At 33.7% G+C, this 144,179-nt stretch overlaps 3 pseudogenes across 2 annotated transcripts; 2 read left to right on the top strand and 1 right to left on the bottom strand.

Annotated features, from left to right (window-relative positions):
* Positions 1-27,442: 27,442 nt before the first annotated feature.
* Positions 27,443-142,921, top strand: LOC149568103 (oligopeptide transporter 4-like; annotated as a pseudogene). The gene is made up of 8 exons (XR_016361417.1): positions 27,443-27,530; positions 27,956-28,095; positions 39,224-39,647; positions 39,725-39,822; positions 40,055-40,611; positions 40,731-40,983; positions 41,069-41,250; positions 142,308-142,921. The product of XR_016361417.1 is annotated as an oligopeptide transporter 4-like (transcript).
* On the bottom strand, positions 45,865-56,716 carry LOC149568105 (uncharacterized; annotated as a pseudogene). The gene is made up of 9 exons (XR_016363032.1): positions 56,639-56,716; positions 56,326-56,522; positions 53,678-53,783; positions 52,494-53,355; positions 51,849-52,348; positions 49,338-50,154; positions 47,468-47,590; positions 46,435-47,197; positions 45,865-46,289 (listed from the first exon to the last, which is right to left on the bottom strand). The product of XR_016363032.1 is annotated as an uncharacterized LOC149568105 (transcript).
* LOC149568104 (uncharacterized) lies at positions 124,526-125,377 on the top strand (annotated as a pseudogene).
* Positions 142,922-144,179: the final 1,258 nt, after the last annotated feature.

Here is a 144,179-nt window from a genome sequence, read left to right as displayed (position 1 = left end):
GGGTTCATGAAAGAAGATATTGGATACTCGATTATAATTTTAAGTAGAGTTATGGGTCTACCTATAGCAGGATATTTGAACATCTTCATGGTGCACTTTATTGAAATAATAAAGAAAGCAAAAATGCCACTGGATTGGGCTTCTATTCTCAGTCAGAAACTGTGTGAGAAATTGGTGGCAACTAAGAACAATAGTAAGTTTTATATGACATCATATTTGGTGTAATTGTTGACTACAAGAACGAAAAACTATCCAAGGCTATACAAGAGAGGCAGCAATGCAGGATCGTAATGCATGGCCATATATCGGCTATCCTCAACTAGTCGAGAAGAGACTCTTAGAGAAAAAAAAGGAATACAAAATTGTTAATGATGCCTTCATATTTTTTATAATCAAATTCATAGAGGGAGATTATGTAAAGAGATTGTCAGATGATGCAGTGGCACAAATTCTATTGGTTAGGGTTTATTACTTTCAATTTAGAACATTCACATATCTAAGGGTAGTAGGTACAATAGTTAATCCCAAAAATCTCTTAAGGTATCCAAATGATAGACTTGTTCTCCTAGAGATTTCCCAACAACTCTTGTTAGCATATGACATAGTCAAAAAATAGCATAAGATATGTTGGATATGGCCTATGACTATAGGACCTTTTCAGGTGGATCGGAGACAAGACATTTTTTCTTTTGAATGTGAATGGGATTAATATCCCTTAGAAGAATACAATTCTCTGTGGCTATGTTTTGATAACATCAGGAGAGTATAATATTTGGTAGGAAAAGCATTTCAACATGAAGAAGCCATAGAAGATCATTGGATGAATGCAAAAAATGACTATGATGTCCATATCAGGGACTATTGTAGGATGACTTTGTATCTAGTAGAGAAGGCCTTAAAAATAAATATTTCATTGAAGATGTTGTAGCAAGACTCAAAGGAAATACTTGATCCTCAATTCAATGGGGATAAGAATGGCGAAATGCCCATCATGAATGTTGATTGACAGGGAGTAGAACTTTGAAATCAACCATAGGGTGAGGCACATCATTAAATTGACATAGGATTGGATTAAGAAACCCTTAAAACTTGATCTAATTCTTGAGACAATGATCTTTCATGCACAAGCCTATCCAGCCAAAGGTAGTGGGAAGAAGGTCATCATCCTTACCTTTACAGCCTAATCACCAGTAAGGCCAGAAATGGTGCATCAACTCAATAGGTTGGTTGGTTATTATAGAGCTCAAAAGGGTAAAGGCAAGGGCAAATGAAAGAGGAATTCTCCTCAAAGAGTCGAGCCTAAAGAAGGATAAATCTCGACACCTCCACAAAAAGGAGAGCAAAACATATGAGGACTAAAGAATGTCAAGGCCACACAAGCCTAGATTGATCCTCAAGTGTTACCAGTTGTACTAGACTAAATAGAAGTAGAGGTTGAGGTTCAAGAGGTCTCCCCACCTTGGCAAGAAAAATAGGCATCTCCTTTAGCAACTAAAAGGAAAAAGATTAAGACTCTGGTGAAAAGGAGACAAAAGGTGATCAAGAAAGTGATCCCTTTTTCGTCTATCCCAAAACCTATCCTAGAAGAAGAAGAAGAAGAAGGTGATGATGATGAAGAGGAAAATTTACCTTTGAGTCAAAGGACTAGGATAGCCAGAGCCATAGAACAAGAATGAAGAATAAGTTCTATGGCTATGCCACCATCTATCCCAAATGAACCTCTACAAACTACTACATCAGAGGATGAGATGCAAAAATGGATAGATGAATAGCATGTAGAGGACACTAATGTCTTTGAGATTTTTGATTTTGAATTTAGGCCTATAGGAACTAAGTTGGTTGGGGATAAGATCAAAGACACACCAACCAACCAGCCTAAATATGACAATTGGACTCAAATGCCCCTAAGTCACAAGGACTCGAAATAGTTCTTACATTCACATCCCAGTTGCAAGCCACATTTTGTGTTGACAAGGGATCAGTTACTCCTCCTCTAGGAATAGAATTTTAGTAGGTCTAAGCAGAGCTTGAAGGAGAGCCACCACAAGCATCCACCAATGAAGTGTTGGAAGAAGGACAAATAGGTGAACAACCTTAGCAAACTTCCCAGGACACAAAGGTGAGAACTATGGGCTCCACTAATATAGGGACTACGGATGAGGAACCTTCACAAAATGAAAACACCCTAGAGAGGAACGATAAGGGCAAGAGCATAGCAGAGAAAACTCCTTCATCCTCAAAAGGAAAGTCACTAGCCCAGCATACTACAAGGTGGCTTTGAAAAGAAGTAATCAAGAACAAGAAGCAATAGTTCACTATAGAAGAGGAGGATAGAATGGAACTAATAGAAATGTTAAGGAAGCCTAATTCACCTCCTAAGGAAGTGCAACACTTAGCCTTCATTATGATTGAATTTAATCAAGACCTTTTTTCTCATGTAGCTCTTCCTCCTCTACAATCAAACATTGAAGAACTGATTGTACGAGATTATCAGATTCAAGAGGTCATGCTTGGAAAACCCATCTTGGAAACAACCAAGATGATGATCACAACTAGGATGAAGGAAGTTTTTAGAAGCCTAGAGTAGGATGGAGCAGAGTTGGTGAGACTTTAGTGACAAAATGAAATCCTAAAAGGATATTTGAGTGAAGTTGTTGGCCCTTTGGATCCCACTAACCCCGAGGAAACTTTGAAAGCTACTATTGAAAGAAGAGATAGGGGAGTAGTGCAGATTCATTGAATGCCTATCAACAACTATAGGAAAGTTTTGAGGAGAAAAGTGTACTTATCATCCAAGGGAATCTTAAGCTACTACATGTTATGTAGGAGAATGTAGATAAAATAGTAGCAATTTTGAGTCAAGATTTTGGTCTTATGAATGAGGTACATACTTGGGGAAAGGATCTATAGGTATCAGATGCTTATGGATGTATATATGGTAGAGGAGCTAGATTTAATAGATTATTAGACTAAGAAGGAAGTGGATAGCAATAAAGTAATGGAATCATTACATGCAGAGATCCACAAGATCAAGGACCAAGCCCAAGAGCAAGTTTTGGAAGCTGAGAAATATTATAGTGATGTATCTCTAGACATTCTTGAAGATGATGCATGGATATTATAGTGATGTATCTCTAGACATTCTTGAAGATGATGCATGGGAGAAATTGATACTAGTAGAGGTGGTCATTTAGAGATTCAAGAGGATTTCTGATGAAGATTCTAATGATGAAGATATTCAACAAGCATTGAGGATAAAGGAAGCATTGCTAGAGCTTGATACAAAACTCGAGGATTTTGTTGAAATCCGTATAGAGGTAGATAATTATAGGCAAAAAGTCAAAGATAAATATAATGCCTTGGATTTACCAGATGCAAAATAGGTCACTAAGATAATATAGAAATTTAGGGGAGAGCACCTAGATATAGCTCTGGTATGAAGGGGAACAAAACCTAGATGCCAGAATTTTATTTTTGATACTCAGTGAAATTTTGCATTTTTGGACCTCTGAGGTGCGCTGCTACACCAAGTGTGCTAGTACACATTTTGCAAAAAAGTGTCCAAAGAATTTTGAAGAAGTTAGAGGTGTGCAGGTGTGCGAGGTGTGCTTCTTTTAAGGAGAAATTTTGAAGAGGTGCGCTGACAGTTAACTGCTAGTTCTAAAATTAGAGATTCCCATGCATCAAAAATGCATTCTGACAATAGTTTAACTCTGACAGACACCTAGTGAAGGTTGAACTTCTATTTTTGACACTTCTAAACACTCCTACATCAATTGAAGGCTCTCTTCTTCTTATTCTCTCATAAATTATTATTTCTAAAACATGTAAAGGCTCATGCATCCAATTAATGATATAAAAATGGATGGAGTCCTACTAAGCACCAGTTAGATAGTTAGTTTGCATATAATTAGTTTGTTTTATTAAATTAGAAGCATATGATTGCATGAAGATATCTCTCACTCTCAACACCAATTGAGGAGATGATTTCTTATAAATATGGGATTGTAATATGTAATCAAGGCCACCATTGTTTTGCAATAATATATGCTTTTGGTGCTCACATTTGTAGTGTAGTGATTCTTGCCTAAATTTGTCATATTTTTGTGAATGTATGTTCATGGAATTGTGATTGAGCCAAAAGTTTATTACATTATTTTTGGTTGTGCAATCTTTTAACTTTAGTGTTTGCTATGGTTTTACGAATTTTGTTGACATATCTAGCTCGAGAAGAAATCATCATATTGTTCCTATGTAGCTTTTCATCTCGCAAAAGCACACTTTATATGGTCTTGCAATTTGATGAAAAGTGAAATATCTTATAGTTATTGAATTCTCATTGATGATTGCATTAGTGGAATTAAGGAAGTGCTACTCCTACTTTCATTGGTTAGCCACCGATTTCTTTGAAAGCTTAGTTCAGAGACGTGTTGTTTTCCATAGCTTATGTCTGTTAGGATTTTACATTCATGTTATTTTCTTAAAATTCTAGTCACCTTATCCTCGTTATTTTCTTTACTAACCCCTTGTTAAATTATGAATTCATATTTAGTTACATTTTTAGATTACATTCATTGAAAAATACAAAAATACAAAAATATAGTTCTTTTGTGTGTTTGATATTTTGAAGCAGCAAATAGATTCTACATCTTAGCTAAAGTCATCCGAACCAAAAAAGGCCTCCTCATGAAAAAATACATTTATCTTCAGCTAAGCATATTCTAGTAGGTTGCAAGATTACCCAAAACCTTGGAGTTGATCCCAAGATTGAGTTTTCAAGAGAGGATTTTGAAAGGATTCTTGTTATTAAGCATCATACAAAATGACATCTCAACCTAAGTGGCGCTAGAAGGAGGGCCCCTTGATTTTTAGAATAGAAGGAAAGTTTTCCAAAGCCTCAAAATTATGCACTTTTTAAAAGTTCAATTTTTTTGATTTTTCAAGAAATTCAGGTGTGTTGTTGCACAAGTGTGCTAGGTGCATTGTTGCACCTATTGTACAAGTGTGTTACTACACTAAATTCTAAGATGCACCTTATTTGTGAGAAAATGTACTTCTGCATAGGTTACTTTTTCTAGAATTGATGCAAATTGGAGGATCTTGATCTAAAATCCACATTTTAGTGAGCTTTAAGATCTTCACCAAGTACAGATGAGTTCCTTGAGTTTAGTCATTTCCACAAGCCTCGTAATGACAAAGGAATACCTTGAATTCAACCATTTCCATTTAATATTTCATCATCTTCTTTAACTCTGCCTCTACAACAACCACTTGGTGGACCACCAAATATTCTAACAGTTGCACCCCTACAACAACCACCCTTAGGTCCACCAAGTCCTCCAATGGCCTTTTTTGCAAATATTGTAGATTCACCAATCAACTTGGTAGGCATACTTAATGATCTTCCCAAGAACCTAGAGAATTTTTGCCGAAGGTCCATCTATGGAGAGACACAAATTACTCAAGATCACATCAAAGTATTCAAAAAAAATTACAACCGAAAGCAGATTGCTAATGAGAATGTGGTTCTTTGTTTATTCCCCTACTCTTTGGGAGAAGTTGCCTTTAACTGGTACATTGATTTACCACCAGGATTTATTGGAGATTGGGATACTTTTGAAAGATTTTACTTGGAACAATTCAAAACTTTGATCAACCCAGCTATAATACATCAATAATTCATATCAATCAAAAGGGACCCAGTTGAGACAGTTTCTCACATCAACCATCGCTTTCATATGGCATATCGCAAGCTCAAAATGCCATACACTATACCAGTTGAAGCCACTATTCAGATTTATCTAAATGCTATGGACCATCTTATTTCTATCTTTCTGAGAAGACTTCCTACAGAAAATATCAGTACATTGGAAAATGTCTTTGTAGAAGCAATTACCTTCACCAAGCAAGCCAATCCTAATGGGGGAGGATTGATGCTTCCAACTCAAGTTGTCACAACGATGCCAACATACCTTGTCAAAGTACCCACAATGCCTAGCCAATTCATACCTATGAACCCAATTCCATTATAGTAGGCACCCACTCTGCAAACCCTACTCTAACATATCTAGGGTATGAACCCCCAAAAGCTACTTTCTTTGAGCAAAAGGCAGTAGTTTTTGCAGAAGCAGACAACAACTTTATTTCTGAATTTGGTCAAATGAAAAAGAATATGTCATAGATGAACAATGAGCTGACTTATCTAAGGTTGTCACAAGGACAAAATAATAATTTTCAAAGAAATAACACTGATCCTTACAACTAAAATTATGGCCAAAATTATAACAGGAATTTCAATGGATATAATAATAGTGGGAACAACAATGTAGGAAATAATAATGCAGGGAACAACTTCAATCCTCCTGATCATAATAATGGCTTCCAAAGATAGAACCAACAATGGAATACTCATATGAATAATGGAAGCATTCTTGTAGACAATAAGAACAACAATTTTTAGTATATAGATATCATTCAATATAAAAATGGTCAAAATACATCTAACAATGATGGTTCATACTATAATGGAAATCAAGAGCCACAAATAAATGGCAATGTTCCTCCTATGCAATTTAATGCTATGCTATTAGAATCCTATGATTCTACATAGAATGTACAGGTAGAATAGTCAGTCAATGAAGAATTCTCATTCCCATTTAGCCAGGAATGTGACCTTTAGCCTAAAGAGATGTTTGCCTTTCGCAACGATAATTGAAATACATATAATCTGAGAAGTTGAAAAGAACTTATGACAAATGGAATTCTTCCAGAACTACAACCAACTCCTCCTGATCTAAGAGCAAGTAATAATCTGGTACCAGTTAGACCAGCATATGGAGGACAACAAAATCATAACCAAGGAAATGTACCAATGATATTGAAAAATCCTACTTGGTCTACTGAAAAGTATAGTGTTGTAGAAGATTTTAAAGAAACAAAGGCCAACATGTCCATTTTTGACATCTTGCAAAACTATCTACAGTAGTGAGAAGCACTGATGAAGACTCTAGATCATAAAAAGGCACCACATAACACAAATATTATCCATCAAAAGACAATAGCTCAATAGGTTAACACTTAGGAGGCAATGCCAACTATGTTTAAAGACAAGGTTGAAGTACCTCCATTTTTTTCTTAGCATCAAGATATATGGGAAGAATATTCACAATTTCCTAATTGATTTAGGAGCCTCATGTAATGGCATGCCACTATCTATAGCACAAATATTAGGATTCAGTCCTCAACCTTCCAACCGGATTGTGATACAGTTGGGTAAAATAGAGGTGAAAGGCATTGGAGTATTGAAAGATGTTTGGATACAATTAACCATCAACCTCCAAATTCAAGATGCCATTGATATACATATGGTAGATATCCTAGAAACATATGGACTACTTCTAAGTAGAGAATGGATGAAATACCTAAGGGGATGGTTTCCTACAAATTTTACTCAGTTTTGGTTACCATGGAAAGGATTGAACAATCAAATCAAGATAGATGCAAAGCCAAAATTGAAAACAATGATTACATAATACAATGCTCCAAGCGAGATGGCATTCTTGCAATCAAATTTGGGCTCTTATAAAGTGATGGCATTTAATATAATCCCAACCAAAATATCAAAGGATCAAGATAGAAAACCCAAGATATTGATCCCAAAGGATGAAGTTGTGACATAATTCATAGATAGTATGGTGGCTAATTTACAATGTTTAGGAGAGGAAGCTAACCTCGGTATCCTACTTTTCACAACATTTTGCTAATTGCATAAAGTTAGTCACTCAAAATTTGAATGCTCATCATGCCAAGAAGCAGTTACTAAAGTATTAACACACATGATGGGAGGCAAGAATAATAAAGTTCCAAAAGATGAACCCACTGAAAATCAAAGTCCTATAAACTTATCTAAATCTTTGGAAAAGGTTGAAGAGGAGATCAAAGATCAAAATCTATCATATAGTGATACCTATTTAGATGGTGAAGGTTTATCTTCTCCTCCTCTAGGAATTATCAAGATTCAGAGAAGAAGATGGTACATAAAAGGTCAAGGGTGGACTTCAGTGGTCATTCATCTTGAACCTAAGGTTGATGAAATCAAAGAATCGATAGGAGAAATTCAAGACAAACAAGAAAAGCATACACTCCATCTATCAAGAAGTTATAAAGGAGAATCATCAAGTCCACCACACGAAAAATTACAATGGGTCCCCAAGAAACAATCCTTCCAGACCCAAGTGAAAGAAAAGCTAAGGACAAATAACATAAGGTTAGGAAACCCAAAGAAGAACCAATTTGGAAACACCACTTCGATGGTTCCAAATGCAAATTAGGAACTGGTGCAAGTATTGAGTTGGTCAACTCAAAAGTTAAGTCTTTCTACACTTCATATCGATTACAATTCAAATATACTAATACTACTACAGAATATGAAGCATTGATCCGAGGACTTCTTTTTACACTAGAGAAAGGAATTTTGGCTCTTATAGTTGAAGGAGATTCTCAACTAGTTATATGACAAGTAAAGTCAATATACTCTTGCAATGATAAGAGATTACTCACCTATAGAAAAAGAGTATGGGATTTGATGGATGATTTTGAAGCTTTGAACATAAAGTCAATTCCAAGGAGGAAAAACATGATGGTGGTTGCTCTCGTTGTTTTAGCTTTACTAAGGATAAATGCATTTATTATGAAAACACAGGAGTTTGCACCTACCTTGTCATACTTATCCTCTCATCTACATGGAGGATAATCCACTTTACAGGTATTTCCTGAGAAAATAGGAGATTCACTAATTTTTAGAGCAGTTTAAGGCAAAACAAACTTCACAGATGGATTCAGAAGGCACCAAAACCCTCATTTTCATATAAACTTTGTCCATTTTGGATAATGTTGCTCCAGGAGGCAAAAAAATTTACCCAACAGGGTCGTATAGCCACTTGCATGTAGTTTAGGGCATTTAAAAATTATTATTAATTTTAGCTCCATGTCGCTACTGCACCATCATTACTCCCCCATAGCCTAGCCACTGCACTACAGCTACCATCGCAGTACAATTGCCGCTACAATCATTGCCACCATAGCCTTGCGACCACCGTGGCTCCTCCCTACCACCATGCCATAGACCAACACTCCATTGCCACCTCCACTCTACAACCACCACTTGCATCTTTGCCTATGTGGCATCCCAAGAACCTGCCACATGGCATGGGTGCCACGTTGGCACCTACCACGTGTCAGGTGTCATGTCACCTTTTACTGACCCATTACCACATGGAATGCCACATGGCAGTCTTTTTCTGCTACAACAGCCTCCAAGCTATCAATTTTAAGCCAATAAAATGTTGATGTCAACACTAAATCAACACCTCTTGTAAGCCCTTCAGGTCATTTTTTGACTTACCATTTTTTTTGGCTATAACTTGAGCACACAGAGGTCTTTGTTTGATCCAAAAGAAGCATTAAAAAGCTGGTTCTAAGATAGAGACATTGGTGCAGGTATTTTTTAGTTTTGATGTAGTTTGTTTTTTTTTTAATAATTAAATCTAGATGTTCTATTTTTCACTTTGATGGGAATATCTTGAGCGTCCCATCTCCATTTTTTGAAAATGTTATATTTTTGAAAATCTGGTTCTGTCGTCTTTTTAGAAATGCTATAGTTTCCTTCAGATTCTACCACATGCTCTTTCTATTATGTTTTTTGTGTTTTTGCACTATGGTGGATATCTTGGGTGTTCCAAGTTCGAGGATCATTTTCATGGCATGGAATCTTTTCTTTTGAGTTGTACTATCTATTGTATCAGCCTTTTTTCCCCTTTTGATCATTGTTGATATTGTTTCCTTCAGATTCTACCACATGCTCTTTCTATTATGTTTTTTGTGTTTTTGCACTATGGTGGATATCTTGGGTGTTCCAAGTTCGAGGATCATTTTCATGGCATGGGATCTTTTCTTTTGAGTTGTACTATCTATTGTATCAGCCTTTTTTCCCCTTTTGATCATTGTTGATATCATTAGTAATATCTTTATGTAAATGCACTAAGATAAAGTGCCACTCTTGCATTTCGAGATCTTGAATGTTTTGAGTCATTTGTACTCACACTCCATTATAAAGTTCCATGGAGGGATAGTTGTATGCCTTTTTAGTGCCCTCTTCCTTTGTCAAGTGAGTGTACCTTCCATGACATTAACTCCATGATGTATCAGTGACACGTCCCTTAATAGGTGTTCGTACCTCTTCCTCACTCTCATTGCTCTTGGTTCTTTATGTTGAGGAATTTTGGCCCACTTTCTCAGTTGCCTATCACCCCACCCTATCTACATTAGTGGGGGTTCTTCTATTGTTTCTAATGCTTCCTTGGTTCAATGGTTCGATGGAGTAAGCTATGTATTTAGTATTTGATCCTATATACTAGGCAATTGTAGTGGCTTGCTACCTATCCATTTTGGTGAGATGGATCATCTACCATATAGATACTCTTCTTGGCATTCCTACTTTGGTTGTAGCCTTCTATTTTAGAGGAGGTTGTATAGATCATTAGTTTCCTTTTGACATAGTTTGTGACTTCTTCATGCTTTAGTGATGTTCTTCATAATCTTCTCTTTGTTCCTATTTTCTGGGACATTCCTCTAGTTGGAGGCTTCTTTAGTCCTTCTCTAAGGTTTCAACTATCTCTTTTTGGAGAGGGGATTTTCCCACTTGATTTTCTCCTTTGTCTCTAGTTTATAGAGATTACATTGTATTTATTTGCATTTTTACATGGGTACCTAACATGGCCTTGTTGTTAGGACCCATTATGCATTTCATCATAGCTATTGTGAACTTAAGTGCATTCGCCTAAGTTGCACTTAAAGGGGGGTGTTAGAGTAAATAATTATTATTATTTATACTTTACTTAAGTTCACGTAAGATAAATGCATTTATGTATTAGTTTTTTTAATCTAGGAGTAAGTGTACTCTTACATGTTGATTTGTTGACAACACAAGATTTTGCACCTACTTTGTCATAAGAGGATAATCCACTTTTTGTGGACATATGCTTAGTTGTCATGCTTATCTCCTAGCATTTTCTAGCTCATTTTAGAAGCTTCCTAGAGATTTTTATAAATAGGCTCTCCTAATGTATTTTCATATCATATCATATCATATTGTATAGCAATTTACATTTTATCTGAGAATACAATTTTCTTATTTTCAGACCAAACCCTTACCTCTTCTTCTCTTTTTCTTCTCTGTGATGGATTTTCTATGTACACATGATTCAAGGGCTTGTGGATTTGATTTGCATATTTTCTCAAATCCAACAATCATCTTCTAATGCATCTTTCATCATTTTGGGCTCCTTCATGCTTAACAAACACGATTCACTTCTCAATCTATTTCTTGTCATTGGCCTTGCATCTTTGTTTCCAATGATTTGATCAACAGGATGATGTCTTTTGACATATTTAGATAATCTTGGCTCAGCTCTTGTTTCTACATTTTGTCTTTCAGCTTCAGAGTCATTGTGTGCATCTTTATCAGGTATCTCAACATCTCTTTCATATGTACTGATCTCAAAATCAGAATGTGCATTTTCTTCCTTGTACAACTTAGCATTCATAGGATGTGACTTGGCAATTACTAAGACTTGTTGTTGGTTTGTAACTTGATTTTCATCATCTTCTTCAGCAGACATTCCTTCATAGAAGTATACAAATGATTTGTATTCTTCTTGTTCTTTCATAGGTTTAGCCTCATGTACTTCTATAAATTCATCAAAATTCACATTTGCAATTTCCACAATTTTGTTAGTGTTAGTATTTAAACACTTATAGGCTTTCCTTCTTGTCGAGTATCCAAGGAATATATCTTCTTCACTTTTTGCATAAAATTTTCCATTTCTAACATCTTTAAGAATATAGCACGTACTTCCAAATATGTTAAAGTATTTTGCATTAGGTGGATATCCATACCATAGTTCAAAAGGTGTTGAATGAGTACCATTCTTGACTTGCACATGGTTCAAGGTATATACAAAAATACTTATAGCTTCTCTCTAGTATATTAGAGCAACATTCTTTTCCATCATAAGTGTTCTGGCATAGTCCATTGTAGACATATTTCTTCTTTCAGCAATTCCATTTTGTGGAGGGGTCCTAGGAGCAAATGTCTATCTTTTGAATCCTCTATCATTACAAAACATCTCAAACTCATTTGAAGTGAATTCTCCTCCTCTATCTGATCTCAAGAATTTTAGACTCTTACTTGTTTCTTTCTCAACTCTTGCCAAGTACCACTTAAATATTTGAAAAGCATCAGATTTCTATTTCAGAAACATGACTATCATCATCCAAGAGTAATCATCAACAAATAGCATTATGTACCTATCTCGTCTCTAGCTTTGCACTTCAATAGGTCCACACAAGTCGGTATGAACAATTTCTAGTACTTCTTTAGATGTATTAACTTTACTCTTAAAGCTTGACTTTGACATTTTGCCTAGTTGACATTGTTTGTACACTATATTATCAAGTTTCTTCAACTTAGGAAAACCTCTAACTTTCTTCATGTTACTGATACTAACCAAGTTATCAAAATTAACATGACATAACCTCTTGTGCCATAGCCATATATCATCAAATCTTGCAACAAGACAAGTAGCATCCTCTATTTCTAGGTGGAATAGATTACTTTTAGTTTGGTCACCTTTTCCAATCATTTTTCCATCAGTATCATATATCTTCGCAATCTTATTTTCAAATTCAACTTTGCATCCCAAATTGTTTAATTGTGACACACTTTTAAAGTTATAATTCAATCCTTCAATATAGTAAGCATTGCCACATAAAATTTTGTCTATGAGTTTGATAGAGCCTTTTCCTTTTATCAAGCATGGTGCATCATTACCAAATCTTATACTATTTCCTTCATAACAAGTTAAGGTAATGAACTTACTTTTCTCTCCAGCCATGTGATGTGAGCATCCACTATCAATGATCCATTTATCATTTTTGTTCACACAAGTCACAAGTGGAGTTACCTCATCTTCATCAAATTCATCCTTCATTGTAACATACAACTTCATCATCATGTTCATTGCAATCATTTTCATCAGCAATGTAGCATGACTTCTTGCCTTTGTCTTTGTAATCTTTGTTTTCATCTTCTCTTCTATTTTTGTACTTTCTTTCTTTTTAGTTCTTCTTCTGTGTACATATTGTAGCAATATGACCAACTTCATTACAATTGAAACAAATGATGGGTAACTTTCCTTTAAACTTGTCTTTACCTCTATGAAATCTCCTTACCTGTAGTGATTTTGATTGTTCAATGTCTTCCTCATCTGTATTACTATCACTGGATGCATAATTTATCTTTCTTTTCTTCTTCTTCTTCTTCTTCTTCTTCTTCTTTTTCTTCTTCATCTTTTGCTTTACCTCCTCAGAATTCTTCAATAACAACTTAGCTTTGAAAGTAGATTCAAGACTCTCTAGTTTGTAATTGTCAAAGTTGGATAGCTCAAAAGCAGTGAGTCTATCTACCAGACCTTCAAGGATTAAATCATTTTCGAGAATACATCTCAACTCTTGGATTGTAGGAACTCTAATAACATAGTCAGACAATAATGTTCCCAAGGCTTTTCTTAACATAGTATCATCATCTATATGACTAATAGCTCCTCTTATTGCACTAACAACTTTTTTTATCCTAGCAACATATTGAGCAATATTCTCAACTTCTTCCATTCTCATGTCATCAAACTTACCTATGAGGCTCTCAAACTTGGCGCTTTGAACATTTTTGTCTCCTCCATAAATAGTTCTCAGGGCATCCCACATCTTCTTTGTAGTGTCGTAGCCTTTGATATCATCAAATTTGGCATAGCTTAGAGTACAAACAATCTCCAACATCGCCTAATTGTGTTCCTTTTTCTTCTTCATATCTTCAATAGTTAGGGCTCCTGCTCGATCAACATGTTCCACTGTAATGGTAGATTTTCCATGATCTCCAAGTCCTCCAAGGTATATAGCTTCATCAAACTTTTCCATGCAAGAAAGTTATCTATGTTGTTCTTTGGTACTTCTCTTTTAGACATCTTGATCTTTGTACATCTAGTACCTTAAAAGTAGTCTTCTTAAGCAGATGGCTCTAAGACCAATTATTGAAATTCTTTTAGAATAACTAAGAGGGGGGCTGAATCAATTTTAGATTAAGGTAAAAACATGTTTTGAAGGGTACCTGAAACTCTTAATAGAAAAGAAAAAGATAAACTAGAAAGCATAACTAGGTTTTACAAGGACCTAAAACCTATAGTTTAAAAGTTACAAAATTAGGTTTTACAAGGACCTGAAATCACAAAATAAGACCATAAAATGAAACTAGGTTTTACAAGGACCTAGAACCTAGTTTTTGAACAAAATGAACAAAAACCAGATGAAAAACCTAGACTAGTTATCGAGACCACCACCAAAATAGAGACCAGTTACTAGGGACACCACTAGCTTCTACTATAGTTCTTTGATCATTTTTACCACCTCTTTGCCTCCCTCCACAATGCTTTGGATAGTATTAGCATCAAATCCCTTGGTTACCTCATCCACCCTCTTTCTTGAACTTTATCTTGTTCTTTTACTTGGACCACCAAGAGACATGATTTCTTCATTATTTCTCTTCCCTAAGCTTGTAGTAGCTACAAAAATGTTGGAAGTAACTTGATCCATCTTATTGCCACTCTCTTTGATCAAAAGACAAATTTTGTGTTCATATTCCTTTAATTTATCCAATATATTACCAACCTGAACTTCCATCTGAATGATCTTTGCATGGTCAACTTCTTGGTCATGCTGCATCTTTCCCACTTTTCTTTTCAAATTCATTAATTCATTAAACATATAGGAATTGGCATAAAGAGAGGAATTAGCCTTAAGCTTAGCAGTATGTAGGAAAGAAAGCATAATGTCCTTACCAGTAGATTCATCCTTCTTCTTCCCCATTACTTCCTTACTAGTAGACTCATCCTTCTCTTTCCTTGTATCTTCCTCTATATTCACAGCATCCTTGCCAATGAGGTCCTCCTTTTCCTTTGCCATTTCTTCTTTTTCATCCCTCAGTCCCTGGGTATGCTCACTCTAATTTATTTCCTCTTCTCCAACATTATCCAACCCTATGTTTTTATCATAGCTTTCATCAGCCTCATCCTTACTAGTCTCACCCTTACTACTAGGGTAACCCTCCAAGTTTGAACTAAAATCTCCAAAAAATTTGTTTTCCTCCTCCTCCTTATTCTTTTCATCATTATTATCTAAATTCTCAGACTCAGTAATCTCCTCTGCATTTTTCTAAGGAGCTTCTTGTTTCAGACTCCTCCTTCTCCCACTAACCCTTCCTCACCCTTACTCTTCCTAGAGTAGGTTTCGCTAACAGAGGCCTTCTTTTTCTCAAAGTGATGGGAAGACACAATAGCCTTATTCTTATAGAAATTCTCAATTAGTAGGATTAACCCTTCATGTAAAATCAGATGGGACTCTTTTTTCCTATGAGATTGAAGACTTTGGATCAAAGAAAATATCATATAAAAAGGAAATGAGATCCTATCCTTAATATACCGAAAATTATTTAGGAACACAAAGTGAAATTTATGAACACGCTCAGCTCTACCATCTAAAATAAAATACTCATGGATGTAACAGAGAACATCCTGCCAGATAACCTTAATTTGACCCAACTCATAAAAGTCACCATTCTTCTCCAGATTCTTTTCCACCTCATCCATTTTCAAAAATTTCTTAAATATAGCATTTGAAATACTTATATACTTACTAAATTTTATTCCCTCCTTAGGCAAGCTCGTCACCTTGGCTATGAAATCTTCAGACAAATGCACCATCACCCCGTGCATAGAAACCCTATCCTCGATCCAATTTTTGAAGAATGCCTCTATGACATGTGGCTTATAGCCATGAAGTTGATCCAGATAAGTGGTGATATTACCCTTCTATAGAATCCACCAATAGAGGCTTTGACCTTCCATGCTTTAAAGTTCTTAGGTTCCTATTTTCTTGGTTCCCTGCCCATTTCTAAAGACTTCATTTCACTGTGAAATGCCAAAGTCGAGTAGATAGGTAGACATAAAGTATTAAGTGAAGCCAAGGTATTCATTAAAACAACTAAGGTGCTCATAAAAGCACATGCATGCCAAGCTAGGATAATAATCACATTTATGTACTTTCTTAGAAAAATAACACTGGCTTTCATAACCCCACTTCCATTTATCATTAAATTGCTAATCTTAGAAATATTTCCCTCTATCATGTGAGTTCTATCATAATTAATAAAAGCTTTCAAATCCACACTCCTACTTAAGTCATCATGCCATGTCATCTTACACTCCAGTTGGATAGCTTGGTTAGCGATCCAGTTAGCCACAACATTACCTTCACAGAAAGAATGAGATATAAAGACTTTCTCAAATTTATCCATTAAAGATTTAATTTCCATCACACTAGCTTCGATTGACCAAGTGATCAAACTTTTACCATTAAGCATATTCACAATGTTCAAGGAATCTCCTTCCATCCAAAGGTACCAAAAACTAGCTTGCATTACTAACCTCGTCGTATATAGAGTTGCAATGGCCTTGACTTTATGGCTATTAGAAATACCAATAGGTATAGCAATTACATCTATTATATTACCTGTGTGATCTCTCAGAACTCCTCCACAGCCTGCTTTGCCTAAGTTTCCCTTAGTTGCACCATCGAAATTCCCTTTAATCCATCCCATAGGAGGAGCCTTCCATCTAGTATTCATTCTTGGATCTTCTTTCTTCATATTAGAGCCTTTGGAAAACATTGGATTGTCCATTTGAAAATATTTATTACACTTTCTCTAGGACTTGAAAGTTTCCTTTATAGCCCTGACAATGTTTTGGCCAAGCACCCACTATAGAATTTCTTTATTTCTAAAGATTTTGTTATTTTTTCTTTCTAGATACCCCACCAGAGATGGGGAAGAGTAATTTTCCATAGGAAATCAACATCAGTATCCTTAGATGGGCAAGTCCAACTCGTAAAACAATGTTCTATATTATTTTGATGAACCCAATTAATATTTCAAAAGTTGAGAATAGAGCTCCATACTTGTTGACTGTAAGTACAGTTTTAAAATAAGTGATCTCTGTCTTCATAACCTTCTTTACATAGACTGCACCTATTAACCACATTAATGCCTCTCTTTTTCAAATTGTCTTGAGTAAGAATTTTATTCTAAAGCAAGATCCAATAAAAGATATTTATTTTTGGTATAAGGCCTTTTATCCAAGCTTTTTTCCACAAAGGGCAGTTACCTTTCTCCTTAGATTTGAAAATAGAAAAAACTTTGAAATGGCCACTAGCATCAGCACTCCATATCATCTTATCCTTCTCAAGGGGATACAAAGAAAAGGAATTCAACATGATATGGATTTTATGAAAAGCCTAGTTAACATCAACAAGGTTAACCCAATTGTTATTATGTCAGTAATGTCCCACAAGAGTCCCATAAAATTGTTTGCATTTGTCAATATGGGTCCTATCCTCAAATTCCTCAATCAAGGGATGATCCATTATTCAAATATCTTTCTAGAATCTAACCTTCAACCCATTTCCAACTTTCCATGAACATCCTTTACTTAAGGTATTCTTAGATCATGCACAGCCCCCCAAATAGCAGAAGGGGAAAGAACATCAGGAGATAGAAAATTAGATAATGAAGGAGCATTAAAAAGATACTTATGTTTCCATATAGTACTATGTTCCTTATCATCACGATAAACTCTCCATCCCTGTTTGGCTAAAAGAGCTCTATTCATACTTCACATTGACTTGATTCCCAATCCACCTTCCCTAATAGACTTACAAATTTCATCCCAAGCTATCAGAGCCATTCTCTTCCTTTCCTCAGTTCCAGACCAGAGAAAATTTCTTTGGATTTTGCTAGAATTCTAAAAAGACTCAAAGCATAAGTAGGGATGCTTTGGAGACAAGCTTTAAGGAGGGTAATTTTACCAACTTGACTCAAAAGGTTACCCTTCCAACCCACCAATTTCTTATTGAACTTCTTAATGAGATCTTCCCAAAAAAAATCTGGAGCTTTAGGTCCCAAAGGGAGACCCAAGTAAATACAAGGAAAAGATCTTATTGAACACCCTAGAATTTTAGCAATTTTGTTATGTCTTAGAGCAGGGGTATTAATAAAAAACAAAGAGCTCTTATTCTAGTTTATCAACTGACTTGGAGTAGAAGTGTACAAACTAAGGACTTTCTTGAGATTTATGGCTTCCTTGACTTCAACTTTGCCCATGAAAATAGTGTCATGAAAAAATTGATCATTAGAACAAGTAAGAGGCTGAGAAGAAGGTTGTATAATATCCCCTTGCAAAACTACTTTCCCAATATATCTCCCCAAACAATCAGCCATAATAGTAAATAAAATAGGGGATAAAAGGTGTCCCTATCTCAAACCCCTAGAGGGACTAAAGAATTTAGTAGAACACCCATTCACCAGAACAAAAATAGAAGTAGTAGAGATCAACTGAGAAATATCCCTCACAATCCTATGATTAAAGTCAAAAGCCAATAAAATCTTAACAAGAAAAGCCCATTCAACTCTGTCATAGGCTTTCACAATATCAACTTTCATAATAAAACCATGATTGTTAGAGCAAGATAAAGAATTAATATTCTCATGAGCAGCAATAACAGAGTTTAGAATTTTCCTAACTAGGACAAAACCTTTTTGTTGAACACTAATAGGAGACAGAAGCACCAAAAAAAACCTGGATGTGAGGACTTTTGAGATAATCTTGTAAAAAGAATTACATAGACTAATAGGCTTGAATTGGTTTGGAGAATCGGCCCCAATATTTTTAGGAATAAGGCATAGGAAGGTGGAATTGATCTCCTTTAACATTCTTTTAACCCTAAAGAATTCTTTAACAACATCACATACATCTCTTCCAACCAGTTTTCTTTCCTTCTAGAAAAAGAACATGGGAAAAACCATCTAGTCCTAGAGACTTATCCGCTCCTAAGGAGCAGACAACTTTTAAAATTACTTCTTCCTTAGGAATGACACCTAAAATATTATTTTGTTCCTCGGTAATTAGAGAAGGAATCACCTTTAAAAGTTTAGCTTGATCAGTAGAATCAATGTTAGAGTTAGATGTCATCAAAAAAGAAAAAAAGGAGACCATCTCTTTTGAAATATCATTTTCCTCAGTAATCTTCAAATTACCCTTCTTAAGATATGAGATACGAGTTTTAGCTCTATGCTTTAGAGTAGAAAGATGAAAGAACCTAGTATTGTTATCTCCTTCATTCAGCCAGATCAATCTAGATCTTTGCCTCCAATAAATTTCCTCTTTAGTAACAATTTCATGATACTCTACCAATTTTTCATTCTCTTCTCTAATAAGGTTAAGAGTGTAACCTTCCTTCTATATGTTGCCCTAAATATTTTGTGGCTCCTCCTTAATACTTGCTTTACTCTCAAAAATATTACCAAAAAATCTTTTATTCCAGATTTTAACCTCCTTTTTAATATTTCTTAATTTTGAAGCCACTCTAAAAAGAGTAGTTCCTTCAACATCTATGTTCCACCATTCAACCAATTTACTCTCAAACTGTGGGTGCTACATCCACATTTTTTCAAACCTAAAAGGAAAGTTTTATTTTTGATATTAAGCTTTACAATAGAAAAAATCAAAGGGAAATGATCTAACTCAATTTTCTGTAATGCCTCCAGTTTACATACAAACTCTTTAGTCCAATCAGGAGAAATAAGAGCTCTATCCAATTGAGCCTAAATACAACAATTACCTGGCCTTTTATTACTCTAGGTAAACTCAATTCCATGCAGATCCAGGTCCATTAAACCCTCCTTATTAATGAAATCCATAAGATCCAATCTCCCATCCAGATGGCTCACATTACCTCCCTTTTTTTCATGGTTATAAAGAGGAACATTAAAATCCCCCATGAAGATCCATCTACCAAAGCAGTCTTTACTCTTTATATGAGAAAGAGTTTCCCATACTTTTTTCCTAGAGTTCTTTATATTTGGAGCATACATATTAACAATATACCATACATTATTCTAGTCAATGCTAGTAATTTTAGCCACCATGAAATGTTTACTAGCATTTAAAATAGTTCATGAGTACTGGGATTTCTTCCATAACATCAGAGTTCCCCCTGAAGCTCCTTCTAAACTACTCACTTTTAAATAGTAATCTTTAAAAGACTTAATTTTTTCAGCTCTCTCCTTCTCCATCTTTATTTCTTGTAGCAAAAGAAAATCTGGCTTATGCTCCATAACAAAATTCCTAACAATGTCAATTTTATGACTACTATTCAATCCCCTAATATTCCAAGTAATTATTTTCATGTTTATTTTTAAAGGGTAAAATCCAAAATAGTTTCCTATCTTCCATCAGCAATATTCTGCAAACTTTCTATTTCTCTCATTTTCCTAGAAGATTTCCTTCTAGGTTTCTCCAAAGTTCCAACATTTGGTTTCACCTTGACTTGTTGCTCCAATTTACTATTACCAGTCTCTACTCCTTTAGGAACTATATTAATTTTCTTTTCCATCTTTTTCCTTTGACTCAATTTATGTTTCAAATTCTTATCTTTGAAATTCTTCTCCTCAGATTCAAAATCATTCCTAAACGGAACAATTTCTTTGCACAAGGGTGTCTCAAGAGGCTTAGGAATAACATTTTGGTTTTCAATAAACTGGATATTCTAGGATTCTTCCAACACCATCGATTTACTTCTATCCAATAGAATTTCACCCTCCTCTAATTCTTCCATCTCAACTAGATCTTCCTAGTTTGTATCATTCTTCTGATAAATAACTAATTGCTTCGTCATGTCCACCATATTCTCTATATTTCACTCAGGTGAGGTAGATTCTAACATCACCCCAACCTCCTGATTTTCACTACTCAAGTTTTCCTTCAAGGCAGAATTTGGCATTATCTTAGTTTCTTGAAGTTCCAGATTCAAGTTATCCTTCACACCCTTTGCATGAGTAACTTTAGATTTCCAAACTTTCTTCTAGGTTTTTACTTCTTTCTTTTTTTCTTCCTTATCAATCTTAGGATTGTTGTTGCCTTTGTTAGGACAATTTTTCACCCTATGACCCTATTTTTTATAGGCAAAACAGGTATTTGGGAGATCTTCATATATAATTTCCTGTATTCTTTTCCCAAGTTTTGAAATTAGTTCCACTTTTTCATGGAGGTGATTCAAGTTTGCCACTTTCACATATAATATTGCACTCCAAATTTTAGATTTCAAAGTTGTTGCATGATCCACTGCAATTAGTTCCCCAAAGGAACGAACTATTCCCTTAAAGATATCTTCATGCCAAAATTCCAAACGAAGGCTAGGAAGTTTAACCCAAATCAAAGTAGTTAAGAAGAAGGTATCAAATAAATCCATATTTGGCTCCCTTTTTTAATAGTTAGGGTAATTTTTCCAAATGACCATGGACCTCCACAAAGAACCATATTCATATCTTCTTTTTAATTAAAAAAAAATGAAAGGAATCCATTTAGCATAGGAGCTATATCAACTTGACCACGAATAACCCATTTACATTTAATCATATTTTTCAAAATTTCTATATCTGGTCTAGCCCCCATGAATTTTCCCACAAGAGTAAATTCCATAGAAGATATACAAAAATCAACGATTGGATCTAAAATAAATATTTGAAACTCACCTTTCTTCCAGCAAGATTTTGATGTAACTAGAGGAAAAGATTATTTTCTACTAGGTTTCCTACCAAACACGCAAGACCATGTCCTTTGATCACCTAACCCTTTCCATGAGCTTTCTTATTTCCTCTCATTATTGACTTTCACATTCTCTAAAGAATTCTTCTCATTCTCGAGCACTTGACTAGACACGTGATTTGCAATAAAAGAATCCAAACAAAGGTCCCAGACCCCACAACTAGTGGTACCAACATCCATAATTCTTGCAGAATTTGCCAAAATTTCCTCATTTCAATCTTCTGTCCCACTAGGATCAATACCTCTCGCAAGATTCTCCCCTTCCAATTTCTCACCTAACAGAGAGCCAGCTAATTCAAAAACACTTAGCGCACCAACCATTTCTTGCAGTGGGGGGGGGGTGGGGGGTGGGGGGTGGTGGGGGGTGGGGGGTGGCGGGGGTGAATCAGTTATTCAAGGTCCAGATGTACAAATAATTTTTTTCTTATCTTAGTGAACCCATGAAACATTCATATTCATGCATGCATCCAAATGAATATGTGAATACTTAAAACTTGTAGCTTACTATCTAATCAAATTGCAGAAATGTAAAGCATGAAACATAACACATTCATCAACACACTTGACACAATGATTTAATGTGAAAACCTAAATTGGAAAAAACCATTAGTAACATGCTACTCCTTTTCACTCTTCTGAAGTGATGCCCTATGAAAGACCAACCATGTTAAAGGTTACAATACACACTGTTAAATGTGACTTGGTTAAGGGATTTCAATCACCCTATTAAAAGTTAGCCTTGTTAGGGGACTTTAGGCCATTCACTTGGAATGCCACCCTATTAAAGAATTTTCCAATGACTGTTAGGTCAACCTTAATTCGAAGGATTTACCCTAGATTGATACAATTGTTAGAGAGTAACAGTAGAGCTTTAATTTGATACAACTTACAACTTCACTTGTAGATTGCAGATCTCTATTCAGTCCTCAATTCTACTTGGATTTCATACTTTGTAGCTCTAACAGCTTGTTCACCCTTCAAGCATTCATCTCCTTAAGCCTTCTTGCTTGGTATGTCATTGTAGACTCTTCTCTTGGGTCACTGGATGAAGCAAAACCCTTAATTCCCTCTCCTCCTTAGGTACTCGCATATTACACCAACCTCTCTAACCTTTTTGCTTCATGACCAGATATTCCTATATAATGGAAACTAGAATATTTTCCTGCTCATTATCCCTTGTCTAAATTAGGGTTTTGAATGTATTAGGTAGGATACAATGTATCTACCCCATATCTTGTCTTTTCTAGAAACTTCTCCTAAAATCCATTTGAATTTGCCTAAAAATGGTTTACATCAAATTCTATACCACCAGCTCATCAATCTTATCTTCCCCTTGGTTCACAAGTTCCAAGAAAACAAACTTGTCAACTTATATTTGAAAAATCTTCGATCTTTGTCATAATGCAGAAACTCAACATTATCAATCTTCTGATGCTCGGTACATACTGCATCACTCGGCATCAACTGTAAAATCACCTGGTATCAACTAGATTTTACTAGTTCTCGACATCAACTAAAATTTACTCGGCATCAACTATCTTGCTTGACATCTACTAGAATTTTCTTTCACTTGGCTCCAATTTACTTTATTCTTGGCTTGCACTAACTTTTCTTAGCACTTACTATCCACTCAATCAAGTTTGGAAGACAAACATTATTTAACTTATTCTTCTAAACTTTCTAAGTGTAGCCAACCGTTTTGTAACCTTAAGTAGATCGTCAATACATCATGTCATCATTGTCTTAACTGATCCTTGTACTTCATTACATAATCATAACTCAACCTTTCCTCTAGGTTATTTTGTTACATCTTATTGAAAAAACCTCCTCATCAATCAACTAAATGATAGTCCTTAAATTTGTAAGCAATTGTCTTACCAGCAAATAGGAGATTTGACATTAGTGACAAACAATGATTGAAACACATGGTCTTCTTCAACAATCTCCTTCTTAACAATACTATTTTCAAATCATCTTTTCAATTAGATATTAACACTTTGAATTCAGGAAGCCCAAAGTATTGCAAACTCTCTCATCATCCACTGAACTCAATATCATTGTCAAACATAAATCAATAAGCTTGAAATATTCTAGTATTGACTCTCTCAACTGATTGCTCTAACCAAGGTTTTTCCAAAGCTTTGTTACCGCTCCCTCTTTATTTGGATTTTTCATAAGATCATATTGTTTCCTCATTATGTTTGTAAAAGAATATGATTGGTCTCTCAGTTGAGATTCATCTAAAATTCTATTTATAATTGTTGTGTTAGATTGGTTTTGACAATTGAGTGTCAATACACTTAACCAATTCTTTAGTTGATGCCAAGTATAATACAGAAGCCGAACTACAAAGTATGCTGAGCCAAAAAATTCAATAGGCGCCGAATGAACTTTAGATGCCAAGCAATCTTTAGGTGCTAAGCAAAGTTCAAGTGCCGAGAAAAGTATAGATGTTGAGTCAGTATAGATGCCGAGTGAAACAGAATTGCTATAGGAGCTGAGTGAGCTAGTTTTCCTATATGTGTCAAGCATCAGCAACTAGTATGTGTCGAGTAACACATAGTCATTATATGAGTTTGTTCCTTCACAAACTCAGATGTAAACCATTTTTGGAGCCAACATGAGATGAATCTCGAAGGATCTTGAAGATAAGATCGAATCTCTTGCATTACCTATGTAATCAACATGCAGCCTATTGGAGTTCTTTCTGGTAAAAAACATATCAGGTGGATTTAAACTTGATACTAAGAAACAAAGATAGAGACAAGCCTAAGGATGAGCTAAATCCTCTGTTCAACAAGGTTAAATCTCAGTTCTGGACCAATTAACAGAGTCATCAGGACTCGCTTCACTTTAGGCTCTGCTAAGCCAAGGTGGGCAAACCTAAGGGATATATCTTATTGACTTGATATTCTTCTCTGCAAGATTGCCCCCTATAGTAGAAATGGTCAATATTCTTCTTTAATTTTTTGATAAACTTCTTGATCATGGTGGCTAACTATAACCAAAGGAAGAAATAGCAAACAAGCTTCGACCCACATTTTATCTCTTTAATACATAAAAAGGGAAATTGATGTTCATTATAAGTTTTGATCTCTCAACATAACCTGGGTATGCAACAACAGAGAATATATATCCTTCAAGCTAACCAACCCATTATCCATTGGGCATTAACTAAACCTTAACATGTAGATGGATACCTAAAGTATACTCATATATTCAGGCATATGATCTATTTATTTGACTTTCAAACAGACATCAATCTTCATAATAACTCTCATACTTATGATGACATCCTTATGATGTAACCTACAACCCTATCAATGTAAACAAGCATTTACTTGGATTCTTTGTTCCAACAGCAAGTTTATTCTAATATACAACCTTAAGGGATTGTCACTGAGTTCAAGCTCTTCGTTCTCAAACATAAAACATTACAGATAACAGAAGAAGGAGATGAAAATCAGAATGAAACTAAGAAGGTTAAGCTCTTGCATTAATTTGCTTGAAACCAATACATCATCTATATGCCAAATTCAATGGATACAAAATGAATTACTATATAATATGAAATGTCTCACAAGAAATACACTATTGCTGTTCATAATAGAAGAACACTAAGACAATTGGTCTGATAGTAATGGGAAAGGATTTCAACTAGACCGGAACCACAAAGTAGTTACATTGTAATGAAAAGTATCCAAAAACTGGAACCCCTATAAGTAGCAAAAGAGGAAGATATATAGGAGAGAAGATATTTCTAGAATTGCAATCTGAACTTGACATATGTCCCCTAGAAATGATTTGCAATCTAAAGTTGATGAAACTAAACTTCCTCCATCCGCCTGCAACTAAGATCATAAACGATGCCAAAATATCTTATATCTCTCCCTTTTAATAATCTGCAAAATATCTCATAGAGAAAATATTAGGAATTCATTAAAAATTGTATTGAAGCTTTAAATCTGATCTAAACATGTCACTTCTTCCTTTTGCCATGAAATCAACTTGTTCTACTAGCAAAAAACTCGATTACCTCCAACTGTAATTAAAATAATGAAATCATCCTTCAAATTGTTGGAGAAGTCAAATCTGATATAATTTGATCAAAATCTGATTGCAATTTCATCTGTAACATTAAATTTTCATTTTTCGCTGAGAAGCCCCCAAAATCAGAAAACCTCTTGTAGCCGCTACTAGTTGATACCTGCTCAAAAACTGATAGCAAAAATGGAAAACTCGTTCTTTGCCAATTCCAACGGTATATTACACTATACATTTCAGATAAAAGATGCCCCCCTAAGACCATTCTGAAAAACTAGCTCCCAGACTAAACAGTGCATTAAAAATTTTAAAATTTTAAAAAGTTATATAGTTAAACTATATAAAACTTTTAAAATGATTCAGATCTCTCATTTGATATTTCATGCGTTGAAATGTTTATGACTTTTGATTATTATAATCATTTTAATCTTCCTCTTATTCCTCCAATCTTGTCGATGCCACTTTGTGAAATCCCATTTGCCATTTGGAATATTTAATTTTAATATTAATATTTATCTCTATATCATTCGTGGCAATGAATTTTAATCTTAACATTATTTCCTTTGATCTAGATGAACACATTAATATAATGTATAAATCATTTACATGTCAAATCTCACGACACAATTGTGGCATCATATATCTTTAAATCATGGCCCCCAATCCTTCGATCACTCCATAATATTGTAGGCCCATTGAAAATGCCTTACGATATTACATTGGGCTCATAATATCATAGGCCCCCTGACTCAAACCCACAATTTTATGCCAATGTCATAATATCGAAGCTCCTGATCAATCTGGCTTGCAACCTTACAGCAACTCACCACATGGAAATTCTCCTCCAAGCGTTGAAGGTCAAAAATTCATTAACCTCACCCACTGCTGAGTGGGTGGGCCCAACTCACAAACTCTGTGTTTCTCGTCATAAAGCATAAGCTTTAGACACATTTCTTCTATGTGTGTTGGTATTTAAAAAATGCAAAACCTCTTCCCATAAGCAATATGGGATAATTCAAATATGTCTACCCCAAATTTTCTTCTACCTGTGGTCCTCTTCTCTTGCGTGGGGTCTGCTGTTTGGAGTGTAGTAGCTTCATCTTGGCGTGGGGTGCCCATTTCTTGTGGGCATGAAACTAGAAAGTCCCCCTTTATGCATGGACTGCCCTGCCCAAAATGTGGGCCACTAACATGGGGCTCTGCCACATTTTCTCATAAGCTATGACCTTTATCTTTGACCCCCTATTGTCATGCGTGGACTGCCCCATTTTCTGCATTCTCCTTTTATTTTTCCTGTGGCTTTATTTTCTATGGCACCTTTGATGTGCTTCAGCGTGGACCTCCCTATGAAAGCCATTTGAATTAATGTGCTTATTTTCTTATGTTATTGTTGCACAGCTCATGGGAGACATTAAAAATTAGAAGACACTCGTTCCTTTTTCTTTTGTGAACGTTTAAGATAGTGGCTTACACATGGATGGGCATGCATATAGCATTGGATCTGCTGTAATGATTGACCGTGCTTCACAATTCTTTATACCTTCTCTCCCTTTGGCGTGGATGCTTAAATACCTATGGCTCTGCTCTTAAGCCGCAGCCTTCACTCATGTATGTTGGAGCCTCTTCATTCCTGTGGTGTGGATGATCTCTTTTCAAACCAAGGTAAAATAATAGACTTATTTTGCTTCATCAAATATGCTTATGCTAAGTCTCCACATTCAATGGAAACCAACACTTTGCCAATTTTGGTATAAGAAAGAAAAAACTTTCTTTTTGATGAAGAAATCATTACTTCTAATGAAGAAGTAAAGAAAGTGATATCCATATTTATAATCATGAAAATAAGAATTCCTTGATTTCATCAATTGTAACCTGAGCAATTTCAATCCATAAATAATTTCATCCATATGATGGAATCAGTCGGGCCCCAAAGTGGATCCGGCTAAAAAAAAAAATTGTTTCCAAACAACTGATTTGGCAAATTGATCCATAGATCATCTCAAATTGACTGGAATCCACTTTGAGCATTGAATCAGACTTTAAAACTCATTTTATCATTGTTCTTCAAATTGTGATTCACGTGACAGGAAGGCCTGATAATCGGGCTCCAAAACTTTCGAATTCTGTTCTTTCTGACACATTCAACAGGCTTGCCAAATCTTATTATATGACAACATCAGGGTCAAAAGATATCGACCTCCACTTCAAATTACCTGCAAATAAACATGTCAGAAAACTGGAAATTGTGTTTGGTTTGAGCCTTGAAAACTGGGCAAACAGACACTTCAAGATCTGGAAACTGGGGCATTGGTTCTTTGTCACGAGGAGAATATAATTTTGTGATTTGGGCTCATGAAAAATCACGAGACACATTTGAAAAAGGTCTAAAGTTGGCTACCTGGATTTGCAAGATAGTGAACATCAGTAAAATAGTTTTTTTTGCAAATGGAATGGCCATGTGAAAGTGTGCAGACGGATTCGTCAAGACTTGAAAATTGGCACACTTGTAGTATTTTTGGAGTATAATGCAAGGGAACAAACTATTCAGTCTCACCAATCATGGACTCAAAGATATGGCATCCCGAATAGGGCTTCCGATCAATCTGCACTTCTGAATACCAGTGAAACTTTAAAATTTGCAAATAGAATCACATTTGAAAACTAATCAAACGGATTCATCATAAGCTCAAATATAGAGCGTAGAAAGTCTCTGACCTCTAGAATATGATGCAAAAAGAAATTTCTCATTTGGTTCAACTGGTCAAAATTTGTAGCTTGTCAAACAGGGCTACCTGAAAATATGAACAATATACAGATTTATGAAAATAGTAAATCACCAACTTTGAGGGGTTTGAAACCTAGTCAAATGGATTCAAAATGACTTGAAACTTGGAACATAGGTCCTTTGATATGCATACTAAACATCCTCAAAGTGGTGAGTCATGAATCTTAACTGGGTAAAAGATATTCAAAAGCAAACTGGACTGCTGAACACTATTTGACACTCAGGGAAAAATGTGAAATATGACACCAACTCAAAGTAGAACTTCGCAGAATGATCCAGAATGTCAGTTTATCAACATGAAACACATGCACGGGCTGAATGAAGGGTGTTAGAAACATGAAACACCATTTAAGCCTTAAAACAACAACTGGGTACATATGCATGAAAGGCAATCATAGGGGCTTAAAGTAAATCAAAATTTGGAATAGGCACTCAAAGCGGGAATGCAATTTTGAGTGCCATCACAGCCAATAAGAAAAATGGAGAAGGCATGCAACCAATAGGAATAGTGCAAGAAATAAGCAGGAAATGAAGATTTAATATTAATCATAGATTCATACCTAACCCTAAGTCTTTGAAATCTTTAAAAGGAGAACAAAGCCGCATTATAAAAGAGAGACGATATGCAAGAACAAAGTGTATGGGTGAATTATAGTGTAGTGCAGAAGGGTAAAAAAAGAAGGACTTAGTGGAGAACAGAGCAACATAGAAAAATCAAGTTGTTGAAGAACAGAGTATCAGAACCTTGCAGAGTGACATATCAGATCTAGCAAGGATCAAATCAGTAAGAGAAGAACAAGGATCTGGAATCAGCAATTGAAGATTGCAAAGCTATCAGGTCAAAGACTTTCTAATACTCTCTAGCAATTGTATTAGATATGGAAATCCAATGGACTTAGGTTGGCCTAGCAGCCATTTGTAAATCCTTTAACAGGGTAGCATTCCAAGTGAATGTACTAAAGTCCTTTAACCAAGCCTACTTTTAGCAGGGTAGTGAAATCCATTAACCAAGTCACTTTTAACAGAGTTTAAACTCTTTAATAGGATAGGCCTTTCATAGGGTAGACCATTGGAAGTGGTCAAACATTGTAACCTTGGACAGTTACACATTGTTGCAGTGATATTTTGTGGGTGTAATTCCCACCCCAATTTTACGTTCTCATTTTGGAGGGTTTCTGGGTCACCAAAATTGTGTGTTATCTATTTTCATGCATGTCTTTACTTTCATGTTTATTAGATAAATTAGATGCATGTGAATGGTTTCAGTTAAAAGGATTTGAAAAGGTTAAAGTTAGTTACTTTTGATTCACCCCCCCAGAAGTAAATCTTCCCACTTGTTAAATTCCAACAATAGTTACTCCATTTATTACTTTAGGTTTACATAAATTTGGATCAAAGACATCATTCTTCTTCAAAAATCACTTGAACAGTTTAGAGACCAATATTGAGGAAAAATAATATACATTGCTTTGAGCAATTCCTCTAGAGGGAATTTGAATCTAATTTGTGACAAAATATTGTAGCAAACTCACTTGATAGATTCAAGCACAAAGTCTTTGATCTTCTTGAAGTCTTCATTTGTAACACATGAAAGTACCTTCTTTGGTTCTAATTCTACTTTGCTTCCTGATTCATTGGGCTTGGACTTAGGGTCGACATGGTCATAGCACTACATTGGTATGTCAACTCCACGTACCTTGGCACATACCTCATCATTTTCACCAATATGTAAAAAGTTTCCAGGATTGTTCAAATCTGTGATTTCTATCCACTTTGCAAACTTTGATTCATCTAATGGTTGTAATCGATACATAGTATCCAGGCTCTTACATGTCATTTTATGTAGCTTATTATATTATGCAATGTACATAGCTCTTTTTTGAACCTTTTTCATAACATTTCTTGTGTCCTGTAGCATGGGGAGAATAGCTGCTAAAGTTAAGAGTATCTTAACATTAGTTAGACTTGAATATAGTCAAGAGAATCTGTCTTGCACAAAGTGGATTAGTCCAAGAAATGATGGATATTTAGAGAATACTTGATGTGATGGTCCATCCAAAGAGGTCCATCTAGTATCATTGTCTTTAAGAAGCTTCCTCCCATCAGTAAGTCCTTGAGAAAAGTGTTGAAATTCCCAGACTCATTTTGGATTTCAACAAGAGTATTGGTAAATCTCTTTGATTAAAGATTCCAATTTACTTACACAACCAAAATCGCTGACAATTCCAAAAACTAGATTCATTCGATGGGCTATGTAGTGAATGGGAATAGCGTAGGGTGTCAAATCATTCTTGATCTTTTTGCAAACACTACCTTTATGACCTTGCATAACCGAAACTCCATCTTCTCCAACACACATAAACATTTTGGCAATCTCCGTGCTATCCATACCTTCACAATCAATTAGAGTACTCTTTAATAAATCATATAAATTTTTGGTTGTCGCACTACAATTCAATTTAGCAACAAATAGTAGAAAGGGTTGATGATGAAGATCATTTACAGTATAAACATGCATGCACACCCAGGAAGTATTATCAATTGATGTAACTTTATCTAGAGACAATGCAATGAAATTTGACTATTTTATTTTTTTCTTTCATATCTTCTTTTTTTAAGTGTGCAAGACAACTAGACCATCTCACTCGTTGTTTACTAACCAATGATTGTTCAGATAGTTTCAAACTTTAAAAAAGTGCAATAAACTAGTAATTGAAGGGTAGTTCGTCATAGGACACCCTCTACTCAAAATATAAAAGACCATACTTAATTGAACAACTTTTCCCATATTTTCCACTTCCATTTCTTTCCCAATGAAATCTTCAATGGAACCTTCTACTGTAGAACACTTCTCGCATAATTGCTCGTGTAACTCATATAATTTGACATTCTTGATATGCAGATAGTTGTCATTAATTTTCCAAGTTAGCATAGATTTTTCAAATCCATCTATAGTTTCCTTTTTGCAAAATTTACCGATATGCTTTTCTATGGTATCAAGTTTAAGTTGCAACCTCTTCTCCTTCTTTGTTATCTCTATGCAAATCTTACATCTACATTCTACAAGAGGCTCACCATCAACTGGATTGGGCACTGGTTCAATGAACCAGTACTTTTCCACCCATTCTAATTGAAAATTCCTTTTGGACAAATCCTAGCGAGATCAATCCTTTTTTTTTTTCAATTTTCTTTTCCCCTTTTGTGCATGAACATCATTTATGGAATCACTTTTGGTTTTCTCACCCAACTCCAAGTCTATAATATCATTTTGTGACTCCCTACTCATGGGAAGTGCCTCCAAATCATGTTCAAGTTTTTCCTTGACTGAGATATCAAGTTCACCAACTCAAACTTCTTCAATATGGTGTGCAACTTGTGATGAATCTCCTTTTTCAATATCCACTAGAGATATAATTTGTGAATCTTGTAGGCTTTCAACATTTCCACCACTAAAATATGTTGATATGGTTCTGCATTTTGGTAATGGTGGCCTCTCTTGGCTTTCAAGGATCCTATTGGAACCCTAATTACCCCTCTTGTTTAACATTGAAAATCGATAAAGGTTGCAAAAAAAAAAAATCAACTTGTTGAACAAAACGCTGAAAGAGTGACAAGTCAAAGACTGTGACAATAGACTACTTAGACTACATATAATAACAATGATATGATTTATTCTCATAAAAAGGGTACTACAATCCTACAGTCTACAATACTACCCAATAAAATTTACAAACCTATCTGACCATGTGAGATGTCTAGTGGACAGTACCAGTACCACATAAAAAATAAATTAAAAACCACTTACCTTTTATGAAAACCATGGTCCACGAGTCAATGGGCAATGTACTCAGTACTTTGAAACATTGACAACAATAAGAAATGCTAGTCTCTAGACCAAAAAAGAGAGAATTGTTTAGAATAATAGTATCTTATAGTTATGAATGCATATATCCTACCAATCTAGGTTGGTGAATTACATGGGATTAACAAGTGAGAATGTCAAATGTAGGCAAAACACACCTTCCTATGTAAGCCCACAATAGGAAACAATTGGCTAAACGAGGCTAGTGGTCGACATAAGTCAGGAAAATGGTAGGCGACGCCCAACCCAAGGGAAAATTAATTCGTTGTAGTAATCGTGAAAGAACGTTGTCCAATAAGAAACAACATGCAAAAGATGACAAAATTTTAAAATAAATGTATGCAAAATGTATATTACAATGGCAATTAGACTGAGAGTTTTAACCAATCATGTGAAAACTAATGGATGACTAGCATGGGTGTTGGACCCAAATCGTATAAATATCTGGTGGCATGGTTGACCAACGTTACATGTGCTATTCGCCAAATGATGATTGAATGGTGAGATAGGATCACCAAATGGAAAAGATTCACCACTAAAATAATCACCCTACTATGCAACCCAAGAAAAAGTAACCTAAACATGTAACTAAATTCACTAAACAGTTATTTTTCTTAAAGTTTTATACAACATCAATGATACCAATGAGGAAGCAATATCATGAAAACACACTACATAAACAAAAATGCAATACAAAATACAAATTACATTTCTCAAGGGTATAACGTAGAAACACATAATTTTAAATTTTATTCTTTAGTTTAACCACAAGTACAATATCTCACATCTATAAATTATCAAATATATCATCTCATAAATGAATACAATTGATATCATAACATGTACTTAGTGACATAATATCCATTACACATAGCACAAGGTATGTACTAAAAAATCAAGTACAAATACAATATAATATCTCATAAGAATCTCAAAAGATACAAAGTGCAACAACTGAGAATAGGAACAAGTCTCTGAGTATTATGAACAGAATGGTACAAATGAAATAAGGACAATTCAACATTGATACAAGTCTATCAAAATCTTAAATGGTAATAGAATCACTATCACTCAACCATGTTGAACCAAAGGTCCATTACCACCTTGTTGAGGAGATAACATCAAGTCCCACATGAATAAAAAAGAAAAAAATTAAAATGTAGAACCTAGGCAAGGAATCCTAGAAGCTCTCTATCTCTAGAAGTACTACACAAAATGAAAAGGTGAGGAGTTCTAGTCCCAGAGGAAACCATCACATGTAGGAAACCTTGTTGGATATTGGAAGTGATTCCTTTTAGGAATTTTTTTGTTTATGTTTGGGATTAATGTTTTATCATTTATGTCCACATATATGTCTACCAAACAATGTTCTTGTTGATGAACAATGCACACAATGTTCTCATAGAGAAATAGTTTATTGAACCAAATCTTGTGAGTCTAATGAGACAATGATTGGTGAGTCTACATGCTATATTTTTTATAGCACATGTTTTAGATTTGATTTAGAGAAGTTATATAAGCTTTTTAAAGACTAGTTATAGACAATATTTATTGACAACCATTTCAGATAGAAGTGTGATATACTCTTCGGCATGTTTTGAGGGGAAAACATTTTGGTCTTCTATTATGGATATATTGTAAAGACTTATATTTGTCTCGACATTTGGATTTTTTAAGGAATCAAAACTAGGAAGTTAGTTTGATTGTTGGTCAGTGAAAGGGAAATTCATTGAGAGGGAAATTATTTCTTAGCTAACTTAGTAAGGAAACATGTTGACTGGATTATTATGACTAATTATTTATTGGCAGCATGTTAATTGATATCGTAATGTGTTTTAGATGTGTTATAGGTGATATTTATGGAACGACCTTATTCCAAATTTTTGGATCCAAATTTAATTCAACCTCCTTCATTTTCTTAAAGAAGTCCCTAGAAAAGGATTTTCTCCATTGTCTCACTCCCTTTTTATACATTCCAATTTCTTAGAGATTCAAATATAGTTGAACCCCTCAAAGATATATTCCACTAGGATTGAATACAATCTTGAAACTCAGAATGTGAGTGCTACATAATTTCATTGTGGAAGGGGAGGGAACCATAAATAGGAATATCAACCCAATTGAGGGGCATCGGTGAATGACAAAAACAATGTGAAGTAGGGTTTTGAGGATAGAGTTGTAACCAAGGTCCAATCTAGAAGATAATAGAACTCTATCCAACCTAAATCAAATCAAATAGTGGCCTTTCCTATCATGGATTGTAGTCTATCAATCTTCCCACCTTCTCATGGGAGTCTAGAGGAGTCTTGAAGTCACCAAAAATCATATACATAGGAAGCATCATCATTATCATCCATGATAGCAGAAATTCCCCCTAGATGGGAGCCCAACCATTTGTAGTATTAGGTGTAAAAAAATTAAATATATACAAAGAATAGTTATTTATTTTAAACATAACAACCAAGAAGTTATGAGAGAAAGAAATAGCGTCACCATCGAACTTAATTAGGTTCCACGGGGTCACCATACCTCTTGAAGGAGCATCAACCTCACTATGAAAGAAAGCAACCCCTTACCAAAGTCAATCCACTAGCTTAGCCAAATTCTAAGATTTCATTTTGACTTCTTGAATTAGTAATAGGTCTAGCTTAAGGTCAATAAAGTTTTACATTAAAGCATATTGCTTTTGTGGGATGTTTAAGCCCCTCAAGTTCTAGAAAAGGAACACCATTTTTCACTATTTTTAGAAGTCTCCAGAGTCAGTTGTCACCCACTAGCAACTTCTCTAGCTATTTCCTTTGTTAGAGCCCTTTCACATGGTCCTTGGGCTTAGTTTCAGTTCCCACATCGGCCTTCTTGCTTCCTCTCATCTTCATTTTTGACATTTTTCATTCCCCCTTATTGGTTTCATAGGAGAAACAAAGACCTACAATCTAGAGAAATAATGATAGACTCAATAACCTCCACTGCAAAATCTATAATAGTAGTCATGAGCGACAAAGCCAATGTAGAAGAAATATTTTTGTTCAGGATAGAGCATCCCATGTTGATGTAGTACAAGGCCAATGTATACCCAAAGGAGATGATCAAACCCCCAATAAATACAACACAATAGTAGTAAAACAGGATACAATTGGAAATAACTCTTTTATTAACAAAAAATCATGAATTACATCAAATTAACCACATACATGCCAGGTTGTAAGGCCTGCTTGATTATGACCAATATATTCCAGATTACACACTAAAATCCTATCTCTCGGGCTATCCTCTTGTTCTACTCATCCTTCTTTACAAGACTCAATTACATTACATATATAGTCATTAGGACATGCAAGTTAGCTTAGAGTTCACCATCTCTAATAATAGAAAACTTGTTATATAATATAGGACTGATCCTCAATGAATTAATGACCAAATACATAATACATTATCATATATTCGACGACCTTAGATGTAGGTCCCCATGTTATCCAACCATCTAGATCCAAGAGTGCATAAGCTAACTCTTAAATACAGGACCTCATTGAAACAAATTCCAAGCACCATATGAAGAACCACATAGGAAATCAACACTCAAGAAGATGAAGCATAACTCCAACCAATTATTACATTGAATTTTGCACACATAGGATAATGATCCATGATAGCTCCATAATAAGAAGCCAATCTCGAATATCTAGAAAGGAGAAACATGTGTTTGCCAAATCAATCTGTCAGACATATTACTCAAAACTAGGAAACTAGCAAATGTCTTTTCAGGGATGCAACATTGCCAACAACCCAAGGATATCCTGCATCACATGTCATCCCATCTTTCCCTCCCGAATAATACCCATATTCTTGGTCTCCATCATTGTGATAGAAAACAAAATTGCCTCACCATTCTTCTTCATACTAGGAGCTGAGGTAGACAAAATATTCTTTAGTGTCAATCCACCATGTCCATTCAATTCTCCATTGCATTCCATTCTCTATGAAATATCCCCTTCTTGCAAATCCACACCCAAGTTGCCTCTCATTTGGCAGATGAAGTTTTCCTTAGGCTCTAGTCCCTTCATTAAAATGAGAATGTCATCTAAAAGGGTCATTCCTTGTCCACCAACCCATGCAGATTCTCCGTCTCCTAAGAGGATTGACTCATACTAGCATCTGGGCCAATAATAACACACCCACTAGGAGGGGTTGATAAATGGATTTCCCCCATTATACCTGAGGTAGACACCTTCTTATTCAACTTAGGATCCTTTTGGGGGCCTTACAATCAAAAAAATGTGCCCATGCTTAGCACAATGTTGGGGATATAGGGAGGTACTCTCATTAATAGTAGCTTGTGTTCACTTACTCTATTTAGACTTGAGTAAAATAAAGTTAGGGGTGTGCCTATTCATTGCCACATTCACATAGAACTTGGCATAAACTAATCTGGACTTCTATTGTGTGACATTGTTAGCAAAAAAGAAAAAGTGGCCAAAGAAACTACCTATCCACCTAAAAACTCTTTCATCCCAAAAATCCAGTAGGAGGCCATGTAATTTGACCTAGACAAGGGTCAACCAATGGAGTTTAGCTCTAGGATCAAATCTCAACTTTCATTTAGAGAGAGCTAAGCTATGATTCAATAGCTCCAAAATCGGAGATGATTCCCTAGCTATAAGTTTGAAAAGGAAAAGTCATCCTAACATGGCAGAGATGCCAACACTTCCTTTTAGCTTCATAGTTAAGTCACCTGCTTACCATGTCAATCGTCGGTTTAAACACAAAATATCTTCTAACCAAGCATAAGTGGAGGGAGGAGGCAATGTTGTCTAGGAGACAAATTTTCAAACTGTCCTCACCTTAAGAGACTTAGGGTTGTGGGAGCTTCAACACAAGAGTGTGGTGACCCACGAGAACAATTTTCCAAGTGCTAGCCTAGGTCATCAAAACATTCTTCTCATACACAAACATGTTGCAACCATCCTTTGGAATGGTGTTGGTCTAGGTTGCTAAGTCCATCACAGGTACATTCTCTACAAAACCACCATGCATGGTGGGAGTGGGGGTCGGTCTTAGGTCAACAATCCCACCATCAACACAAGCTTCCAAATGAGGTGCAACAATAGCAATGCCACATGCATCAGGGACCCACCAAACACAAGCATCATATCCAAACATATAGACAACTCATGATCTAGATCAAGAGGAGCTAGTTCCTCCACAACAATATTGACCATAATGAAATCAATTCAAAAAATGGGAATACGATTTGTAGAGCTCTTTCACCACTAATATTTACAACAATTTATTTGTATCCATTGAAAATGTTTTGTACTCCTAAGTTTTGTGATTTTAACAATGATACTATAATTGTATTTGTCAAACTATTTGATCGCAATTGTATGAACTCCCATTAGATTACTATAATCAAAAGATTGTATTTTGAGAACACTTGGTTACCCCTTATTAGTTCCTACTGTAGGTAGGATACTAACGCATCCATTAGATGTAAATAATTTTTTTATCCAACCAATAGTAGTCAAATATTTTTTTGCTTGTATACAAATGTCTAATGTTCATACCTTTATCTATGATTTTAAAATATGAAAAAGGTTAATCATCTTTATTGTGATTGGTTTGGAGTAAAAATAGTAAGAAGTAAAATTAATTTTCATTACATATAAATATAGAATTTTCAAACACTTTGCAAATACATTGATTTATAATAACTCTATCAATGCATTAATTACAAGTTTATCTTTTCCACACAAGTGGATTAACTTCTTTTTTTAAATTCATTTTTATCTTCCACCTCACAAATTAATGTCTAATCAATATTAATTATCACTATCTATTTTTCACCAAGTTCAAATATAGATATTGTAATCAAATATAGAGTTAAATGTTTTATATTTCTTTTTTTAAATACATTTATTATTTAAGATAGTTTATGAACAAGAAGTCATATGAATTTATAGAGTTAAAAGTTTTTTAATCTTATCAATTATAAAATATATATTCAGTTAAGGCAAAGTTGATTTTATTTCAAAATAGGTAATTTGGTTAATTTTTCTATAGATTATAACTTCTTAGATTTATAAATATAATAATATTAAAAGAATTGTTTATTAGTAATTTTCATTTCAAACATATGTTAAAATTTATTGATTATTTTGATAGATTTAAAAATCAAACTACAAGTACAATTAAAATTTATATTATAGAATTATTTTCTTTTGTTTAAAATTATTTAACTATATTTTATAATTATTTTGTTTGAATATTTAATATAGTTTAATTTATATGAAAGCACAAATATGTAATAGTTCAATTTTTAATAGGTGCATAAACAATTTCTTTAATAAGTCTTTGAAGACATCTTATTTGTTCACTAATATTTGTGTGTAGTGGTACTAAGATATCAATCAATAAATGAATTATCTTCAATGAGAAAATTCAATTCCTATTTTCTATATCTGTTTACTAAGATATCAATCAATAAATGAATTATCTTCAATGAGAAAATTCAATTCCTATTTTCTATATCTGTTTCCTAATTGTTTGTACCATATTTCACATGTTGAACAAAATATTGGTGTAAATGCTTAATATTGCAATGCATTCACAATGCTAACTTCAACTATTATTCAAAATATTATTTCTTTTCCGCTTCACTTTAACCCTATATTTATCCATTCCATGAAAACTCCACAACTATTATGCATTTAGACAAGTTCCTTCACAGTGAGCACACATGATGATCCTTCTATTCCAGCTTGGACCTTTCGAATGTGGTTTTTGGGGCTGTTTTCCTGCATTACTCTCTCTTTTCTGAATCAGTTCTTCGACTACAGAACAGAGCCTCTTGTTATTATTCAGATTTCAGTCCAGATAGCAGCTCTTCCAATTGGGCGTTTCATGGCTTCTATTCTGCCCACTACAAAATACAGATTGCCTCTTTTGGGCAGCTTCTCCTTGAATCCTGAGCCTTTCAATATGAAGGAGCATGTTCTCATTACAATCTTTGCAAACGCTGGATATGCCTTTGGCTGGGGACCTGCCTACACTGTGGGGATTGTTGATATCATTAAGGCCTTTTTACCATAGAAACATCTCCTTTGTGGCCAGTTGGCTCATCATAATAACCACACAAGTAATTCTACTATAAATTTCAGAATTCTTTCATGTTTTCTGCCTTAGGGTTTTTTAATAATCCTTGAGGTAATTCAGGTTTTGGGATATGGATGGGCTGGATTTCTGAGGAAGTATGTTGTGGAGCCTGCTCATATGTGTTGGCCTTCCACTCTCGTTCAGGTCTCTCTCTTCAGGTATATATACATGCTTCACCATGTTCTGTTTTGTTGCACAATGACAATGAATTATTACTCAATTTGGGGGTAATTACTATCGAGACCTAGTTATCACATTCACTTACCAACCAGTTAAATAATCACTTTCTCTGTTTATGTCCCGTTTATCACTGGGTCTTGCGCTGTTCAGCTGAAATTTCATGTTTGTTGCATATGAGGGTTTACACATTGCTTGAATTGGGGTTTGCAGGGCACTGCACGAGAAGGACGATGGAAAGGGCATGTCTCGGGGGAAGTTCTTCTTTATTGCAATGACTTGCAGCTTTTGTTATCATGGTTTTCCTGGGTATTTATTTTCAACCCTGTCGAGCATATCATGGGTGTGTTGGATATAGCCTCATTCAGTGACAGCACATCAAATTGGATCAGGAATCTCGGCGCCTTTGCTTTGGATTGGAGTACAATAGCAGCTTTCCTCTTAAGCCCTCTGGTTTCCCCATTCTTTGCTATTGCAAATGTGTTGGTGGGCTATGTTCTGGTGGTATACTTTGCTGTGCCTCTGGCTTATTGGGGGACTAATATGTACAATGCTAAGAACTTCCCCATTTTCAGCTCATATTTATTCGATGCTCAAGGACAGAGCTACAACATCACAGCGATTGTGAACGATCGATTTGAGCTGGATCACGCAGCCTATGAGAAAAATGGTCAGATACATATGAGCCTGTTTTTTGCTCTCAGCTTCCATGGATTTGGCTTTGCAACCATAGCTTCCACAATTACCCATGTTTCTCTCTTCCATGGAAGGTAGGTTTTGAATAAAGTGAGTAATTTAGTGGTTGTATTTGAAGGGTAGTGGTACCCAGTATTTTGCTTTGATTTTTGACACAGCAATGTTTTGTTCTATTTTAATATCCTCTGTTCAGGGAAATGTGACAAAGGGCTACAGATTCTAGAAGCAATCCATCTGATATCCATACAAAATTGATGCGCAAATATGAAGACATTCCACCATGGTGGTTTTATACTCTCCTTGTTGCTACTTTGGCTGTTTCATTTGCACTGTGTGAGTTTTACAAGGAACAGGTGCAGCTTCCATGGTGGGGTTTAATCCTGGCTTGTGCTTTAGCGTCCCTTTTCACTTTGCCCATCAGTGTTATGACTGCCACCACTAATCAGGTAAAACTGAAACATATTGATGAGAAATGATAAAGCGTGCTAATTCAATTCATGGATGATCCCAATTCAAGTTAGTGTTGTGCAGACACCAGGCTGAACATAATAACAGAGTACATAATGGGATACATTCTTCCTGGAAAGCCCATTGCAAATGTGTGCTTCAAGGTATATGGGTACATGAGTATGAGTCAAGCGGTTTCATTCTTGTCAGACTTCAAGTTGGGACATTATATGAAAATCCCACCTCGCTCCGTGTTTCTTGTACAGGTACACTCTCTCATACACTCTACTCTGCTTTACAGCTAGGAATTTCATGTTCATCATGGAAGCTCCAGCATAAGAACAAGAACTGCATCACTTCCTCATTCCCTGCCCATCCCATACCAACATCTGATAATATTCAGTTTACAGATATAACAACAATATTAAAGCCATACTCCAATCCCCATAGCCGTTTGTCCACCGTACTTTACGTTGACCTCCTATGCTGACGAAATTCTTATGTTTATGTTTTAAGTTCAGTTAAAAATGATTTAGCAGGTCAATAATTGATTATTTTCTTCTTTGGTATTTATAATAGACAATTATTAAGACAATTATTACTGTCGATAGGCATTCTACAATGACAGCATGGATAGAGTGGGAAGGTGTGAGTAAGAAGGTAAGGTAAGGTGGTTTTATAGTCCACGACACTATGCCATAGTTTTTCGGTTTACATATAGTGACAATGATATGGGACTACCTCGTACTCTTTTTCGAGAGGCACTTGGCGCTACAAACAAAGCGTACATACCCTACCCCCAGTGGGATTTGAACTTGTGACCTCTCTTTCAAGAGTACCAAGTTCTCCACCACTAGGCCAAGAGTGTGTTAATGTTAACATTTACTTTTTAGGTTAAATTTGACAACCATCTACATGTCAAAATCTTAATCTTTATTATAAATATTGTATAATTTTAAAAAATAATTTAATAAATATTACATAAAAGATACAAATAATCATATTTAAAAAATTAAAAACTAAAATGCAAAAAAGAATCAAAATATAAAAAAATTTAAAAAGTGAAAACACAAAAAAAAATGGAAAAACATATATTTTTAGATGTATTAAACTAAATTTTAATAATGTTTATAATATGTATCTATCAGCACTTCTTTACATAGATTTATCTAAGATATCTATACTAATTAAAGTACATAGGCAGATATTGGATGGACCACTGAAAAAAATTAAAAATAAAATAGTATTCGATGCACTGTTAAAAAAATTAAAAATTAAATAGCTTGCAATAAAGATTATGTTTTTGGTCAGCATCTTGAAATGATCAATTTTTTATTCTTATAAACATTTATTTTACCCTACAATTACTAGAATCCTTATTATCAAGGATTAATTTGTAAAAATAGTTGTCAATTTCGCGTACATAACTATTAGTGCACAAAAGTCAGAATTATAATTATAAACTATTAACTTGTACATAAACTTACTAAAAAACGTCAAACCACCGTATGTTTAGAAACTTAAGGATACACAAAATTATCTACAACAGCTGAAGTGCTATTCCAAAAGATAAAGATGCTTCCTTTTGTTTTATTGTGCTTAGAGGAAGAGCATTACAAGTTTTATTTAAGGACCTTACAATTATAATCCATATTGACTTCTGTAGCCTGTTTTCTTTTATCACTTTCTACTAGTAGAAAGTTTCCTCTGTATTTGATGCTGCTAAATCTGAGTTGCGTGAATTGGTGCAATAGCATGGGAGAGGTATTTGTGATTTTATGTCATTATCATACATGTTTTATTTGAACACTACTAATTTCTAGAGATTTCAAATTTTCACAATTCATCATAATTATTTTCATAGATCTTTAGATTCAATTGTATGTGTATTTATTTATATCAATATTTAGAATCACATTCCATAATCTACTATTAGGACAAAGTAAAGCAAGAGATTCATAATAGTAAGTTATGATGGATCACACATTATGACCTAAAACGTCAATACTAAAAAGCACACAAAATTGAATTCAAAGATCTATAAAAAATAACTAATAACCATGAAGTGTGATTAGAAACATAGATACTAAAACACACACAACAATCGACTCCAAATATCTATAAAAAAAAACTAATAACCATATTTGTTTTAGAATTCAACATCTAACCATCTAGCTACATGCTTTCACTACTAGTCTATAGGTGAATAATGTAACTAATATGTCATTTGTAACTTGTTTTTCCTATTTGTAGTTCATGTCATAGTTGGAAAACTCGCCAAATGCAAAAACTTGCCAAGCCCCCCAAAAGTTTAATCAGGAAAAACTCGGCAATTTAAAAAAAAGACTCAAGAAAAACTCAGGAACCTAAAAAATTGCTGAAATTTAATTAAAAATACATTTATTTTGCAAAATTTAATGAGAAGATGCATCTAATAAGTTAATTAAAGAGAATACAAAAGAAAGAAACGAAGTTTAGATATATATAAATGCATAATGCGTACAAAATTGCATTCTCATGCAGAATGCTCATGGTAGGAAGCAAAATAGAAAATTACTAAATAGTTTCAATCTGTCAAACTAGAAGTAAATACTAAAAGTCTAAATACATCAATACAATGTGACAATGTCAATCACATCTTCCTCTTTCCACTTGCACTAGCAAGAAAGCGAGGTGGTCTAGTCCTAAAAGAAGTGCCCCGCACTGAGATAGGGCGTAAGTTGCGTGACTGTGAACTCTGTGGCTGTGCCCCCTCGCTCGACATCCCTACTGACTAGCTCGGCGTCCTAGAAGAGGATGCATCTCCTCCTAATGGTAATGTTTGATCCTCGCCTAAATCATCATCATCCTCATCCTCATCCTCAATGTCATCCATAGTGAATTGAAAATTAGTGTTAGCCTCCCCCTCCATGGCCTGCCTCTCCAAATCAGCGATCTCATCTGGTGAAAACAATGGACTTGGCTCCTGTGCTATCCAATCAGAATAAGGATTTATCTCATCTAGATCAAGCGAACCAAGTAGTTCTAAGAGCTATGTCTTTTTTATGCACAACTTAAGATTATAGTGCACATAAACAAGGTCATTAAGCCGTTTTTGAGTCATTCTGATTCTTTTCTTTGTATGGATGGACTCAAATAATCCAATTGCGCTCACAATAGGATTAGCTACAAGGTTGGGATAGGACTCTGAGAGCAAATTTCTTTAAATTGGGGATATTGCCACCCCAACTTGCCCACCAAGCATCTGCAAAACAAAATTTAAAAAGTTATAAAGCAATAAAAAAAAAAATCAAAAGCACAACTTATCAATTAGCAAAATTTTTAAAGTTTGACGCTTTACCTGGTGCTTGAGTAGATCTTGCTCTCTTTGCTAGCATAGAAGAGAACAAAGGACCGCTTGATTCCACATTGATTTGTTGTTCGATCACAATAAGGTCTCTGTCCTCTTCACTTGATATCATTCTCTCAATGCATTTAGAGAGACCTTCCATGACCTCTCCATTAGGATCTGAGTAGGAATCATCAGCCCTAAAACAAATAGAAAATGATATCAAGTCTTACTACACAACTTTAAAAAGTAAAGTAAAATAAAGACTTATTAAAATCCCAACTTCAAGGACAATCAATTATCATAGTACCTGAATTTGGGATTGAGGAAGTAGCCTGCTACATGAATAGGTTGATGGAGCATATTGTTCCACCTCCTATCAATTATTTCTCAAATGGGGTCAAATCTGAGGCTATCCTCATGATAGTAACTTCTAACAGCCTCTTTCGCCCTATACATGGCCTCATAAAGACCTCCCATTGGGGATTGCTGCCCATCACATGTGCGCAAGACTAGAACCAGGGGCAGAGACATCTTCATTTGAAATTTGAAAAATACAAATTAGTTAATAACATAGTAAGTTATGAAGGCCTCTACGTTCCCTGGGTTCCATGGGTCTTTGTCCTCTAAAGATTGGGTGACCGAGGCAGCGAAGTTTGAGGACGGTTGGATTGCGGTTAAAGGGAAGAAGGCTAAGCCTTATGCTCCCCCTTTAGATATGACCCTTCGGTCGTGTAAGGGTAACCTCATTTTAAAAGGATAATCTTTTGTTCCCTTATGCTGACTGGTTCTTCTGGGTTGGTGTTATGGTCTTGTCTTTGGTTTTCTGGTATCTGGTTTGGATAGCCTTCCTGGCTGCTTTGCTCCAGTCTGTTTGTCCTTTCAGATTCCAAAATTTTTGGTTAATTTTACTAGTCATATCTGCCGGTTTCAGGTCCCTGCAAAACCTGGTTTAGTTGTTTCGCTAGTTTCAGGTCCTTTTAAAACCTGGTTGTGCTTAATGGTTTATCTTTCTCTTTGATGTAATGGGTTTCGGGGCCCCTTCAAAACCTGCTTTTACCTTAATCTAAAACATAGTAAGTTATGAATTGATAATGAAACTTGAATAAACTAAAAATATAATGAAGTTACCTCCACAATCTCCTTAGCCTTTGCAAAAAAGCTATCATCAAAGACTATTCATGCCACAGCCTCTCCTTCAGGCTTCTTTGAGTAAGGTGAAGCAACCCAATCAGCGCACACAAACATTTTCGTCAAAGCCAATATGTGGTCAAGAATACTTTGCAACGTCAAGAAGACCGTTGCAAACCTTGTCATAGCAGGTCTCATCAAATCTTTGCCTTTAGTGGCTTTTCTCATCAAACTGAGAACCTATGAGTGATTATAGATATATTTCGTGACTCGCCTAGCATTTTCCACAACTGGACTCGCCCAATCAAATTTTCCTATGTCCTCCAAAAGAAGGTCAATGACATGTGCTGCACAAGGTGACCAAAAAAGTGTGGGATACCTCTCTTGGAGGATTCTATCTAAAAGATTAGCAAAAAATCAATAATCAGTAACAAACTTTCCATATTTAGTATTTACGAATTACATCAAATCTAAATTGAATAATACCATTATCCATAGCATTACATTCATGATTCATATTGATTCAAATATAAAAAAATAAATCTCCCTGCTGCCACATATGTTGTTGCATTATCTGTGATTATTTGCACCACATTCTCTATTCCCACCTCCATGACAACATTCTCCAACATTAAAGCCAATGTGGCTGCATTTTTCACTTTGTTGGAGGCATCGACAGATTTCCAAAACACCACATCATCTTTGCAAGCAATCAAGAAGTTAATAATGGTTCTACTTCTTCCATCTATCCACCCATCAGATAAAATGGTGCAGCCATACTTCTTCCACTCTTTCTTTTAGTCTTCTATCAACAATGTTGCCCTACCAACCGCTTTGTCAAGCAACCTACAAAATTTAGGTGTAATATTAAATAAAGTGTAAGTGTTAGTAAAAAATTAGGAAATAAGTTATAACAATTAAGATTTAAAATATAACAATGAACTAAAGTGAATCACAATTATTTATAATTACTAAATAGTAAAATACTAACCTTCCACTCATATCCTTACGATTAGGCGGCTTGTACCCTTTGTCTGATATTGTCATTGCATTCACCATATTGACCCAATAGGTACTATCAGCAGCATTCATTGAGATATTGTTGAAAAATCAAAAATCAGCTGCTGCAATATCAATTTGCTCATACACCTCCTTAAACCATGCAGTGCCCTCTAATGATGGCTCTGCTCCAAGTGTGTTCCTAGGCACAAAATAACCACCTATCCCTGATGGGGATCCGGATGGTGATGATGAAGAAGTAGGAGATGTAGAAGAAGTGGAACCGGTAAAAGAGAAATTTTGTTTGTGGATCCGTGGGCCACGAAGAGATCCTGGTATGTTCTCAAGTGCTTCTTCTTCCTCTTGCATATCAAAAGGAGCTCCTTCTGATTCAGCTATGGTTGCCCTCATAGCTAATTTTGTCCTCTCCCTATTCAATTTTTTCTCTTCAGCAGCTGCAAGCAAGGCATGGATGAATCTATTTTCTTCATCAGTTACCTTGAGACAAGGATTTGAGTCATATTTCTTTATGCCTACAAGGTAGTATTTGAGGCGGTTTATGCCTCCAGAAATAATTCTCTCACAGTGAATGCATATCACCTTCCCAATATCATTTGGATTTGGAGCTTCATAGGCATACCGCCATGCCTTATCTCTTGCATTTTTAAGCTGAGTGTCTATATATCCAGATGGGCATGGTGTTTGTGGCCACTCTTCTTGCGGGTTTGTCATTTTTTTAATGGTTGACCGCTGCCCTACACATAAATATATAGAAAAATGAATAAACAAAGTTAGAACTTAAAAGCTAGGGTTTCAAATGATTCAAAGTTTCAAACTTCAAACTTCAAACTTCAACCATATCCTTAGCAAACAACAAACTTCAACCATATCCTTACAAGCTAGGGTTTCAAATGATTCAAAATGATTTTAAATGATTTGAAAACATTTACAAACAACAACAACAACAAAAGAACATTTGTTATAAAACTATAATAAGTTTTCAAACGATGATAAGATGAACATACTTGGAAAGAAATTTGTCTTCTAAAATCGGTTAGAATCCTCTACAATCCACTCAAATCCGCCTTGAATCACTTGCAATCAGCCAAGAATGCCTCCAAACCTTCTTCTCTTCAGTCCTCAAGGCTCTAAACAATGCAAATACAACAAAGAATGAGAAAAAACACATTCACTGCTACTTTAATCCATCACAAGCCGCAGGCGAAAATCTCACCAGTAAATCGCGAGTTTTTTATGAAAAACTCGTCGAGTTTTTCACGATTACTCGGCGAGTTTTTACTACCAGACTGCCGAATTTTTAAATCGGTGAGTTAACTGGTGAAAAACTCGCCGAGCTAGGAAACTCAACAAGTTTTTAAAACTCACCGAGTACTCGACGAGTTTTCCATCTATGGTTCATGTGATCAACTCCTATAAATATAGCAATTAGTAAAAGAACATATGAGTTTGTGTTTAGTGTTAAGTAGTGTGCAGAGATATTTTCTTAGTTTGGTTTAGGAGGGTTTAGATCTTTTTTATTGTGCCTACAAATAATAAATTCTAATGCTTTTGAGTAATTTCATATTCAGTAGAAAGTTATATATAATAAATCATGGTTGAAATAAAAGAAAAAAGTTTGATTCATGTTGAATAACTACTCATGAACATGGGTCAATGAGTTTGACTCAAAATCACACAATTAAATCCTATAGCAATATCACAATTTCACTTCTTGTGTAAAGTATCTCCTACCTATCAATTAATGAGCTTAAGGGGCTTTATAATGAATGGTTCATAAGACACAACACATGGTGAAGGTTTTGTAAATGAGGTTGCAAGCTTTGAGTTTAACCATGGAGGAAATTATGTAGTTAAGCATGCTCAGGCTGGAGTAGTATTGAGATGGGTGATCTTTCAAGAAGTCTCGATGCTTCATCAAGAAAAAAATTATAAAGAAGTTTATAACATAAATGATTTACAATCATCAACCCATGTGTTTGAAACAATAGTCACATAGGAGAAATACAATTGGTCCTCGTACATGTATGATCAATGAATTGAAATTAGGTTGATTGTCTTTACAGTTTTATTATTTTAGATGTGAACATTTGTTTTGAACCTATTTTAGAATTACTTTAAAATTTGTTTTAGAATTTTGTTAAGATTCCTTTGGGTACATGATTAATTTATAATTGTAAGGTGTTTCTTAAATAAAATATTATTTTCAAAATGCTATGTTAGTTATTTTCTATCATTACTTTATTAACTAGAATAATAGGAAATGTAGAAATAAGTTATGAAAATGCACTAAACTAGATCACTCACATAGATAATGATAAAACATGTAAGAATAACTATTTATGTTTATATTACATTTAAACAATTATAAATATGAACAAGGATTGCATGTACAAAGAGAGTCAAGAATACCAAGACGACTATATAAGAAACTTTTCAAAATAGTAATCATAAACCTTAGATCGCACATTCTAAATGTAAGCCTAATTTGTGAGGTTACAACAATTGAAAGTAGAGTTTGAGAGTGTGTACATGCAATAAGTTGAAAGAATAAATGGTTATTATATAATGAATTATTATTATATAGTTATAACTAATGGTTAGATGGCTAATCTTAGAAAGACTATGAACAAAGAGCTCCTAGTTGCAAAGATGCTAATAGTAAAACAAACAAGAACACCGAGAACACAATTATTCAAGAGGAAATAAAATCAACAGAGGTGTCGATGGAAATAAAAAGTAGATTTGATAATAGAAAAATAAATTCCAACTAGCTGAGTCACTAGCTGAGCATTTCACTTAACTTGAGCGCCATATTAGTTAGAATTGTATATGCCATGATATCCATAATGTAGGTTGAGTAAGATAGAGAGATACCTAGTTTGTTGTCCTGCAAAACCCTTAGGTTAGTAAAAACCTTAGATTTCTCCTTGACCGGAGAGGAAATAGTAATGGGGGAGGTGTCCACTTTATTACTGTCTTCACAAAAGATAATGGGTTGAAGGGTGAAGATGGCCGAAACATGGGTAGTCTCCATGGTAGCAGCATTACCAGCCAAAACCTAGGTATTATCAGCCGACAACTGGGCATTGTCAACAGAATTGTTGGCCAAGTTAACACTTTTTTCAACCTCCTCCTTCCCTTTTTCTCTCTTGGAATCAGAGTTATCCTCCTCCCTCTCCTCTTCATTATTATTAGGTTGTCCAGGCATCCCCATAGCTCCAAATGGTGCTTCAGCTCTACTTTGAATTGACAATTGTTGTGGCAGCTGATTGTTTTCAGATTCATCATGATTACTTATACTTTGTTCAACTTCTTAGGCCAGATGTTGCTGGTCAGCTAAAGATGGACCCTGCTCTGTAGAACCTGTAATCTGATCTGCAAGGTGAAGTTTCTCCTGAGATTCTGGCTCTTGCAAGTTTTGCAAGACAGCCTCAGTCTGAAGCAATGAAGGAGAGCTATTTGAATCATTCTGTGACTGGGTTTGTTGTTGTTCCTGGGTCTGAGGAGACAGTACCTGCTGCTGGTGTTGATTCTGAGAGAGTGGCGGACACAACAGCCGAAGATTAGAAGGATCTTGGGGCATTTGCAGTCCTCTTGACTGAGATTGTTGAGCCGATGGACCTGTGACTTGTGGCTGAAAATTTTCATTCGTGGCTTGTGAAGTAAAATGCTGCAATGTTTCACCATGGGGCTATTGAAAATTAAAACTATAAAGAAACATGGTGACAGCAGATAACAAAATTATTTCATTGATCTGGCTGCACACAAACAACCAATTACATAACCTCTATAAATAGAGGACTTCCAACTATCTAGAGCTTACATGTGGATCATCTAATGTGACAGCACTAACACTTCACTTAACATTCTTGCCATGTGTTTGGAGACAAATTCAATTGTGCATACATGTGGTGGAGTTAACTACAGTCCTACAAAACTGATGGCTAGAGAATAGGGAGCAGCAATCAACTGTTAAACAGAATAGCAGATTTGGTGCAACAAACTAGTGACTTATTCCAACATCCTCCCTTAATTTCTACCACTAAAGACTCTTTCAATGGGAGAAATTACAATAAGAAATTTAAACATGATAGGTCTTGGCATTAAGCCTTTTGAGGTACCCATTTACAATATAGAAAATTCATTTTTCTTGTTAAGTGGTTTTAGCTTACCACAAATTCTTTGGAAAAAAAATGCTTTAAGATCTTTCACCCAAATAAGTGGTTTTTGTTTACCACAAACCCTTCAAGACTTTTAGATTTTTCACCTAAATAAGTGATTTTGGCTTACCACAAACCATTCAATAGATTTACTTAAACAAGTGGTTTTGGATTACCACAAACCTTTCAAACTTCACAAAACCATTGATCCAATGATAGGTAAACCAACTCTAAACTTTTCTCTAGCATACTAATATTGAGTCCATATGAAAAATAATCCATCTAGCGAGTCACATGGGTACCCAGCCGCTGTGCTCGCTAGTTCTCTAAGAATATTTTTCAGATACATAGTTCATCAATATAGTAAAAAAATTTGAAGTGTTGTGTACAACCGATAGTACACCTCTTGCTACAACCATCACTATTGTGATCTTCATATTGCAAACATTGACTTCAATGATCAGCCTTTCTTTTCATTTGACAACATATCTTCTCTAGCTTGCTCCAACTTGCATTTCCACAACTCCTTTTCTCTATTAGTTTGTTGAGGTTCTCCAATTTCTTTATTTACTAACCTCCATAAAGCCTTCTCTCTTAGAGCATTCTTGACTGCAATCTTCCAATCTGCAAAACCACTTCCATCAAAGATAGGCAAAATTTCATTTGAAGAACCCATGTTAGCAAAAAAATCAGCCTTCAAACAAATCTAGCAATATTCCAGCAGCATAATAGCCCTGCAACCAAATATCATTCCAAAAAAATCAGCCCTGCAAACAAACCATTTCCAGCAATATATTTTCCTTCAACAAAACCCTCTAGCAATATTTCTAGCTGAATTTCTAAATAAATCTCTAGCTGATCTTGGCTAAACCTTGCTCTGATACCATATTAAAAATTAAAACTATGAAACAACTAAAAATGGTGACAACAGATCACAAGAAAATATAACTTTCAATATTCATATTGATCTAGCTGCACACAAACAACCAATTACATAACCTCTATAAATAGAGGACTTCCAACTATTTAGAGCTTACATGTGGATCATCTAATGTGACAGCACTAACACTTCACTTAACAACCTTGCCATGTGTTTGGAGACAAATTCAATTGTGCATACATGTGGTGGAGTTAACTACAGTCCTACAAAACTGATGGCTAGAGAATAGGGAGCAGCAGTCAACTGTTAAACAAAATAGCAGATTTGGTGCAACAAACTAGTGACTTATTCCAACAGGGGCTCCATACCAATCCCAGAATGTTTTTGCATGGGCAATTTTGGAATTGGCTGTATAGACTGTACCTCTTCATTTTTTAAAAGAGATTGTTGTTGTTGATTTTGATTTTGTTCATTTTGATGATGTTGCTGTTGATACTGCTGAAATTGATGTTGCACATTCTGCTGGTATGGCTGTTGCAGCTGCTGCTGGTATTGCTGAAATAATGGACCTCTTTGCGATTGAAAATTAATTTGATGTGAGTTTTCAAGAGACTGGGACTTATTCTGTTGAACCTGCTGCTGAACATGCAGGTTTGGTTGCTGAGACGATAAACCAGGGACAGGGATCATTTTTTAATGTAACCCTAAGGAATTTGGATTCAAGTTTGTTCCAACTGCAAGTCCACCTGATGTTGCAGCATTGTACATGTTTCCAGAACCAGCCAGGTCAGCTGCATTCATTGCATAGCTATCACTTGCCAGGGGAGCAATTGAATGAGACAGTGCTGCTTGTAAAACACACGTATATCAACTCTTAAAATTCAGAATCACAATAAAATATATTTATGTTAGGTTAGTTTTGGAACTCAAAAAATAATATAGAAGCAAGAAGCAGAAAAAATCATTAGATTGAAAAAGAGATAAACTTACGTTGCTGTTGTGAAGGCATTTGAAGATGTCCAAACCTAGAAGCATTCGCAAAGCTTCCAGTATTAGAAAGTGAATTAGTACCATTTATCATATGTTGATTGCCATTCATCAGCTGCATCCCATTACTCATACTTCCATTTAACAAGCTGTAAGATTAATTTTTTGACTGCATGTTAATTCCCATTGTACCAACTACTTGACCATTCATGTTATGATACATTTGACTGTTTTGCCCTCCACTATATTCTTGTTGCTGTTGAGCAGCAGTTAGAGGGTCAACATTAGAGTGACCTAATCCACCAGAAGATGAACAATTAATTGGCACAGATTGTGGTGTACTTAATCCAGGTGTTGGAATCATCTGGCTTTCAAATCTTGGCACGCCCATTGTAGGCATCATGTGGTTTCCCATACCTGTGGATATGTTACTTATTCCTTGCTGGGAATGAAATGTATTATTCAACTGTCCTGGCAAAGAAGAGATATTGTCACCACTGTGTGAATAAATGTTCCCATTAAGGCCAGGAGTTGGCACCATTTTATTTGTGCAGTCATCATTTGCCAATAATGAGTTAGTATGCATTATGCTAGTCCTATCATTGCTATTTTGAAGCATGTTTCCCATGGTGTTGGGGACCACATTACCACTGCCAGGACCATTAGCTGTCGAAATTTCATTACCTGGTGTAGGAATCATTGAGCTTACATTTCCACTTTGTTGTAACCCTGGAGTTGGTATCATTGTTCCCAGTGAAGAAGGATTGTGATGACTACGATTCTGGTTATGACTGCTTGGTGGTTGAAACCGCTTCGCCATAATTCGTAAGCGCCGTTCTAAGCTATTTGAATCCATGTATTCTTCCTGACACAGAAAAGGAAAGATTACCCTCAACTCAAGTAATTTATCAAACGCAATGTGCGACAAACTTCAGCTCAAGATCAGAAATTTTAGTTCAAATACGACAAAACTGCTTTTGCAAATAAGAAATATAAAATTTGAACTACTAATTATGGGTACATATCAAAATGATCGGGTACTCAATCTTACTTTCACTACAGAAACGACATTCACAAAATAATAAAATAAATTGCTACAGGATTGGTAAACCCAATTTGAATCCTGAGCAAACCATTAGGCGAAGGATTTGAAAAATAGATTACAACTAATTTATGTACATAAATACCTTTGAAGTAGCATCCTTGAATAGGCCTTCCTCTAGGCGCTTCACAAATTCGGGCAATCGTTGTTGCCACTCTGGAGAAATTGGATGCCACTGAATAACTTGCAAACTGAGAAAACCAGAGACGAGGAAAATTAAACAGAAACCCCAAAACAATTTAAAGAACTATTTGCAATTACCAAGAGTATGAATCGTGATATTCTTTACCGAATGAATTAAACCAAAACACAATAATTTCATGATAAGCATAATTCAAGAATCTCATCACTTCATTTGGACTCTTAAAAACCACCGAAGTTTTGCAGAAGCAGCTGCACTTTACAACTATATCTTGATGTTAATAATTTTCTATAAATCAAGATAAATTTGATTATCGTCTAAGAAAGCAAACAAAATATTAACATAAACACAAGAAGCTGTTATATTAAAGGCATATCATTCTTTCCTTTAATGATCAAAAGACTATCTTCTAGATTGAAAACTGTAGCCTTGGGCATGCCTTTGCCTTTTTTGGACTTCTTCATTCATTCCAATGGTAATTCAAAAGGACCCATATATTATTTCACTTTCAGGAAAGGTTCTTACACTAATGTCTGAAGTAGAAATCTTAAACCAGAGTTTGTTCAATACCATCACTTGAATCAGATAATAAAATTCATTGCCTCTCCTAGCAGATTATGATATCTATATATTTTCATGAATTAAACCAAAACACAATAATTTCATGATAAGCATAATTCAAGAATCTCATCACTTCATTTGGACTCTTAAAAACCACCGAAATTTTGCAGAAGCAGCTTCACTTTACAACTATATCTTGATGTTAATAATTTTCTACAAATCAAGATAAATTTGATTATCGTCTAAGAAAGCAAACAAAATATTAACATAAACACAAGAAGCTGTTATATTAAAGGCATATCATTCTTTCCTTTAATGATCAAAAGACTATCTTCTAGATTGAAAACTGTAGCCTTGGGCATGCCTTTGCCTTTTTTGGACTTCTTCATTCATTCCAATGGTAATTCAAAAGGACCCGTATATTATTTCACTTTCAGGAAGGTTCTTACACTAATGTCTGAAGTAGAAATCTTAAACCAGAGTTTGTTCAATACCATCACTTGAATCAGATAATAAAATTCATTGCCTCTCCTAGCAGATTATGATATCTATATATTTTCATGCTTCACACATTGGAACAAAATGGCACACAAACTTAATATCAGTATTTCAAATACCCAGTAAAACATCAACAGTCAAATTAAATAATCTACAGAGCCATTGCAACCTCTGGAAAATAATTGCAACCTCTGGAAAATAAGAGTTTCTCAAAATAGGTCACAAATATAGAATCAAAAATAAAAACAATAGAAATAAAATGAACTTTTTATAAGCAAATATGAATGAACTATTCAACAATTCAAAACAAAACAATGCAAGAAAAATAATGTGTTGTCACAAGTATAAACTGGAAAGGAGGAACTATAAAAGATAATCAATAGAACTTACAAGACCACCAAAGAACAACAAAGTGCAAAAGAAAATACTAGGTGGAGAAATGATGAAATATCTTTAACCAAGAAAATTATATAAAATTAAGTCTTCCTGGGAAGATAGAAAACTTTATGAGACATAATAGAAAGCATCAACAAGGTAGAAGAATCAAATACAACTGAAAGCCAAAAAGTCCAGATATGAATAAAACAAATTAACAGAACATAATATGTTTTAGTAAGGATATCAAAAGGGATTTGCGTGAGATTGGTAGCAAACATATATTCTAACATACAAAGAAAAGAAAGAAGAAACGAGGGATAAATCCTGACCAATGTAAAAATGAGGCAAAATAATAATGATGGCAAACAGATAACTACAGACACACTGCAAATAGAACCCATAGCAAGGTAATGAATACCTCTTAAATTCATGGATTTGTGTCTGGAAAGGGGTACAGATTTGGCCCTGGGTTCACCATTAAATTGGGATTGAGTGTGATAATCTACAGACGACATTGAAGATAAGAAGGGGTGAAGTTGAGAAAACTGGGAGAAAACTGGAACAAAATATCAGTGTAGCACCATGCACGCCATGGAAAAAAATGCTTTGATCCCATTTGATGTCATAGTGACAGGAGAGTCATGTGATTTTATCATTTTTCAATAATATTGCAACTACTTCATTAGTTAAAATACTTCAAGACGGTGTACTTCAAATTAGGGCAGTAAATTATATTATAAATGATGACGGATCACTTAGTGTGATCCGAAGCAATGATGATAAAAATTCTTACACAATTGAACCCAGAAAACAAGCTAATATCACTAATGCATTGTGGAAATCTAATAGCTCTTAGGAAAGTAATCTTCATTCTTTGAAGAAAAATGATATTTAAATTCATCTTAAATAAATGAAATCGAGTTAAGCATTCTTAATGTTGCAACCAGTGATGAGAAGGAAAGTAAATAAGAAGACTGTTCATCAAGTGTGATCCACTGATTATATTAAAAATGATTGTATCCCCTTACTAGTTCACACTACAATTAATAACAGAGTATATTCAAAATAGTATTATCTATCATACAAGAGAAACACAAAACTAAAAAAGAAAGTGCTGTTCTTGGTCTGAAGTATGAGGGACTTTGATTGCTTACATCTTTTCTATAATATGTCGCCGAACTCCAGGAATATCCACATCTGTGTGCCACGACCTTCGTATACTCCCATGATTTGATACCTGAGAAGCTAAACTGTTCCCATTCTGTTGTGCCATACCAGACAACTGTCCTCCCACTTGGCCAGTTACCTGTCCTGAGACCTGACCTGCAATCTGAGCCTGAGATCTAAACTGCTATTTCAGACTACCAAAAAGAAGTCTTATCCATCTATATTTTTGTGACATATATGAATTTGCAACATAGCAACTTCTGCAAGATACACAATATGAGATCCAAAAGGCAATCCAACCAGTTTTAACATGTGTGCTTTCATCTTCAAATCATTGTTGAGCTTGTGTGCCCATCTGGTAATGCAATGCAAATACATTACTCATCTCTAACAATCTGAATCTAGTGAAACCCATGAAGAAATGAACCATGCTCAGATGCAAAATAGCATCCACCCATATTAAAAACCTCGGATAATTCTTTGAACATTGAAGAACTGCATCTTCTCCACAGATTGCTCGCTAAATTGCCAAATTATTCTTGCCAAAGGATGAGACCAAATCTGTCTGCCAAGGGAAAAGTCACCTGAAGGAAACTAAACAGTCAACCACAAACTCCCAAAATTATTTCGAATGGACATGCAATGCATCTTTTAGTGTTGGCATTAGAAAATGTCCACAGCACAATTAATTATGGCTTACGCCTATCCAATTAAATGAGGCTGAATCCCACTTGGAGTGGATGATCCTCGGTTCAAGAAAATTGTTTGTGACCAAGTACTGTTGCAAGCCAGCTGTATTTATTTCAAGATGAATGTATGAACTTCAGACATGCATGCAAAATATTTGTCTCTCCAAGTGTAAGAATGCATGGCAAAGGCAAAAATAGCAAAAATTCAATAATCAAGACAGTGAGAATCAGGTAAATCTACAGTATTGCACTATCAATGCAGTGAAGCATGACACCCAAAAAAAGTGAGAATCAGGTAAATCTACAGTATTGCACTATCAATGCAGTGAAGCATGACACCCAAAAAAAACTATCAATACAGAGTGTTATTTCTAATCCATAGTAGCATAATTACCTTAATCAATTCAAAAGTAATATATGAGCTCAAGTTACCAACAATACAACAACTGGTCTTACGAGACTATACTGTTTAAGAACAACCCCTGAAACACAACAAATATCGATACATCTTACCTTTCTAATTCCATGCCCAATCATAACCACAGTTTATTTATCTTAGGAGGGCTATGTAATAGATTACGCAGACATACAAGCACTGTAGTTAATAACAGCTACATTTGCAAAGGGCAACCTAGCTGACATTACTCACTAGTTGGGAAGAACAAAATCCCTTGCACGTCTTCAACCTATTAGCATAGGCCAATCAAGCTAACATTGGCGGGACCACATTCATTGAGCAATATCAACTCCATTGGCAAAGGGCAATGGAAATTATGTTTGTCGGTGACTATCGTCAAACATCACTGCATAGACATAGGGAAGTTTTGTCGATGTTGATAGGGAAGAGAAGGTTCATTCTAGAACATCAATCTCGTTGAATGGGGTAATTTAGCTGATGTTAGGAGGGAAGACAATGTTCATTCGGCAATATCAACCCCATTTATTTAGGAAATCTATGACATTAGTAGGGGAAAACATCCATTTTTCAATATCAACCACATTGGCATAGTGCAATTTATCTGACATTAGTAGGGGCAAGCATAGGTTCTCACCTAGGATTAACCTCAGTGGTACAGGTCAATCTAGGTAATGTTGTTAGGGGATTGGAATGTCCATTGTCTAATATCAACCCCATAAGTACAGGGCAGTCTAGCTGGCGTTAGTAAGGGTAAGACCGTAAACTATGCAAGAGCAATTCCACTGGCATAACGAAACGTAGCTAAATGAGACCATGGCCATGAAAAATTAGAGTGAAGAAATCAAAATTCATGTCCACTGTACGGCTGATCTAATTAAATAATTTTTTTAAAACCCACGAACGCCGCCGGAAAACACTATTTCAATTCTATTATGTTTTTCAATTCGGTGCCCGTTTCAAATTCGGTGCCCGATAAGGTGGGGAACTAATCAAAATTACCCGCGCCAACCAAAACCCCCAAATTGTCAAGCTAAAACAAATACCCACAAAGACCAAAAACCATAGTACCTGAATTTGCGATATGGGTATGGGGCAGTTCGTGAAATTTTGAAACCGCGCGATCAAAATACAAAACCCTTGCGCGCCCCAAATCTTCCTGCGCAACCTGCAGCTTCCACCCACAATTTCATTTATGGCATCTCCCCGCGCAGATCGAAAAGCCCGATTACAGTAGTTGAACCATAAGTACCGTCGATTAAATTACGCCTGTCGCAAAGACGAGAAGCGTGCGCATAACAGCATTAATGTATCCTTCACTAGACTAGAAATGCATAGGGGCAAAGCTCAAACCCCCGGGGCCAACTACAAGCGGGCAATTTGGCCAAACAGGCCGCGCGGTTATCGCATTGAAAACAGCATACACCTGGATAGAGCGGGCACGGACAATTCGGGCTACCAAATTCATTACAAGAAGGAATCTTCCCCTTTTTCTTGCAGCGTATAAATTGTATTGTAAAGCATATATTTGCAGGCAGAATTGGGCCCGAATGTGCCACTTTGTCGCGAACGAGCAGATGAGGAGGACTTGATCGAGTTGGGGTATACGCTCTTCCTCTGCTCTACAATGCCCTTTCCTCCCTCTCTTCGGCTAAAATATAAAAATATATGATCTCTTCTTGGCATAAATTCACAATCTTAGGACTCTTTCCCTTTTCCCGTCTCTACTTATAGATGGCTATTCGTGCGCAAGGGATCACCTCGAATCACAACATTAAAATCCAAGTATAGACTGGTTTTAGGATGAAAGATTTTATGTTTGCATACAGCATGTCTATAGAATGTGGGGAGGTTTGGATTTGATTGTGTATGTATATCAGATTTATCAAAGAAGATTGATAAATATGTTGTAAACAAGGGACGTGATGCGTCACAGTTCCTGCCATATGCTATAAAGCTAATGGACTAAGAGTTAAAGTTTTAGGAAGAAATAGATATCATAAAATATAGTGGGAGTTAATTGTTGTTACAAGAACAATCTAATTCAGAAATTTTGCAAAAACTTTTTGAAAAATTAAGAAATTAATTTAGAGCCTTTTGATAAAGTGGCTGCTAATCAATGCATCATGTTGCACCAAACCAATTTGTAATTGTATACATGCCATTATTGACCCATTCTAAGGACTGTAATCTATTAGCATGTCCAATGCATTCTCGTCTAACTTTCAAACTTATTTTTATTGTAAAGGAAAAAGAATTCGGGTTTGTTAAGCCTTTCCAATACAATTTTCAAATTAAATCTGTGGCCAGTTTGAATGTGGCATTTATGAATATGTCCATCGCCACAAAACAACGTCTGGAAATGAAAAGATGAATAGAAAAGGAAAGTTTACATTAAAGACAACTATGATGCTTTACTAGTCACAGTAGCAAGTGTCTTGTAGCTAGTGGTTGAACCATTGTGTCTATGATACAAACACCTCTGTAACATTGTGCAATGGTTGCCGCCCATTGTATGATCTTTTCATTCCACAAATCAACTGCAAAATGTCGAGATAAAAGAAAAATCATACTAAGATATGTACTAAATATTGAAACCTAAATTGAACTAGAATAATTTACACAAAAAATAGGCATATTGGTTTGTATTAAAAATTACAGATGTGTAGCATACAACAAAAAAGATTGTATTTAACCATTTAACAGACTTTTAAACTTTACAATGTTTATTAATAGAAGGTATTACTTGTCAGTTGTAAGTAATGTCAAAAGTCTCATAGTAAGCTTATATTTAACCCTGTTGTCTAATACATTGGTTATAATCTCAGGTATATAGAACTTCAACACAAGAATATTTACAACTTCCCAAGCTGATAAAATATATACAAATTTGATGGATCAAATGATGGCGGTCGAGAGTGATTCCTTGTCTGTTATGGCCTGCGTGCCCTAGCTCGACCTACGACCTTTCAACTTCCTTTGGCACTATTTTTTGGTTGTTCTGGGGTGTGTGGCCTGCTGTAGAGTGGGCGTTCATCAATTTTTTGGGCGTCTGGTTCCCCTTTGGTTGTGGGTTACTGTCGCCAGCCTATCCTTTGTTTTATTTGTTGCGTCCTTGGAAGGAGTCTGCGGCAGTGTGAGATTGAGGGGCTTCTGTCCCACCTTTTCCTTGTTTTCTTACTATATCCAAGCTCGGGGTGAATGGGGGATCTTGGTGTCGCCTCTCCCCGACCTACCGGTGGAGATTTGGAGATGGGTGAGCCAGCTTCGGGGGTGCATGCCTGTAGTAGGGCTCTAAATGGTAATTCCCAATCAGGGGAAGGAGAATCCTCTTTGAACGGGAAGCTCTGACTATAAAAAAAATTAATGGATGTTTATAGAAAGCCGAGATCCAGCCAATTCTGGTCATTCAACCTAAACAGGTTTCGGAGGATGTCGAGTACTAGAGTAATCATGCTCTTATCTACAAATTTTTGGGCCTTCATCTTTCATTGCCAGTGTTGGATTCCTAGGGTCGTCGAGTGTGGAACCCAGAAGGAGATATGGAAATTTTGTTAGCAACTATTAATTATTTTATGGTTATCTTCTCATGCATGTCGGATAGTAATAAGGTTTTTGAAGGGGGCCCTTATTTCTTTAACCATGTGGGGCTATTCGTCAAGCCCTAGCACACGGGCTTTAACTCTGCTGAGGAAATCCCCTCTTAGGTTCTGGTGTGGGTTCGCTTGCTGAGACTTCCTCTGGAATTCTGGAGGGAAGATATTCTTCATTCAATCTCTATGCTTCTGGGAAAACCTGTGGGATCGACTACACAAACTCAAGACCATAATGTAATTTCTTTTGCTCGTATTTGTGTAGAAGTTGATTTGAATAATCCGTTGCCAAATTCTTTGGAGATTTGTATGGGCTCAGTTTCCTAGATCCAGCAGTTGGATTATGAGACCCTAGCATTTAGATGCAGGATTTGCCATGAACATGGGCATCTATTTTGCAGATGTCTTAGGTATAAGAATCCCTCCTCAGATGCTCCAGGCCCCCCTAGGGTGGACAAGGGAAAGGCTACGGTATATAATGGACCTGTTGACAGTGAGGGATTTACTCAGGTTAAATCTCGCAACAAGGGCAAAGGCAAGAAGAGAACCTAGATGGATAGGCGGACTGATGGCACCTTTAATAGGTTTGATGCTCTTGGAGACTTGGTCCAAGAGGAAGGTATCCCAGTCGAGCTCTCTTTTGAGGCCAAAAATCAGCATGAGATTCAAGTAGGGGATATGCAAAGAGAGGATCAGACTCCATTTATAGGGGACCTATAGGCCAAGCAGTTGGATATTGAGATACCCCCTCCTGTTCAGGATATCGGGGATCTTTGTGGTACACAGGGTTCGCAGGGCCCAGCATTGGTGGCCACTAACCCCCTTAGGTCTAAGGGGACATCTAATTCTATAAAGAGTAATAAGGCTTCTCTTGTTTTAGGCATTCAGCAAAAACCCTTCAAAAAGGGGCCTTCAAATAAACCATCAAAAAGTGGCAGGAAGACTAATCAGGAGAAAGTGAAGATAATGGGTGAAAATTTGGTTGAGTCTGGGTCTATGAGACCCATTTATTCTCACTTCTCTCACCCCCATAAATGATTGTGCTATCATGGAATGTAAGGGGGTTGAACAGCATCCCCAAACAAAAAGTTGTTTGTAGATTAATTGAGTCTCAGTCGCATGATATGGTCTTTCTTCAAGAAACTAAGCTTTCATTGGATGGATTGGCTAATTGTGCTGCTTATATCTGGCCCCAGGGCTCTTGGCAGGCGGTGGGTGCCTTGAATAGTTCAGGTGGGGTGGCTTGCTTCTGGGACCCAAGGAAAGTCTCCCCTTTGTGGTGGATCTCCAGTCGGTCTTCCATTTCTCTGATTGCCACTAGCTTTGGGAATGGGGAAAGGTGCTTCTTATCCAATATTTATGCTCCCACGAACTTTGCAAGTAAATCCTAGTTATGGGCCCATATTAGATTCATCTTATCCCTGGAACCTTATCTCCCATGGATTATGGCAAGAGATTTTAATGCAATCATTAGCCTAGAGGAAAAAAGGGGAGGGCTTGCTAGGCTAGACCAATCTTCAAATCTATTCAGAGATATGATTGGCTCATTGTTTCTCATTGATGCGAAGCCGATTAATGGTGTCTTTACATGGAATAATTGGAGATGTGGTGGTGAGGCTATCTCGGAGAGGCTTGATATATTTTTGGTTTCATGCTATTGGATGGACAACAGGTGGATCGCTAGTTCTGAAATTCTTGACTGGAGGGGATCAGATCACTGGCCTGTTAAGCTTTCCATCACATCATATAGGGTCACCAAGAATCCCTCTTTCAAATTCTAGTTGATGTGGCTTAGAGACTTGTCTTTACCTAATTTTATGGGGGATTGGTGGTATGAGGGGATGCCTTATCATGGTACGGCCATGTATACTTTCAATAAAAGGCTTCAACATGTGAAGTATAGGCTTAAGAGATGGAATAAACAATGTTTCGATTATCTACATGTTCAGAAGACTGCTACTCAAACCAAGCTAGATACCATTACCCACCAAATTCGGGACCATGGGTTGAACTTTGAGATGAGTGAAGCTGAGTCCCTAGCTCTTAAGGAGCTGGAAGAATGGGAGCTTCGGGAGGAGATTTTCTGGAAGCAGAAATCTCATATTGATTGACTTCAGAAGGGGGATAGGAACACTACTTTTTTCCATAACTCTGTTAAGGCATGAAGGCATGGGAACTCTCTATCCTCTCTTGTCTTAATGGATGGAACTTAGATCTTTTCTTGTGAAGATATTTCTAGGGAAGCAGTCAATTACTTCTCTGATCTTTTTTCTAGGGAGGATCTTGGTACTGGGCCTGAGGAGCGAATCATCTTGGATTGTATCCTCACCTAGTCTCTGTAGAAATGAACGGTGCCCTCTTAAGCCCTATCTTGCTTCCAGAATTGGAGAAAATTGTGTTTAATATGAACAAAGGTAAGGCCCCTAGTCCAGACGGGTTTCCGATTGAGTTTTTCCACGAATTCTAGGAGATAGTAAAGTATGATCTCCTAGATGTGGTCCAGGAATCATACAAGAATAAATAGATGCTAAAGTCTTTAAATTCCACCTTCTTGGCTCTCATACCTAAGAAGGAAGGTGCTAATCAATTGGATCAATTCAAGCCTATAGCATTATGTAATGTTGTCTACAAGATCATCACCAAATTGATTGATGAGAGGCTCAAGCCATTCCTCGGTTCCTTGATCTCTGCTAAACAAGGTGGCTTTGTTGACGGAAGACAAATTTTGGATGGAGTTGTGATAGCAACGGAGGCTATCCACTCTATGGCCACTTCTAAGGAGAAAGCTATGTTCATTAAATTTGACATGGCCAAGGCTTATGATCAAGTGAGTTGGGAGTTCTTACAAAAAAATCTTTTGACTTTTGGGTTTGCTGTGGAATGGGTCGATTGGGTTCTTATTTGTGTGACCTCGTCCTCCTTCTCAGTTCTTATTAATGGAGAACCTTTTGAGTTGTTTGGTGCCTCTCGAGGACTTCGGCAAGGAGACCCCCTATTTCCCTACTTATTCATTATCATGGCAGAGGGTTTTGGCAGATTTTTAAAAGCTTAGGTGTGGCAAGGTTTTATCCAAGGTTGGAGTTGGAATAATACCCTTCCTTCGTATTCTCGTCTTTAGTTTATGGATGATACCAGATTGATGGGCATGGCTATAATCAGTGAGGCAGTGAATATCAAGAAAGCTTTGGATACGTATTTGAAAGCCTCAAGTCAGAAAATTAATGATGATAAGTCCTCTATTTATTTCTTTAACACTCCTCGGCTTATTCAGAATAAGATTGCTAGAATTCTTAGGTTCCAAATTGGTTCCCTTCCTCTGATGTATCTTGGGGTCCCTTTGTCCTTGGGGGCTCAGCGGAAGGATTACTGGTAGGGGATTTTGTATAAATTTAGGAGTAAGGTTAGTCACTGGACTTGCAGATGGTTATCTTCTGTAGGGAGATTGGTTCTGCTTAAGACTGTGGTGTAGTCTCTACCCATTTACAAGTGTTGTGTTCAGGTTCCCCCTTCTAGTTTTGTGAGGGACTGATGCTTTATCTCGACAATTCGTTTGGTCTGGTAGTCTTCTTTCCTTGAAGTGGAGCTTGGTCAAGTGGGAGTATGTGTGTAGGCCAAAACAAGCGGGGGGCCTTGGGCTTCACTCAATGGCTCTTGTTGTCATGGCTTTGGCTGCTAAACTGTATTGGTGATGGTGTAGCAGCCAAGATCAAGAGTGGGCCAAGATTCTTACCCACAAGTACTTTCCAAGTACAAACTTCTCTAAGGTACCACATCTTCCTTTGGTGGGTAAAGGCTCTTGTATTTGGGATACTCTTAAGAGGGGTGCCTAGCTTGTTAAGGAGGGGCTCTTCTGGATTTGTAACAAAGGCTCGGATACTCTATTTTGGCAGGACTCGTGGGATGGTCATCCTCCCATTCTTTCTAGTCTTCCTCAACTTCTCCCCCTCTCCCAAACTTTTATTAATGTTGGATGGATTAAGGTGGAGCATTTTAAGGTTGTCAAGCACTTGGGGCAGGTTGAGATGACTTGCTAGAAGGATTCTCAAGAGTGGTCGATGGGTGGCTCGGATGAGTACCAAGCCCTTTTCTCTAGAGTTGTGGAGGATAGGTTTTGTAGCTCTCTCAGTGGGAGGGACAACTTGGCTTGGAGTCCAAGTCCAAAAGGTAAATTCACAGTGGCTCAAGGCTATGCTATTCTTGATAGGAACCTTCATGGTCTGGCTGAAGTGCACTGGTGGAAGAAGGTTTGGAGCAAATTTTCATGGCCCAAGTGTAACATTTTCTTATGGTTGTTGGCTTAGAAGAAATGTCTCACTTGGGAGAATCTTTGCAAATGAGGTTCTCAAGGACCTTCAATTTGTGTTCTTTGTTTGCATAATGAGGAGTGTGTCTCCCACTTTTTTTTTCTCTGTCCTTTTTCGAGAGAGATATGGCATCGATGGTGGGAGGCCTGGTGTCATGGTTGTATTCATGCTACTTCTCTTATTGACTTCTGGGAAAGCTTGGGCAAACCTCCAGCGAAGACTTCTTTCTTACAGGCTGCCTAGTTGGTTGGTCCGATCTTCATTCTCTGGAACCTTTGGCTAGAAAGGAACTGTAGAATCTTTTGTGGTTCCAAACTTGGAAGCTCCCAATTGTGGAAGCTAATTCTTAATAGGCTCTAGGAGACGATTTATGCTAAGTGTGATATGTCTATTAATATAGATCTTGGGGATCAATCTATTGTGAGGAATCTGAACCTGGGAGATAGTTGTCAAGGATACATTCCCAGAAAAAGACCGAGCCATGGTAAGCAGTAGGTGAGTAGAGATGGGAGGTGGTCTCCTCCCTCGACTAGGTTCTTAAAGATCAATACGGATGGGTCTTCATAGGGGAACCCTGGTCATGCTGGTATTGGGGCTATTGGTAGAGGTGATGATGATGGTGCAATGTTTCTTCTCTCTATTTACAAGGGTCAACATTCTAATAATCTGATGGAGGCCCTAGCTATTAAGGTTGCTATTGAGCGAGGATGCTCGTTAGGGTGGCGAAAGATCATCTGTGAGTCTAACTCTCAGATTGTTGTGGATATGTTGAATAACCAAAGATTGGAAGATGTTAGTTGGCAACTTGCTACTTTGGCCAGACAAACTCTTAGTCTTTGTAGTTCCTTGGACTCTGTCTCCTTTCGTTATATCCCTCGCAAATGGAATAGAGTGGCAGATTGCTTGGCAAAGTGGGCTTTAGAGAATGTGGGTAGATGGGATATTAATGGTAGGGATGAGTTACCTTCTGAGTATTGTGAGATCATTGATCAGATGTTACTGGAGGACAGGAGTATGTAGTGTTGTTTTGGGCCTTAGGCCTTTGTTCTGTAACTTGGTTTTGATTGAATAAATTTTTACCCCTCTTTTTTTTTCTTTTTCTTTTTTCAAAAAAAATAAAATTATACATACATACATACATACATACATACATACATACATACATACATATATATATATATATATATATATATATATATATATATATATATACACACAAATTTTGATAAATCCAAAGAAGTAAAATGACACAACTACAAGTAACATGGAACTGGAAAACTATATGGATATTATGATAATCTAGGAGGAATAATAAAAGGGATATTGCTGCAAGCAAGATGGCAACAATCCCAAGGCATGCCACTTTTTAATAACGATAATTGAACCCTGTTAAAAACTACAGGATGTCCAAATCAGTCATCCATGTTTTGCATGGTTCCCCTACTATATTTATGATAACAGAATCTAAAACATCTCCCATAAATGTACAAGCCAGCTAAAAATCTAACAAAACAAGCAAGATGACTTTCTATCTACAATGTTACTTCATTGCAACTATATTTCTAATTAACATTCATATAGTTCATATCTATATAAAAACCTTATATCAAGCACATCTCTATAGTATTTCAAAAACATCTTTAATACATATTTAGCTATTGTGTATCCATACCTAAATCAATTGGACCTGTGCCAGAAATTTAGCTTATTACCTAGCAATTGATTATAATAGAAATCAAAGAATTTGTTCCAATCAGAGTAGTAGGACTTGCCAGTGCAACCCAAACCGGGCAAGTTGGGAAAGAATATCTTGGCCATCAGAACATGAACAGAAAAGCTTATATTTAGATAAAACTAGTTTTTCTCCCTCATTTTACTCCAGTAGTTAACCTTAAGGCAGTCAACTAGTGTAGAATGAACAAACTAGAATTATTCATGCTACTGACAAATTGTAAGCAAGGTTTTATAAAATTGCTAGCTGGAGTCAGAACGAACTTTCTATAATGTGTTGCTAAGTCACAACACAAAAAGAAGTAGAGACACGGAAGAGAAAATGTTCTGTGTACTCACAAGAACTCGAGGGTGAATTTCAGGTCTAAAATTAGGAGGTTTGGTGATTAAACCCTTGAAAAAAGAAAATTATGGAATTCAACATTTAATTTGGCACGAATCTTTGAATTCTTGTAGAATGATAAAAGGAAATTATGGAATTTTCTAACATTTATGATATTTCATTTTGAGTCTTTGACCAATCATGATGTTGACTATGATCAGAGTCCAAATTAATTAAACATATTGATCTTGCCGAACGTAAGAATATGACTCATTTTAGTCTGCTCAAATTAAACCATCATTGTAAAATGGGACCTATGATTGATTAATTCAGTGCTATAAATATACACAATAAAGCTGACATAAATTTCCATACATATGTCTGAAACGACACACCAGCCAAATGGAGTTTGGTACAACATTGAATAAAGAATCCATTCACACTAACAAGCATGTGTAATAAAAACCCTAACGCTAATGAAATCTATGTCTTGCCGATTCTGAAATGTTAGATTATAGACAGGAAAAAATTGAGATGAATGAAGGACCGATTTGCAAAATTGGTATGATCATTTTAGATCTATACATTTAATTTTCAAATCTGCATCTCTGCTATTTTTTTCGGATCTACATTATTTTCAGAAAAAAATTTGGCCATCAGGCCATAAGAGATATTTTTTGCAAGTGAAGATTGAAGCTTGCTGGTGCAAATCAGATATTTGCATCACATTCAGAAGGTCAAAAAAACCCCAGATTAGATTTTTTCAATTCGGATGATGATATATGCTAGTATATGACAACAAATATTTTCTAACAACTTCATAATACATTAATGAATGCATTAATTATAACTTTATCGTGTATACATTTGTGACAAGTTGATAAGATTTTTATTTTTTTCTCAATCATTTTATCTTCCACCTCACACAACATGTCTAATCAATATTAATTATCACAATCTAATTTTTATCGAGTTAAATATTTTTACTTTCTTGTTTTATTTTAATTATATTTATTATTAGTTTTACATTGATGTTTATTTTTTACTATTTGATATGACTTGTTCCTAAAACTTCATGTAATGCATAAGTTCAAATTATACTTCTATACATATATGTAACTAATAAATATGTCTTTTTAATATAATTTCAATATGTTATATCTTTGTATTTGAATTTATAATTTTTTTTAAATTTTGTTTTTTTAATAAAAGTAGTTAAATTATTACTATTATTTTACTTTTATAAAAATAATTTTAAAAAAAAAAAAATTAATTATATTTTATAATAATGTTTGTAATATGTATAATTGATAAGTGTTACAATTTTTAAATTGTATTATTTTTTATTATTAATATTTTTTATTTAAACAATTTATCATTTAATTTAAATACCTTAAAACTTAAATATATATTTTAATATTAAATTAATAATTATATTTTATATTAAAAAAATACTAAAGAAATAACCACAAAATAGAAATAATTCAATTCTAAAAGATATATAAATTATTATTAGGTTTTTATAAACTATGTATTAAAATTAAATAGTTATATTTTATTTCTTATTTATTACATCATATTTATTCATCAACATCAAATTTATACATATTACATCTATTTATTATTTACAAATGTACATATTAAATTATATAGATATTATTTAGTAATTAAAAATTACTTAATTTCATGAAATTTTTGGAAATACAAAACATTAAATAGTAAACCTTCTCTAATTGTGTAAAATTAAACAATTAGTTTTACTTATAAAATATTTTTATATTTCAATACATTTCGTTTTTTACTATACAAATTTGAGTTTTAGTATAAAAATTAAATTCTTAGTTTCATTAATTAAAATATAATATATTTTAATTTTTTATTATAACCATGATTTTATTTTAACTATTTGTTTTATTAAGAAAAATAATTATATTTGATTCTTTCTCTCTCTCTCTCTCTTATGTTGGTATCACTCTATCTTACTATTTTATCTCTCTTCATCTTCCTCCTCTATATTATCTATCTTTTTTTTCTCTACATATATGTTTATGTAGTTATTGTTCTATACTGCTATTTATCTCTATCTAATTATTAAAAATAGTATGACTTCAATTTGATAATCAAAATGAGAATAATACATAGTTGGGAGAGTTTTTCCAACTACTTATGGTTCTCTAGTAGCATGCATGGTATGCTTAAACATATAATGTGATACTCCAAATGCTTCACCACTTCTTCAAGTTCTATAATTCAAATATTGGTGTGGATATCTATCGTGTTATATTATTATATCTTTGGGCATTTAAGCCCAAGAATAAGAGGCCAAAGTCCCCAATATGGCACTAAGTACTTAATATCATACTATGATCAATACATATGCTTTAGACAAATTTGCACCTTCTACATTGACAACTTAAAATATGTGCAATAAGGAAAGATATACATACCAATATTTGAATTATAGAACTTGAAGAAGTGATGAAGCATTTGGAGTATCACATTATATGTTTAAGTATGTTATGCATGCTACTAGAGAACCATAAGTAGTTGGAAAAACTCTCCCAACTATGTATTATTCTCATCTTGATTATCAAATTGAAGTCATATTATTTTTAATAACTAGATAGAGATAAATAGCAGTATAGAACAATAACAACATAAACATATATGCAGAGGAAAAAATGATAGATAATATAGAGGAGGAAGATGAAGAGAAATAAAATAGTAAGATAGAGTGATACCAACATATGAGAGAGAGAGAGAGAGAGAGAGAGAGAGAGAGAGAGAGAGAGAGAGAGAGAGAGATAAATATAATTTTTTTTTTTAATAAAACAAATAGTCAAAATAAAATCATGGTTATAATAAAAAAATTAAGATATATTATATTTTAATTAATAAAACTAAGAATTTAATTTTTATATTAAAACTCAAATTTGTATAAGAAAAAACGAAATGTATTGAAATATAAAAATATTTTATAAGTAAAACTAATTGTTTAATTTTACACAATTAGAGAAGGTTCACTATTTAATGTTTTTGTATTTCCAAAATTTTCATAAAATTAAGTAATTTTTAATTATGTTTCATTAATTAAAATATAATATATTTTAATTCTTTATTATATCCATGATTTTATTTTGACTATTTGTTTTATTAAGAAAAATAATTATATTTAATTCTCTCTATCTCTTACACACAACTTATGTTGGTAACACTCTATCTTACTATTTTATCTCTCTTCCTCTTTCTCCTCTTTATTATCTATCCTTTTTTCCTTTACATATATGTTTATGTTGTTATTGTTGTATACTGTTATTTATCTCTATCTATATCTATATTCTAGTTTTTGTCCAGTGCTAATGATTAAAAATAGTGTGAGTTTCATTTTATAATCAAGATGAGAATAATACATAGTTGGGGGAGTTATTTCAACTACTTGTGGTTGTCTAGTAGCATGCCTGGTATGCTTAAACATATAATGTGATACTCCAAATGCTTCATCACTTCAAGTTCTATAATTCAAATATTGGTATGGATATCTTTCCTCATTGCACATAATTTAAGTTGTCAATGTAGAAGGTGCAAATTTGTCTAAAGCATATGTATTGATCGTAGTATGATATTAAGTACTTAGTGCCATATTTGGGACTTTGGCCTTTTATTCTTGGGCTTAAATGCCCAAAGATATAATAATATATCATGAGAATTTAACAACAAAATATGAGCCATCCTATCAGATCACATGTTTCAACAACCATTGGATTGGGGTGTGTGGACTTAACGAGGGACCAGTTCCCTGATATAGTGGATAGAGTGCCCTCCCCCATAACAATTTCCTCCCCTGTTAAGGCTTTTTCCAAGGATAATGCTAACCCCTCAATTGTGCAGGAAGTCACTATGATGCAGGCAAATGGTTTTCCTAGCAACATGTAGGAGGACAACGTGGAGATCATGAAGAAGGCTGGCAGTGAGGTGTGGGAAAGAATTCATGCGCTGGAGGATAGAATGCGCCTACTGACAAAGTTCACTGTCAAAGTGACACATGTAGCTACCGCCACATCGAACCTTCTTAAGGATGTTGAGGGAGACTTAGCAAAGGAGAATTAAAAAATATTGTTTGACTTCCTTGTGGAAGATTGGGCAAACATCCTCCTGGGGAGGAAGGAGGCTAAGAAGCCTTAATGGTTCTCTCCTTTTTGTTTTTATGTTGTAAATCTGCTGGTTGTTGAACTTGAAGGAGTTTAAGACTATCATGCCTTTGTTTATATATTTATGCAGCTTTACTAATTTTAATACAGACAGTATGTATGTTAGGCCTGTTAATACACTTTTAATTATGGTTTCGAACCTTTTTTTTTGTTTTATTAAGTGGTAGGGGGTAGTTTTGCTTGATGGCTATCTGCTAGTTGTTGACCAGATTGATTGTTTAAGGGCCAGCCCCCTAGTTTTGGCTGCTTTTAATTCAAAGATATTTTACTATTTAAATTTTTTTTTTTGTCCTTGTTCTCCTTTTAAAGTTGTTTAGAATCTTTACTATCCTAGACTAGATTGTCGCATTTCACTAAAGACAAACCAAACCATAATGCACTACAAGCTTCTCTAAAAACAACCAACTCATAAAGAAAACTAAATAAATATAACACTATTAATGCATTAATTACAACTTTATCTTTTCCACATTTGTGATTTTTTTTCAATCATTTTATCTTTCACCTCACACAACATGTCTAATCAATATTAATTCTCAATAGCAATATAATTTCAATATGTTATATCTTTGTATTTGAATTTCTAATTTTATTAGAAATTTGATTTTTTAATAAAAGTACTTAAATTATTACTATTATTTTACTTTTGTAAAAATAAATAAAACAATATTATTTTTTGATTATATTTTATAATAGTGTTTGTAATGTGTATAATTGATAAGTGTTACAATTTGTAAATTAAATCATTATTTATTATATTTTATATTTAAAGAATTTATCATTTAGTTTAAATATATTTAAAACTTAAATATATATTTTAATATTAAATTAATAATTATATTTTACATCAAAAAAACATATTAAAGAAAATAACCACAAAAAAGAAATAATTCAATTATAAAAGATATGTAAATTATTATTAAGATTTTATAAACTATGTATTAAAATTAAATAGTTATATTCTATTTCTTATTTATTACATCATATTTATTTATATGTATTACATATATTTATTATTTAAAAATGTACATATTAAATTATATAGATATTATTTCATATTTAAAAATTACTTAATTTTATGAAAATTTTAGAAATACAAAACATTAAATAGTAAACCTTCTCTAACTGTGTAAAATTAAACAATTAGTTTTACTTCTAAAATGTTTTTATATTTCAATACATTTCATTTTTTCTTATACAAATGTGAGTTTTAATATAAAAATTAAATTCTTAGTTTCATTAATTAAAATATAATAAATTTTAAATTTGTATTATAACCATGATTTTATTTTAACTATTTGTTTTATTAAGAAAAATAATTATATTTAATTCTCTCTCTCTCTCACACACAACTTATGTTGGTATCACTCTATCTTACTATTTTATCTCTCTTCCTCTTCCTCCTCTATATTATCTATCATTTTTTCCTCTGCATATATGTTTATGTTGTTATTGTTCTATACTATTATTTATCTCTATCTAACGATTAAAAATAGTGTAACTTCCATTTGATAATCAAGATGAGAATAATACATAGTTGGGGACTTTGGCCTCTTATTAATGGGTTATCTCTCTCTCTCTCTCTCTCTCTCTCTCTCTCTCTCTCTCTCTCTCAAACGCGCGCGCGCGCACACACACACACACACAACAACTTATGTTGGTATCATTCTATCTTACTATTTTATCTCTCTTCCTCTTCCTCCTCTATATTATCTATCTTTTTTTTCCTCTGCATATATGTTTATATTGTTATTGTTGTATACTACTATTTATCTCTATCTCTATCTATATCCTAGTTTTTGTCCAGTGCTAATGATTAAAAATAGTGTGAGTTCCAATTGATAATGAAGATGAGAATAATACATAGTTGGGGGAGTTATTCCAACTACTTATGGTTCTCTAGTAGCATGCATGGTATGCTTAAACATATAATGTGATAGTCCAAATGCTTCATCAAAAAATCTAATATTTTGGATCAGAGAATTTGTTGGGAGCTTGGACTTGTTTTTCAATATTTCGACAAGATATTTTTGGTGTTATGGATTTTATGGTGATGTTAAAATGTTGAAATCCAGAGATAGAAGCCTAATCTCCATTAAAGCTTAGAAAGGAAGTCATAAATTGTGTTGCATATTCAACCTAAAACAAAAGACTATTTATTGATCAATAGAAATAAAATATTGATGGATTAATTGAATTGTGAATATAGGCCAGGGTAACATACTTTTCTGACACACTTAAGGTGGCTTATAGCTGAAGAGACATCTACTAAAGTATTGTGGCATAAAATAATAGAAACATGGCCTATTTTCAGACAGTTGTTTCCATGACATGTACCCAATGTTAACACTTGGAAAGGAAAATCCTCCTACAGGTGGAAGGAAACAAGCCTCTTGAAAGATGTTTAAAAATCTTTATTTATTCTTGTCAAAAAATTTAAAATAGACTACCAGGAAAAAAATAATAGAGCCAATCAAAAAATTAGAAATAAAAAGAAGTAATTTTGTTTAATGACAGATTTTAAGAGGACCATAGGTAAAATGGAAAATATGGGCCTGTGCACAATAATCAAGATGCAAATTAATTGTGATGAAGCGATTGAAAACTATAGTCTTCACCTATAAATAGGTGGGACTAATAATAACTAGGGAAAGGATCTAATATTTACATACACCAAATTTGCATGTCTTTTAGGTTCTAAATGGGAATGTTGGATTATGTCTTTTAGGTTCTAAATGGTAATGTTGGGTATGGATGTTTTTTTGGTATGTCTCTATATTTGAGTTAATTGCTTAAAGCTAAGGTTTCAACTTTTAGGTATTCATAGATTTCTATATAGAGACTTGTGAACATAGAGTGGTCAAAATATGGTCATTTCAAAGTATTGTATGTTAACTACTATATTCTTCACTAATAGTTGTTCACTAAAAAATGTCAATACTTGTGACTAAATGTACTAGCATTCGTTATGAGATGTCCCAATAGAAGTGCACAAATAGACCAATTACCAACCTAAAAAGCTAAAAATGATTGGTTATTAGTAAATGCATGATCTGTTATCGATACATGTGTTATCATTTTGGGGGATCTTTAATATTATTGATTGGTAGTTCTAAGGGGATGGTTATTAGACCTGCAAATGATTATTGGGTTCTTTCCCCTATAGTTGTCATGGCATTCAATTCCATTTAATCGATAAAAGAATTTTTAATTTGTTTTTTTATTAAGAAAAATAGGATTTAATTGGGCCCTGAAACCCTTACAATACATAATACAGTCAGAGCATAATGCTTAAAGTATGAAAAGAAACTAAAAGAGAAACACTGAAACACCTCCCTGAAACTAAAAGATAAAATCAGTAAAAAGCCAAGGAGTCAAGACAAAAAAACTAGGACTAGCCAAAAAAAGCCAAGGCACTTAGGAGATATCTCTTAGCATTTCTATTGCACTTATTTCTAGCTCTGTCACTCTACCAGCTGCCTCCTTCATGTCTGATAGTTCTTGGTCAAGTTCCAAGGCATCTTTCTTCTTCATGCTAGATCTGGTGCGCTTCCTTGAGCTATCATCAAGGGTCTTGTCCATAGCACTGTGGGGGGTCGGGTCATCCTCCTTACTATTTCTTTACTCCTCCATATTGTTAATGAACAACTTAATATTCTCATTGGCCTCTTTGAGAATATTGTAGCATTGTTCCACTATAATCTGCATTGAGCTCTCCATCATTTGGACCCTGTTCTTGACCTCCTCCACTCTGTTGTCCGTGCTCTAAGAATTTCTAATTTGTTATTAGATATTTATGATTATAGTTTTAATATTTTTTATTGGAGGGATCATTTTTTACATGGTATAGTCTAAGTCAAGGTTAAGTGGTAGAGAACATGTTCCCCTAAAAGAAAGGTCATAAGTTAAAATCTTTATAGTAGGTAATTTATATAAATTTCAGAGTTATTAGAAAATTGCATCATAAGTTTGCATCAAATCACACAAAAAGATAATACATGGTTCATGAGCACATAGGATTACTATTATTGCCCAGAATGGAAGGAATTGACATGGTAAGTTTATGAATGAATAGAGCTCTGAAAATAATCAAACATTGTGTAAAAGCATGATTATGTGAAAATAATCAAACTATTTTTCAATTACAAACATCGATTATGGACTTATGTCCATTTAGACAACTTAAGTGGGCACTACTAGTGGTTGGTACTCTTAAACACTTCTTTCAAAGCACTACAATTGGTCAATGTTTGTTATTAGAATTTAGTAACACATTTAGCTCTATAAAAACTCTCTCACAGGTCACTTATGTAGCTCAAATGATAGAGAAGATGTTTATGGTAGGACTTTAAGATTCTTGTGACATATTCATCTCCTTGACTTACTTTTTCTCTACCTATGTTACCTTCTAAAGTATGTTCGTTCACTTGTTATCATATTTGAATATTTCATATCTAGAGGGGAAATCAAGAAATAACATGACTTTTTCAAGGAGATTACTCTAATATGGTGGCATGATATCTTTCAACCTCAACTCAGTCTTTGGGAGTAGTTGTTTATGATTCTCTATACTAAAGGTTGTAATTGGAGCATTCAAACAATGATCCTAAAGCAATTAATAAAAATAATAGTGAGTTATATATTACAAGGTGCAAGAGTAAATGAAAAAGAAAAGAAAAAAAGATTGTGATGGCTAATTGACTATTTTGGAAAGGATGTTAGAAGTGTGTTATTGATTTTGGAAACCATTAAAAAAGAATAGGGGTGGATATGGAGATAAATATGATGAACAACATACCTAAGATATAAAGCATTCAAACATGGAAGACTTGAGGAACACAATATAAGGCTTTTTCTATAATTTATCTAATGAGAGGCATAAAAAGAATGTTGGAGCAATTTTGTGTAGAAAAAAATGAATTTGTGTGTTTAAAATTATACAATTTCTTATGAATCTAAATTACTTGATAAGATTTGTCTCATTTTTTAGTTATATTCACCGATAGAAAATATTATACAAAGATTATTGGTTTATGTTAGAAGCTACACTTTAAAACTTAATAATTTGAACTATACTTTAATGTGAGCATTTAAGTTGCATGTGTCTAGGATGCCAACACTTTTATGCACAAGTATATTTTTTATTTATAATATGAAATCCCTTAAACAAATCCATCTTGAACCAATTCAAAAATTTGAGTTTTCCCATGAGACTACCCTCACAACCCCACTTGGTCAACTTTCTTATTTTGGGGGAACAACAATGTAAGAAAGGGGAGGCTTGATGTTCTTGTTGCTTATTTTTGCACCCCGCCAAAATTTGAATTCAAATACAAAACCTGCCCAACGGTCACTCTCCAGTTTAATATTATTTTAAACATCCCAAAAATATCAAAATATTGTTAAATGATCAGACCTTATGATTTATTTCTGCGGGCCCACCAATTCCTCATCGTTGAATCAATCCAGATCGACGGATGGCACTATGTCGCTATTGAAAGTTGCACGTTGTTTTGCATTAGCGACATAGCGCCTTTCAGCCACATGTCAAGTGGGTCCTCCTTTCCTTGATTCTCCGGCACCAAGTTTTGACAGATCTACGGTGGGCGCTATCAAAAAATCTCTGTTCCTCATCGTTAGTGACATAGCACCTAGACGAAAAATAACATTACGGCAACATCAGGAAGGTGGGTCCCAAGTATGCCCCATCAAAGATCATGATGAATTTTGTCAGACAGGTTGACACGTGGCCAGTTTCTATTGGTTAGTATGCTAGTGGTCAGATCTATCTTGCTCGTCGTTAGATTAGTTCAAATCTACGGTGGGCGTTATCTCGCTATGGAAAGCTGCGAGAATTTTAACCATAGCGACATAGCGCCTCAGCGATGCATGGCACGAATGACGTAATGGGCCACCCTTCTCCAAAGCAATATTACGGCTCATCCTCGGTGGTATGTTGTCATGTGGGTCATAGTACGGTGGCAATTTTTCATTGGTCCATTCAGTCAGCTTGATGCATAGTTGTACAATCTAAGGGAAATCCACGGTAGGCGCTATCTCACTATTGAAAGCTATGAGGACGATATCCATAGCGACATAGCACCCTTTCGCCACGTGGATCAGTGGGGCCGAGTGTTGTGAAACTGTAGGGATGGTACCAGCTCAGGCTGAGTCAGATGCTAGGTGTGCTGAGTTGTTTCGTGGACTCGGAGGTTCTAAGGGGATAACGCAGTATTGTGGTGAGTCTTCACAATTGTCAGATTAGTTCAGATCCACGATGGGCGCTATCTCACTATGGGAAAGTACCTGGAAGATACGCATAGTGACATAGTGCCTAGATGACACGTGTCTTTGTGGGCCCAACCAAGATTGACAGTTAAGGGCTGGCAATTATGTTGTAGCCGTCATGGTCAGGGTTTTAAAAGATGGCGCGGTTAGTAACGAAGGATGTGGTCAAACTCGTAAAGACCCGCAAGGTGGCATAAAGAAATAAGCTCGTTGGTTCACGTGGCTCATCCTGCTTGCAGAGTTTAGTTGACTTGCTGACTCTGTTGATTCAGGTGCACCAAAAATGATAAGAGATCAAGGTTTTGTGTGAATCTGATCTTCTTGATTGATTCCAACCACCAGAAGTGAATGCAAGACAAGGAAGAACACTCCACCTCCGATCCAATCCATCTACTTGGTTAGAGCATAGTTATGGTGCTGCTTTTGTCTTCTCAAGGCCCTTTTTTAGTTAAAAATCAGATTTCTTCAAATCCCCATGATTATTCTCTGCAGGACTTAATGGCAAGTGGTTGGGGAGTAATTACAGTCGGAGGGAAAATCTCAGTTATGCTTGAACTATAAAGGCAATTTTTGTAAATTAAAAAAAGGTCGATCATTCTCTGTTGTTCTCTGTCGTTGCTCTACAATTCCAGTGTAAAATTCCCTTTGCCTCTGAACTATATGATTTCTGCCTTATCTCCTTCAACCATTGGTGTGAAGTGCAAGAACTCTTTGCCTCCACTAGTGTTTTGTAGAGATCTATGATCTGCATGACTGTATCTCCCTGGCCTATGAGTAATAATATAAGTGAATCTCTCTTTCCTTGTGTCATTCATCTTGGCCTTCTGATCTGCATGTGATTATTAGATTAAAGCAAGTCTGAATGTGTATATCCTTAGTTTCATTCTGGTTCAATAATGCATATATGGGCAGAGATTGGTCTGAACACTCTATTTTGGTGCATCACCTCTTTAGATTAGATTAGGTAGATTTGCTTTCACGCTCTCCTTCTCCCTTTTCCTCTCCAAGAGTAGTTAGGTGCATCCTGATAGTAAGAGGAAGCCAGCCTTCTCCGAAGACTCAACCTCATAGTTCAAGTCCCACAGCTTGGAGGTTGTTTCCATGTTTCACTAGGTTGTCCTTATGCATAGGCTTTGGACAAGGGTGCAAACCTAAGTGACAACAGTTCCTACTAAAAAGGGTTAGTGGAGAGTCTTTTTAGTGGAGGGGTGACAAGTTAGTGAGTTTTTCACCCACTCTCTAAGTTTAGAGATAGTTAGGTTTTGAAGGGGGATTAAGGAAGCTCTACTACAACTATCATTACTCTAGCTTGGACCAAGGTTGGTGTTTCAAACTATGCTTCATTTTCATTCTTGAGTATTGTAAAGTAGATCTGCAAGTATGAGTAATGTGTCAATGGAGTATGCATTGTAGTGGGAGTCTTGCATTATGGATTTTGATATTGTGTTGTGGCATTGTACGAATATGTTGTGTTCTTGTTGCATTATGGGTTTTGGTATTGTGTTGTGGCATTGTGAGAATGTGTTGTGTTCTTGAAGATTTCTTGAGTTCTTCTTTTTCTTCTTGGTTTTGTTTTCTTATTTGGATTGAAATGTGAATGTGATCATGGGTGTGAGGGCTTCACTCACCCTTGTGGGAAGGGAAGAGAAGTCCAGGGTGAAGGGCATAAGTTGGGCTTGCATGATTGAGGACCTTGGAGTATGGGCTCCATTGTATGCCATTTTCATTCATATTCTGCCTTGGGGGTGATAAGTGAAAAATAGTGAAGAAAGGAAGTAAATGAAGTATGGTTTTGAAGGAAGCTAAAGTTGTTGGAAGCGTGTGGTGGAGGATGTTTATGAAGCCCTGAAAGGGCATGCTATTTTGTTGATTTTTGAAGCCCCAAAAGGGCATGATATTTGTTGAATTGTGAAGCCCCAAAAGGGCATGAAAGTTGTTTATGGAAAATATGACATGACCTATGTTCAAGGTTCCATCTTCCTTCTTTTCTAACTATTATGAGGAATATATATCTTTAACTCTCTCTTCAATGTGTCTTTAAAATACAAATAATAATGACTCCTTTTTTTTTTTTAATGTATATGGCTCAACAAAAGAATCACCCAGGCTCCAACAACTTTGTCATCGGTGTAGTCTTTTGAGCTTCTTAAAAGAAACTATAAAGTTTAGTGGCCAACACTCAAACAACATTGTGGCTAGCCTAGGGGCATGAAGTCCCCGCGCATTTGGCTATTAACTAGCAATAGGATCACTACTCCATGTTCATCAATGCACATCTATTAGTTTTTTCTTACTTATCTAAATTTTATTTTTTTCATCTTATTTCTACTTTTTATTTTTTCAATCCACAACACTACAACAATTATGCATTTGGCAGGAACTATGATGATTGCGTCTCTTTAGTTCCTGCCAAGGCAGGATACTATTGTATTCATGGAATGCAAATTTTCAATTAGATTAACCAATCAAATCAAAGAATTTAAAATTTTATATGAAACTTACAATGTGTATATCTATTTTTTATTTTTCATTATTTTATAAATGACATTTTGTATTCATTCTATTAGTCCATACTATTTTTGGTAGGGAGAAAAATCAATTTTCCTTAACAAAAATACACATTTTTCCAACAACAATAATGACATGCATTAATGATAGCTTTATCTTTTTCACAATTATCTTCCACCTCACTATCTAAAACATAAATGCATGTCTAATCAATAATAACTAAATCATTTTTCTTACCAAATATTGCAAATATATCAATCTAGGTTATTTTTTAGTTTAAGTTTATTTAAAATCATAATAAAAAACTAATTATCATATCATTTAAAAATACATTTGCCTAATCTTTTCTTCATAATAATTTAAAATTATTTTATTTTTATTTTAAAATTAATTTTTTATTTTAAATTATAATTAAATTAATTAATAATAAAAGTATATTTTTAAGAATATAATGATTTAACAATTTTTTACTAAAAATATTTATAAATTTTGTTACAAAAAAATTTAAATTTAGTTTTAAATATTTTCTATTTTCTATTTTAAATATATTTATTAGCTTTACATTGTCCCTTACTTTTGTCAATTGTAAATGCTAACTTTTTTCACACTATGTTTAACTAGCCAATTTTTTCAATCTTGTTTTAAGTTTTTTCTCATTTTAAAATTTGTAAAACTAATATTATTCTTCAAACTTACTAACTCTTTTGTTTGTTTGGATCAAGTAGTCAACAATTTATTTTTTAAAATTTAAAATTTATATTTATATTGGAAAAGGTAGAAACAAATACTTCATTGATTTAACTAAATTTTAGAATTGTTATTTAAATATTTCTTAAAATAAAATAATCATTAATCTTCCTTTTTAAAATTCTCTTCCAACTATCTCTATTCATTGTCCCTATAATAACATATCATTCTCTCTTTTTTAAATCTCTTTGTATCCTTCATTTCTATCTATAAATCTTTATTATCATTATCTCTCTTTTCAATTTGTCTTCATATATATAAATCTTCATCTTCCTTCTTTTCTAACTATGAAATGTCTCTTTTCTGATTTTTTTTGATATTTCATGCCTCTAATCAGATTTTCAAAATCAAACAACCAATATCACAAAGATCACCAAATTTCTCAATACACCCCAAATCAGGTATGCCAGAAATAGTGCCAAAAGCTTCACAGCTTCACCTATTATTAATAAATCTGAAAGTGGACATTTTTACAAAAATTTGAGCAGCATAATAGCCTATAAAATGATATTTTCAGATCTGTATAACATGCACACAATAGCTTCCAAATGGAGGACAAAAACAATGCTCATCGGGCTCACAAAAATAACACATAATAGCCCGAAATCACCACAAAAACTTAATAATCTATCATAGAAGTATAATCATATCCAAATACATATATTCAGCTCTATTTTAACATTTAAAAGTTTGATATACAACAACAACCCAAACTGATATGAAATACTCAACCGGAAACACCAAAATCTTACAAAAAACACACCCAAAAACTCACAAATCTGCACTGTTCAACACAAAGGCAAACTTTGCATGAGCATGCACATGGAATGGCTTCAAACTCCCATCCTTAACCTTCCTAGAAACCTAAAAACTCCCGTTCTTGGGTCTCCTTCTCCACAAGTTTGGCAGCCTCTGAAGAATAACAAAGAAATGAGCAAAAATCAAGTTCTGGAATGAGCCCAGAATGCCTCCAAACCCCTTAAAAGAGGGCATAACCCTAACTCACGTCCAAGAGGGGTTAATAAAACATATTTTAATATTTATTAGTCCATTAGCTTCCAAAGATTATCCCCTTTTTTTGAATCTTCACCTTTTTGGGCCTGCCTGCCTTAGAAAAGATTATTATTTTTAATTATTTGAAAAGGGACATGACAAGTCCTCCCCTCCCAAATATTTCTTGTCCTCAAGCAATGGCTGAACAATAAACCAATCAATCCACCTAGATCCCAAATGTAGTCATGAACTATACTACTATCAATTAACACAGGCTCCTGCAATATCCTCTGCAATATAACCAAAAGGAATCCATAACCAAACTGACAATTATAGCTCAAAAAAACTCCAAAGTCACAACTACCACAGGTAGAAACCCATGAGACACAAACTCTTAGAACATTAGAACCCAAGTAAAGTGGACAAATCAAACTGTCAACACAGTAAATACCATCAACACATCCCACTGGCCTATACAAAATGTACAATCTGACTCTGCAACAATGGTGAATGCTCCCGAATGAAACTGTACCAAGTATAGAGAATCCACACACTGTACAACTCCTGCAATCAACACAACTCTGCAAATCACCAGCCACTATCTCATAGCCATAACTCCCATGCACTGTTGATGGTGAAAAGACATTACAAGATAAATAGCAAGAAATGGAACCCAAACCTAATTTGCCATGAACAAGTGATACAACCCACTGTGACTGACCACCAGCTAAGTCACGAGATGTCATAGCCAAAGGAGTAAAATCAATAACAACAACTGCTAAAGCAACACTCCTAAAATCCTACTCTAAGTTATGTATTATCAAGTTGTCAACTGCAGAACCTATCAAAGTACATCTCTTTATCATTATCTCATCAACATGGTCATCAAAGGTAAATTGATGAGCATACCTCACAGTGTAGTTCCATGGAATGCGCCAATCTCAGTCGGTGGCTCAGACTGCAATCTAGATGAAACTAACTGCAATCAATCACTAACCAAGTTGGAATTAACTACTACCTCCGAAGACATTTCCAAAGGAGTAATATTACTAGCAAGAACCATGCCAACTGTCGGCTCACCAATATCACACATGATCTTTGATACAACATCTCTAGTCTCTATGCCATTAGTACTAGAGGCCACCACCATGTCAGGCATACCACAATAATCTGCTGTAGCACCCAACTCAATTGAACCTAACTTTAGTGGGAATGAATCTGATATAATGTTAGTATCAAGGATGGATGTATCCCCATCTCCACTGTCTCTGACAATCTCGACCATGGACATCCTCAGATCACTAGACACTACAGCTTGTGATTGTACAAAATTTGGTAAAGATTGCAGTCACTCCAACTCCATGGTCACCTTAGTCAAATGAAACTGCGACTCCTTGAAAGCCAACTGTGTACTCTCAAGAATCTCAGAAGTCACCTTGAGTTGCTGAGTAAGCTCACTCACCTCATCTTCCTTGGCCAATAATGCATCATATGCTGTACTCCCCCACTTCGTAAGATAATCTTTTTTGGCTACCAAATGCATATAATTCTGTCTCAAAATCCGAATAGCCTCCCATAAAGAGTGGATCTCTATCAAGGAAAGATAACTGCCTCCCTACTCATCACTAGTAGGAGAACCCCATCCATAAACTGCTAACAATTGACGAGCAGCATTGAAATGCTGGCAAGTCATAGCAATGTCTCGGTCACTAACTCTCAACTGATTAGACACATGATGGCACTGGCTTGACTGTCTCCTACAAACCTCCTCTGATGCACTGTCTAAAGGAGTATCCTCACAGTTACTAGTCTCTAGAGTATTACCATCCATATCCTGTGGATCAACTCTAAAGCTCATATCAACATACAGAGTATCAAAAACTATAGCACTGTTGTCCAACTCCTATGTACCCAAGGGAACTAAGTCTTCAAAACTGCCCATTGCATCCTCCTAGATGTCATCAATGCCAATATGATCCCGGGACTCATCTGTACACACTGCCAAATATGAAAGATCATCAACACATTCCAACAAGTATGGTCGACTGGATATATGAACAAAGCCCAACACCGGTGTATAAAAACTAATACCAACATCGGATAAGCTCCTGGCACAAGAAAAGACAACACTGTGCAATCTGCTAATCAAATCCATGATAGCACCCAAACAACCACTGCTACCAAAAAGTGTTAAAGATTTCCAGTCAACTGAATCCCAAATGCCAATATAACAATCTCGAGTCCATATATGTAAACTATAATCAGCTGGTAACTCAAGCAAACTCCTCACCTGAGTAATATGACCAATACCAACTAATTCCACATACCTGTCATGATGAGATAATGTGGTCATAATACTATCTTTGTTCACCTTCAGCTGGCTGGAAAAATCATATGAAGTACTACCTACCTCAACCTCATGTGACGAAGCATCTAATTGTGCCTGGTACTCTTTCTCAGCAAAGTCATGAATGCTTAATGTCTGCTCATCTCTACCAGGTATCTCACCATCATGCACAACAACATCCTCATAATCATCATCTAAACCCACTACCTCCCGTGGTAGACTAGAATCTGAGACCTCTACCTGGCTATAAGCTAGTTTCTCAAACTCCTCATGCAAATTCTTGGTAATTGTGTCATCTGCCTTGTGAGAAAATCTGCCAAATAGAAATCCAGTCAACTTATCCACCTTAGCTGGGTCGAACAACATGTCATTCATCATACGGTGGTGCTCAACCAACTGTTTAGACATGTCATGGCTTATTTTCCTAAGCTTACCTCAAATTTCTAAATAACCATCCTTTCTATTATTCTGACTCTGAAAATCAATTGTTCAAAATCGTGTCCTCTAAGACTCTGTACTATACCTGTCCATTGTAGATAAAGTGAGTGTAACCCCAATATGTTATAACTTCTTCAAACACCAAGAATCTTTATACTTCAGTTGTTTGACATTTCGTCAAACACTTTGCAAGCAAGGGGTCGTATGACTGATATAATTTTTCAGATTGCTTGCATGTCTTGGAAGAATTTCTTTGCCATCTCATCTGGATAAGCCATACTTTTTCCTTCCTTGGATTTTGTACTTTTACTTTCAACTGGAGGTTTGATCAAAATTTCTTTATTCTTTTCTTGCTGCAAATATCCCTTTTCTCTTTCACTTAGTTGCATGCGACCATAAATTTTGACATGCAACTGATTAGAAGCAACATGCAACCATAAATTATGACATGCAATGGGTAGTTGTCAAAACTGACATGCAAACTTCTACAAACCCTCAGGCTGGCAAGAACCTGGCTCTGATACCACTGAAATGTCCCTTTTCTAATTTTTTTTTGATATTTCATGCCTCTAATCAGATTTTCAAAATCAAACAACCAATATCACAAAGATCCACCAAATTTCTCAATAAACCCCAAATCGGGTATGCCAAAAATAGTGCCAAAAGCTTCACAGCTTCACCTATTATTAATAAATCTGAAAGTGGACATTTTTATAGAAATTTGAGCAGAATAACAGCATATAAAATGATATTTCCAGATCTGTATAACATGCACACAATAGCTTTCAAACAGAGGACAAAAACAATGCTCATCGGGCTCACGAAAATAGCACAAAATAGCCCGAAATCACCACAAAAACTTAATAATCTATCATAGAAGTATAATCATATCCAAACACATATATTCAGCTCTATTTTAACATTTAAAAGTCTGATATACAGCAGCAACCCAAACTGATATGAAATACTCAACCGGAAACACCAAACTCTTACAAAAAACACACCCGAAAACTCACAAATCTGCACTGTTCAGCACATAAGCAAACTCTGCATGAGCATGCACATGGAATGGCTTCAAACTCCCATCCTTAGCCTTCTTGGAAACCTACAAACTCCCATTCTTGGGTCTCCTTCTCCACAGGTTTGGCAGCCTCTGAAGAATAACAAAGAAATGAGCAAAAATCAAGTTCTGGAATGAGCCCAGAATGCCTCCAAACCCCTTAAAAGATGGCATAACCCTAACTCACGTCCAAGAGGGGTTAATAAAACATATTTTAATATTTATTAGTCCATTAGCTTCCAAAGATTATCCCCTTTTTCCGAAACTTCACCTTTTTGGGCCTGCCTGCCTTAGAAAAGATTATTATTTTTAATTATTTGAAAAGGGACATGACAAACTATTATGAGGAATATATATCTTTAACTCTCTCTTCAATGTGTCTCTAAAATACAAATAATAATGACTCTTTTTTTTTTGAATGTATGTGGCTCAACAAAAGAATCATGTAGGCTCCAACAACTTTGTCATCGCTCTTTTGTCACCGCAATGTCCTTCCATCGGTGTAGTCTTTTGAGCTTCTTAAAAGAACCTATAAATTTTAGTGGCCAAAACTCAAACAACATTGTGGCTAGCCCAGGGGCATGAACTCCCCATGCATTTGGCTATTAACTAGCAATAGGATCACTACTCCATGTTCATCAATGCACATCTATTAGTTTTTTCTTACTTCTCTATGACTACCCTCTAATAGACAATTGATTGGTAAATTATTTGGATTTAATGTTTATATCTAAAAAATAAAGATCCAAATGTATCTAATGAAAACAATTAGTCAAAAATAATGAATAGGAATTATAATACCTAAAATATAAAAGAGTTGATAGATGACAGATGACAAATAAAGACAAGCTATTATTATGAAGTTTTCCTCATCCTTCTACAATTCATTTAGGATTCTAATAATGAAATGATTATGTCTAGGTATGTATGAAATTTAAGATCTCCTTATATGACCCAAAAAAATTAAAGATTCAATGCATATAAGAATACTAAAATAAAATATTTTTTATTAATTTATCTTTAAATAACAGAATATTATTTTCTTTAAAACAACTTAAATTTGAGAATTTGTGATTTTAACCCTATTTCTAAAGGAAAAAAAGATACTATAATTAAGAACAACATAATGTGGTGGTAAACATTGTAATTTTCAAAAAATGAAAATATGTTACAAGGGTTTGTAGCATTTGAAACATAGTAGTTAATGAAGCAAAGTCTGGTGCAAACTGGCCAAATGCTGTTATAGATTTGCCAAAGCCTGGTGTGGTCTGCCTAAAGCTGTGTGGTATGGAAAAAGACTAAAAAAGGGCACTTGCCTCCTCTATACTCAAATTGAATCTTCTTCCTCGCTTACAGACTGGTCTAGTCAAAAACTAAACAAAAAATTATCTGCACTGCATCAATGTTAATTGCCCATTTAATTCTAAAATCGATGGAACACTAACATGGCATCTTGACAGTAGCGAGGATGATTGCACATCCAGAGCACGAAGACAAGGTTTTGTAATTTGATTAAATACAATGATCTCTATCTGCTGCCAAACTCACCTACAATTGCCTCCCTCGGCAAACCAACTTGTTAGAAGCCATCTTGACACTATCCTGTCAAATTCAACAAGAAATTGTGCTTAAGTCGCAATTGGATTTTGGCAATAAGTTACTGGATTCTGCCCGTGCTGCCTTTCTGGGATTTGAACAGGGGGCTCGAATAAAAGACCCATTAACTGGTGACTAGAGTTTATCCAATACACATTAATCTCCTGTGCGACTACCCTCCGTAATTAACATTTTTAGGATCCGAAATTGAAATAATCTTGTGTCTCGTCTTTTCAATCCACATATGACACCAAAGATTCAAAAAAATTCCTAATTCGGTTTCTTATGTTAATTTGCATTTCATTTTACAAAGAATTTTTCCATATGATCCTAGCTTTCAAAATCATCACTACCATAGAAAATAGCAGACCAGAAGCACAATTCTAGACGTGTTAATTTCTATAAAACATATGTTGACGCAAAAGGACCACCTCATAACCAAATGATCACTATCCAATCAAGGTGGATCATTTGAAATCAAAATTGAGAAATTGGAGTTAGCCTATAAAGTGCCCATTAACATAGTTAATATTGAACCGTTCGAAATTGATACTTTCAAATAAAAGGTCTTTCCAAGAGTTTCTATTACTGTTCAAATCTAAGTATATTCCACCTGTTTCTTGCTAACAAAATATTACTGTAACATATAACAAAAATGATAAGACTGCTAAGAACTTATGGAATCAAACCCTAAAGTCGGGGGAAACAGAGTGTCATGTTAGAACAAATACTAAATAGCCACTAAAATTCTGCCCTTCTGCCCTTAAAGTCACTAGCAAAATATGAGCCATCCTTTCAGATCACAACTGCATTTCTAGGATGAGAATTTAACAACAACATATGAGCCATCCTATCAGATCACAACTGCATTTCTAGGAAAAAAATTAGTGCATTCACAATATTAATTTAGAACTATTTAACATTATTCTCACTCATCTACACCTCTACAACCATTATGCATTAGGTAGGAACTATGACACATTGCATCTCTTGTTTACATAGTAGCACTCTTATTAAAAGAGGGGTAAGAGTTGTACTCATGAAAATTATACATAGTGCATATAGCAAATATTACAATATGATATGTGCATATAGACTTTACATTTATTCAATTTATGATATTTATAAATTTTCTAATAGATGTAGTTCTTATTGACCATGTGGAAGTAGTGTTCTCACATATATTGTTATTTAACGTTCATACTTTACGTTGAAATTCAATTTAGACTTATCAAGTTTAACATACATGTGCCTACACTTGTTAATTCCAACCCCACATGTTAATTCCAACACCTACAATTTTGATGTCTTGTGCAAATTTGTCTCAAATTAATGGATTTGTTTTGTAGTCTTCACCTTAGGTGCATCCTTCCTTGATATCAAGAGTTCTCTACATCATCTATAATAATCTCCTGGCATCATAATGATGTGTATTTTAGTAGCTTTCCTTTACCATGCATATTCATTTAAGTTCAGAAGTTGGCTAAAGCGAGGGCAAAATTTAAACTCAAAAATTACATACCCATTACAATTTCACCTATAATTGTGTATGCGTGTTAGTGTCAATTCCTTCAACATTTGTGTGGGCTCATTTTGACACTTGTGTTAGTATTTCCTCCTCCAAGAATGTTGATTTCTTGTCTTTTGTAAATTTTTAGTGGGATTTATGTAGATACTAGCACATAGCATAGATATCTTCACATTTTGTTAGTGTCCTCTTATATTTTAATGTCCAAAGGTTATTTTGAAGTGTTTTTGCACTAGTCACCCACCTAAGTTAGTTGGAACAAGAGAGGATGATTCATAACAACTTAACAACTCTTTCTTTTCCTTCTCTTTTTCACTTATATATATATATATATATATATATATATATATATATATATATATATATATATATATAAATTTTCATTCCCTTCGATCTCTTGTGGGTAATATATCCATAGAGAAGAAAGGACATCCCCAACATTTACCTTTTTAAAAAGAAATTATCATCAAAGAAGGATTTTCTTAGGCTCACAATGACTTTTCCACTACTTATCCAAAACAAAAGACCATCTAAACTCAGACCAACGACAATCCCAAGATGAACTAGTCTAAGCAGTAATATGTGCCTCATCCCTAACATGTGATACATCTCTTTGGATTTAATGTTTGTAAAAGGAGTACCATATTTCCATTTCAATTGTTCCAAAAATTGCTTAGAACTAAGAATATTTCCTAGGAGGAAGGGGCCAACTACCTTGTTGATGAGAGATTTGTTTAAACTTTCCCAAAATAGAGTGAGTTTTATATCAATCTTGATCTCTTGATCATCTTGGATCCAAGGTCCATTATTTTTCTAAGGGACCACTTGTGATTTTTCCCTCCTAAGCCCTCATAATAAATGCTAATAAAAAACCTTTTTCTAAAGTTAGACTTAAACCCTTGATCTGCAAAACATAATCATAATTTTGTAACCCCAATACCCTAGACCTATAAAATAGCTTGACCTATAAACCATGTGTCCATACCTTGCAATATTTGAAAAAACTCTTGCATTCACATCACCTCAACTTCACATCAAATTTACTCATATAAGGGTTATGCCATCACAAGGTTTCAAACCCTACAACCAGAAACATAGCTTTGATACCAAGTGAGGAAATTCAACCATAATGATCAAATCTATTTCCTACATAACCCTCTAAGAGAAAATAAATCTTACAAGTATACACATAAGATAATGAAAAGATCAAAGACATATCATAAGATACTGCAAGATATACCTTGGAAGAACAACTACAGAAGGAAATATCCCACCTTCCAAAAAAAATCCATGCTTAATGTATCATTCAACAATGCAGCGTTATAGTACACTTACAAAGCCTCCATGAAAACATATGAAATATCAACCATTTGTTATACATCCTCCATGTTTCTAAGCATGTAACCATACACCCCATGACATGTTTCATAAAGAATCCTTAGAAGAAAACTCAATATATAATAATTGGTAAGTGAAAACCCCAACATGCCGACCTTAAATCATTAAATTTCTACCTTAAAAGTGTGCCATATCTAGGTAAACTTATGGGGGATGTTGGACATATCCTTAAGAACAACCACATGCCATAAGAAAGGGGCAGATCTGAAGAGCCTATAGAAGTCATAAATCCAATTAATAACCTCTTGAGGTTGGAGGTAGAAAGAAAATAGATGTTTAAGGGATTCAATTTCACCACATAATAGAAATTTGTGACTAACATAGGTTCTTATAGGAGTACCTTAGCACAACAAACATCAAGCATAGTGATCTAGCTTAGGAGCAAGCACAACTAGTCAAAATCCCTTAAGTCTTTCTTGCCAAATCCATAAGAGGAGTGTAACTATTTTGAAAATTAAATTGATCAATCATGCACAAGTGAGGAAAACAACCAATAATACACCTTGTAGGGCTTATGCCTTTGAAAAAGAGTAGCTACAAACTTTGTCCAATCCTTCCACCAAAGTTTAAAATAACACACCCAACTTATGAAATGACTACAATCCCCTTATTTATTGAAATTATTACAATTAGATATACATATAAAAAATTAGAAAATTATTTACTCAACTTAACAATTTTCATGTTATTTTTTATATCTATTCCACTCTTCTACATATGCTCAATTTAATTCTCAATTTTTACTATATACTTCCATTATTAGATAAGAGACGCAATGTGTCATAGTTCTTGCCTAATGCATAATGGTTGTAGAGGTGTAGATGAGTGAGAATCTAAATTAACATTATGAATGAATTAATTTTTTCCTAGAAATGCACTTGTGATCTGATAGGATTGCTCATATTTTGTTGTTAAATTCTTGTCCTAGAAATGCGCTTGTGATATGATAGGATGGCTCATATTTTGTTGTTAAGTTCTCGTGCTATATTATTATATCTTTGGGCATTTAAGGCCAAGAATAAGAGGCCAAATTCCCCAATGTGGCACTAAGTACTTAATATCATACTACGATCAATGCATATGCTTTAGACAAATTTGCACCTTCTACATTGACAACTTAAATTACGTGCAATGAGGAAAGATATCCATACCAATATTTGAATTATAGAGCTTGAAGAAGTGATGAAGCATTTGGAGTATCACATTATATGTTTAAGCATAACATGCATGCTATTAGACAACCATAAGTAGTTGGAATAACTCCCCCAACTATGTATTATTCTCATCTTGATTATCAAATGAAACTCACACTATTTTTAATCATTGGCACTGGACAAAAAATAGGATAGAGATATAGATAGAGATAAATAACAATACACCAATAACAACATAAACATATATGCAAAGGAAAAAATGATACATAATATAAAGGAGGAAGAAGAATAGAGATAAAATAGTAAGATAGAGTGATACCAACATAAGTTGTGTGTGTGAGAGAGAGAGAATTAAATATAATTATACCATTGAAACATATTTATACATTTCATACCCAAAAGCTCCTCTATTGATTAGAAATTCAATATAGTGGAGCTAAGAACACTGTAAAGGAGTATTATGTCCTACATACATTCAACTAAAAAAGGTTAGAACAAAAAAAGATAGAGATGAAACCAAATGACCAAATGCCATTCCTCTTCTTTGTGCTAGTCATCCTTGTTATAGGCCTCTAAATCTGTTCCTTTGCCACCTTTCTGAAATACTTAAAAAAAAAAAAGAGCATTCCTCTAAAAGCACAACTAGAATTTTGTAGTAAATTGAGAAATTTCTATGAATGGATTTTAAATCAGCGAATCACCCTAATTTAGAAAATAAGGAATATCACTAAGGCTTGGGATATTAATACCCAACTAAATTGCTACTAAAATTATCTCCAAATCACTAAGGAAATCAATGTGCACTAATATGATAGCCAATTTCAAAACCCTTCCTTTAGGCTCATCCAAATCTAATGAGGAAGCCACAAACTCAGAGAGATATTCGTGCCAACACGATGTGTCTCATTTGCAACTAAAAATTCTTCTCCATTGACCATATTGAGTGCATCTAACATTAGACTATTAGGTGCAAGAAAGACATCATTGAGGCACTAGTTTGTACTTTTTCCAAAAAAAGACTCTCTAGCATCATAGTTTCATTGATCTAATAAGGGTGTCCATTTTTACTCATAGGCTTGTTTTATTAGAATTTGAGAAATTGAATGCCCATAAAGACTCATCCTTACCTCTCCACAAATACTTGAGACTCCATCCCACATGTGTGGGTGTGTGGGTGCGCGCGCGCGCACGTGTGTGTGTGTGTGTGTGTGTGTGTGAGAGAGAGAGAGAGAGAGAGAGAGAGAGAGAGAGAGAGAGAGAGAGAGAGAGAGAGAGAGAGAGTCGCATATTGAAAACAATCAAAGTAGAAAATGGACAAGGGCACACATCTTCTCCAAAATTTTCAAGATGTCAAGAGTAAAGGTCATTGTGTATAGAAGTGATTGAGATGTCAATTGAAAATAATGTAATCCATGTTTCAATATTGAAAATGTTAACCTCATAATGGTTTTTGACTCTTGAGTGCCAACACACTTAATCACATTCCACATTGGAAGCCGAGTACACCATGCATGCCGAGTGATCTTCATATGCCAAGTAGTTTTTAGATACCGAGTGAAGATCAGATACCGAGATACTGAGTGAAGTATAAGTTTCGAGTAACATAAGGTGCCGAGTAACATAAGGTGCTGACTGTTAATAGGTGCTGAGTAACATAAGATGCTGAGTGATATAGTTTTGTTTAAATGCCGAGCTATCCAGGAAATAGCATGTGCCGAGTATCAACAATACTTTAGGAGCCGAGTAACTCAGTATATCAGCATAAGAGTTTGAAATTGCACAAACTATGATGCAAACAGTTTTTATAGCCGACATAAGGTAATCTCGAAGGATTTAATGATGAGATTGAATCTTTTAATTTTCCTATGTAATCCACATTCAGTCAATAAGAAAAATGATGAAGGCATGCAACCAATAGAATAAATGCAAATAATGAGCAGAAAATGAAGATTGAATATGGATTGTAGATCCATACCTAACCCTAAATCCTCAAATGTCTTTATAAGGAAGACAAAATTTCATTTGTAAATATATGAGTGGATATACAAGGGTGCACAGGGAAATCTATTTTTAGAAGTGAGGGTTATCAGATCACAAATGATCAAGATCAGAGAAAGCGGAACAGGTGCCTGCATTCAACAATCAAGGATTGTAATTTATCAGGTTCATGATACCTAATACTCTCTAGCAATTGTATTAGAATGAAAATCCTATGGTGATAGGTTAGCTTAACAACTATTTCATCAGATCCTTTATTTAGGTGATTAAATCCTTTAACAGGGTGACACTTCATGTTAAGTGTTTACAAATCCTCTAACCAGGTCACTATTGACACAGTGTAAAGCCTTTAACAGGGTAGACCATCAGAAGTGGTTGAACAATATTGCTGCAGTAATTTTTGTGGGTATCATCCCCACCCCAGTTTTACCTTCTTATTCCTGGAGGGTTTCTGGGTTACCAAATTCCAGTGTTATGAGTTATTGATGCATGTGTTTAGTTACATGTTTATTTGATGTATTTACATGCATGCAATTTACTTTCAGTTAAAAGTTTTATTGGCTAAAGTGTAATACTTATGATTCACCCCCCCTCTCATAAGTACTCTTTCCATATTTGAATATTCCAACAATTGGTATCAGAGCTAATCCAGGTTCTCACAAGGAAAAGCCTAACAGCTTGGAGGAAAAGATCTAAAGATGGAAGCTTTCAAACTTGGAAAGATCATTGAAAATCAGGTAATAGATGTGCAACTTGCTCTGCATAGCTTGGAGGAATTTAGAAACAAGTTGAGAAACTCATTAAAAAAGAGGAAGGATCTAGCCATAGCTGAAAATGATATACACTACAAGGAGATTGATACCACCAACATATTTTCCAATGGAGATACAAAAGAGTTTGACGCAGCAATAGCATAATTGATGGAGAAAAACAAAGTTCAAGCAGATGAGATAAGATCTCTCAAGATGGAAAATGAATCACAGGCCATAATGATATGTGAAATTACTGAACACAAGAAAAGAGCAGTTGAAGATAAAGTGATGTTGGAAAATGACAAAAGAAATCTTGCAAACAAACTTGAAGAAAAATGTACTGAATTGACAAGGATCTCAAACATGCAGATGAATACACTTGCCCAAATGATGAACCTTCATCATGAACTTAATGTAAAAGATATTGAGATCTCTACTCTGAAGATGCAGAATGAAAAAATGCAGAATGAATTGAACAGAGAAAAAGAGGTAGCAGAGAATCTCAATAAATCAAGTGAAGCCATCAAGTATTTTGAACGGTTGCTGAAATCCCCAAAATCTGCCCATGATACATCAGGACTAGGATACAATAGCACTAAAGTCGGAGAATCATCAAAGAGTGCCGAACAAAGAAGTGATAAAGGTAAGAATTCAAAACCCACTTGTCATTACTGTAATAAGAAGGGGCATACAACTAATGTGTGCAAGAGTAAAATATTCAATCAATCAAACATACCCAAAAGTTTCTGTCACAAGTGCAACATGCAAGGACATAACAAATTGCAGATCCAATGTCAGAAGGACTCAGAGATTTGATGGACATTGTTATAATTGCAAAAAGTATGGACATAGGACATTCGAATGTAGATCAAAACCTATGTGGACATCAAATCAACCAGCAAAAATAGAAGGGAATGAAAGTCATTATCATTGGGATTACAACACCAGGTACAATTGTCACTATTGCCAAGAATATGGACATATACCACCGAACTGCATAAGAACACATTTCAAAGGAAACTACAAAAGATGGTTGAATCAAGCTACATGTTTCAGTAGTTTGAAAATTGGTCATATCAACAAAAATTGTCCCACAAGAACAAAGGCACCCAAGACTGAAGAAAACAAAGGAAAACAAAAGATTGATGTCGAAAAGACAAGGGGGCAAATGAATAAGACTTGGAAAAAGAAAGATGAGTGCAACACATCAAGTGGAGGGATCACTTCACCCAATGGGTCAAGTGATTACACTTCATCAAACTAAGCATGAGAAGTACACAGGAATGATATACAAAGCTATATCATACATCAGTCCCAAGTCAAAGAAGCTAAGCAAAGTATAAATCTACATGAAACAAGATGTCAAGACAAAAACTAAATGTTGTTGCCGAGCTGACTTTGGATACCGAGTTAAAATAGATACCGAGCTCCCAAAAGCGACCGAGCTGATAACTGATGCCGAGTTGGATAACTCCAATGGAAGCAGAGTAAAGAGGAAATATAGTGGAAGCCGAGTTAGGTTAAAATTTCTTCAGAAGCTGAGTTGGCAGTTGAGCATTTAATGCGATGAAATTAGGGTATATTATTGCGATTTCAATCAGTTTTTCTCATCGCGATCAAGAAGTAAAGGAGAAGAAAGAGAGCTGAGCGACTTCATAGCAAGAATCCAGCATTTCAAGCAGATTGCAACCTCATTCAACACATTTTTCATCGATCTTAAGGTATTTTCATTTGTGCCGAGCTACGTAGTTTCATATTCTTTTGTTGTAAAAACCCTAGTTTGCATAAATGGCGTCAAGTTCAAAGAAAATCGAGGAAAAAGAGTCTTTTGAAGTGCAGTTAGTTTCAAATGAGGTCAAGCAACCTAATTTCCGTCCTATTCCCAAAGTTGCCTACAAAAATGATCCAGTCGGAGCTCTCTCCCATATTCCCCCAAAAGTTGTAATGGTTCAAGATGTGCGGAAATGTTACAATTGTAAGATAGGTGCTCTAGGAGACATGGAAATTAGACAAGCATATGATAAACTGTGTGTAGATGGAGTCTTGAAAGAAGAATTTAAAATCATTGAAAGAAAGGGTTTGACCCGAGTTTTAAGCTTTCCCACCGTATTCAAAACAGAATGGGTTAGACTTGTACTAAGCAGAATTCATGGTGGAAATTTGTGGTTAGAAGATATTCTCATCAAATTGACTAAGGAAATTATACATAGAGTAATAAGTTACCCAACCCTAGATTGGTACAAAACCCTGAGAAGTGAATCAAAGGAGATCATTGAAAAGAATACTGGTGCCCAGTGGAACAAAAGAGGAATGACAATTCACACCATACGGGATCCTCTAGTTGAGTTTGCTGCTAGAGTCATCGCCCATAAATTCTATCAATCCAGTAGACTCAACAGTGTACCATGCATTGCAGTAGATGTAAGCTACAAATTGGTGAAAAATGATCATACTTATGATCTTGCAGAACTGCAATTGCAACAAATCAATAAAAACCTAGCTGCCATAAGAAGAACTAAGGGCACTCAATGCAAATTTGGAGCAATCCTAGTTTGCATATTCTTTTATGTTCAAAATGAGTTTCCTTCTTTTGGAAAAGTAGCATGGAGAAATGACAGAACCATCATTGCACAAATTAATGAATATATAGAACAAATGGGAGAAAATTTTGATACCTTGCTGACAAGCTATTTTGAGGATTTCAAGAAATCCATGAAGCAAAGATCAAGGATACTAGCTCCCTTAGTAGAAAAACATACTAATGATATATGTTTCTTAGTTGACATTGATTTTACCTACATTCAAGCAGTAATACCAAGGGTAAGATGGCTAAGGCCATTTGGATATGAAATTAATATTGATGAGGCATCTGTAGCAATAACTGCATTATTGGCAGAAGAAATAGATAAAAGTGCTCTACATTTTGGCACTTATGATGTGGTAAGATCAAAGATAAACATGGAATTAAAAATTACCTCCACATTGAAGAAGAAAGACAAATTAATAAAGAAGATTAAGAAGAAGTTTGGTAAAGAAATTGTAGTGCCTGCCCCTAGTTCGCATTTCTATTATCATTGTCAAATTCCTTAGGCTGATTTTATGCATCGATTAGCTTTAGAGATACTAGAATTGTAATATTATGATATTATTTCATGACTTTGATTACAAATGTATCAGTTATTATTGCTTAGTTGATTTCATTCATGTGTTGGTTTAATGATCCTAGTTAGTAAATGTGATTTCTTTTATAAAAATGTTAACAGGATGTCTTTAATGATGATTATGTTGTATTGATAGAGATGCATTATTATATGTACGCATTTGATCTTAGATTTGTGATTTTTACGATACTTACCCCATACTTGCATGTGTATGGTGCGTGTGTTTATTTTATCTTTCTGTCTAAAGCGTTTGATGTGGTTAAGGGAGGGAGTTTTAGTCACCTGCTAGTCGGGATCTACACGATGAACCACTCCCCACCATTGTCTGTTTAGTTTAGATATATTATATACATGTACATGCTCGTCTTTTATGCAGGATGTAGGTACCGGGCATCGACTTCCCTGAATTGCCAGGATGAGCCTGCCATATTACAAATACTCAAATGGTGAGAATGGGAAGATAATGATCAGGTCCAATCCTAGCCATAAGCCTATAATACTTGTCCTGCAAGGAGGACTCGTAACAGACTATCTACCCTTTTTAAACCCGTAAGTATTTTATGCGTATGTTGTTTTGTGAGTCTTTGATGTATTTTCTATTAATTAAGTCTAATTAATAGATTAAATTAATAATTTAATTTAATGAAGAATTATTATGACTTTTTGAATATTTAATTATATTTAATTAATTGAGAAATTAATTAAATATAAAGAATTGAATTGGAAGATAAAAGTTTTAAGATTAAATTTAGAACGTTATAATATTTATTTAATTTAATAATAATATATTTAGAGTCATTTTTAAATAAATCCTAAATATTATTGTTATTTAAGTTAATAAATATTTATCAAATTAAACGTTCAAAAATATATTAAAAGGAGAAAGATATTAAATTATGAAAAAGATCTAAGTTCGCATGAATGAGAATAAAATATAGAAAATTAATTAAAAGATTAAAAACAAAACATGTGAACTTGAATAAAGATATTTTAATAATGTGCACATGAGATTAAAGTTAATAAATTAATTTAAAGTAAAGTAAAGTGGAAAGTTAAATAAAGTAATTTAATGATTCACTTAAAGTGCATGAAGGAATAATAAAAGAATATTTTATTTTAAAAAGGAAATTAATTGTGCATGAATGAAGTAATTAAATAAGAGAGAATTAAATATTGGAGATAAAAGTTAAAGTTTAAATTTAGAACGTGATTATATTTATTTAATTTAATAATAATATATTTAGAGTGCATTTTTAAATAAATGCTAAATATTATTGTTATTTAAGTTAATAAATATTTTATCAATTAAGTTTCTAAAAAAATGAAATTAAAAGTGAAAAGATATTTAATTATCATAAAGATTATAGTTCGCATGATTTATGCATGAGTTGAAAATAAAAGAAATTAATTGAAAAGATTAAACATGTGAAATTAATAAAGATATTTAATCACATTAAGTGCGCATGAGATTTATAAGTTATAAATTGATTAAAATAGAAGTCAAGTGGCTAGTTAAATAAAGTAATTTAACAATTCACTTAAAGTGCATGAAGGAAAAATAAAAGAATATTTTAATTTAAAAAGGAAATTAATTGTGCATGAATGAATTAATTAAATAAAGAGATTCAATAATCCATTTAACGTGCATGAAAATATGAAAGATAAGATAAATAAAGGTTGATTTTAGAGTTAACGAAAGGGGATCAAGAGACCTCTTGGGTAAACGCACAATTAGTGCCCCGATTATAGGAAGAGAACTCCTTACTAAAATTTGAGGGTTCATTTTTCAAGGGAGATTTTTGGGAGACAAGTTTCCAGACACAGGTTTCAGGGAACACACTTTTGGAAAGGGCAACAAAGAAATCTTTGGAAGCTTTGAAGGGTTTGGATTAGCAAGGGTTTCACCAGATTGTTAGCATCAGATCAAGGTAGGGTTTGTGAACCATTGTAGAAATATTTTCGGATCTCTGTCTTCTTCGTGCTTGTTGAAATTGATTTCTCAAATTCTGTTGTATGAATCTTGCCACCCTTCGTTCTACATCTTTTGCTTTTTGATTCCATCTGTGAATCTGGATTGAAAAACTATTAAAATAAGCTCGTTCTGCAATTGAAAGAAATTGGAAATAAATCGGGATCTGGGCTTTTGAGTTAAATTAGAAATTAAGAAATTTAAATTTGGAAGGGTTTGTTTTTGGAAATGAAAATCTTAGGATTGAGATTTCAAAGGGTACGATTTATTTTTCCTATTAGATTGAAGTTTCAATCATGGATTAAAAATATATATATATATATATATATTTTAATATGAACTGGAAGAAGTATTGTGTAAAAATGATACATAATATATATATATATATATATAGTGTTTGAATTTAATTTTTATTAAATCGTAATAATACTTTAAAAAAAATTAAAATTATATATATTAAGAAGGAGATGGTGTTGATTTTTAAAGAATTTTAATATTTATATTATTTACTAAATTGGGGGAAACGTTGTTTAAATTTTTTTTAAATAATAATAAAATATATATATATATATATATATATATATATATATATATATATATATATATATATATATATATATATATATATATTTGTGGGGGGGGGGGGTTTTTGACCACCCCACCACCTTACCTGACTGCCGTGCGTGCGCAGGTTGACTGCTGCACGCGGCAGCAGTTAATACTGCTGCCGGCGGCAGCAGACAAGCCTGCAGTCACGCAGGTAGCCGCACGGCTCTAATATATGGCTGGCGGTCTTTTTTTAAGCCTCCAGCGATTTTAAATTGCTCAAGCAATTTTATATTGCATTTTATGATATATATTAAAGTTGTAATGAATGTAGTATTATTAATATTCATTAATTAATATTTGTTATTTAAGAAATATTATATGTTATTAATTTTAATAATACGTTTATTTAATATTTATAAGTTTTATTAATTAGTATTAATAAGTATTAATTTTTAAATAATGTTTATTATGAGGTTTTCAATTGATTAATAATTAATGAATATTAATTAGTTAAATAATTTTTAAGAGTTATAATTAAATATAGAAATTTGGATTATAAATGGCGCTAATTCGAAATTAATGCTAAACATTAACTGATAGATGTTAATCATAATTATTGTTGTAATTATTAACAATATTATTAAATAGTTTTGTTAATTATTAAGTAATTAATAATTAATAATATATTAACATAATTGTAAATTATAATTAAATTTATTAAAAGATTTAAATTGTAATGATTAATTAAATGTTAATTATCTAGTTATTTTATAAATAACTAATAATTAGCTTTATTAAATTTGATTTCATTGAAAGGGAGTAATTTTGTATTTTATTTGAATATAGAAAGGGGTTAATTAAAAAGGGGTAATTGCAAAAACTTAGTTACTTGAAACATACGTTAAACTGGAAACTGGAACCTTACATTTAATTCAACCAAACTATGAAACTGTACTGTTTTTCTTATACTGTTTATGCTTTGAGATTTTGGTGTGGATTAGATGTCGACCAGTCTAGGATGTACACCAGAGGTTTGTGAGATTTCTATTATACCATTTATGTGACTGGATGTCATGATATGTCTTGTGATTCAGTTTGGAAATTATATTTATGAGGTTTACTTTATGAAGCATTTATGTGTACTTTGATGGGAGAACCATCGTGTTATTAGGTTGCCTGTTAAGGAACCGAGTTTGATCTTTATGGGTGTTGTGGTATGGGACACAACTATGTTTTTATGTGCTTAGGAGAGGTTGTCTAGGTACGTGACTTTGGGAGTGGCTTGCATAGGGGTCCGGGACCCAAAGTGGTCAATACCAGGGTAACCTAATGCAAGTTATGTTATAAGTGATAATCTAGTAATTAAAATTTATGGGGGGGAAAACACACTAAAAAGATAAGTTAGAGATATTTGATCTACCCATGCCTTTAGTGCTTGTATAGACTAAGGATGAGAATGAGATGAGTGCCTCATCTTCTTGAGAGGGCTTTCTAGTTTCCATATGTGTGATGTTGAGGGTCCGGGGTTCAGAGTAACCAGTCCAGGGTAACTCAACGCTTGAGGGTCCAGGGTCTATTAAGAGATCAGTCCAGGGTAACTCAAGCAGCCATGTGATGACACTCCCTAGTATGTAGCTGAGTCTCCTCTGTAGATTTGTGTATCTCTGGTGGTGTACTTATTGTTGGTGGTGTATCTATTGTCGGATGTGTTTATTATGGTTATTTACTTTCATTGATGATGATTGGTGATTCATGGATGTTGTACTTTTGACATGTGGCTTTTGACTTGAGATGATTATCTTTCATTGACTTTATCTTATGATCTTGGTATTGGATTGAGTGTTCTTACTTTTGGATTATTTTATCTTCTTGAGTAGTATGTGTTACCTTTGAGGTAGTTTTGGCTATTAGGGGTACCTTGCCTAGGAATGTTTTATGTTTGATAGTCGTATGTGGATCGTTCATTATCTTCCCTGCACGGTGGGAGTGGAAGCCTGACTAGGTAACCACGCGGTCGGGAAGTAGTGCCTTCTTACCATTTGGGTCCCCCTTCACATTGCTAGCTGTTGGATGTTTGTTGCAGAAGATGTACCTTTATCATTCTTATTTCTTATCTTAGAGATTTCTTTTCAAATGATGTATATATGTTATCATGTATTTCGATGTATTATATCTATTCTCACATACCTTGCGACATGTGCAGTGGATGTTATTTAGTGGATGTACTTTCATTGTATTGTTTATACTTATGCATTTGCTTATGCGATTATGTATCTGTTATTTCTTTATGATCTTGAGACATTGTACTTGGAACTTAAACTAATTAATTTAAAAATTATTAAATGTGACTCAACGTAAAGGAACTCTTGAGGAATTGAAATTGTATCTATATTTGCATATGTGTATTTGATGTGTATGTTCATATTGCTTCCGCATTAATGTTATCTTGATGTTGTTTAAACTTCAAAAAAAAAAAAAGTTCAGTAAACATTGTAACATGTTAGGTTTATTTCTCTTGGGTTCCCGAGCGGGGCGTTACAAAAATTGAGGCTGAAGCAGAAGAAGAAGAAGATGACAGTGATGATGAAGATGAGCAGGAACAAGGGCTAATTGAACTAACTCAAGGTCTTGGAGAAGACAAGGAGGAAGGTGCAGAGGAAGAAGAAGCCGAGGAAGCACCAATTGAAGTTGAACCAAAGAAGAGAAAGGCAACAGAACAACCTTCAGCTAAGCCCAGATCAAAGAAAGCTGCCACGCCATCACCTCAAAAGCCAACAACACGAGCATCAACAAGGGCCTCCACTCAAAAGGCCAAAGAGGAAGTTACCAAGAAGAAACAAGTCAAGGAAACATAGGAAGAGCCGAGGAAGAGAAGAAGGTATGTGGCTCAACCTGACACTAATGAAGAAGACCAATCTGAAAAGGTAAGCAATTCATCAGTTGATACCTTATGTAAAAAGATTGGAAATGGTGACTTGAGTAATTTAAATAAAGTTGATTTTAGTAAATTTACAAAAGAAGAACAAAATAAGATAGAAGAAACAGTGTATGGAATGATGGCACAGTTCAAGTACACTCCACTTGAACTAGATGGACAATTGCCAAAAGAACTGTCAAAAATTGTAGAAGACAGATGGCATTTTTACTTAAAAATGGAGAAGGAGATGAGAGAATCAACCCTAGCAAGTGTATTGCCGGATTTGACTAGGGAACAAGTAAGGAATGCAGTCAAAAGGCATAATAATAGGTTTACACCTAAATACAGGGCATTCTTCATACTTTAAAATAGGATGGAAGAGATTGTTCAAAGAACAATGAAATCATGGAAGAACTTGTACAAAAAGATTGAAGATTTTCTTGAGGAAGAATACAAGGAAGAAGCTGTTGTACCAATAGAGGAGAGGAGAAAAAGGAAAGAAGAAGAAGAAAAGAAAAGAGAATAAGAAAGGAAAGAAGAAGAAGAACAAAAGAAAAGAGAAGAAGAAAAGAAAGATGGAGAGGAGAAAGAGACACAAAAACAGGACAAAATGGCAACAGTTGAGCAAGAGCAGCAACCAGATCAGAGTGTGCAATACACACAATTGCCACCTCCTAGCCCTACTCAAGCATCCATCTCACCTGCAGACACTATAACTATTACTAATGTTCCTAATACTTCTGGTCAGAATATCAATCCATTAACTGCAGAAGATCTTAAAAGAATTCTTGACCAATCAACACAATAAGCAATATTATGTACAGATCTAGTATTGGTCAGTATAGATGAATTGCAAAAACTAGTAGAAAGTACAGTCAAAGATAAGGTGAATCCACAAGAACCACCTTCTATTACAACTACTAGTAGTCAATTCCAAATACCAACAAGCATAATTGATGCTACAAGACAGAAGCAAAGTGCAGCTGTAGAAAAAGGAACAGAACAAATAGGACAGACTATTACATCTGATCCTACAACACAAACACAAGGTGCACTTCCACAAATTACAATAATTGATCATGGTAGACAAAAGGAGGAGGAAACAGTGAAAACCCCTAAAGAACAGGAGGCATTACAAACATTAATAAATTTGCCTACCTCGAAAACTCCTTCACACCAGCCATTGCAAATATCTGTACCATCATCCAGTACTACCATAGTTGCAAGGGTACTTCACTATGGAGACCCTCAACTAGATGAGGAGATAGTCATACTGAGCTATGACTCAAAATCAATAACCATTGATCAAATCATTGAGGTACAGGATGCACTGAATAGGAGGAAAAGACAAGAAATACTCAGGAAGGAGTATAAACATAAGTAGACACTATATGAGATTAAGGACATCTTTATGGATGCCTTTAGTTTGCAATCACCAAATGAGTCAAAGCATATCACGGAGCAATTAATAGATATTGTTGACCAGGTGACAAACGAAGACCTAGAAACAAATGCAAAACTTATGCAATGGTCAGAAAGAAAATTTCAAGGGAAAGTGAATGAGAAAATATCAAGTCAAATTGCACTTTCACAAGTTGAATTGGCTAAGCTTATTGAAAAAGTGAAAAAGGTACTTGAGAATATATTCTCACTGTACAAAAAGTTGTGTGATTTTTCATACTTCACACAAGAAACAAGCCAAAAGGTATTGAGCTTGGAAAGAAATTTAAACATTTCAAGCATGCAATTACCAAATGATCCAACTCAAAGTGAGAAGCATTTTGCTCAATCACTTCACACTCACAAAGAAATAGTTGTATTAACAACAGATGAGGCTAATATCAAGGCCAAATTAATACAGCTCTAGTCCTCCATTACCCCACATTTAGAGATACTCCATAAAGAGCAAGTATATGCTGAACCCGTTCTCAAGAAAGACCCAAATCTTTCTACATTAGATGGACTTATTCATCTTGCTGCCGAGACTGCCATCCAACATAAGTCACTGAAAATTGCTTTGAACAATTGGGATGCAGCTCTCAGGATGATTATGGAGGTAAATAGCACATTTTTTGGCTAATTATGGTCTTAACCCTTAAACATTCTTTGACATAAGTGTCAAAAAGGGGGAGAAAACAGATATAATAGGGGGAGATACAGATACTATGAGATGAATTAATGGGGGAGAAAAGATACAAAGGAGGAGCTTGATTGATATACAGATAAGGCACAATCAACTTAGAGGGAGTTATAAAATTTTGAGGTATATATTGTAAGTTACAAATTTTGATCAAGTTTTCTTTAAACTCTGTATATACCAATCAGATTAGTAAATGTACTTATAAGGTCAGTTAAGTGTTTTTTGTCACTCATGTCAAAGGGGGAGATTGTTAACCTCATAATGGTTTTTGACACTTGAGTGCCAACACACTTAATCACATTCCACATTAGAAGCCGAGTACACCATGCATGCCGAGTGATCTTCATATGCCGAGTAGTTTTCATATACCGAGTGAAGATCAGATACCGAGTGAAGATCAGATATCAAGATACCGAGTGAAGTATAAGTGCCGAGTAACATAAGGTGCCAAGTAACATAAGGTGTCGAGTGTTAACAAGTGCCAAGTAATATAAGATGCCGAGTGATACAATTTTGTTTAAATGCCGAGCTATCCAAGAAACAACATGTGTCGAGTATCAATAATACTTCAGGAGCCGAGTAACTCAGTATATCAGCATAAGAGTTTGAAATTGCACAAACTATGATGCAAATAGTTTTTACAGCCAACATAAGGTAATCTTGAAGGATTTAATGATGAGATCGAATCTTTTAATTTTCCTATGTAATCCACATGCAGCCAATAAGAAAAATGATGAAGGCATGCAACCAATAGAATAAATGCAAATAATGAGCAGAAAATGAAGATTGAATATGGATCATGGATCCATACCTAACCCTAAATCCTCAAACGTCTTTATAAGGAAGACAAAATTTCATTTGTAAATATATGAGTGGATATACAAGGGTGCATAGGGAAATCTATTTTCAGAAACGAGGGTTATCAGATCACAAAGGATCAAGATCAGAGAAAGTGGAACAGGTGCCTGCATTCAGCAATCAAGGATTGTAATTTATCAGGTTCATGATACCTAATACTCTCTAGCAATTGTATTAGAATGAAAATCCTATGGTGATAGGTTAGCTTAACATCTATTTCATTAGATCCTTTATTTAGGTGATTAAATCCTTTAACAGGGTGACACTTCATGTTAAGTGTTTGCAAATCCTTTAACCAGGTCACTATTGACACAATGCAAAGCCTTTAACAGGGCAGGCCTTTAACAAGGCAGACCATTAGAAGTGGTTGAACAATATTGCTGCAGTAATTTTTGTGGGTATCATCCCTACCCTAGTTTTACCTTCTTATTCTTGGAGGGTTTTTGGGTTACCAAATTCCAGTGTTATGAGTTATTGATGCATGTGTTTAGTTACATGTTTATTTGATGTATTTACATGCATGCAATTTACTTTCAGTTAAAATTTTTATTGGCTAAAGTGTGATACTTATGATTCACCCCCTCCTCTCATAAGTACTCTTTCCATATTTGAATATTCCAATAGAAAATAATAGTTGAACTCATGCCAAAAAAGGATGTGAAGTTCAACAATGGAGTTCCAAGATCTATGTCATCCTCTTACTTTAGAGGTACTACATATAGTGACTTCTCCTCGTTAGTGTTGAAGTTGATGAAAGATCAACCCCATAGCTCCCAAGAATCACTTCCATGCAAACACTTGTCAGAAAAAGAGAGAAGCAAAAACTCCTAGATCTAGAGATGAGACATTCTTTATGAGGAAAAAGAAATTGCTATTATCAAAAGTGAATTAATAAATTAAAAAGAGATCAATCATTATAAAGGAGATCAAGACCCTAATAGGAATCTAACCTAGGTTGCATGATAATAATTAATAAAAGAATTAATTATTATATGCTCAAAGTTTAGCTTAAGTAAACTAGAGATAATAAGTGACTTAATAATTAATCAATAACAAAAAACTTTATTACTATAGCAAGGCCCCTTAAGATAAACTTAGGGAGTAGCTAGAAACCTAGAAACTATTACTGAAAGTAGATTTGGGTCCTGGCAACAAGGCTTGATGAGGTACCCAAGAACAACCAAATCTCTAAAAAGAGGAGAAATAGAGAAAACCACATGGGAAAAAGCCTACTCCAAAAAGAGATGGAAATAATGCTAAAAAGAACTAGTGAAGGATTGAAGAAGCCTCCAGACTAGGGAATGTCCCAGAAGATAGGAACAAAAGATGATAATGACAAACACCATTGAAACATGAAGTTGCACACACTATCAAACTACTGATTTGAAGAACCTTCACTATATAGAACATGACCAAGTAGAGAAGACTAAGTCTAAAGAGCTGATCAATCTAAGATGGAAGGTATCATCATGGCCTCCAAAAATAGGAATGAAAGAATGTCTATATGGTAAACGATCCATATCATTGAAATGAATAGGTATCCAACCACTACAATCCCCCAATACATAGGATCAAATACTAAATACATAGCTCACTCCATCAAACCAAGAAAGCAATAGAACAAACATAAACTCCCTATAATGCTGAGAGATAAGACATGATATGGATCTCTTATATCATATGCACCTATTGATGTGGGTGTTGTGCATTTGGTTATGAGTGAGGGTAATTCAAGTTACATTTCTCTTTCACCATCTGATTTTGCAATCGGTCCAAAAGGATCCCAATGCAAAAGAGGCTCTTTGGCAGTACCTGAATCTAAAAGGACATTAGTAGTACATAAATATTGTGTTGTAATAACTCTACATTGCATAATATGGTACATGCTTGAAATTTCTTTTCAATGGTAAACATAAAAGTAGAAAAAAATCATACACATGTTCATATATACTTGTAAAGTGTAGTTTTTAAATAGTTATCTTAGTGAAAATAAATATACTTGTAAAGCTTGCTTATGTTGGTATCGCTCTATCTTAGTGAATCATTTGAGAGAGAGTTTAGACGTCATAATCTTGCAAAAGAAAATTGGTTTCTATAATTATTTAATAATTCCATTCAGCAACTGGTAAAAGACCAATATTCTAACCCTTATGCTATTGTATGATGTCTGCCAGACTGAAGGAGCATTGGTTCTAGAGGCCAGCTGAATCCTCTGGTTTGCTTTAAAGCCCTCATATTTTGTAAAAGAAATTGAATGATCTGGATATTTGCTTGCAGAGCCCAAGCTCCTATTTTTTTTTATATCTTAGCTTAAAAATCTTTGTAACTTCAAAAATAGTGAATTTTTTGTTTTAGAAATAGGGCTTTTGTTACTGAAGATGCCTTATAAAAAGGATTTTTCAGCGTATTAATTTTATGTTTTTAAAACTTACTAAAGGCCTTTGCACTCGTTGATTCAGGCATAAAGGACCTGCCGTAAAGTTACTCTTTTCAACGTGTTGTTCTAAATGGTATGATTTTGTTCTAGAAAGCAATTTGTAGATGCTTGTCTCTTTCCTTCAGGCTTGAGATTTCTATTTCACAGTAGTATTTGATGATAGAATGGAAAGACATGGATCATATAATATATGCAAATAAGAAAAAATAAAATACATTTAATAGGTAGGCGTTGATCCTAATAAAGCCATACAAAAAATTATATGTTTGGACACAAGCCAAGATCAATAATTATATAACGGTCATCAGAAAACAATGAACAATCTAACTCAAAAAATGATCTACATGAAGTTAATCTCAAAATATAGTTTATTTTAAATTAATATAGCATATTTAGATGCTGGAATATGAATTCATATTTCAAAGCAAGTTGAGGATGCATAGAGTCCAAACATGTACCCATCAAACTCAAAGACATTTCATGTTACTCAAATATAACTTAATTTTATAATAGTGTTTGTAATATGTATAATTGATAAGTGTTACAATTTAAAAATTATATCATTTATTATTATTATTATTTATTTAAACAATTTATCATTTAGTTTAAATATATGAAAGCTTAAACATATATTTTAATATTAAATTAATAATTATATTTTATATAAAAAACATACTAAAGGAAATAACCACACACAAAAAAGTTCAATTCTAAAAGATATATAAATTATTATTAAGTTTTTATAAACTATGTATTAAAAGTAAATAGTTATACTCTATTTCTTATTTATTACGTTATATTTATTCATTAACATCAAATTTATATGTATTACATCTATTTATTATTTATAAATGTACATATTAAATAATATAGACATTATTTCATAATTAAAAATTAATTTATTTTATGATCTGATAGGATGGCTCATATTTTGTTGTTAAGTTCTTGTGCTATATTATTATATCTTTGAGCATTCAAGCCTAAGAATAAGAGGCCAAAGTCCCCAATATGGCACTAAGTACTTAATATCATACTACGATCAATACATATGCTTTAGACAAATTTGAACCTTGTACATTGACAACTTGAATTATGTGTACTAAGGAAAGATATTCATACCAATATTTGAATTATAGAACTTGAAGAAGTGATGAAGCATTTGGAGTATCACATTATATGTTTAAGCATACCATGTATGCTACTAGAGAACCATAAGTAGTTGGTATATTTTATTTTGACTATTCATTTTATTAAGAAAAATAATTATATTTAACTCTCTCTCTATCTCTCTCTCTCATACACACACACACACAAACTTATGTTGGTATCGCTCTATCTTACTATTTTATCTCTCTTCCTCTTCCTCCTATATATTATCTATCATTTTTTCCTCTGCATATATCTTTATGTTGTTATTTTCTATACTAATATTTATCTCTATATAATGATTAAAAATAGTGTGACTTCCATTTGATAATCAAGATGAGAATAATACATAGTTGGGGACTTTGGCCTCTTATTATTGGGTTTAAATGCCCAAACATATAATAATATAATACAAGAACTTAACAACAAAATATAAGCCATCCGTTCAAATCACAACTACATTTCTAGGACAAGAATTTAACAACAAATTATGAGCCATCCTATTAGATCACAAGTGCATTTCTAGGCAAAAATCAATGCATTCACAATGTTAATTTAGAACTATTTAACCTTATTCTCACTCATCTACACCTCTATAACCATTATGCGTTAGGCAGAAACTATGATGCATTGCATCTCTTGTTGGTATTGCATTCGTTATTGTAGCAAAAATAATTTTTATCTATAAGGACAAGTTCTTATTGATCAATACAAGAAAAGAGTAGACACTACAGACATGGGAAAGCCAGATTGTAGTAGAAGGCCTTTGACAAACTATAGCTTAGTGTGTAGGAGATGGATGGTAATAAATTGGTTCAATTGGATTCACACAACCTTAATTTCATTTGGTTCAATTGAATTCACACAACCTTTATGTTAAAGTGATTTATTGCTTGATGTACCAATGGCATCTATAATGATGTTAGGAACTTGCACGGTAGCAGTTAACTACTACAATTGAGAACCACTGAAATTGCTTATTGATTTAAAAACTGTTTTCAAAGAACAACTTCTATATAATCTACATCTTTTTGTTTTCTTTGTTGTTATTTAAACACAATGTTGTTATGTAAGGAGTGTTAGAATAAGAGTTTTAGTTAGCAATCTATAACACCTAGTTTGCTAACAACTATTCCACACTATTGTCAATCATGTAATATATTTAGTATTTTGTAAGAAGAAAATTGAAAACTCTTCATTGTTACAATTGTAAATTGCAATATACTAATGAATAAAATAATTTATTATTTCATATTTCAATCATCCACTCTATTTTTTTATTTTAAAATTATATTATGTATATTCATATGACATCAAAAAATTAAAGAAAATCTCAATTTCTTAAAAATAAAGTAAAATAGATGATACATCAGAAATTTTTCTGGAATTTTGATTGTGTTTGAATTTTTTGGCATCAATGTTTCATCATCAGGATGAAGAGTGCAGGAGAATAGAAAAATAGATGATGGTTTCTTCCATGATTACTTTATTTAGATGCCTTTATGCATAATTAGAAGATAAAACTACTTTTATCATTACAACGTTATTGTTAGAAACATTAATCTTCCCTTGGATGTATTTAATTGGATATTCCAAGGATCCCTAAATGTAGTTTGTCCTATTGTACACATGTGGAGGACATGTCACTATTTGTCCTTTATTACACATGTGAGGACAACTCATTTTTATAATTCCTTTATTAAGGAATTTAGTTTATCCTCCTTAAGAGGATTGTGACACTTTGCACACACCTATTATGAATGTGGCATTCATAGAAATGGGAGTTACACATGCAACTCCTTTCTCATCTCTTTAAAAGAGATGCTCCTCCTTCTTTCTTCTTTACACATCAATTTGATGTTATTGTATTGAGCTATTTTGCTCCAACACTCTCACTCTCTCTTCTCTAGGCATTTGCCTTCATTCATAATACTCGCAAGGGTTTTTCTTTGCTTTCCCCTTATAAATCCTTGTCTCCATTGTTGAACTCTTGGTGTATGCTCTTGGATTTTTCTTATCTCATGGTAACATTGTTTCACACTTAACTTACTTGGATTATTTCTCGTTCCTTGCTCTACCTTTCCATTTCTTTCATGGTATCTGAGCTTAGTTACTAATCCTCATTTTAAGTTTTGTGTTGAAGGTTGTCATTCATTGGAGCACACCTTATTTGGAGATGTTATTGAGAGAAGAAGTGTTGTGGTTGTTTGCTCATTCTAACATCTTGTATGTGCAGTTTTTTTTTGTATTTTTTACCATTGTTGACTAACTCTCTTTGGAAGACTTGCCGCCAAAAGGTTTTCCTATCAATATTTCAATTTTTTTTGCTCTTGTTTTGGAAGGCTTGCCGCCAAAACAAGGAGCATCTCTCACATAGCACTCATTTATTGTGCAATTTTTAATTTTAAATATTCTATATATTTATTCTAGTGTATGTGAAAGAGTAGCATTTAATGTGTAATCTTATAGATTAATTATCATCATTTAATTAAAAATATTGTAGGTTATACCTAACTAATCTTAAAGTTTTTATTTATTCACTAGATTAGTTAAATTCTATTCATTTTTTTTTGAAATTTCAATACATTCTTATCTATATATTTTTTGAATTTTAATTTTCCCCATTTTTTAAAGTCTAAAATTCTTCCCAAGGCAGTTGCCAAGAAGGCCCCTACAGCTGCCAAACTTGCTGCCAAACCCCACTACTGCAAAGCTGGCCATCGCCAAGGCAAAAATTATCAGAGCCAACACGCCATAAGGAAACGACCATCGCCAAGGCAAAAATCTATGAAATCCTTTGAAGGAAGCCTTCACTAGTGAGCTTCGGGCCTTCTCTGCCTGCCATTAACGAGCAGGCAGGACATTCATCGGCAGGCTCAGCTCGAAGGGATTACTCCTGCTAATATCGACGACTGTTCTCATCCTGCCTAGATCTTTTTTCTTCTATGCGGCCATTACTTTGCCCTTGCCATATATATCTTTGCTTGAACTTGAGTTGTTAGGTTCTCTCTTGGAAGCCATCGTCTCTGTGAGGTATCCCTAAACAAAACCCTCTGGTTAAATAGAATAACTTCAATACGGCAACTTTTGACCTATTTTCAAAAATTTGGTACCATAAAAATTTCATCCAACCCTGGTCAAGATTCTTCAGCTCGTAATTTCGCCGCAGACCTGCTCTTAAAACCTCTGGCCTTTGCCCTCTGCTCAGAACCCCAATTAGACATTTTTTGTTTTGCATCTTTTTTTCCCTCTTCAAACGTTTCATATTTCAGACATTTTTATTAGTGCATCATTCAAAGGCATTTTTTTTTTTCTTTAGTTTCTTTGTTTGAGGAATATCTTTTATCATTATTATTCCTTCTTTGGGCTATCAGAGGTGTTTTAGCTGCAGACGCCCAGGCTATTGCATGTTGTTTTTTTTTAACTCTTTAGTTATTTTAATATTTTGATTAAATTTTTTTAATATATATTGTTGTGTATTTTTTAAGTTTTTTGCATAATCTTTTGTTCAATCAATTTTTTTTACTTTCTTCATTAAGGAAGTTTTTTTAAAGTGGTCTCATTGTAGCATTATAAAATCAATTTATATCTTCCTCAGTTAACCTCTTATAATTTTTTAAAAAATCATTATAGTTAATTATATTTCTTTGTTTTTTTACGTTTTTATCATTTAGTCCTTCTTACGCTTCTGCATTATTCTTTTGTTTCAGATTAATAATTTTTCTAGATTAATAATTTTCATTATTAATTTTTCCCTTTCTAACATCTGCTTGCATGATTTTATCATTCTGTTTCAGCTTATATTATTTTTTTTCACGTCTTATGTTGCAAGATTGTATCATTATTCTTTCAGACACTTAATCATAGTTCTCTTAGCAAGGCTTAACTTAATTAATTCCCGTTAATCTTTTTAAGTCATATTTCTATTAGGGGGGACATTTTTTTTCCATAAAGATGTCAACCTTAATTCCAGAAATAAAACTTAATCATACTAATTATCATTCTTGGAAAACTCACATTTCGTTCATTTTTTGTTTTAAGCGCTTGTTCGAGATAGCCACTGATCCTTCTGTTGAACCTGGTTCAATGGCTACTCAAGATGAAAAAGATACTTGGAAACTTAAAAATGAAGAATCTTTAGGATTAATTGGTATTTCCATTATTCTAGATTTATATGTGTTAATTGCACACTGTTCTAAAGCTCATGATGCCTGGTCAATTTTGCAAACCAAGTATGACAGTGGAGATGAATACCGCAAGATACAATTGCAGGATCAACTTGAAGATCTCAGGTATACATATTTTAAGAGTATGGATGAATTTCTGTTAAAATTTCATTCTATTAAAAGCCAAATTATTGCTTTAGGTGTTCAATTAGATGACATTCGTTTAATTCATCTTATTCTTAAAAAGTGTCTTCCTAGACAGTTTCAACAGTTTATAACTAATGTTCATGCACATCTTGCTATTCCTACTTTAACTACTCAGTTAACTTATGTTATTTTTCAAAATTTATTAAGATAGGAAGAAGCTAAGCTAATTCAGTTTGGTACCCTTAAATCAACTGAACATGCATTTATGTCTCGCAATTCAAATAATAATAATTTTCGTTCAAATAATAATAATAACAAACACTATAATAATAATTCTAACAATTTTCACAATAAATCTCATGCGAAATCTAACAATAATAACAATCACCATAACAATCATCATAATAACAATCGTAATAATAATAATCAAAGGAATCATTCTAATTCCAAACTTCATTGTTCTTATTGTGGCAAAGATGGTCATGTTGTCAATAACTATTTTAAAAAGAAAAATGATAAAAAACCTATGAACAACAGTAACCATAATAAAAAATCAAATCATAAAAAAGGAAACTACACTGGTTCTAATTCTCGTCATGCTTTTACTTGTAGCTTTAATCTTTGTAGACCTTTAGAATGGATTGTTGATAGTGGTGCATCACAACATGTAACTTCTCATAAAGAAATTTTTGATTCTCTGCAACTTGATATTGCTAACATTCCTATTCAATTAGCTAATAATCAGACTTGTAAAGTTGAAGGTTTAGGTGATGTAACTATACCTAATGGTAAATTGCATGATGTATTGTATGTACCTGATCTGAAAACTAATTTGCTTTCTGTTTCACAGTTATGTCAGGACTATAAAGTTGAATTCTATAAAGATACATGTTATGTCATAGATCCTCAAACTAAACAAGTGATTGCTCATGCTAAAATGGATAATGCCAATTTATTTAAATTCCATGAATTTGCTAGTTCACGATATTCTTTACATACTTCTATTGATTTCAATATATGGCATGAAAGACTTGGCCATTTAAATTCAGATTATATTACTTTAATGCAAAAAAGCAATATGGTTGATGGCTTGCCTCACATTATTCCTTCTAAGATTGCTTGTACTGGTTGTCTAAGTGGTAAAATGCATAGGGAGCCCTTTCCAAGTGGTAAATCATGGTGGGCAACTCATAAGTTGCATCTTGTCCATAGTGAACTTTTGGGCCCCATGGAGAATAACTCCATCCAAGGTTCTCGGTATGCACTTACCTTTGTTGATGATTTTTCTAGATGAACTTGGATCTATTTTTTGCATAGCAAGGATCAAGTTCTTGATATATTCATTGAATTTTAGTTATATCTTGAAAGGCAATCTGGTTTTAAACTTAAAATTCTCAAAACTGATAATGGAAAGGAATATGTGAATAATGCCTTTCATTCTTATTTGAAATCATGTGGAATTAAACACGAGCTTGCTATTCTTTATACACCACAGAAAAATGGTGTGGCGGAAAGAAAGCATCGAACCATTGTTGAAATGGCTAGATGTATGCTAGATGCTAAGAATCGACATTATAAATTTTGGGCTGAAGCCATGTTTTGTGCAACTTATATTCTTAATAGGACTCCTACCAAAGCTCTCAAGGATATTACTCCAGAAGAGGCTTGGTCTGGTAGGAAACCTGATTTACATCATTTATGGATATTTGGATCTGTTGCTTATGTTCACAATCCTAAACAGAAAAGGCATAAATTAGATGCTAAGTCTTCTCCTTATATGTTTGTGTCATGCCCAAACTATGAGGGCAAAAACACAGACAATCTTTTTTTTTTTTTTAAAATTATAGTGATTAGAGTGCTCAAAGTTTTAATCTGATTCCTGCAAGAGAAGTAAAGGTTCACTACAATGCATCTTAAGTTTAAAACTCTAGTGGAGGAATACATCGTTAAGATTGATATCGATCATAAGATACGTTATTTTATTAGCTTACAATAATATGAAACAATTATTTAAATGATAATGTAAATGTATTTGAGATTTAGATTAATTGAAAGGTATCTAAATCAAAAACAACTATAAATCTCTTTGACAAATATTGATTAGTAATCTAACTGATATTGTAAAGTCACTTTTAAGAAAAATGATTAACTAAAATTAAAACTGAATATATTTATCTAAAATTTATTAACTTTACACATTTCAACTATCTAACCTTACTAAATTTAAATTTCATTTACTAACAACTAACTAAATCTAATACGTACTAACTAAATATAAATCAATAATACATTAAAAAATAGTTTTAAAAAAAAAACATATTAGAAGAGAACTATAGTTCCACAAGTTGAATGACGATAGAACCTATAACTTACCACGATACACAATTTATAACAAAATTAAACTTATCCTTTAAATTCTAATAAAATCACCATTCAATTAACGCCAAATTAAAACTATAATTGCTACTAAACTATATTAAAATATATATCTATTAAAAAATACTAACTAATTAAAACCTAAACTATATACATTTAATATTAATTTGATACTAAACTAACTTAATCTAATATAAAAACAACTAAATTAACCTCTACAAAGTTAAACAAAACTAGATTAAAATAAGAACTAATTTTAATGACTAATACTAAACTGAGTATTACTAAATTAAATATATATATTAAAACTTAAACAAAAGACTTGCATAAGTTAAGGCTAACAAAAAAAAGATTAAGAAATTAATTTAACTTAAATTAGACTAACTTAAAAACTTAAATACTTTAAACTAATATAACTATACTTACAAAACCTACAATAGAAAAGCTAAAACAAACTTCCATAACCTAAATTAATTAATTATTTAAATAAGTTTTAAACTAACTACTAACACCTACATCTAACCTATGCTAACTCTCCCTCACATCTTACCCTACTCCCATAACTTATATCTAACCCAACCACATACCTAACCGCCCCCACAAAACTCTCCTCCCAACCAAGCTTGGTGCGATCCTCAACTTCCTTCCTTGTCAAATCGACCCCCTCCTTTCCCATCTGCACTTCCCAAGCGCTGCCATCAAGGACAGTGCTCTGCCCAATGTGCGTAGACCTTTCCTAAGGTGGGGATCAAGGTAAAAAAAGAGGGAGGAAAGGAATAAAAAAAAGAATGTTTGAAAACTTAAATGTCAACCAAACACAAGGTAAAAGAAGACCATCGATTTCCAAGAAAGCTTTCCCCTTGCACAAAGCTGAGATGGTGACAGGGTGACGTCACCCAACATGAATACCATTTGACAATTTTAAAACAAAAGTCTTATCAAGCCCTATACAAGGAGCTACACCCAAAAAGGGTAGAAAGAAATGACATTAATTACATAAAGTTATATAGGTAGATGGGATATTTAGAAATTTTAGGCTATATAGTATTTTATATAATGATTTAAATTATAAATGTATAATTTTTTAAAAAATGATATTTATTCTTTGATGATATTTAAAATATAAAGGAATCTCAAAAGATTCTCTGTCACCCAAAAGGATTTAAATTTGGTCTCTCATGCAAAAGGCAGAGAGTTTTACTCTCTTGCAACTCTTTTTTTTTTTGATGAAATTTTCTAAGTATAGAATTTTCAAGGCAAGCATAAATATATATATTTAAGGTGTATTTTTTTTTGATATATTAAAAACATTAATACCAAAATCATTTGATCTCCTATAAGCCTTAAATTGGAATAATTCGACCTTTGTCAATAATTTCTTTTAAATGAAAATCCATAAAGCCTAATTACAACCTTAACATACCAAGAATATGAATTATCCATTTTATTCAATAATGCAATACTTGTTTGATTCAAAAATCATGAAAGCTGAATCTACATGCATGATCATAATTTTCATTTTCCACATACAAGAAAACTTGAAAATTTGCCAAGTTAAATCAACATCAAATCCATCATATTTTTGATATGCATCCATCTAAATTTAAATCGCGATTAAATCACATGATAACCAAAATATACTTAAACACCAATTTTTTTATTGGCAAACCTGATTCAAAGGCTCAGCCGGGAAAGAACTAGGAAGAAAACCCGGCTTTGTTGCCATTTACAACAAAGTTTAAAATACATATTTACATAGGATATCAATCTCAAATTTCAGCAATTTAATCGAATTTTCTTCATGACCCTCATCAAGGGATTTATAATGCTTTCTGCAACACATTTTTAGAACTATGGAGGGAACAGAATTTGATCGGGTGACAACCAAGCATAACCAAGAGACAATCAAACATACATATTCATACATGGTTTACACAATAGGATTCACAATGAATCAAAACTAGGGAAAGGTGGATTCTTCCAACCAGGAGAAGTCAAGCACAACACCAACAGATGCCCAATCGGGGCTATAAACCAAGAACTTCCGTTCTTCCATTTCAACATACCAAAATCATACAAGGTTTGTGCTGACAGGTAGGGGCCCATAACACCCTACCCTTTCTCCCTCTTCTCATCCTGAGAAGAGACTCTACACTGGTTGGAGTCTGACTAAACAAACCTTTCCCAAAATTGGTCACTTATGCCCTCTCCAAGGGTGAGTAATACCAAAACACCCATGCAAGAAAAATCTCAAAATTGCAAACATAAACATGAAAGGAAATCATCCAAAAATAACATGGTTTTCAAAGCTTCCCAACATACCCACAAACATACAAACATTGAAACAACAACAAGGTATCATAAGCATGAAACAAGAATAAAATCTAAACAAGGGAGATGAGAAATCCAACCTTCACAAAGAGGTAATGGCAATGAACAAGTTGAGTAGAGTTTCCCTTTCCTTGCTTCAACCTTCAAGAACTCCTCTCTAAATGTAGAGATTGGGTAGCAACCTCCACTAGTCCAAGAAAGGGCTCTAAAATAAACCTCCAACTCAACCACCAAAAGGAATCAATAAATACACCCACCCACTTACAATTCTAGAAACTCCTAACTCAACCCACACTATGGTTAAACACTAAGTGGAGGTGAGGTGAGGTAACTCAAGATAACCATTTGCAATTTTCGCATAAAGGTATAATGAGACTTTTTGAGTGATCTCCAAAGTCAACAAAAGGGGCTTAGGGGTTGGAAAAGACCCCCAACCCATACCCATACCCCTCGGGTATAATTATTTCATGTTTTAAAGACTTAGGAATAGGTTTAGAGCCACACAAAGGCTAGGAAAAAAATTAGGACCAACTAACAACTCTTAAAAAATAGATAAGCACTAATCCGGATTAAGGGTGACTAAACTTGATTAAGGCTCAATTAGCAAACTGACACTAAATTAAACTGACTTAGTTCCATGGGTTACACAACTAAACCTAAATAGCATACAAAAGAACATAACCAATTTACGAGTGTCAAGCGACACTAACAGAACATAAATACGAACACTAACATTTACTAATCATAGAAAGATACATACATACATCTCACAATACAATATGTGAATCACGAACAACAAGGTTTCCAAAATTAGCACACAGAGATTAGTTTTGTTCCTTCGTAGGGTTCCTTGGCTAAAATATTTGCACACTCATTGCACACATCAGTAGTCCCGAAAAATCACATGTACATATATGTATACGTATCAGAAATCCACATAAATTGAAACATGCATCAATAAGGGTTTCTTCATCCTGCTTAATTCTTAACCATTTAAAATCCCTTAAATCAAAGTCTCAATTCTACATTACTGATTTCATCAACATACATATATATGAAACATTAAATGACAATCATCAAATATATCTGAAAGTAACATCACACAACATGAAATAATAAAGTATGTTCTAAGCATCAGATAATGTTTCAACATCTCGAGTTGTGAGTATCAAAATGATAAAGTAACAACTAAGGCCACGAAGGGTCGGGGTGAGGCCTCACAGTTTGTATGTTATGATGAAAACACTAAGGGTTATCGTGTTTATGATTCCACTACTAACAAAGTTCAAGTTGCTAGAGATGTTTGTATTGCAAAAAATGGAGTCCATGACTGTTCTACTACACATGATCCAGAATTCAGTGGCACTAAAATTGTGCTGGTGGAGGACCAACCTCCTTCTCTTAACCCTACTCCTCCTCTTAACCATACAACTCAAGCACCACCTATTATTTCTGCTTCTACAAGTAATGATTTTCAAGTAGCTACTAATGATGCTTTTATTGATAATGATTCTTCCTCTAGTGATGATTCCGTTGCAACTAAACGTAAACCTAAATGGGCTCGGAACTTAATCAATGAAAGTGATGACTACATTTCTAGATTTGGTGGAATTAAACATAGAAGGATCAATCCCTTAAATCAAAGTCTCAATCCTACATTACCGATTTCATCAACATACATATATATGAAACATTAAATGACAATCATCAAATATATCTAAAAGTAACATCACACAACATGAAATAATAAAGTATGTTCTAAGCATTAGATAATGTCTCGACATCTCAAGTCGTGAGTATCAAAATGATAAAGTAACAACTAAGGCCACGAAGGGTCGGGGTGAGGCCTCACAGTTTGTATGTTATGATGAAAACACTAAGGGTTATCGTGTTTATGATTCCACTACTAACAAAGTTCAAGTTGCTAGAGATGTTTGTATTGCAGAAAATGGAGTCCATGACTGTTCTACTACACATGATCCAAAATTCAGTGGCACTAAAATTGTGCTAGTGGAGGACCAACCTCCTTCTCTTAACCCTACTCCTCCTCTTAACCATACAACTCAAGCACCACCTATTATTTCTACTTCTACAAGTAATGATTTTCAAGTAGCTACTAATGATGCTTTTATTGATAATGATTCTTCCTCTAGTGATGATTCCGTTGCAACTAAACGTAAACCTAAATGGGCTCAGAACTTAATCAATGAAAGTGATGACTACATTTCTAGATTTGGTGGAATTAAACAGAGGAGGATTAATTATTGTAATTATGCTTTGATGACTACTATTATGAATTCTAATGATCCTAAGTCTTTTGATCAAGCTAACTCTCAACCTCATTGGCAAAAGGCCATGCAAGAGGAATATGACTCTTTAATTGCTAATCAAACTTGGGACTTAGTCAAGTTACCTCATGGCAAGAATACAGTTTCATGTAAATGGTTATACAAAACAAAATTGAATGCTAATAATGAAATTAGTAAATTTAAGGCTAGATTAGTTGCTAGAGGTTTTTCACAAATTGAAGGATTAGATTATAATGAAACTTTTGCTCTTGTTGCTAAAATGCCTACTATTAAATTAGTTCTTGCTTTAGCATCCAAAATGAATTGGCCTATTCACCAAATGGATGCTAAAAGTTCCTTCTTAAATGGTGATTTACATGAAGAAATTTATATGGCTCAACCTCCTGGATTTGTTAAGAAAGGTAGTCAAAATCTGGTTTGCAAATTGAAAAAATCTATTTATGGTCTTAAACAATCACCTAGAGAATGGTATTCTAAAATTAATTCTTTCTTTCTTTCTCAAGGTTTTTCTAGAAGTAAGAATGATCCTAATTTGTATATTAAACATACTGAAGATCATATTATCATTGTTATTGTTTATGTTGATGATCTAATTCTCACTTCTAGTTCAGATGCTTTGATTTCTGATATTAAGTTTCAACTTAAACAGAAATTTCAAATGACTGATTTAGGTATTTTACATTACTTCTTAGGTATGCAAATTTGCCAAAATCCTAAGGTTATCTTTCTTTCTCAAAGCAAGTATGCTCATGATCTTTTAGAAAAATTTAAGATGAATGATTCTAACCATGTTTCAATTCCATGTGAATTAGGAACTAAATTAATGGCTGATATGAATACTCCTTTTGTTGATGAAACTTTGTATAGGCAATTGGTAGGAAGTTTAAATTATTTAACTCTTACTAGACCTGATATTGCTTATAGTGTTGGTTTGGTTTCTAGATTTATGTCTAAACCTCAACAAACTCACTTTAAAGTTGCTAAAAGAATCTTAAGGTACATTAAAGGAACTATTAATATGGGATTATTCTATGATTCCAATTCTGAAGTTATTTTACATGGCTATACTGATTCCAATCTAGGTGGAGATCCCAATGATGGGAAATCCACTTGTGGCTATTGTTTCTTCGTTGGTTCAAGTGCAATTTCTTGGAAAAGTAAAAAAGAACACTCTATTTCCCTTTTCTCAACTGAAGCTGAATACAAAGGTTGTACCAATGCAGCTAAAGAAGCTTTATGGCTTAGAAGACTTCTTGAAGATTTGGGTCTACCTCAACAAGCACCTACCCCACTACATTGTGATAATCAAAGTGCTATTGCCTTGGCAAAGAATCCAGTTTTTCATGCAAGGATTAAACATATTTAACTTCAACATCACTTCATTCAAGAACAAGTTGAAGACAAGCAAGTTACTCTTCTTTATTGTAAAGGTGAACACCAAGTGGCAGATATTTTGACAAAACCACTTTCTAAAGAGAGATTTCAATTTCATTGTAAAAATTTGGGTTTACAACCCTTTGATGTAAACTCCCCAAGTAAAGATTAAGGGGGGATGTTAGAAACATTAATATTCATTTGGATGTATTTAATTGGGATATTCCAAGGATCCCTAAATGTAGTTTGTCCTATTGTACACATGTGGAGGACATGTCACTATTTGTCCTTTATTACACATGTGAGGACAACTCATTTTTATAATTCCTTTATTAAGGAATTTAGTTTATCCTCCTTAAGAGGATTGTGACACTTTGCACACACCTATTATGAATGTGACATTCATAGAAATGGGAGTTACACATGCAACTCCTTTCTCATCTCTTTAAAAGAGATGCTCCTCCTCCTTTCTTCTTTACACATCAATTTGATGTTATTGTATTGAGCTATTTTGCTCCAACACTCTCACTCTCTCTTCTCTAGGCATTTGCCTTCATTCATAATACTCACAAGGGGTTTTCTTTGCTTTCCCCTTATAAATCCTTGTCTCCATTGTTGAACTCTTGGTGTATGCTCTTGGATTTTGCTTATCTCATGGTAACATTGTTTCACACTTAACTTACTTGGATTATTTCTCGTTCCTTGCTCTACCTTTCCATTTCTTTCAATTATAGACCCATCATACCAACATTGTGTTGATTTAACTCTAATTTATTTAATAATTTTTTTTAGAGAAACCACGATCTAAATCAAGTTTAAAGAAATCTTCATACATAATTGATTGATACAATGTAAAGCAATTTTTATTATTATAACATCATAAACTTGTCCTACCAATACTAGGTATGCTAATTGAGCTATAATTTATTGGAAACATATTAACAAAAGTAGAAAAATTATTTTTTAAGCAAGTTTATTTTGTATTATTTGATATAACTTGTTCCTAAAACTTCATGTAATGCATAAGTTCAAATTATACTTCTATACATATCCATAACTAATAAATATGTCTTTTTAATATAATTTCAATATGTTATATCTTTGTATTTGAATTTCTAATTTTTTAAAAACTTTGTTTTTTTAATAAAAGTAGTTTAATTATTACTATTATTTTACTTTTATAAAAAAATAATTTAAAAAAATAAATAAATTATATTTTATAATAATGTTTGTAATATGTATAATTGATAAGTGTTACAATTTTTAAATTGTATTATTTATTATTATTAATATTTTTTATTTAAACAATTTATCATTTAGTTTAAATACATTTAAAACTTAAATATATATTTTAATATTAAATTAATAATTATATTTTATATGAAAAAAATACTAAAGAAATAACCACAAAATATAAATAATTCAATTCTAAAAGATATATAAATTATTATTAGGTTTTTATAAACTATGTATTAAAATTAAATAGTTATATTTTATTTCTTATTTATTACATCATATTTATTCATCAACATCAAATTTATATGTATTACATCTATTTATTATTTACAAATGTACATATTAAATTATATAGATATTATTTCATAATTAAAAATTACTTAATTTTATGAAAAATTTAGAAATACAAAACATTAAATAGTAAATTTTATCTCTCTTCCTCTTCCTCCTCTATATTATCTATTGTGTTATATTATTATATCTTTAGGCATTTAAGCCCAAGAATAAGAGGCCAAAGTCCCCAATATGGCACTAAGTACTTAATATCATACTACGATCAATACATATGTTTTAGAAAAATTTGCACCTTCTACATTGACAACTTAAAAAATGTGCAATGAGGAAAGATATCCATACAAATATTTGAATTATAAAACTTGAAAAAGTGATGAAGCATTTGGAGTATCACATTATATGTTTAAGCATGCCATCCATGCTACTAGACAACCATAAGTAGTTGGAATAACTCCCCCAACTATGTATTATTCCTTTCTTGATTATCAAATGGTTCAACTCACACTATTTTTAATTATTAGCACTAGACAAAAACTAGGCTAGAGATATAGATAGAGATAAATAACAATATACAACAATAACAACATAAACATATAGGCAGAGGAAAAAAATGATAGATAATATAGAGGAGGAAGAGGAAGAGAGATACAATTGACTATTTAATCTTTTGTATTTCCAAAATTTTCATAAAAATAATTAAATTTAATGATGCATGGCATATACAATTCTAACTAATTTTCAGAAGCTAGAAAAAGAAGATGAGCATATATCATCATCTGATCGAAAAAATCTAATTCAGAACCCTCAACATTTCAATCCCCTCCCACGAAATGTTCTGAGGATACCTACAATCTCCCATATCAATCACATTCACCCTATGCCTGTGGAGGCATGCATAGCGACCCAAACAAGATCATGTTGGGATTCTCCCCACCTGAAAATTATAGGCCCATTAGAGCACCCGCCCTCTTGACACTCCCCAATATGTAGGCTATTATATTTGCCAAGCCGTAAAAGTTCCACCTTAATCATCTCCCTATGCCTTTAAAGTCTCGATTAAAAGAATCTCAAGTCCTGCAAAAATAGAACAATACTTTTGATTCTGGGAAAACCTTCCTAGGGTTTGTAGTTTTGCTTAGTGAAGCGATACATGGGCACAAAATCTCAGATCACTGCTCAGAATCCCAGGCCATGAAGACCATCATCGGAATACTAGATGAAATGTCAGGTTGGGTCGATGAAATACCACCCATTCAACAACCTATTTGGTATGGTAACCCTGCATATAGGGCATGGCATGACAAAATGGAATGAGGAGGGTTTTCTTTCATGGTTAGGGTTTTGGGTCAAGATCTTCGTGAGGCATCTGTTGAATTTTTTCCTTATTTTGCCAATAGCTTTGGAAATTCATTGCAAATTGATTATGACACAGGCCATGAAACAAATTTTGCGGCCTGCCTATTTTGTCTGGCTAGGTTGGGAATTTTGAAAGAAAACGATTATCAAGCTTTTGTTGCCAGGGTATTTGTGAAGTATTTGGATCTTATGATATGGCACTAAGTACTTAATATCATACTACAATCAATACATATGCTTTACACAAATTTGCACCTTCTACATTGACAACTTAAATTATGTACAACAAGGAAAAATATCCATACCAATATTTGAATTATAGAACTTGAAAAAGTGATGAAGCATTTGGAGTATCACATTATATGTTTAAGCATACCATGAATGCTACTAGACAACCATAAGTAGTTGGAATAACTCCCCCAACTATGTATTATTCTCATCTTGATTATCAAATGAAACTCACACTATTTTGAATCATTAGCACTAGACAAAAACTAGGATAAAGATATAGATAGAGATAAACAATAGTATACAACAATAACAACATAAACATATATGTAGAGGAAAAAATGATAGATAATATAGAGGAGCAAGAGGAAGAGAGATAAAATAGTAAGATAGAGTGATACCAACATAAGTTGTGTGTGAGAGAGAGAATTAAATATAATTATTTTTCTTAATAAAACAAACAGTCAAAATAAAATCACAGTTATAATAAAAAATTAAAATATATTATATTTTAATTAATGAAACTAAGAATTTAATTTTTATATTAAAACTCACATTTCTATAAGAAAAAATGAAATGTATTGAAATATAAAAATATTTTATAAGTAAAACTAATTGTTTAATTTTACACAATTAGAGAAGGTTTACTATTTCCAAATTTTTCATAAAATTAAGTAATTTTTAATTATGAAATAATATCTATATAATTTAATATGTACATTTGTAAATAATAAATAGATGTAATACATATAAATTTGATGTTGATGAATAAATATGATATAATAAATAAGAAATAAAATATAACTATTTAATTTAATTTTTAAAATTTTTTTTTGCTCAGTAAACGACCTAAGCCTTGATTGATTTTATTAATACAAAATAATTACAAAGAGTTCCCCCATTTTGACAGGCACAAGTAGGAAAGAACGAGGAAAGTAAACCTCCTATCTTGCCTGGGACCTTAGTCCTATATTATACATTAATAAAAGGGGCATACCCCAGTGTTAATTTAAAATGGATAAGCCGATCAATACATAATTCATCCAAATAATCTCTAGATTGGATGGGGAGATCATTATTTGTCTAAATTCACCAACAACAACAAAAGTTAAAGGTTAATGAGAAAATTAAAACTAACTATAATATGCTGCCAAGGGAATTATTATCAACAGATACATTCTATGTTAAAATAGTTTAATAAGCTTAATATTTTGATTCAGTTGTTGTTTTAATTATTTTTAATTATTATTCTTTAATCTATCTTAGCTTAATTATTTTGATATATACTTGAATAGATTTTACTGATGTTTAAGTTATAATGATGGGAGTGTATTTGAGAATGTACAACATTATTCATTCAAAGAGTGGCTTTCTACATATTAAAGGAATAATATTAAATTTTTTAAAGAGTTAGCAGGATCCTAGATGAACGCAAATTGAAAACCCATAGATATTGTCAGAGACGTCACTTCGTATCTCTCATAAGGATTTTAGATGTGATTATTGGGGTGAAATCTGAATTACTTCATGCGCTAGTTAAGGGGGTATATCAATCATAAATTTCTAAATAGTTGACAACTAAACAACATTTTACAAACAGGAGGCAGATTTAAAACTAAACACACTTTCCATTATATATATTAATAATATGAATAGTAAGCATCATCTTCTGTCTCATTTAAAAAGAAACTGACAAAAGGTAGTAAACAACAGATTTGCCCAATTTAGTAGTATGGACAAATTATCTATAGAGGCACTCAAGCTTAAAATAGAGTGCTACTAGTCAAAATATGGCTCATGTTAATATGCCAAATTACCCATGTTGTGATTTAGTCAAAATTTTTCAATACCATTGTAATTTCCAAAGCTTCATGTATAGAACTTGCCTTTGATCTTGGGGGAAATTCATAAGAAGACCTTCCCTTGCTGGTTTTGTCATAATTTGGAAGATAGAACTCCACATTTTCCATTTCATTGAAATCCACTTTTGGATGGATATATGCATCATATGCCTTCAGATAATCAATTAACCAATCCCTTCCTAGGATATAACTATTTAATTTTAATACATAGTTTGTAAAAACCTAATAATAATTTATATATCTTTTAGAATTTAATTATTTCTATTTTGTGGTTTAATTCTTTAGTATGTTTTTTGATATAAAATATAATTATTAATTGAATATTAAAATATATATTTAAGTTTTAAATGTATTTAAACTAAATGATAAATTGTTTAAATAAAAAATAATAATAATAATAAATAATATAATTTAAAAATTGTAACACTTATCAATTATACATATTACAAGCACTATTATAAAATATAATTAAAAAATAATATTGTTTAATTTATTTTTATAAAAGTAAAATAATAGTAATAATTTAACTACTTTTATTAAAAAAGCAAAGTTAAAAAAAATAAAAATTCAAATACAAAGATATAACATATTGAAATTAGTTAAAAATAAATTCTTAGTTTCATTAATTAAAATATAATATATTTTAATTTTTCATTATAACCATGATTTTATTTTAAAATAATTATATTTAATTCCTCCCCCCCCCTCTCTCTCTCACACACACAACTAACTTATGTTGGTATCGCTCTATCTTACTATTTTATCTCTCTTCCTCTTCCTCCTATATATTATCTATCATTTTTTTTCTCTGCATATATGTTTATGTTGTTATTGCTCTATATTGCTATTTATCTCTATCTAATGATGAAAAATAGTGTGACTTAATATCATAACTTGTAATCATTAAACTAAGCCTCGAGTATTTTCCTTTATATAACACTATGTATTATTCTCATCTTGATTATCAAATGGAAGTCACACTATTTTTAATCATTAGATATAGATAAATAGTAGTATAGAACAATAAAAACATAAACATTTATGTAGAGGAAAAAATGATAGATAATATATAGGAGGAAGAGGAAGAGAGATAAAATAGTAAGATAGAGCGATACCAACATAAGTTTTGTGTGTGTGAAGTATACATTATGAGTTCTACTATGTGGTTCAAGTTGTGTTTTTAGGAGTCTAAGTAATCTACTATATTGTTATGAAGGTTATTGTCATGCCTCTGTTCTGGCATTAAAACTGACAGAGGAATTGTCTTAGGAAACTATGATTTCACAATTTTTTCTCCTAATGTCAATAGTGAATTGACAACAGTTCATGATTACCATAATAGATCATAGGGAAACAAGATTGCTGCACATATATATCATACAACAAACACCTAATGAATTGATCATCTCCCCTTTATTTAACAACAATCCCCTCTAAATCGAACAGGATATTAGTTAAACTTAACAATAATGAGTTATGTTATCATTTTCATCGGTTATAGAAAAAATACAACAATTACTTTGGAGGCTTAGTTAAGCCCAAGAATTATTCTACGATTTACTAGGTATATATATATATATATATATATAATGTGATAGTCCAAATGCTTCATCACTTCTTCAAGTTCTATAATTCAAGTATTAGTATGGAAATCTTTCCTAATTGCACATAATTTAAGTTGTCAATGTAGAAGGTGCAAATTTGTCTAAAGCATATGTATTGATAATAGCATTTGGACTATCACATTATATGTTTAAGCATACCATGCATGCTACTAGACAACCATAAGTAGTTGGAATAACTCCCCCAACTATGTATTATTCTCATCTTCATTGCTCATATTTTGTCGTTAAATTCTTGTCCTAAAAATATGCTTGTGATTTGATAGGATGGCCCATATTTTGTTGTTAAGCTCTCGTGCTATATTATTACATCTTTGGGCATTTAAGCCCAAGAATAAGAGGCCAAAGTCCCCAATATGGCACTAAGTACTTAATATCATACTAGGATCAATAGATATGCTTTAGACAAATTTGCACCTTCTACCTTAACAACTTAAATTATGTGCAATGAGGAAAGATATCCATACCAATATTTGAATTATAGAACTTGAAGAAGTGATGGAGCATTTGGAGTATCACATTATATGTTTAAGCATACCATATAGCATATTGAAATTATATTAAAAAGACATGTGTGTGTGTGTGTGTGTGTGTGTGTGTGTAATTTGAACTTATGCATTACATGAAGTTTTAGGAACAAGTTATATCAAATAGTAAAAAATAAACATCAATGTAAAACTAATAATAAATATATTTAAAATAAGAAATTAAAAATATTTAATAGATTGTGATAATTAATATTGATTAGACATGTTGTGTGAGGTGGAAGATAAAATGATTGAAAAAATAAAATCTTATCAACTTGTCACAAATGTGGAAAAGATAAAGTCACAGTTAATACATTCATTAATGCAAGATGAAGTTGTTAGAAAAAATTTGTATTTTTTGTTGAAGAAAATTAATTTTCTCCCCCACCAAAAATAGTATGGACCAATAGAATGGATGAAAAATGTGATTAATAAAATAATAAAAAATTAGAAAAAGATATAAACATTTGAAATCTCATATAATCTTTTAAATTCTTGGATTTGATTGGTTAGTGTTAATGTCATATGTGGATTGACATGAATGCATAAGTATTCCTACCAGTTGTTAAATTCTCATCCTAGAAATGCACTTGTGATATGATAGGATGGCTCATATTTTGTTGTTAAATTCTCGTGCTATATTATTATATCTTTGAGCATTTAAGCCCAAGAATAAGAGGCCAAAGTCCCCAATATGACACTAAGTACGTAATATCATACTACGATCAATAGATATGCTTTAGAAAAATTTGCACCTTTAACAACTTAAATTATCTACAATGAGGAAATATATCCATACCAATATTTGAATTATAGAACTTGAAGAAGTGATGGAGAATTCAGAGTATCACATTATATGTTTAAGCATACCATGCATGCTACTAGACAACCATAAGTAGTTGGAATAACTCCCCTAACTATGTATTATCCTCATCTTGATTATCAAATGGAACTCACACTATTTTTAAACATTAGCACTAGACAAAAACTATGATAGAGATATAGATAGAGATAAATAATAGTATACAACAAAAATAACATAAACATATATGTAGAGGAAAAAATGATAGATAATATAGAGGAGGAAGAGGAAGAGAGATAAAATAGTAAGATAGATTGATACCAACATAAGTTGTGTGTGTGTGAGAGAGAGAATTAAATATAATTATTTTTCTTAATAAAACAAATAATCAAAATAAAATAATGGTTATAATAAAGAATTAAAATATATTATATTTTAATTAATGAAACTAAGAATTTAATTTTTATATTAAAACTCACATTTCTATAAGAACAAATGAAATGTATTGAAATATAAAAATATTTTATAAGTAAAACTAATTGTTTAATTTTACACAATTAGACAAGGTTTACAATTTAATGTTTTATATTTCCAAAATTTTCATAAAATTAAGTAATTTTTAATTATGAAATAATATCTATATAATTTAATATGTACATTTGTAAATAATAAATAGATATAATACATATACATTTGATGTTGATGAATAAGTAGATGTAATAAATAAGAAATAAAATATAACTATTTAATTTTAATACATAATTTATAAAAATCTAATAATAATTTATATATCTTTTAGAATTGAATTATTTCTATTTTGTGGTTATTTCTTTGGTATGTTTTTTGATATAAAATATAATTGTTAATTTAATATTAAAATATATATTTAAGTTTTAAATGTATTTAAACTAAATGATAAATTGTTTAAATAAAAAATATTAATAATAATAAATAATATAATTTAAAAATTGTAACACTTATCAATTATACATATTACAAACACTATTATAAAATATAATTAAAAAATAATATTGTTTAATTTATGTTTATAAAAGTAAAATAATAGTAATAATTTAACTACTTTTTTTTTTTTTTTGATTGGTAAATGGCCAAGGCCATGATAAATTTTATTAATTTAAAAAGAGTTACAAAATCTTACTTTGTTCAAATGGGCACTAGTAGGAAAAAATGGAGAAGAAAACCTCAAGTCTAGCCTAGGACAGAAGTCCTATATTATTACATATCATGAAAGGGGCATACTCCAATGACCTAATTACTAGTTTATAATAATTACATTGCGATCAATGCAAGGGTACACCTTTTACAATTTATTTCATCCGTTCTCCACAGAGATGCTACTATGTAAAAGAGGTCCAAATTCGTTTAATCTTGTCTCCATAGAGATACTGCTATATACAAGAGGACCATTCTTGACCACATCCTGCAACAATACAGATCTACCAAACAAAGAAGCTATCCAGCTAGCTAAACACCACAGGGTGTTAGAGTACCAATAAAAGGCTCTAAAAACAATCCTAACAAATAATTGCTATAATTGGATCTGAAACTAACAAAAACAGAAGTCTCAAAGGAACCAAAATGCTGCCAAATTTAGAAATGATATTAGAAGAACTATTAACTATTCTATCCATACTACACCTATCAATGACATAAGGCAGACCAAAACATCTGGCTTAACCACATACTATGTTAGCATATCAATATCATAGAATTTTGATGTCTGACCCATAGAAGATTTCAATTTAAACCATACTCTCCTACACCAAGTTATTTAAGCACGTAATCATCCTTCAAATATTACCTTCTTCTGTATATTCAAATCAAGAGCATAGATAATAATGTGCATAGTCAAACCAAGGCAAGGATAAAGATATAACCAAAAAAATAGGATGGATCTAATCCTGCCAACCCTTCAAGCTGCTCCTTTCTTCAACATTCCATACTAAAATTACAGGGATACCAACCAAAAATGTAACCACAGGAAAATACCAATCCATCCAAAGATAATAATAATGATTTACAATAATCTGGTGAATTAGAAATGACATAAAGCTAATTTTTTAGGGATCCTAAAACCTGGCAATGACTCTAGAAGCTTACAGAAAAGGGCCAGGCCTAAAATTGTAAAGCAATAAATAGGGCATCAAGAAGATACCCATCTTTGTAATGCTTCGAAAGGATTCCTCCTAATCGTTTTGAAATAGAGTATTGCCAAAGCTTTCAAATCCTTTACTTGGCTGGTTAGATCCATTATAAGAGGTCTTGGTTCTGATATCTTTATTAATACATCTAAATAAATTTCAAGCCGAGCATGGAAATGAAACAAACTTATGTTGAATGACACTTAAGTGCAGAAATATAAACAAACTTTAAATATCTTAATTAACATAACCAAATCCGAGATAGCTACAAATATGCATATGCCAAAGAAATATCAAAAAATTGAATACATCTATATTGCCTTTGTGAAGAGACATACCAATCTACAATCTAGATCATGGTATAGATTACAAAAGTTAAAAAAACAAGATTTGAAGCAAACATTACCCCACTCAATTCGATAAGGTTTCAAATTTGTATTCGTATCCAAATACCATACTTTGACGCAAATTCCTTTAGCTACAGACCTGCTAACCATCGATTAAACAAAATTCCTACTCAATTAGACCAAACATTAAATATATTCAAGGCTACATAATTGATGATGCAGGTCCCAGAAGAAGCTTGACCGAACAAAAGGTGGTTTCAGGAAACCATCCAAAAGAGCATTTCACATACGACAATTCACACCATTCCATATATAATCTTATTATATAAAACCATCTTTGTCTTCCTTTAATTAAATTTAAGCATTCTCTTAATATATTAGATACTACTTGCGAAAAACCCCCTAGCGGGTCAAGACAGTCAACAACTAGTATTGTCCTTAATATTTCTATATGAGATTAGTGTTTTAGTAAACTAGATTCCTTCCCTATTTAATATTACAAAATTTTGGGCTTAGAACAAAAACCCAAGGGCTTACATACCGTATTCTTTAAGGTAAATAAAGTTCAAACCCTAATTTAACATTCAGTTCTCCTCAACCTTGTTCCTTTCCTGCTTCTTCCACAAAACCACGATCACCTCTGGAACATCATTAGATTCGTCCAAGGCCAGATAGGGGGGTAGTTCGAACGAGACCTTGTTTTTGCTCATTTTTTTTGAATTAACGGTACAGAATTCTATCTCACCGAGGTCATCAAAGATCACTCCCGGCTGCACATAAACATTGAATAGTTTAAGATAGTCTATGACCCACTCGTTATTTTCCTTTACAACTATCCTTCTCCATCATAAAAGAAAATTTACACTAGCCTCCATTCATGGCCATTCCCTATAGAAGGCCAAGCTTTCCCTGATAATGAGGGATTGCCTACGAGGGACTGTCTCCAAATCTGCAGAGCCCAATGGTAATCCCATATACCTTTCGGGTAATGGGATTCTATATTTATCATCAATGCTATGCACCACCTTCTCAACTCCTTTCCTCTAAATCAGGTTAAATAGATCAAAACAGAGCCTCACTATATCTTCTTTCTGGATCTTTTCCCTTGTCATTACCCCTATGAAGGAGCCAATTATGGTGTTGTTGGTTCTCTAGGTTGCGTTGTAGTCGAAGACACCTTCTCCTATAGATCTGATCACCACAAAGCGTGTCATATCATCTACAACCCATAGAAGATGATTCCATCTCTCAGGTTTGACCTGCCTTAGAAAAGCCATTGTCCTATTTTTAGTTGAGTGAAAAACATGGATATTTGTCTCCATCCGAGCTAAGATTAGGGTGCCCAAGGATAGCAGTATTAAGAGCTTCTATTGAAATGACTCCACCAACAACTTCCCTAACTTAAGTCCAACTGCGTCTCTACAACTATTATCCTCATTATCTATCCTCTAAAAGTGCAGTGGATGATTTATTGCCCTCATGATGGATATAACACATACCACCTATTAATGAAACCTCACATGTAAGGATCCCTTACCTCATCATACTCAAATAGCATGACATCTTGTATGTTTTGAAAAATGATTACCAATAGTGGGATCCTTCAAGTGCCTCCTAATGATGCGCTTTGTACAAAGGCTATGGAATATTGTTATGATACGACAAAACAGATCCATTTAGATAAGACTGAAGAGGGATAATGCAATTGAGATACCAAATTAATTCAATTCCTTATGCAAATGAGATGCCAAATTAATTAAACTCCTTATGTTTCTATTTTATTATAACCATTCTTGATTGTAATAAAACTCGATGGATCTTCAACTGCTAGGATGGCTAAGAATTGTGGGAGAGGTTCCTATCTATATATTACAAATTATATGTTAAAATTGAAACGCCATCCGCACCCTTATTAGCTAACCCATCCACTTTAATATTCCCTTCTCTAAAAATGTGAGTAATATGAATTTCCTTGAATTTGTCTAATAACATGAGGAATTCTTGAACCTTTGAATTTAGAACCCAATTAGGAGTCTTTTTCTTTCTAACTGCATCAAGAACAATCTGAGAATCGCTTTCAATGATGATCTTGGGTAAGCCTAGTTTATCACAGAGTTGTAATCCTCTCTCTAGAGCTTCTAATTCAGCGATGTTGTTAAAGACGGAGGCATCAACGAAGCTAATTTTGCTATCCATTTTCCACGATCATCGTTGATTATGCATCCAATTTTAGCTATACCTGGATTGCCCCAGGCCACACCATCAAAATTCAACTTATGCCATCCTTGAGGGGGGCGGGCAGGGGGGGGGGGGACTTGCAATTAGCTCTTGCTTCCTTATTGTGAGAAGAGTAAACCAATGGAGGGTTGATAATAGTGGGCCAATTTTTCTTCATAGACCCATCCCACATTGAGAATGAGCCTTCTTCTTTTGATGATTTCCTAAGATGAGCATTAAGCACTTCCACTATAGATGCTTCTAATTTTAATATAAACCTCTCTATGTTCAATGCTTTTTCTCGAAAGATGCAGTGATTTCTCTCCTTCCATAATTCCCAAACCACAATTGGGGGGTAGATATTCCAGAGCTTATTATATACCCCACAAATCAAATTCGTAGGCCATGAGCTGAGAAGCCCTTTGACGGAGTTTTGCAAAGGAGTAACCCAGCCGAGACGAGCCCTAAGCCATTCCCAGCAATTGCGCGCATAAGGAGAATTGAGGAATAGGTGATCTACATTTTCATCGCTTTGCTTACATAAAACACACCAATGAGGGCCTATCATACCAAATCTTAATAATCTATCCGCAATCAGAACCCTATTTTGTAGGACTAGCCATAAAAAGAAGCCGGCCTTAGGAAGACATGCCACATCCCAACACAGATTAAGCAAGATTTCAATCTTAGTCCATTTCTGAGATTGAATAATAGTCTTATAATTTAACTACTTTTATTGAAAAAGAAAAGTTTTAAAAAAATTAGAAATTCAAATACAAAGATATAACATATTAAAATTATATTAAAAAGACATATATATATATATATATATATATATATATATATATATATATATATATATATATAATTTGAACTTATGCATTACATGAAGTTTCAGTAACAAGTTATATCAAATAGTAAAAAACAAACATCAATGTAAAACTAATAATAAATATATTTAAAATAAGAAATTGAAAATATTTAATAAATTGTGATAATAAATGCTAATAGGCATTCTACAATGGTAGAATGGGCGGAGTGGGATGGTGTGAACGTGTTAATGTTAACTTTTATTCTTTAGGTTAAATTTGACAACCGTTTGCATGTCAAAAGTTTAAATTTTATTATAAATAGAAAATACTTTTAATAAAAAAATCGTAAATACCACATAAAATGTTCGTTTAAATTATAATATTTGGAGATATTAATCATCCATTTAAAAAAAAAAAAAATAAAAAGCTTAAGTTAGTAAAAAAACTAAATAAATGGAAATAAAGGAAATATATGTAATTTTAGTTGTAGTAAATTAAATTATAATGATTTTGTAGTGGATATCTATCGGCATTTCTTTAGATAGATTTATTTAAGATATCTATACTAGTTAATATTGATTAGACATGTTGTGTGAGGTGGAAGATAAAATGATTGAAAAAATAAAATCTTATCAACTTGTCACAAATGTGGAAAAGATAAAGTTATAATTAATACATTCATTAATGCAAGATGAAGTTGTTAGAAAAAATTTGTATTTTTTGTTGAAGAAAATTAATTTTCTCCCCCACCAAAAATAGTATGGACCAATAGAATGGATGAAAAATGTGATTTATAAAATAATGAAAAATTAGAAAAAGATATAAACATTTGAAATCTCATATAATCTTTTAAATTCTTGCATTTGATTGGTTAGTATTAATGTCATATTTGGATTGACATGAATGCATAAGTATTCTTGCCTTGGCAGGAACTAAAAATATGATGCTATCATTGCAATATGCATGATCACTTTGAATAGAAATGTAGGATAAAAGTGGGTAATACAAATAAAAAATTTAATATTATAACAATGCAAACTTTGAACTCAAGACCTCCAAGAAGGAGGCTTCCCCAATTCACCTGTAGACTGCGGGTGGTTTTCTTTTTCACTCATGCACTTTGTTACTCATATTGCTTCGTTTTTCGTGTTCCATGGAAAAAAAACTTCAAATCACAATATTTGGATAGCTTGTTGAAATGAAAAGCCCTCCGCCTGTAATCATTCCTCTGAAAGTAGGTTTGATTAGATTTCGCTATATAAGATTTTTGAGCCGCACATATGAAATAACAAATAAGAATGTTATTAGCCGATAGGCTTTCACCTGGGCGATAGCCCACCAGGAAATCCTCACGCTATTGCTTGCATTGCTGCTTGCTACGGGTGCTAGATGTTTGAAGTTTTCCTACCACCACCAAGATGTCCATGGTAGAGTTTTCTTTGTAGCTGTGTTGATAGATAGCTGCTTCCAAGAGGGATGGAGGTCCATGGGTGTCACCATAGACATTCGATCTTTCGACTGATAGAGGCCATGGGTCTATGGTTAGGGCATCGCCGACTCTACAAATATGCCATATACCACTGCAATTTGATCGCCCAGGTTTCCTATAAATTCGGCATGTTAGGGGTTTTTGTAAGGGATCACTGGTATGCTACGGATTAAACAAGTATTCTTCCCCTGAGGGCTGCTTTCCATTCTGTTTATATGCTTACTGCTTCTCGATAACCCTTCTTAGATTATTTTCTTTTGCTTTGTACATAAACTAGGTAGATAGTAGCAGAGGCAGACAACAATGGGTTGGAGAAGTCTTGCATAACAACGGTTCTGCTTAGCCATTTTGGTAATATGCCATTATGCGATTCCATTTTTTGTATTTTCTTATTCCTATATTCTTATTTCCATAGTTTTTGGAAATTTTCTAAAACACAACTATGATGTTGTTGATGAAAGAAGATAAAGTTTTAATGTTTTTCTTGGTTGGTTTTGAATGTTGTTCACTTTTCATTTATCTTTACCCATCTTCTGCATTTTAGCTATAAAAACGAAGCTCCAACTACAAAAGATTGAAACTCCTCTTAATTCATGGTTTGGGCTCCTTTTCTGAGGATTACAAGCCATATGAGTGTTTTTGCTTCTCTTTTTGGGGCATTTTTTAATATCTAAACTCCTCTCTTTGTAGTTGTTGATGCCTTTCTTGTAGCCTTTAGTTTCATTTGATGGGTATTCATTATATAAGTTAACAATTCTTCTATGGTTGGTAGTCACAACTTTGCAACAGTTTTCCACACATGTTCTCTTCATTTTCATTTTGCAAAAGTAAATATGAGCATTCTTTGGACATAGTTTCCACACATAGGTTTCACTATATTCATGCTGACTAAAGATGGGTATTCTAAAGAGTTTGGCCCTAAAAATTGTTGTTTTATCATTGCATAGACTGATTCTTAATCTTCTTCTACAAACTCATGACTTATATTTCCCTCTCTATTAACAGATTTCAAACTAAGAACTCGTATTTCCCAATGAAATTGCTAAAACTATTGTGAAGAAGCCCACTACATTAGTTTGGACTTTGGAGAATACAAGTTTGACTCACATGTGACTGACATAAACCTCTACTTGTAGGCTGGCATCACTTCTGAAAGCAGTGATAGTTAGCTTCTCAAAGACCTTGGGAAAAACTTGTCCAACTCAGCACTAGTTACTGGTAACTTTACCCAACTCAACTTCGTCTACCAAGTTTGACATCACTTCTAAAAGCGGTGATACTTAGCTTCTCAAAGAGATTGGGGAAAACTTGTCCAACTTAGCACCAGTTACTGGTAACTTTACCCAACTCAACTTCGTCTGCCAAGTGTTTTCCAATTGCTTGTCATGATAGTACAAGTGTTATCTTTGTCACCTCTAATCTGATGTAAAATTTGGCCTGCACCCCAAGTTACTAAGCTACCTATAGGACATAAGAGGTTAATATCATGTGTATTTGTATTACCAATAGAGAAAATAAATGAGAATAGTATTTGTATCCATCAGATACTTGTAATCTATATTAAACATATTAATTAAAGGTGTTGCTGCAACATTTTAATTCACTTCACATTTTTGTTGTATGCTCTGTTATATGCCTTGCTTTATACTCTATTTCTTTATCGTGCTACATTATCCTTGTGTTTTTTTATTGCACTACATTCTATTCCAAATGCTAATTTAGATTGGAACCTCCCTTATTTAGTCTGTAAGACAACTGAGCCTTTTCTTTTAAATGGAAGACACTCTGTACTATTGAAATTGCTTGTTTTTTAGACTCTACTTTCATCAAGAAAGATAATGTATAATTCATTTACCACATCTTGATGTTAGAATTAAGATGCAATCAACCTTGTAAATCCCATGTTTCAAAACTTTCTCAAATTCATTTCCTTCACCCTTGATATAAATTTGGGATTGCTGTCCTTCATTAGCTTGGGTGAAGTCTTCTCAAGTTTAGTTGCAACAAGCTTTTTACCTAACATCATTCACTTGTTCAATAAATCAATAGCTGTGTTTTTTAGTTTATTGGCATAATTTCACCATTTGTGCACAATGATAAAGTTTTTCTTCATTCCGAATGCATGCTCAGCTAAAGTTTGTACATGAAATGTAAGGTTCTTCAGTGGCCCTATTTTCCAGCATATTATGATGTTTAATAGGTTATGTATGCATATAAATTTCATATACCTATGCTTTTCAAATAATGGATTTAAAGGAAGCAATCTACCAAGTTTGTATAGGAAAAGTTTGTGTAGGAAATGTAAGGTTCTTCAGCGGCCCTATTTTCTAGCATATTATGATGTTTAATAGGTTATTTATGCATATAAATTTCATATACCTATGCTTTTCAAATAATGGATTTGAAGGAAGCAGTCTACCTTGACCAGGATTAAATTATTTTTGGCCAAATTTATTGTGCATGTCATGTATTCTTTGTGCTTGTATGTGTTATGTCTTCCCCACATGTTGCACACACATGTGCATGTCTTTGTGCCTTATGACTATCTCCTACCACATGGGAGTAAATCTTTTGATTCCATGTAGTCAAAAGATGTGTGTGTATTTCTTCATATTTTTTCACTTCGTACTTTAGTTTGTTTTAAACAATTTTTTTAATAATGGAAGCACATTTGAGTCCTCTTCTTCTAATTATAATATTCTTGTATGAACCTAGGAATGCTTTGTAATCAAATTGGATTGTGCTTTGTAATCAAATTGGATTGTGCTTATGGTTATGGATTGGACTTGAAGTAAGAACATTCTTTTTGGGCTTAGATTAAACCTTAATGTATTGTAATTTATATCTAGGTGGCCTTGGACCATGCTTAGGCAACCCCATGTTATCTAAAATGGCTCTATACTATATTGATGTGACATCTCTGATTAGGAAGCCATGCTCACATAGATGCGACCTTGCTCTATGTTTGGACAACGACATGCAAATGGAAAGTAAATCCTTCACATCTTTGGTAGTTGAGGATATTTATGGTTCAATTTCATGCTTGAATATTTTTTTATACCTCATATGTTGTCTATATCATTTGTATCATTTGTTTTCATTGTCTGATTATGAAATATTAGTTTTTAGACATGATTCGTTGGTGTTCAATTTTGGACAGCTTAAACATCATACACTAAGGTTTGACTCCTAGGCTTTTATTGCACAAGAGTGCACCATGTAAACATATACATTATCTCATTTGCAACCTTTCACACAACCAAAAGATGAGTTCATCCAGGAATTGAAAATACAAGCTCCTCCTTTCACTATTAAAAGACAAAAACCAAACAACTAGATCCACTGCAAGACCATAATAGAGCCCTACTACTACAATCCACCACGTATCATCCTCCTCTTCACCCTTCACCTCCTCTAAAGGAGCAGCTGCATTTTTAACACAGCTTATATTTAAGGGAGCTCCACAAAGGCCCTCATTTCCCACATAGGAAACAACATCAAATGTGTCCAGATGTCTTGCCTGTGGAATCTTTCCAGACAAGTTATTGTAGGACATGTCTAAATAGCCCAGCATGTTGATGCTTCCTAGGCTATCTAGGATTGGACCAATTAGCATATTGTGAGAAATGTCCAGTGATTCCAAATCTTGCATATCCCCTATGGAGCCTAGAATTTCTCATGTGAATCTATTCCAAGAAATATCCAATGATATCATAGCCTTGAGGACTCCCAACTCCTCTGGAATCTTGCCTGTTAACTAGATATCTGATAAATTATTAATAGCAAAGATGGAGAGGAATTTTAGATATTGCATTTGTTGGCCTTTGTTAAACAAGTCTATCACATTCCCAAAGAATAAATTGGCAATATAGTAATTGTATCCTATCAAATAGGAATGGGTGCTCTGATTTATTATTGTTTGCATGCCAGAGAAGTTGGTAGGAAGTTTTCCAGTTAGATTGGTCTTCAAAAGATCAAGGATTTGAAGATTTCAGAGCTACAATATCTCTAAAGGTATCATGCCTTTAAGCTTATTGGACCTTAAATTGAAAATACACAATTGTTGGAAGTTCTTTAATCCAGTTAGGATGTGCCCTTCAATCTTGTTGTTTCCCAAATCTAAATTTTCAACTCCTTGCAATATCTGAGAGAGGATGGAAGGGATCCCTTGATATTATCCCAAGGTAGTGATGTTTCCTATGTCTTGAGGAATTTCTCCATTGAAATCATTGCTTGTAATGTTGAGAATTCCCAGAGAAGAGCAATTTGAAACACTTGAAGGCAGGCTCCCTTATAGCTTGTTGCTAGTCAGATCAACAAATTTATGTATGGGTTGGAGATGGAAGATGAGAAAGCTCTGCTGAAATTGTTTCCTAATAAAACTAAGCTTGTGAACCTGATGCTTATCAATGGTTGAATGGAACCGTTAAAGTGGTTGTTGAAGAAAAATCTTGCATACAAATTGGAAACAACTTGTATCCACTCCACATTGCAACAACAATGCCTATCAACTATACTCTTGAACCCTGCTGGGGTACAAGAGCTAGTTTTATTTATCATCAAAGTATGGGGAATGGAGATTAGTTGTGCCAATCAATGTGGGTTAGAGAAATTTCATTGTCTCTTCTAAAACGTGTTGAACAATTTATTTTTTAAATAAAGGTTTTGTCTCTCACTACTAGCAAATAAATAGTTGCAGGACATATATTTTAATAGTGATAACATCTTATAAGCTTGCGAGTTAAAATGTATTTTTTTCCCATATTTTATTTTTTAAAGTTAAACACAATAGAGACTAATTTTTAACTTGGAAAGTAGTGTTTATAAATAGTTAAAAACTAAAGATCCTTTCATACACAACACATACATATAGATGATTGTTGAGTCTTATCTTTTATTATTTTCACTCTTCTACTAATATGATAATATAAAATCAATCTTCAAAAGTCTCATATAAAATCAATCTTCGAAAGTTATCTTGAATTTATGAAATTAAAAGTCATCAATCTAAGTAACTATATCATTCTGGTGATGTCATTCTAATATTTTTTTTTGTCAAAATGCAGCTCATTGGAACAATAGTAGCTAGAACAGTCAATTTGGGTGTGGCATGGTGGTTGCTAAACTCTATAGATAACATATTTCAAGAGTCTCGTTTACCCCCAAATAGCCGTTGGACATGTCTAGGTGATAGAGTATTTTTTGACGCTTCAGTCATATGGGGTCTAGTAGGTCCCAAAAGAATATTTGGCACACTTGAAATTTATCCACATTTAAATTGGTTATTTTTAGGGGGATTAGTTGCTCCCATAATAGTTTGGCTATTTCATAAAGCCTTCCCAACTGTGGCATGGATTCCTTTGATCAACATGCTAGTGTTGTTGGGATCAATGGCTTGGATGCCTCCAGTAACTAGCGTAAATTTTACATCATGGATCACTATGGGAACCATCTTCAATTTCTTTTCCTTTTTCTATAGAAATGTGTGGTGGCAATGTTATAACTGTGTTCTATCAGGGGCCTTAGATGCAGGAGTGGCATTCATGGTAGTATTGTTGTTTTTTATAGTGGGTCTTCAAAATAAAGCATAGACTAGTGGGGCACCAATGACAATCACTTCCCTTTGGCCACATGTTCTACTACTAAGAACATCATTGTTGATGGATGCACTATATTATAATATTTCATATAATTCATTAAAAGAATTAAATAATTCTTTCTTTTTTTCAAAATGTATCATGTTTGGAAATTCCATGCAATTTTCAAACATTAGAGTGTTAACATGATGTGTAGGGATCTTCTTTGGGTCATCAATTTGGCTTATATTGAGTAACATTTTGATGCCATAATTGTACATGTTGTTTGCTAGGTTAGTGAAAGCAATATTACATTTAATAGTAGTGGAGTCATATATTTATCTTCACGGCTCCAAAATAAAATTAAAAATGTCTTAAAAATTTATTTAATTTATTTTAGCTTTTGTCTTTATTGTAGGAATAAGTTATAATATATAATTAAATGTCCAAGAAGTGATACAATTTTGTGTCAAATTATGTTCATTTTTCTAACCTTCTTTGATCTTTATTTACATGTAATATTCTGACATTTTAATGTAATTTATCTATTCCTAGATAACCTCTATTACCGTTGCACCCCCACAACACCATAACCTCTCAAATATCAACTTCTAAATTTAAATCTCATTGACTCATACTAGTTTAATTATCTATTTGTTACCTAAAAAAATACATGTTTGCATAATTTATTACTATGTACATGTCAACTTAAGGCATTTTATTGCAATATCATTCTCTTATTTCCTTTCTCATGATTTATCAATTAAGCATTCAAGAATCATTTATTAGAATAATAGTTCAATTGGTGCACTAAAAACTAAAAACATTTACTTCATAATAATCATGTATTTAAAATTTACACAACTTGTTACATATTAATCCTAAGCATGTATATAAAGTCAAAAAAATTGAAAGTTTCCCTAGGATACACGTAGTCTCCTAATTAGAGTCCATTCTATGCAAAGCAAAATTGTGTCAATCCAAAATAGAAAGGGTAATTCTAGGTTTGAGGAGGATGAGAAGGAAATGTTAAGAAGTAAATTCCACACATAACTAAGATAGGAGGGGGGTGAATTAGTTGTGATAAATTAAACTTTAATCCAAACTTATAAATCTTAACCCCAACAATTTAAACAATGATGTGCAACAAGAGAAAATCATACACCATAATGCAATGATTTGTTGACTTGGGAAACCCTTGATCAAAAAGGAAAATATGGTGGGCATGATACCCACAAGGTAGTGTACTAATATATATATATATATATGCAACCATATTAGGAGTCAGTTACAATGCATTCAGTACAACCATCCATGTTTGAGGAAAAATCCCTGTTAGGAGACCTTGAACCTTTTTAGAAG

Source organism: Cupressus sempervirens, chromosome 3 (assembly GCF_028749045.1).
Source record: "Cupressus sempervirens isolate cs-2001-9-10 chromosome 3, ASM2874904v1, whole genome shotgun sequence".
Taxonomy (NCBI): domain Eukaryota; kingdom Viridiplantae; phylum Streptophyta; class Pinopsida; order Cupressales; family Cupressaceae; genus Cupressus; species Cupressus sempervirens.
This window is presented reverse-complemented; position numbering and strand designations above follow the sequence as displayed.